Below are 121,896 nucleotides of genomic sequence, written 5' to 3'. Positions count from 1 at the left end.
TCTCATGTGGGAAGAAATGGGACTCAGAATAACCATGGAGGTAGTGGATTTCTGAGAGAGGCAAGTACAGGGAGTTTCCTTGACTCAGTGGCCCAAAATATACAGCTGGGTTTGTCAAAGGCAGGTCCCAAAAATGAAAAGTGCAGAACACAGAAAACAAAATCAAAGTCATTCCAACGTAATTCTTAGACTTTAACAAGCTGTCTTCCCAACAAGCTAAGTATTACTGTGCCTCCCAGAAGCACACGTGTCAGCATTTGTTTTTTATTTAAAGTGTATAAGAAGAGATCAGTAGTGGAATGTCCCAGTCAGATCTGCCTCATGAATTATACAGGAAAGCTGTGGATTTCTCAAACTGTATTTACCCTGCTTTGATTTGCAGAATTGTGCAATGTCTCTCAAAAGACATTTTCTAGGATCTAAGTTCACTTTGGTGTTTTTTTTTCCTACAGATGCAGTAGAAAAAGGTCTCACTGCTGTTACTGAAAGCTTGATTGCGTCTCTATGTCCAGTCATTACAGACAAATTGATGAAGTCACAGTTTACAGTAGTAGCCAGGATTCATGACAAACTTTTTAAAGTGCTTGATAAATTGATGTATATAATCATACACAACAGAATGCTGCCTATATGCACTATAAATATGTGTATGTGTCATTATAAATTGCATTAGTGTGGACACGTGCATCATATACAACCAAGTCATAATGACAGCCTTCTGTTTTGCCTCTTCCTTAGGTCTGCATTTCCCTTAATTTATCCTGTCACTTGTAACAAGAAAAGCAGATGGAATCTCTAACATGAAAATTTTAATACCTCGCAGAATATATATAGACTTTAAATATTTACTGTGATCATGTTTAAGTATTCTTATCATCTACACAAGGATGTAAACTATTTGAATCTTGCCAATTTTTTAAACCATGATAATTTATCTTGCTCATGAACTTTATAGTCTATTTCTGTGCTGAATGAAAATTGTCTACTTTTATCAGTTTAAAATTTGCCTTCTTTCAATTTCAAGGAAATTGAGAAAAGCTGTTGCTATGACAAAAAACCCCTGATGGTTATTTCTGAGCCACTCCTAGTATAAACTTTGGTCATGTTCCATTTTATACATCTTCTCTGTAACACAAACTTAATCCTTTTCATCTTTCTTCATGTAAGATATTTCCCATACCCCCAATGATTTTCATCACTTATCTCTCTCTGTACCAAGAATAAACTTCACAGACCAACTGTGAATGCTATTCTGTTGTAATAAAATATTGTTTTTATTCAGAGGTAAAACCAATAGATAATAGGCTTTCACTGAGTGCTTCACAGTGGCTTTAGCTACCATGCTCTTGGCAACCATGCTCAAATTTGAACACCTCCTGTCCCAGCTGTGTGGTTCAAGGCAGTTCCCCTCCTTGCAGAGACAGAACTTCCTTTTCTGGCCCTGTATTTGGGTCACTGCAGATGTGAAGCAGTCTGAGAGTCAGCAGGGAGGCAGCAGGGTGACAGGAGAATTTGGGATTGAAACCAAAGTGTTACAGAAAGTATAGATTCACCTAAAGCCACTGAAATATTTTATTTCTTATTGTAACAGGAAGTTTACATACTTGTGAGGAACACAAATGTGGTCGACTTGGCTGTGTTAGGTTTATGGTTGGATTGGACTCAATAATTGTAAAGGTCTTTTCAAGTTTTAATGATTCTATGTTAAACTATACAAATAGGTCACTTTTAAAGACTGAATTGCCAATGCATTACCATTTGCCATCAGCTGCCATCTAACTTAGCTGTTAATAGATCCTGTTGAAACTGTGTAAGGTCTTGACTTAACATAAATCACTCATACGTGAAACTTGTTGTTCTGCACTGATCCATTCCAAAGAAATAATAAATATATTTAACAAGCTCATTCATAGTGTGGAAAATTGGAGACACTTGCTACTTACCATATGTACAAAATGATAATTTATTAATACTCTTTGTTTTCTAACTTTTAAATCAGCTTCTGACTACATGGCATCATTTTAGACAAAAACAGACATGTATTTACTGGCTGCAGTTCTTTTGAGCTAGTCAGATCATTTAGCAGCTGGAAATGTGTTTACTGACCTTGATAATCTATGTTTTAGAACATAACAGCCACACCTGGCAACGTGGTAAAATATCTGGAATTATGCTCTTTTTTTCTTGGACCAGGCCTTGCTTGACTGTGGTTTAAAAGGACAATATGATACTGAAATAGACTGAATGTTTTGTAACTAAGACTACTAAACTACTAAAAAGCTTGGCTTCACTTTAAGAAGAAATAATATCATATGAAAGACTTTCTACTTAGCTAAAATGAAATTATTAAGCATTTTATTAACTGATTCTTACAGTTAAAAAAAAAAAAAACATAGTGCTGGGGCTGGGAGCGCCCAGCAGATTGCTGAATAAAAGAGAATTACCAGAAATGCTGCCACCCAGATTGAGACCAGTGATCTTAGTTCACTTCTTAAGGCACACACCTTAAAGTAATATATAATCTCAGTGGGCAGGAAGGAAATGAATGCCAGAAGTGACCTGGTTAGTCATTCCTCAGTCAGAGCTGCTGGAGCCAGACTGACAAGGTTCACTGATGGTGCTTTAATTGCTGCTGAAGGAATAATATTTAGTTATAGAAGACTGCTTTGCTATCAGACGAATCCTTTTCATGAACCTTGCATTCATGCACAAGTAGCACTAACTGAGGTATAGCTAGGGCTTGAGAACAAAAGCTTATTATTTCTTGGATATCTTTCCCTAGAACATTTACATATGTCTCAGAATTAAGAAAAGGCAAGGAACAATCACAGTGTATTTATGACTCTTTGAAGATACTATGTATAAAATATGAAATAATATGAAGAAATTGTGCTCCTGTAAGAAATTGTTGGTTTTGGGTTCTTTTTTCCTTACGTCTTGTATTATATAACCTATTACACTTTAAATGAAGAAAAATAGCAACATTTCAAGTTCACTGTTAATGCCATGGAAAGACTACATAGTATACCATCTCCTCCATTTGGCTTACCCTTATATTCACCTTTATATTTTACAACTGTTATTTATTTTCCTGTTTTGAACTAATTTTGAAATCTTGAAAACAATGTTACATTTGACTATCAAGAAAATGAAATGAGCATCGTATCTGTGGAGGTCACAGATATGATGCTCATTCACTGAAAATCAAGAGAAGTAATGAAAAAATTCAAACATGAAAAATTTATTATTTGATAAGCAGCTGGTGATTTCTGTAAAAAGCATCAATAAGAAGGATAAAAGAAATATCTTTGCAACACAATGGTTGGGTGTGAGAAACGGGAACTGTCTCTACCTGAAAAAAAAAAAAGCTAAATGTACATGATTAATATTTACTGGAGTTTTTATCATTTGAAGAAGGGGATTGAAGTAATTTCAGAGGCTGGAAAGTGTGTCTTTTCCAAAGTAAAGCTGTTGGAGGCAGACTGGCAGGATGCTCTATAGTTGTAGTGATATAGTGTCTCAAGTTACTGAAGGCTCAGAAAGCAGATGCTGGAATCAGGTTTTGAATTTAGAAGTGTGCTACCCTGGCTGTAGTAATAATGGATGATAGCAAGTCTCCACTTTTGTGTCTTTGACTCATGACAAGAGATTAGGACAGATAAGGATTAGCACAACTACTGTGAAACCTCTGCTGGAGAGAACTTGGGCCACTAAAGGTCAACAGGACACCAGTATTAAGCAGAAATCTTTGTTTCCAATTCTGTTTTAATCCTAGCACCATAAGGAAGTCATTATATAGAGCCTAAACCTGCTCAGCCACATGTGCTTCTCTGTAGAAATTAGTTAGAAATATGCAAATAATATAAGGAAACAATCTGCAACTTTGCATACTATTTGTATATGAACACAAACTTTTGGCTTATGGTTAATACTCCCTGGCAGTGACCAGGAAGGATGTGGCGTGGCAGATAGTGACAATCTTGGCATGTGGGCAAGGACAAGACAATAGTTAGGTGGCAGGTACAGAAGCAGGGCATGTGTATTCGTAGGGATGTGTGGCTGTGTGCTGGGGTGTCAGAGGATACCTGGAGCATGCAGGTGGCTGGAGGGGGACTCGATTCCTGGTATTCTCAAGACTGGGTGAAAAGATGGTAAATAAATTATTGAAGGTCTTAAAGACGAAGACACCTGACTTTAGAAATATTAATGACGTCATCTGCCTAGCAGCTCCCAAGCCCACAGATGAATGCAGGTATCTGGGAAACAACTGGGCTGGCAGATACAGAAACAGATTCTGTCAGAGCTGGAGCTCATGAACTGGGATCTCTATCCCAACCCCCTTTCTCACTAGAGCTTAAGGTCTTGTCTGCTTGTCCTTCCCTGTCTGCCCCAGCAAGAGGAGCAGCTGCAGGGACATTCCTTGGTCATCCAAACCCTTGGCAGTGCAATGCCCCTGCAAGCTGAAACTCGGCATTAGGAAGTGTCACAGCAATGTGCCAGGGTAGTCAGACCCCATCGAGGCTCCACGGGGCCTAATGCTTTGACATTTTGCTTCTTAACACTGCCAACAGCAATGCTAATTATTACAGCTTGCATTTGCCCACAGCAGCTCATTTAAGCCTGGCCACTAGTCAGTGCCTGGATTGCAATGGCTGCTCGTCACCAGAAAGCCAGGTCACCTGGAGCTGTTTCAGATCCAGGACTGAGAAAGGCCTTGTACTTAAAACCTTGCTCCTGTGGTGCTACACAGATCACAGACACTTCAAGTGCGTTAAATAAGTGAATTTAGGCCTATACAGAATGCTCCCTTTTCATCAATGATGCAACTGTTTTTGAACAAGCTTTAAAACACTTGCTACATGAGTGCATGTAAAACTTCCCATTTTTGTCTTGAATCAAACACTGACGGAAAATGGGCCATCTCCTATCTCGATTTTCCTTATAACTCACATTACTAAGCAGACAGCTACTACAGACAGACTCAATGCTGCTAGACCCTGCAGAATCACAGCGATCTTTATTCAGGCTGGAAGAGGCACCAAACTGGGGCAGGTCTCCCCCAGGGCACCCCCGCTCAGCCCCAGGTGCCCCCCGTCCCAGCCGTCACTCGCGGTTGCCCCGCCGGGCCCGGCGCCCCCTCCCGCTCCCCCCGGGCCGCCTCAGCCGGGCCCGCCGCGAGGGCGGGGAGCGAGCGCCTCCGGGAGCCGCCCCCGGCCCCGCACGGCCCGAGCCAGGCGGGCCGGGCAGTGCGCACGCGCACCAGCGCACGAGGGAGGAAGCGGCGCCCTGCGCGCCTGCGCAAGAGGGGATTCCGCCAGGCTCCGCCGTACTTCAACATGGCGACCTAGGCCGGCCGCGCCAGCGTCACCGCGGGCGGGCGAGCGAGGCCGCCGCCGCCGCTGTCGCCGTCATGTCCCGCCACAGGAACGTCCGAGGATATAACTACGACGAAGGTAGCGGTGACAGCGAGCAGGTGCTAGTGGCAGAGCTGCGGAGCCCGCCGCAGCTGCCGGTCCCTCCGCGCTCCCCGGCCCGTGCCCCTGCCATGGGCCGGCCGGTGACCGCGGGCAGGAGGGTGTGGCGGGGCTCGCCCGGCGGTAGGGGAGGGCCTGGGGGGCTGTCTGGGGCGGTGGGAGGGGAAAAGCCGCCCCCTCACCTCCCCTCGGCGGGGGTTGGACGGGGCTCCGGGCGAGGCCTCTCCCCGCCCCGTTCCCGGCCCGTTTCCCGCCCGGGTGGGGAGGGTCGGGCACACGTGGCCGCTCTGCCGTGCGGGACCTCTCGCTGCTGCTGCCGGGGGCTCCCGGGAGCTTCCACACGGGGAGAGCGTGCCCTTGGAACGGGGTTCCAGCCACAGCTGCATTGCCTTAGCTGCCCAAATTGACTCCGCTTTGTAGTAGTGGCGCTGACTTGAAAAAAGCCTCAGTATGGTTGAATCCGTCCATCTTTAGTCTTGAAAAACTTAAAAATTTGTATTCACGGCCCAACTCTAGCAAAGTGTTGCTGATGTTAATAGGTAGGAGTTAGCAGCTGTTACTTGAGGAAGAAATGTAATTCTTAACGATGGAGTTGTGCATTTAGGGATTTATCTCTTTTTCAGGCACCTGTCTCATTTTACTTACGCTTCTTGAGTGGAATGAAGGAGTTCTTCCATAAGAACTTGGCTTGTGCCTGCAGTACTGCAGCTTTCTTTGTGCTCTGGGCCCATTAACTTACACAAACCATAAATCAGAGTAATTTTTTTTTTCCTTGAAAGTCTTTATTTTTGTTGGCTTGGGTTATGGAGAAATGGACACACTTCCTATTCATATTAAAGAGCCCTTTTGTGAGAGCAGCAATTTTGTTGCTTCACTTTGTCAGATTATTAAAAAAATGGAAGAAATGCTTCAGCCTGCCCCTGGTCTTCTGTTGAGTAAACAGACTACACGGTTTTTATGTATTATAGTACCACAAATTGGGTCTTGCACTCTGATACTGGAATTTCTTGGAAGTTGTAATTTCATGTGAGCTGTGCTGGCTGTGTGTTCCCACCTTGAAGTTTCTGCTAGTGTAAATTTATCTAATATAGGCAAAATCCAGAACTAGATTGGGAATTTTATTGCTTGATTTTTTTCATCCTCTAGAGACCGTTTTTCATAACAGATTGGTTGAAATGGTGATTTCAGCTGAGTCGCTGGCTTTTGAGAAGTTGAGTGTGCACTGCATAGTTAATTTCAGTGTTGATACACTCATCAGACTCTTGTAATAAGTTTGCTGAGATAGTCAGTAATTTGCTGTAGCTATTAAGTTCCTTTTTGCTATTGGAAGCATGACTGTGAGGTTATGTATCAGGTCTTTACCCTTGTACCACGTTTATTCTCTAGTGACACAGAATCATTTATGGCCCAAATGAAATAGACTTTGTGTCTTCTTCTCTATTAAATGCAGTATGGTTTTTTTTTATGCTGCATGTGGTTCTGTAATCCCAAATATGAGTCGCATTTCTAAGCTAAATATTTAGCTTAGTATTTTTTGGTTTCCTTTCATTGGCAGACTTCTGATGCCTTAGGTCTTCTGGCCTTTATTTGACCATGTCCATTTTTCCCCCCTCTCCTTTCTGAGATATTGTGATCATGACCAAATGTGATATTCCATCTGCAAATATCTTGACAATACAGCTGGAATACTTCTAGAGAGTAGCTTCTACTGTGTTCTCTGTAATTTATGTAAATTTTAAATTCTAATTTTTATGGTCAGTGCATGCTGTGATCTGTCTTTTACAGCAATAAAGAGTAGATGTTACATGTGAAGCTGCCAAGTGCAGTAGTGTCTTTAATAATAGTTTGTTACTTTTTTCATGTATTTCATTATTACTTAGTGAAAATTACACTATTTTTTAATATTGGCATAATACTGGGATTCGTTTTTGGAGACAAAGGTGCATAACTTACTCTTTGTATTTCTTGATGCCTTTTTTTTTTTCTGAGGAAAGAATATTTTTATCGTTAAGTAACTGTTTAAGATACTTGTGTTTTACCTGAAACAATGTTGTATATTCAAAGGGAATTGTGAATTGATTTTTTTTGCCTTGCTGAACTTCATTTGAAAGGTGGATGGGTGTGAGCATAAAATAGAGAAGAAAGGTGAGAAATGCATAGGAATGCAGTAGAAATGCTGGTCCTGAGTTATTGAAATAGAAATTGTAATTGAACTGCCTGTCTGGGGTGAAGACTGAGAGGTCAAGCAAAAATATCAGGAGAAATGCCATAGGCAAAGATTTGTGGAATGTAGAAAGTTAGACTTAGTCTTTGAGGGCCAAGGAGCGGCTGAAGGAGGAGGTGTGAAGTATGGTAGCTCTTGGAAATTTTCAGCCTAATGAATAGACTATTAAATGTTAAATTGTATTATTGTAAGAAAATGCTGTTATTGGCACTTGGAAGGTTATTTCTCTCCTAGGTAAGTAGACAGAACCTCAGTCAAATACAGGAAATGCATTATTTCATAAAACCTTGTGCAAAATGTATGCTTTGAATTGTAGTATTATTTAGAAATTGTGCAGATTAATCTTGTTGTTTTTGCTTCATAGACTTTGAAGATGATGATGTGTACGGCCAATCAGTAGAAGATGATTATTGCATTTCTCCTTCAACAGGTTAGTTCAAATAATTATCAAGTATTGTTCATTGATACCTGTTCTGATATATATTTCTGAATGAAAACAAAGTTTAAAAGCTAGTGACACTTTTGAAAAGTGCCAAGTGGCCATAATCCTGTTACAGTCAGTTATGCAGTGTTAGGCATTGGACATTTGAAAGTCTCATTAGACAACTGGCCACATCTTGAGTCCTACATATGTGTTATCCTAGATGGTTGGAATGTAGTTGTCAATGTAAAAATCTGCTCTGTGGGAATGTGTTGATCATCTTGAAACACTTGGTGAGTTTTCCTGTGGTTAGTAGGATCTACCTGGGCTTAACAGTTGTTATTGTGCACCTGGTAGTTGGTGTCTTGTACACACCTTTGAGTACATGTGGGACAGACAGGGAGTCCCATTGTGGGTTGCAGTGCTGTTCATCCCATGCAAGATCACGTGGAGCTAATCAGCCTTCCAGCATTTGCAGGGTTGCAAAGTAGGTTTAAAAGCAGCAAAGGCTGTGTGCTCAGGTGAGGCATAATTGGAGTGGCTCAGCCCGGCTCAGCCTGGCTGAATGAGCCTGGCTGTAGAACCATCAAGTTGTATTCTCCAGTCAAGTCTCTGGCAAGATCATCAGTTTAGGATTTCCCCAGATTTGGTGGCAGTGCTTCTAGAGCTGAATGGGCCTGGAAATAGTACAGCGGGTGTTGACATGAAGCTGTGCTGCTGCAGGTGACTGGTTTGGATCTAATCCACCGTGACTGTGATGTAGTGTGTGACCTCTGGCCGCAGGAACTTAAGATAATTCGGTCTTCTTGAGATAAACTCTGGTCCTCTCCCATGCTGTTGATTTCAGTGATGAAAATGTGCAATGTGTACCTTTTGCTCAAGTAGAGACTGATAAATGGCAGAATCAATTCCTGGCTGTGCACAGTAATTTTCCTAAGAACTCTTTGTGTGGAAGCTTCAACTATAAGATAATCTGATGTAGATTGTGTAGCAGTCTTAATAGTTGCTTCAGTTTTGGCAATTGAATATGAAGTGGTATGTATGCATTTGGGAATCAGCTGCTAGAAGTTGCTACTTCTGGATATACACCTGCTTTCTGTGTGGATTTCAGAGCTGGGGAGAATATTACATGGCTTATGGCAATTTGTTTACATTATGCTTTGCACATTTCTGAGAAAGTATAATGACTGGGGCTCTTGTTCAGCAAGGAGTTTTAGCTGTATATGGCTTAATGTTGCTAAATCAGAGTTGAAACCATGCACTTGTTTAAAGTTTTTTGTGAATATGTGTTTTTACTCATGGGCTGTATTTTTAATGAAATTCCAAGAAAGAAAGAATGTGTTCAACTCCATTCAATTCTTATCAGCAATTTAACAGTCACATATTATAATCACATACTTTAAAAGCCATGCTCATTTCATGCTAACTTTTTAAAATTCAAACTGAAAGTGGTTGAAAATTCAAATCAAAAATGGTGTAAGGTTCTGAAGACATTAGGGCATAGATTTGTATAGAAAATACTGTTTCTCAAACCTGGAGTATAATCTTTTTTGTAATGCTGAACCTTGCAGAATTACTTCATTCCATTCATACACGGATATTGTCCAGCCTGTAGTTTCACTGTGATGGCAACTTGTTTATATTCTAGCATGAGCTGTTGTATGCTCTGTGCAGTCCTCAGTTAGTAGTTATTACACAGTAGTGTCTCACCACCCCCTTGAAACCACTGCAACAGTCCAACATCCTAACTTATTTTACCTTTAGTTATGTTTTGCTTTTAAAGGAGGAAAAAAATTAACTTCTTTTTTTATTACTTTGTTTTTTACCTAATGCAGCAGCTCAGTTTATTTACTCCAGACGAGACAAACCAGCCACATTTGCTGAGCCATTAGATGAAGAATATGGCTGTGAAGGTACTGATGCTGCTGCTGATGGTTTTACACCCACTCATCAGTTGACTGAAGTTGATAGAGGTAATTATAGAAAACAGCTATCAGAATAATCTCTTACAAGAGTTAAAGATTTACTAGAGTAGCCTTAAATTAATGTTTCTTACTTGACTGACATTGCTCAAAATTTTGGAATCTTGTTATAAAACAGTACCCTTCAGGGAGCTACCTTCAGTGATCGTTCTTCAAGTTCATAACTACCTTTTGTGTACTACTTGTAACTTGGTTGCATACACTGAAATGTGTTCTTAGTTTCTTACTAGAAATAATGAGATTTTATGTGGAGACATTAGAACAGCTGTACTGACCACTCAAATCTTCACTCTTGAATATTATAAACTGAGTATTAGTAGTAAAATGATTTCTTTTTGCTTTGTATTTCAAATTATAGCGATTAGCAGTATTTAAGGGGTTTTCGAAGTCTCTAATTTCCTTGAAAGAATAGCCAGTATTCTGGTACAATCTTTTCTTACTCTTACCTTTTGAGTTTGTGAGACTTTTGTTTCCATTCAGTCTTGCAGCCATGAGTTCCAGGTTACAAGCTGAGTTCTGAACTGAGTGGCTGGGGAAAAAATACTTGCTTGTGTTTTTTAAACTTGCTGCCTGATTGCCTAATTACTTGCTTTATGAAAAAGATTCACAAGTCTCTTTCCTAAGTATTAATAGTTAGTACAGTTTTTAATGTTTTTAAAATAATCAGGATTGTTTTTTAAATGTTCAAAAGATCAGACTAAAGTGTGTTGAAATTTGGTACTTTAAAAAGTTGCAGAAAATTCAGAACAGTGAATTAGAACGAATTTGGATTCCATGTCAAGTAAATTCATAGAAGTTAAGCTAATGCTTAGAGATATGGTTAAATATCATTGGGGAGTTATACATGTTTTTACAGCAGGAAATAAAGCTGTGGAGGGCAGTTTGAAAGGATGAGCCAGTACAGTGATACATGTGATCTAGACAATGCAGTCCTCTGGCTTTGCAGAATGCTCTTGACAGACTCAGTTAAGACCTGGTATTGGAGCAGGAAGGAAAGTAACATTTTGGACTAAAAAAAGAGAGAAAAGAAACCTCAAAATATCCACTTTACTGTGAAAACAGCAGCGGTCTCACTAGACCTGTTATGTTTGATACAGTACGTAGTGTTGGCCATTAATACAAAATTGTTGATGTAGCCAGGGTGGCTGCAAAGACTTTCACAAGGTTGTTCTTGTTGGGTATTAGATAGTAGAATGGCAACCAGCGCATTATGCAGGGCTCTACCCACACTTGTTTTGCAGGGCAAATGTCTGGGGAAGATTCACTTGCTATGTGAATTACAGGTAAAGGGTGATAATATAAATAACCTCATGGAGGTAGGAATTCTGCAGCATTGAATTCCCAAACTTCTTTAAACATCTTCCAGGAAGTGTTCAAATAAAAATATGTGCCTGTCTTCCTGTTCTTCAGTTCCTGTTTTCTAAAATCTGAACTGGCAGAAACCAGGATTTCAGGAAGATTTTCTTCTGCTCTTTAGTGTTTGTATGTCTTCCAGTGAGTGGCAAACTGGTTGAATTTTCAGTCTCTTATTGTGCAGCAAGTATCTTAGTAAAGGCTTGTAGTAGTTGCAGAAATATACTCCAAAGAAAATTGATTTTATCAGCCAAAAATATATTACAGTTTCAGGAAAGGTAAAGGTTACCGGTAGTTTGAAACCTGGCGTGTTGATCCAGGTTTTCAGTTGTTAAGGCCTGAGGACCCTGAAAATGCTGTTTTACTTTGGGTGTTAATTGTAGCATCTGTAAGCACTTAAAATGTGCTGTTCGGTGGGATTATATGTTGATTTACTGTATTGCTTTGGATGATTTTAAGGTGATTATTTGTATTTCTTCCCTGCAATTAAGATAGTTATTTTACAACATCAACATATTTCAGTACTGCGACTTTCTAGATTAATAAATAGTCAATAATATATTATTTATTAAAATATCTGAAGTAGGTCAAATATTCTGCAGGGTGTGGAAACAAAGTCTATCAGGGCAGTAAATGAGATTGAAATTAATTTCTGAAGGTTTTAAGCCTTATTGTAATATTTTTCCTTCTGTTTGCTAATCAGAAGTGTGGTGCTAGTGGTTAGGTCACTGGAGACATATTTTTGGGCAGCTTATAACAGTAATGTGTTTCTTTCAGCCCGTCTTAATTCATGCCTTGATCAAATGAGAGAAGTTTTGGCAGAGTCCATACCAGAACAAACAATGGTGCAAGCAGTCCTGGATGCTAAATTTGATGTACAGAAGGCTTTGGATCTTGTGCTTTCACAAGGCAGTAAGCAAAATGTGAAGACCAAGAATAAGGATGCTGTGATTTTAGCAAAGACTACAAAAGGTATACTTATATTTAATTGCTTATATTCAAGGTGATTCATTTCTATCTACAGTTTAATTTGGACTTTACAAACTGTGAAGACACTTACCATTGCAATAGTCATTTCTTGGAAAATGAAAGAAGACTGACTTACTATATGTGTGTTCTAAAACGTTTCAAGGAAAGAGCTTTTCTTGAGTGAGAAGTCAAAGTAACACTTCAGTGTCAGTTTAAATTCAAGCTGGGACCATCTGCAGTTCATGATAGATTTCTCATTTATAATATATGACTTAACTGAAATAATGCATGTCTTTAAATTTGGAAAGCATCTTTAAATTTCTAGTGCTTCTGTTACTTATTCGGTAAACTGACATCTCCCATCCCTAGTATCTCCCTTTTTGGGTAGTGTCTATTAAGTAGCTTTTTTATTCTGATTTGTACTTAAATATTTGTAGTCTTTACTGGCATTCTCTGCTGATTCTTAAAGTTCTTTATGTATTTCAGTAGATACCTGTGATTTACATGTAGAACGTTCCTTACCTTTGGATGACACTTAGTAATTAAATGCCTTTTCATGTTTCTTGATTTTTTTTTTTTTGTTGCTGCTGTCAACTTTTAAAAAATGGGATATTTCCTTGTGACTGGACTTCCATCTGAAAATTATTGGCTATTGTAAGGTAAGGAGACTTACATTGTTGTCCAGAAATGTGTGTTGATACAGACAGTTTCTCTTGTGCAGTAGACAGTTTTGCTGACAACACCAACAAACTTGGGTTTGGAAACTTGGCAGACAAAAGTGATTCGGTTCTTTATTCTTTAACTACAAATTTTGAAAAATCCAATATACCTTCATGTGGAAGGAAAGGATTGAAATCCTCTTCACCTGTTCTGTCATCTGTTTTCAGTGATGATTTGTGTAAAGGATCATTTTGTGCCCCTGTGAATAAACAAGCAGAGAAGCAACTAGCAGAAACTGCTAATGCAGTAAGTTTGGTTCCTGACAGTCAAGATGTTTACTCTAGGATAGGAAATAACCCATTGAAGTACAAGGAAACACAGGACTTGAAATCCTTGCTGATGCAGAATGTGGTTTGTGATCCTCTGAGTCCTGAACACAGCATTCCTCTTTTTTCCTCAAAAACTTCTGATTGTAACAGTAGTGCAAGTTTTTATTGTCCTCCGTGTTTAGGAAGTGCTTTAGGAAACTTGACTCTTGATAATGAAGTCAGTCATACTATAAATAAAAAGAATGAACTTCTTGAAAATTTTTCTTCACTTGCACAAAGTAGAAAGCAAGAAAGCCTCTCTTCAGACATGGCTGCTTTGCCAGTGTTAAGATCTGGAAGTACATCATTGGCTGACTTGCTTCAGGAGCACCAGGAAAGCAGTGCTAGCCACTGTTACTCTTTGGCTGATCTTTTCACCCAGTCAACAGCGAGTCTCACTGATAGGAAGTTGGGAACTTCATCATTATCACAACTAGTAAGTCAACCCCAAACTTCAGGTGGGATGCCAGAGCTAACAGGATCTTTGTCTTCTCTAGCCCTTTCTGAAGTTTGTCCAGTAAAGGAGATTGAGAATTTATCACTCTCGGATTTAATAGCAGAGACTATTGAAATAGATAAAACTCAGCAAAGGACGGACTTGCCCATGCACAATGTAATTGAGTCGAGGCCCTCCCAAGGAACCAACATTGATTTAAGTGTCCTTGTAAAAAGTGCAGGTGTATCTACAGAGAAAAGTGTGGCAGGGCAGTCAAATACCTTAAGTCCTGAAATGAAACTTGTAAAAGAAAAACAAGGAAAAGGTTCTGGTTTTGCCAAAGCAAACAGAAAACCCAAGAAAGGGCATGGTGGTCTTAAGAGGCAGGATTTGTCCCTTTCATGGATCAAGGCGCTGCGTGCAAGACCTTCAGCTTTTGCTTTAACCCTGTGCCTCCGTTATCCTCCCAAAGGGTATAAGCGGCGCACAGTTGGGCTGCACAAAACTTTCCTATACAGTAGACAAGTACAAGATGTAAAACCCAAGGAAACTGCTCCTACAATAGCCATAACACCGTTTGACTTCAAAACAGCATCTCCTGATGATATTGTGAAAGCTAACCAAAGAAAAGCTTTTACAAGACAGTAATGAGAAAAAAAAGGCATCAGTGTTATTGAATTGTATTTAAAGAATCAATATAGGACCTATTTATGATCCAGAGTTGATTTTTTTTATTTTTTTAATGGACATATTACAGTTCTTGCTGATAGGTAGAAATTTGTATGCGAACTTTTAAAGTGCTGCACTGAATATCCTAATTTTTGCATAATTTTCACTGACAGTTTAACATTTTTAACTTTTAGAAAGTCTTGAACTCTACTATACAGATGCATATACAAAATTCTGTAAACACCATTAGTCTTCTTGAAATACCACTTTAGGTGTTGAAGATACAGTTCGTTGGGAAGAACAGTGAATTATTATTTTGTAAAGTAATTTACTTTTGCTATATGGTGTATAGTTTGGGGAGCAGAAACCTCAGTTTATATTACTACTGTTTTATTAAATGTTCTTAAAGTTAGATTTTCTGATAAAGGTATGTTGTTAAAGTGCCAGTCTTGTAATGGATGTTTCCAGTTAATGTCATTATTCTATCTTTATACTGATCACACTATTACAACAGAAATGCCTTTAGTTTTTAAAAGCCTCAAGGACCTCAGGTTTTGACAGTTCTGGTTGTGGTAGTACATGTGTAGTTTTTGATAGGACCAAATTTGTAGGGGAGCAAGCAATTAAATTGTTGCGCCCCGTGACTCCAGTTAGCTATCAAAATGTGATATCCAGCATTTTAAACCAGCAATTTTATAGATATGTACATGCTGCATGTATTTTGTAAGAAGGTTCCCTAGGATTCTATTGTTTATTCTCAAGCCTTTTAGAGAGGTGCTGAAGTTTCAGTACTTTCAACTGTAGCATGAGAGTCTTTGCTTAATGGAAAAAAAAATAAGGCAAAGCCTAAGTGCTGTTTGTGTCTGCCTCTTGTCTTTCTTGATGAAAACTTCCTTCAGAAATGGAAATGCATTCTCTTCTGCTGTTTGTACACACTGCTGTTACTTTGAATCTTTAGATGAAAGATCCAAATCAGAACATTCTGGAATTGCTATGGTGCCCTATTATTCAAATTAGTAGCTGCATGTATGTTTTAACTTTGCTTTTAGCACACATTATGACATCTGATATATTTCCAGTGTCATTGCCAGTATTTTAAATTCAGAACAGCAATAAGTTCAATAGAGATACTGCTGCAACTCGAAAAATGTGTGTTCATAAACTTATGCTAAACTTGGCAGCTAGTATGAAACAGTAGATATGACTTTCATCTAGTTTTAACCTAATTTTTTTGAGCATGTTCGGTCAAAAAAAAGGACAAAACTTTAAGGTTTATTCCTGACTTCAGATTGCACTATGATTTTGTTTCTAAATAAAATAAAACAACATGTTCCAGTTCTCTCAGGTACAAATTTAATGGTCTGTATATTTTGCCTGTTTGTCTAGTTGCTGCATCTGTCACTTAGGACTAAGACCAGTGTGATCTTTGACCTTGTGAATGAAATTAATGTTTCTTACCCTAATTAATAAAAGTTTTATATAATGACAGTGCTGCAGTGTTTATGTTCCAATTGATGTGTTAATATATCCGAACCTATTTGGAGTTCCTTTAAAGGATTAAATAATACAATCCAGTGTATATACTATGATCTGATAAGTTCATTAACAGGAGCATAATTGATTTCCTGAGAAGACTTTCTATAGAATCTGGTGGATACTGATTGTACTACTGATTGTTTTCTTGATTAGTCATAATAGCAAATTCTACTGTGTCAAAAATATGAAGTGCTTTTCAGTGAGCTCTTTCTCTGCAGTTAATCCAAGCTTTAACTTCCCCATGCTTAAAAATCCAAGTCTGTTTTTCCTACTGACCAAAGGGTCCTGTTAGCAGAGTTTGTAGTTAAAGCTCACTTTTCCCAAAATTGTGTGTATTTTTCTAGCAGAGTAATTCTAATTTTTCAACATAAAATATGAGTGCAAAGTTTGGCATTGTCATGCCTGTTATATTTGTAGGTGGTTTTACTTTACTGTGTTTCAAATGCTCCAGAAGACTTCATTAATGTCAATAGAGATTTCTAATATATGTGGGTCTTTTAAAGTTGAACAGCTTTGCTTTCCCTTTTAAATATTTTCTTATTTTCTCTGTCTACCTCTGGTGCTGGTCTGTTTTCTCATTCCCCTGGCTGCCCTTATTTGCATAAAACTCCTTAGCATTTGTTATCATTTTAGAGCATGAACTGGACATACAACTAAGTGTAAGTTCTGTGGATACCATTGGAACAAGTGGTGGGGGGCAAAAAGAACATCAGCATTGTATATTTATCATGGATCTTACTGTGGGATTGTTACCTTAGTAAACAACTTTGGATCTTGTTAGGCACCTAGATTTTAATATATAATTATTTTTTCATTGGCATTTGACTCTGGTGTTAGTAGTCATGAAGTAGCAGTATGTGCTATTCAGTGTGTAAACAGTAGGGGAGGGATTTTTCCTCAGTTTGCAATCCTGAATCCTGAAGTGAACCTTGAATTGATACAGACCTGCAGGCTAAACATTGGAGAAGGTACTTAAGTGGTGGATTAACCTGAATTCCAATTCATTTTCAGCAGAGATTTATTTTCATGCCTAGACAATTTTATAGTTTTGTTTTTCTAAGCAAAAAGTATTGTGTCACTATATTTATTTTTTAAATTAAACAGGTATTTTAATAATTTCCTTAATTATTCCTTTAATTATTTACTGAGAATGAGGTATATGGTATCAAGGACAAGTTTGTGTTGGAATACTGCATGATATGGTATGGGGCATTTTTGTGTAACAGCTGTGTTTGGCCTTTGCACTGAAGGGTTTGTGCCTAATGAATATTAGAATTCTAGTACAGTAATTTTGCTGTTTTATGCTTGACATGGTGAGTTTATTTTCTTAATTTATGTATATAATTCCCCTCCCTCATTTTGCAGCTACTGTCTTGGCTAATATGGGTTAATTGTGTTACTTGTTTTGGAATTCACATATTAACATTGCAAAATACTTGTCTGTGTTTGCATATAAACAGAAAAAGGTAATATTAAACTGCATAGAGGTACTCCTAAGGCATTTAGTACATCAAATCTACTTTGTGCATAATTTTTAAATGGCTACTGACTATTTTTAATACAAAATTGACTTCTGGATGTTGCTTTATGTATGTAAATAAAATGCATATTATTAAAGGACTGAGATAATTATGATTTCTTGTTAACTTACCTGATAGAAATAGAATTGAATGTTCTGTAATGTTTATGTCTGTTGTGGAAACAGGCTTCAGTTCTTGTCCGGGTTTGCATGGGCATTCTTTGCACAGAAGATTCCTTTGGAGAAAATAAGGCAAAATCTATTTGGACAGTTCTCAAGATCTTAAGTTTCACGTGCAGCAAACTGCTTGAATTTCTAGAACTGCTGAACAACAGTATTTCAAAGTGTTATTTTTAAGACACTAATTGGTGCAGGGGCAATTGCAGTCTTCTGTTTTCTCCTGTTTCCTTACTGTGCCATACAGAAACATTTTTCTGTAATCAACAGTTTGTGAAAATCTGCACTTAGGCAAACTAGTACTGCAAAAATGACTATCTGGACAATAGATCTGTATGAATATTGGATACAGCTTGTCTTTTTATGAAGCATATGTACTTTATTACAGTGCCATTGTACAAGGACAGTAGTTCATTCACGAGCTAGGGTTGTACAGACACTCAGTCACATATTTTTCAAATCTGAAGTACCTAACTTCTCAGATTTTTAGAATGCTTTTGTATTAGGTTTGATTACGGATCAGTATTTCAAGAAAATATTTAACCCTGTTGTAATTCATGTAGTAAGCTTCCTAAAGTGCTGAAAAGGGATGAATTGAGTTTTTGAGGTTATCTTACTTTTTTTTTTCTTTCATTTTGTTGAAATGTAGACAGCTAATGAACTTAGATTTGATGTTCAAGTTCCTGCATCCAGACTTTTAATTAGATGATAGAAATGACATTAGTCCAAGTCACCTATCTGGACTGGAGAACAATGTGAGGAAACAAAAAGCCAATGGTTATTTATTTATTTATTTAATCATACTTGCCTTCCCAAATTGCTCTTTCAATGCAGTTCAACGGGAATGGGTCTCTCTTTCATTATCGCTGTATTATGCAGCAATTGCTCCTTTTGTGGTCTGTTCAAGTACACCATATTACCAAAAAGTAAAAGCTAGTTGCAGTTTGTGATTTTAGGTAATTCTTAAGATGAACCATCTGTATGAAGCTGCTCATCAACTTCTAGTGTCATCATGGAAAGGTTCTTTATCTGGTTTGTGGATTCGTTAGGTTGCATGCTTAAAAATGGCCCATTAGAAACAATTGTCAGTGACTTCTGAGGTATGTCAGTAGTTTGTTGCTCAAATAATTGATCAGTATGCTTAGTGTTGGTAGGATTCCTTTAGTAAATAACCCATTGCCCTAAGCTTCTGGTACTAATAAGGCCAGAAGATGACTATAACCTGTATAATGGTTGTAGTCTGTAGAGATTAAAGTGATATTTGAAAGAGAATCTTTAAACCATTTCTTAAGACTTATGAGAACATAATGAAAATTATTTTACTCTTTTGTAAATGAGATTATGGAGATTTTAGAGAAGAGTTGCTCATGAAGTATTTACTCATCATCAGTGAGGTCCCAGCTGACTGGAAGCTGGTGAGCATTGTCCTGATTTTCAAGATAGGTATTAAGGAAGACTCCAGAAACTACAAACCCATCAATCTCACTTCAGTGTCTGATAAAGTTATGGAAGAGATTTTTCTGGGAGGTATTGAAAAACATCTGAAAGATAGCACAGTCAGTGATCACAGCCAGTATGGCTGTATGAAAGTCCTGTCCAATTTTGTTTTATTATAAGGTAACCTGCCTAGTTAGCCAAGGGAATCCAGTTGATGTAATCTTTCTGGATTTCAGTAAAGCTTTAGGGACTGTCTCACAGGATCCTTCTGGACAAAAAGCCCAGCATGCAGCTGAATAAACACATTATGAGATGGGTGAGCAGCTGGCTCATGGATCAGGCACAAAGGTTTATAGTGAGTGAGGTGATATCAGACATCTCTAGTGAGGCTCCATCCTTGGCCCTGTGCTCTTCAACATCTTTGTAAATGTCTTGGACACAGGACTGGAAGGGATAACGAGCAAGTTCACAGATAATGGAAAACTGGGAGGAGCTGCGGACTCCCTTGAGGGCAGGGAGGCCCTGTAGAGAGACCTCAATAAATTGGAGAGTTGGGCAGTCAGCATGAATGAAGGTCAGCAAGGGCAAGTGTCAGATTCTGCACCTGGGGGTAGTACATACAGGCTGGGGAATGAGATGCTGGAGAGTAGCGCCATGTAAAGGGGCCTGGAGGTGCTGGTCCATGGCAAGCTGAACCTGAGCCAGCAGTGCCCTGGCAGCCAGGAGGGCCAACCCTGTCCTGGGGGGCATCAGGCACAGCATGGCCAGCCAGGCAAGGGAGGGGATTGTCCTGCTCTGCTCTGGGCTGGGGCAGCCTCACCTCCGGTGCTGGGGGCAGCTCTGGTGCCACAACATAACGTTAAACCACCAGAGAGCATGCAAAGGAGGCCGTGAGGATGGTGAAGGGCCAAGAGGAGAAGCTGCATGAGGAGCAGCTGAGGTCACTTGGTCAGTTCAGCCTGGAGGAGACTGAGGACAGACCTCATCCCAGTCTCCAGCTTCCTCATGAGGGGAAGAGGAGGGGCAGACACTGATCTCTGTGATGACCAGTGACAGGACTCGAGTGAAGGGCCTGAAGTTGTGTTAAGGGAGGTTTAAGCTGGATATAAGAAAAAGGTTCTTCACCCAGAGGGTGGTTGGGCACTGGAACAGGCTGCCCAGGGAAGTGGTCACAGCACCAGCCTGACAAAGCTCAGGAGGTGTTTAGATGATGCTCTTGGGCGCATGGTGTGACTCTTGGGGTTGGTGCTCTGCAGGGGCAGGAGCTGGACTTGATCCTTGTGGTTCCCTTCCAACTCAGAATATACTGTCACTTTGTGATTTTTGTCAATGTGTGGGCATAATAGCTGATGAAGATGGATATTATTTTGATAATTTGAATCTTTTTATCCATAACATGAAAAATATACAGATTTCCCTTTTTTGACTGGTGACATATGTTCTTGACATGTGTAGCATTTCTCAGGTGTCCTTTGTTCTGGTATTAGATATTCAGAGATTTCAGTTTGAAACACAATCTTGTAGTAAGTTGTTCTCACTATAGTCAAGACAAGCAAAGATTTTTGTTTCAGGAAATGTAGCTGGTATTTATGGGTTCTCTGAAAAATCTTTCTTAAAATTCAAATTTCTGACAATTATTTTTGTGAAAATTGTTCCCTCAGTGAATAACATCTACATTTTCGTTTAATTTCTGCATGTTTTTTTTTCTAGCTAAACTATATTTTCATTTCTTTTTGCTTGTGTTAGTGTTACAGAACAAACAGATACTAGTAATTGAGCAAGGTTCTATTCCATTTTAGGCACCATTTTAGTTTAACGGAATTGTTAACCACTTTATGACATTAAGATTTTTGATTTTAGTGATGCTTGAGCCAGAAAGAGGTCAGGTGTCTGTAAATGTGCAGTCCTTGCAGGAAATAAGCTCTGCGAACTGATTCTGTTTGGTTTGGTTGTTGGGGAAGCAAGGAATCTAGAGTTGAGCTGTCTTTGTGGTGGCACTGGCTATTTTGTTTTATGGTAGTTTCTCAAGAATAGCACCAAGAAAAGGTTTATTTTTTATAAATATTTAATAAGAAATAAACTTCACAGTAGAGTCAAAGTTGAAAGTAAGGCACAGGAAGCTGAAAAGCCTTACTCATGACATGCCAGATAATCTAGGAATAGAGCACACGTCTCAAGTCTAGGTTTGTAGATACTGGGCTTTCCTACTTTCTTTTGCTTACAGAGAAGCAGTTAATAGATATTAATAGAGAAACAGATATTTCTTCACTGAAATGTATCCTTGGTTTATGCTTTTATTAATTCTGAATTTATTCAGAATTTTAACATAACTGGTAATACAGTGCGGGCAGTTTCAAGAAAAGAACAAATAAAATTGGCAGGTGCTTACCTTGCATTTTGTTAATTTTTCTTTTAATTTTCTAATTTTTTTTTGCCTCTCCTGTATGAGTATCTTCCTTTATTTTTGCTTTACATCAGTAGCAGTTAAAAATGAAAAAATCACACCAACATCATCACAATGTGACTTGATGTAATTAGCTCTTTCTTTTTACTCAGTTGAATGCAGAAAGCTTTGGTTTTGGTTCAGAATGATACGTGTTTCTCTTTCCATGGACAAATACTTTTTTGTTTTCTGTCTTTATGTTGTGATAGTGGTTACTTCTTAGTGCAAAGTGTCAGAATGCATTTATTGTGCTTTAACAGATAACATTTATCACTTCTGGTTGTGGTTAATGGACAAATAAGTTGGGAGCCTTCAATGACCAAAACAACCCAAGCAAAACCAGACAAACTGATACTTTTGGGTTTTATTTATAGGGAGAATTCCAAAGAAGAGCAAACTTTCTGTAGATTAACGGTGATGTACAATATATTTTCATTAGCTTTATATTTCCTCATGTTTTACTGCCATTTATCACATAAGGCTCTGATGCTTTGATTTTGCTCAATTGAAAATTCATTGTTTATACATTGGTAGCTGAGAAGAGATTTTTGTTCCCATCTTCAGTTGGATGTGGTAACTTTTCTGTACCATTACAATTCTCAAATGCCTGCTATAGAGATGAGGACCTGTTGTACTTAATTATACTCAGATATGCTATGCATTCTGTCTGTGACAAAGAAAATGCGTTCTTTTCTCAATGGAAATGTTTGAAATCTGACATGATATATCTTAAATCATGGAAAGTAGATGTGAATTTAAGACTTCCGTGTTTTGGGTAAGAAAAATATATACACAGACTTCGCGAAGTTACTGAATCTTGACACAGAGGTGCTGTGTGGGTTTTAGAGAGGAAGTGGCTTATTTCAGGGAAAAATGTGTCACCAGCAATGAAAAGCTTTTTAAAATCCTTTGAAATACATTTTTGAGATTCTCCTCATACATACTGTACACCTACACTGGAAAAAGTGACACTCCAGGCTTTTTCTGAGTTTTCCTTCATGGTCCTGTAACACTAGTTTGGTTTACTTTTGTTAGGATGAAGTGTAAACCAATACAAAGTCATTTCCATAGTTGACTGTATCATGTATAAAAATTGGGTGTTTTGCTTGGAAGCTAAGAGAACTTGGATGAAACTAAAAATGATTGTGTCCTTTTTAGAACTTTGGGATTCCGGAAGAACCAGAGATCCTGGGGAAACCGTAGCTCTACTTGTTCTTACAGTGTCCTGTCTCAGTCCATTTAGGTCACAGTAAAGATCAACTAGCAACCAAGAAAACTTGGTTTTCTCAGTGTCTTTAGAAGGTAAAGTGAAGAATTTATTAAATTCTCAGATGGGATTGCTGGAGTGTTGGGAATGTATGATTGGAGTCAGATTTTTTAAAAAATCCTGTTTTAAGGATGAATGAATCACTGCTGCTGTAGTGGTATCATGTATCAATTTAAAGATTGTAAATCCTCTCTGAAGCTGTACTTCAGGTTGTACCAGAAGAGTACTCAAAGCGAGGGAATGCCATTGGGAATGCTGACATGGGAATGTTTCGCAGTAGAAAACTAGTGCATTTCAGTTCTAGAAACTAGAAAGACATCTAAACATTAGAAGTGGCATATCCAGTCCAAAATAGTGGGAGCAAAAGAAGCAGACTAAAATACATTACCTACTGGTAGAAGGAAGCTTGAGTGCTAGCAGGAAACCTGGGAAAATTCAGAAAATAAGTTAAAAAGTTAAAGCCAGAATGGTGTAAAACTGCAGGCTTTAAACAGAAAATTACTTCACAATGTCTGTCTATGCTAAGGGTCTTTCACTACAAATACTGTTCCTTCCCTAGAAAATTTGTGTCAACAATGCAAACTTCATGTCTGTACAGTCTTCTGGATGTGTTTCTTCAGTTTTGTGGATAATTCAGAATTGTTACAGAACACATTGGTTCCATAGCCTAGTGTATTAGGGCACATATATATCAGACATAACAGAAATACCACCACTTGTGTGCCTCTATTTACACCTGAACTGTTTTCTTCTTGGGTGACAAGATATCACCCATTTTTCATCTCCTCAGCTTCTGTGTTCACAGCCTTTCAGTCTTCAGCGAGGACACTTAAAAATATGTGAAGTGCCAGTTTCCTGCCTTCTGTTATACTTGTGATGGTTAAAATGGCCATTAAAATTAAAACTCATGAGTCCACTGTCAGAAACTAATGCTTAAAATACTAAAAGCTTGGAAAACTAGGTGACTTAATTGTGGAAAATACTTGTGTCTGCAGAAGTTGTAATGCTATATTGTCAAAGACATGCAAGAGCTTTGACTGGTTGTTGCTTCAGTTCTTTTTCTATGTTTTTTACTGCCTATACAAGCTCACCCGAAGTGGAAATTTTGTATCTAATTAATTCCAAAATATGAGTTGAAGTTATTTTGGGTACTCCTTGTTGGAGTCCCTGCTGCAACTTTTTGTGGTTTTACAATCACATTTTCCTATTTTTAATGTTTTCCTCTTCCCTATTGCTGACCCACATAAACAGGAAAATGACTAACTTTGCTTGTCCACTAGGCAAGATAATGTAACTGTGGTTGAGTTGAAAAAAAAAAAAAGGAAAAAAGTGCTACCCAAAGGTCTTCGATAAACACTTTTCAAGGCAGAAATGTGCTTTAAATTTTATGCTTTTGGTGCCATTTTTATGATAATATGTATGCAGACAAACTATTGCAAGATTGTAGGTGCTATCTGTGTGTTTACAGGTGCTACTGTAAATGTGAAGTGTAGAGAAAAACATGAAGCAATGAAGTTGAGTCCATGCGAGTTCCCTTCTAAAGTCATGACAGAGTGAAATGCACTGCATCAGGCTGGCAAATGAAATTTTTCTCATGTTGATCTGCATCTGATAAGTCTTCCAAAGCTTGTCTAAAACTATAGGTTGTACTTTACTGTATTCAATTTTGCTTCTAAACTCAGATATGAAGCTTTTTATGAATCAGTTTGTGTCTCTGAACTATTTTGGCAATGGAGAATAGAACCTCCAGTGTTATGTTTCACACTACATCTATATATAAGTTATTTTCTAAATATGAATGTCTCTTTTTCAGATTATAGTAATATTAGGTTTTAATTTTTTCTAGTCTTGATTAAACAAATTAATCTTTGATGGTGCTGGAAATCAGATAAGTTTGGCTGACACCATGTGAGTTCATAGGAAAATGTGGAATAAATAAATTTTCAGAGTAAAAATATATATAAGTATTCCAAGTATAGATAAGTAATGCAGATAATGTAAAACATGCTGCAGTTAAAAAGAGAAAAACTTTTCTTATGATGAAGTGTGGTGCAATTTTTATGATTTTTTCCTAAATTTTAACACAGAACAGGTAGGACTTTTAAAGTTGTTTTTCGTGTTTCTCAAATGTGTGCTGCTGTGCATGTCAAGTAGCTTTTTTGTACCTTGTTCACTCCAGTTTGGCCAGAATCTGTGCTCTTCCTTGCAGTGGTTTCCGTGATAAATACAATTAGAGCTTAATTCTGAAATTTTGTATCAGTTAGCCACTCAAAGGCTGTACTGTCAACTAAATCACCAAATTAATGGTAGGTTCTCTAAATCCTTAGCAATGTTCAGTGTTGCATATATGATATATTCCTCAGGGAAATATGTCTTTCTGGTATATAATCTGTTGTAACTAGGTGTTTGTACAAACTGCACAGCAATGGTCCAGGAAAACTTCCTGGCCTTTCAGATAGCTTAAGATTAGTCTCTGAATTTGTAGTAGTAGTTGTGTGAACTTTTTTCAGTTATATGTTTTCTGCTAGTATGTTGGTTTTGATACTGTGGAGGTTCTGGACTGCAGATAAATTAGGTACCTTTGATCAGCCTACTGCATTGATGCAACTTAAGTTTGTCTTGCAAGTTAAATTCAGAGATCTTTAACAGTTTCATACCTAGCATTCGAATATTTGGTTTTTTTTTTTCTTTGTATTTTTATTAGCCATTGCTTCCTTTTCATTTCTGTCCTTCCTCAAATGTACTCTATTTATGAACAGGACAAGATGACAGTGTGGTGAGCTATTTATGTTCATTTAGGGAATGAGTAGGGTGCTTTCCATTAGAATTAAAGGAAGCAGCAAAAGTAGCTGTTGAATGAAGCCTGTTGATTTTACAGTGAAGACATACAGAAAATTTCACAAAAACGAACTAGAAGAAAATGACGTGATAGTAAAGTATGACTTAGTAGTATCAAACTTCTTTTTTTGAGAGTTTCTAACTCAAACTTTGAGAATGTGGTCATCCTCTCCTGCAGACATATTTGGTTATTGCTTGTCTTTTGTTAAAGATAGCTGCTGTTGAGTAGGCTTGTGTGTGTGATAATTGAACTTTGATCTGTGTAGCGCTGAGGACAAAACTGAGATTGCACCCTTTCTTTCCAAAAGGCTGGAGTTGCTCGAGTTTAGGAGGTACGTGCAAAATAAAAAGTGTCCTTTACAGCACAGGAATATCTGCCAAGTCTACCAACAAGAGATATTAGTGGTGGTATAGCTAGTTAGATCAGAAAAGCTGAGCTTTGAGTGCCAGTAGTAAGATAGAATAAAATACTGGTTCACCAGCATCGTTACGGGCAGTCATGGTCTCTTCCAGTTGTGAGCAGTCACATGTGGAATAGCACAACTTCACATACCCCATTATGTTGTGGACAAATTACCAAGAACTAGCAGGTATGAGTGTGACTGGACTTGAAACCTCATTTCCCTTTGTTTCTCTTCTGATGTTCCACCATGAGTGGCAAATAGTATTGAGAGGGGAAGATGTTTGAAGTGGTATCTAATAAAAAATAGGGGAAGCATTCTGCTAAATAATAGCACATGGGGAAATGTAATCTCTAGTAGTGAATTGTAGATTTTGAGCATATTGTAACATATTGATGGTGCACCTACAACCTTTGGTTTCATGATGTAAGAACACTGAAAATAAAATTAAGCTGGAAGGAGGAAATCTTAAGTGTTAACTCCTGGTATTATGTTTCTAAAATTGAATGCCTCTAGAGTACTTAAGCTGTCCCATCTACATATAAATAATTTGTAAATCTAATATTAAAAAAAATATTTTAGGCTGAATCTGATATAAGAAAAAGTATTAAACTTTACTTTGCTTTTCTGAAATTTCTAGGGAAGAATTGTGATCCTGCCGTTATTTTTTTAACCACTCCGCTTAATATATTGATGTTGAGTAATAATGCAAAGTTGAACCAATAGCATGACACCTCATCCCTTAATTGGAAATCTTGGAACAGTTAAGGTGGGGAAGAGTAGGTTGATCAATATTAGTCTTATTTGGAGAAAAAATGCGAAGGAGAAACAGCACCTTGTTAATTATTTTTCTTGGTTCTCTTAAGTGTTTTTGCTTCATTATTTTACATTTAATCCTATTACAAGAAGCACTGTTGAAGGCTGTATGTTCACTGAGAATGTTTCCTTTGAACAGATTGTGTGAAATGTTTAACTTGACCTAATTTGCATGTGCAAAAATCAATGTATTTTAGTTCCTTTTGTGTCTGATTTGTTCTTTCTTAACATTTACTGTTTCTGAATGGTATAAATTTGAACATTTTACATTTTTAGCTTCAGAGTGACTATTCAAGTGACTTTTAGATGTACGCATTTAACTGAGATTCAAGATTAGATTAACTAAGATTAAAGATTCAATTTTTAAAAATAAACTCTGTTAATCTATTATTTAACTTTTTACAAGGTTATACATTTTCATTAGCTGCCTAAATTTTGGATATTAACAGATCAGTTGGAATAAGAGATTTTGGGTAAGAGATTAGTTGCAATAGCAAAAGAGGTAGGATTTTCAAGTTACGGTACCTTTGAGCTGTTCTGTTTTGTAAAACTGTAAATAGCATCTCTCCTACTCTGTTGTGTTTGATTACATCTCTGGTGATTAGAAACCTATCAGCTCCTAGGTCTGGGAGTTGTGTGTTGGCACCTGTCACCAATCAGAGGTACCTTTTCCACCATTCATGTGTATCATTAGTTAATGTAAGCTATTTATAGTACTTAGATATTTACCTTATGTAGATTTCCATTGAAAGTGAAAATTCCATTCATTGAAAATGAAAATTCCCATTTTCTTGGGGACATAGGGGCAGGCCCTGTTCTGCTAGATTGCTTTAAAAAGTAAGAGCAAATATTAGGTGTAAGATCTTAGCTCCTATTTCACTTTTTATTCTTGGGTTCACTGAGCTAGCTGCCTTGCATAGAACACAGCTGCTTCTGAAGACAAGCTTAGAATGTCAGTCTTGTGTTTTACTGGATTTATCTTCACTGGAGCCTGCCTTCCAGCATCATTACTTCCATTCTGGTTAATACTGTCAGCTTTTTCCTTGTCAGTTTCCTCAATTTATTAAAATTGCTCCTGATCAAGAAACCCAAACACTGAACATTGTCTTTTGGCAGTTTAGAAAATTACTGTGTCTAATTTACTTGGTCAAAGTAATACCTTTTAATGATTTTTATTTTGAGATTTAAAATAACACACTTGTTTTCACTGTATTAGATAGAGGTATTTTGTTGATCATGATTTCTTTTTTGTGTTATGTATCTAATTGTAGTTTTTAATATAGAGAACCATAATACTCTTTTCTACATAGTCATAATATAAAAAAATGTACTATATTATTTATGTTTCTCAAGAAAAAAAGTTCTGGAACTTTATTAATCTTTGCTCCTTAGTATCTCTTTCCACTCTAGCAGTTTTCTCTCTTAGTGAAAGCAGCACAATGCCCTGAAGCAATTCTTCTTGAGTTCAGATCTCTGCTATGGCTATGGACTGTGGAATTCAGGAGGAATTTAAGTATTTGTAGCAAAAATGCAATTTAGGTTTGCTTTGAGTTCTGTATATGAACAAATACTGAACACAAAGATGATTTTGAACTGAGGCTCACACCCAAAGCTGGTTAGTAGTTATAGTGAGATGCTTTTTAGTGGGAAGGTTGTCTCTTGCTTAAGTAGAAGAAGAAAGCCCCCCAAAACATCAAGAGTCTGAACATGTACTGTGGTGTGGGTGATACCCATATCATCCACAGTTTCTGTCAGGTATAGTAAAGACTTTGTACTTCGTTTTGTCACATCCCTGAAACGAACCCTAACTACTGGCTTGGGAAGATGTCTCCATCTATGTTAACTAGGAGGTGATGGGCATGAAAAGGATGATCAAGAAGTCAGTTTTGTCAAACCAAAGCAAAACTCCTTGAAATACAAACTGCTCCATATAATGTCCTTCCATCTATTCAGTTCCATTTCTGCTGGCAATCCTCTACCTCCACTCCTACTCTCTTTACCTGTAATGAAATTCTAGTAAGTACTATTTTTCCCTTTATCTTCATTATAGGTAAAGCGTTCAAAATGGGAGTATTTGGCTGACATTTTGACATTTTGTAAAATATGTAAGTAGAATATGTCTATGTCTTTTTGTGTTTTTAAGGGGAAAAAACTCACAAACTGAAAAGGGACATTTCTAAGGATTTGCTGTTTGATTGCCATAATCTTGCAAGCAGAAATGTGAAAGTCAATGTCAGTCAGTGAGTTTCTCCCTTGTACTCATGAACAACTCCTAGTTTTTTTGATTAAATACATTTGTATTTGAATTTACAGTAGGGGATGGGTGTTGGTGTGCACACAGTATTATGAGTAATTGCTGTACTGCTGGGTCTTGTTTGTTTTTTTTTTTTTCTTTTAAAAGACTTATACTCACTCAACCTGTTGAACACTTGCTTCTTTAAAATCACATCTTACATAAAAAGCCCCTGAACTGTTTTTTTCATTATCAAAAATTTTTGATATGTGATTAGGCTTTTGGTCTTCTGAACCCACCCCCTCTGAAATGTGCCTTGTGCTGTGGCATTGCCTTATGCTGGATGCATTGCCAGCCCCAAAGTCATGGAGAGGATCTGGTGTGATTGTAATGTCACCAGCAGAGTGAGAGGGTTGAGAATTCACAGAACCTAAATTTAAATAAGGTTTTAGCTACTCCTGCCTACAAGTTCTCAACACACAAAATTTTTGCATTTTTCTGGACCTTAAAACTGCTAGAAATATTTACAGCTTAAACAATTGTGTAGGGCTAGTAAATACATTTTCTTCTGCAACTTTAAGAGGCTATCTCATTAAGTTTCTGTAGAAAATTTGCAGAGTGGTTGTGGAAGAGCTGAACAAATGTAAGATGACTTTACTCTTTAAATACTGTCAGATTGCTGCTATGCTTTTTGTGTTCACTGTTCTTAAATTTCTGTTTCATACTGAAGTAGTTTTTGTGCATATATAAAAGTTGTGGATCAGGAAAGCTTTCTTTTTGTAAAATGCCTTCAATACAATCAACAGGAATGTACTTGCATAAATAATGTCAACATGTAAAGGGTATGATGTTTCTGCATTATCTGAATGATGTGCAAATAGCACCATCCTCTGGCATTATAACATTAGTTATGAATTAAACCTGAAATTGCTATTTGTTATTTTTGGAAATTTGATATAATTGTAATAGAATGTACATACTGTACTTTCAGTTTTACATACTCATTTTGGGCCAAGGTTTAACAGAAATTCTGGTAATTTGCATGGACTCTGTGTTCTGTTCAATTAAGTGACTGGCTAAAGGGGATATCTTTTTAGGGTTATCCTGCCCATAGTGCTGACTCTGCTCTTTACATGACCATTTATGGCAGGAAGTTGCACTTCAGAAATATCAGACTGAGCTTTTTGTAAATCTCACTGAAAGACAGTTCACAGTCATTTAAGAAAAATTCGTTGAGTTAGAAAACACCACCAACGACTTATGGTTGTGTATTGGGGGGAGAGTAAAGGTGCTGTTACAGAACAACTGCAAATATCTAATAAATTATTTTTGCAGGAGATCGTAGCTTCAGTTACGGATTGAGAATGGGTATCGTTGGCATTGCTAGAATGCAGAGCAATACACCTCCCACAAATTGGGTTTCAGTAGTTACAGGATGAGTTGTGCTGAGTTACGGTCGTGTGAAGGACTGAATTTTAGTCCATTGAACTATAAGCGGTAGGTATGAGAAATATCACAGGGACATCCTTTTAAAAAACTTGGTGGATGAGAAAGTTGCTGTTTTGATAGTTGAGTTCCTATTGGACCTTTACATGTCGGAAACATCAAAAGGAGACAGCTGATGTTTGGGTTCTCTCGAAAGGAAAACACGCACCACCCCCCAGTCTGCCCTTCTGCGCAGGAGAGCTCCGTTCTTTTACAGGGGAGGTGTTGGCTTAGTGAAACTGGAAATCTTTAGAGTTTTGCTATAGCATCAGTGCCTGTCTTTCTCCTAACAGATGAACCATGAATGCAAACCAGACTAATTATCCATATTTCTGGAAAGACTGCACCAATGGTCTACTTATAGAACTGGTCTGTGCATTTCTTTGCCATCATGTGTTGCTTAAACATAATTTCATAAAAATTGCAATGTTGATTTAAGTGTCCAAATATTAAGACATACAAGTTTAAGTTGTGAAAGTGCTGAAAGCTCCTAGTAGTAATAGACATGAGTAAAATCTTGTATATAAAAATATACACTGTTCTCTGAGGTGTGTTTCTGGCAACATTAGATATTCTAAATTATATGTACACCATTTGATGGAATAATTGCAGTAAAGAGTCACTTGGAAAAAATAGTTTTAATAGGTAACATTAATTTTGTGCTGCTTGCAGGCTTGACTGTCTGTAAATTAAATAAGTCCTGATGGCCAGAAAATTCTCACAGAGAGATGTTTCAGGTGAGAAGAGCAAGAGAAGGCAGCTGTAATTGACTGGTGGATTCTGTATCATCTGGCTTCATTTGGGGAGGTAGTATTGATGGCAAGAGACGTGGTGAAACTCCAGAAATTTTGGCTGTGTTTCAAACAGGAAAGAAAATATGTTGTTGCCACTTCAACCTGATCTAACATACGTCTGTGTCCTTCTAATCCTCTAACTTATTCAGTTGTGTTCGGTTTTTTTGTTGAATTTGTCTTTATGCCCTAAACACAGTATTTTATTTATTTCCTAATGTCATTCCACATTTTTTATTGCAGTTCCATTTTTTTCTACTTCATAATTTCAATCTCCTTATCTAGCAGTTCCCAGTTTCCTACCTATTTTTCCAATAATTGGCCATTATTTTCCATGTTTGCTGTTTTCTGGACATACTTTGCATTTGCTTTTAGTTCTGCTCAATTTCTGCTTCCTTTGTTCGTGTTTAGCTTTGCATGTAACTTATCACTGCGTATATGGCCTCTTACTTTCTCCTTATACACAGTTTTTCCTCAAGGAAGGTTGTTCACTAATACTGTTGTTTTGTTTTTTTCATGCTCACTCTATCACTCTGTTTCATCTTCTCTGCTTGACTGATTTTCATTCTTCTAGTCTTCATCTGTTCTTGATAATCTGTGTGTTTTACTGCTTGCCAGTTCTCACTACATGATTTTCTTCTCTTACCCGCCAGTTTTGTTTGTTTTTATGATGTATCCAGGACAGATTTATGCCTCCAGTTTATTGTTGTGGTAGGAAACTATGGAGACCACAGGAGGGGTAGAATTTGAATTCAGGTGACACGGTTGTGTCCTGCCTGGACAAAAACAGTTTTAGCAGCTACGTACTGAATGTTGATGAAGTGTTTCAGGGATTTAGTTTTTAAAACTTAATCCATAAGAGCATGTGCAAACTGTTTGCTAAGGCAAAATCAAGTGGATTTTCAGAATGTGGAAAGATCACTTGGTGGATTTAGTTTATGCAAATAATACCTTCCTTAGGTGCCATTTTTTAAAAAACCTTCTGTTCTATCTTTTATCTTCCAGTTTGTTCTCCCTGTTTGGAAGTTAAAAAAAAAAAAAAAAGTCAGCTCCAGGCAGGAGCCTCACTTGAACAAATTAATTTTTGGACTACTGATGTCAACTTGCTGAAAACTGCAAACATTGAAAGTAAAGCCAGAGAGGTGAGGAGTGCCAGCTGGCTGTAGCAAGCTGCCAGCCCTTCTGACTGTGGCTGCTGCACACACAGTTATTGCAGCTGCATGTAGTGAAGCAAACTTTTCTGGAACTTCAGTCTTGGGATAGCAAGTTGTGGATCCCAGAAAACTGGTCCATAATGGACAGACTCAGGAATATCACCACTCAAGAACCTGCTGTATCTCTCTTCCCTCTTCTTGTATCAAACCTTAAGAACAAACCAAAACAATTCTTGTAGTTAGGTGCAAGTGAACATTTTTATTTTCAACATTTTTCAGAGAAAATGCCTTCTCTGAGTTACATGAAAAAAAATTCATATTCACCCTTTGAAATTTTGCAGAGAAGGTAATAGTTATAACAATGAGACCAGGTTACCTGGAAAGCCCCTGACTGTGGTTTCTATTAGGAAATAACCTTTCTTTTAAAAAGAAAAAGTTCAGGGTTCTTGTTTGGAGAATTGTTTTCAGTACTGGGTGGTGACTTAGCAAGTTGTATTTTCTATTATTTTGGACTGTTCCATTGTTTTTGGAAGTACTGTGGATGTTCAGTAGCATCCACTTGTATGTTGTAGTTTATGGTAGCATAATGTCATATGGTTTTCTAAAAGTGGCTGTTTTGAACCGGTTTAATTTAAGTACTAAAGTTTGCATATGGAAGGAATTCTGTAAGTTGAAGTTCTCACATCATGCAGACTTTTTTATGTACTGGTGGTACATTGTTAAGAATCTTGGACTTCTGACAATGTTCTCAGAGTGGTGATATGTTGGTTGTACTAATACACAGTACCAGTGCCACTGGTGATAGTGTACTGCATCCCAGTATGAGCTTAACTAACTGCAAGTTACCACTGTAACCTACAGCATTTTGTAGAGTTCATGAGTGTCAAATAATTAACTTTAATTATGAAACCAAAACAAATTATTTTCAGTAGCATATCTCTAATTTGACAAGTTTTGATATTTCTTTGTTATTTTTTCCATGCGCTTTGACATTTGAAGAGATAAAAAATAAAATTTTACTGTTTTTAAGGCAAATTTAAAAAAAATTCACGTCTTAAAACTCATGAGGTTTGTGACAAAAATAGAAAAATGTGAACAATTTGAAGTTTTTCAGGTGGGTTGTGTGACAAGATGAATTTATTAGATATTAATATAAACCCAGATATATGTGGTCAAACAGGTGATACATGGTTCTGAGCATTAAATTTTGTGTGATTGTGTGGGTGTCTACATCTGGTTGACTCACTCATGTGTAGTCTGTATTTGAAATATTTTCACAATTACAGGGTCTTAAAATTAGTTTAAAATCATAGCAGAGCATATAGGAAGGGAAGTGTGTTATCTTGAGAGGAGCCTTGGTTATTAATTCTGCTTTTCAGACAGAACTGTTTCTCATGACATGTGCACCAAGCTCATGACATGGTGCACAAAACCAGTGCCCTGTTTTCTTTTATGTAATTGGTGGCTATTGCTGTACAATGAGCAGACAGAGGTGTAAGTGACTTGTTTGTGGTTATATAGAAAGTCTGTAGCAGAGGAAAGGATGCAAACCATATCTTGTAGATTAAAAGGCATGGTGTTGCATGTGTGTTTTTTCTCATGGCAGTGCTGGTTTAGACAGCATTAGGAGGACCTGCTTAAGTAACTTTATTCTGTCTGTCAAGTGTCAGTTAAATGTAAGATTCTCATCCCCATTCAAAATTGAAATAGTATGCAGCTGCCTTCAAGTGCACATTCAATTTTGAAAAGAGAAGAATCAGTATAGCCATTAAAAATGTCAAAAGCATGCAAGTGAACAACTAACAGCAAGCTGCCTACAGTTAATTGGAACATAATTCCCTTGAAGGTGTGATCCTTTGCCAGTGCTTATATACCACTAGTAGTTGGTTTGTGAGTAGACAAGGATTTATTTAAATGGAATTGCCATCTGAAAAAGCATAAGCTCAAGACATGCCTGTCTTGACATTTGTTTTTCAAGCTGAATTCAGGCACTTGAAATGTTATGGTTCATTGTATCAGAAACAGGCTTCTCTATGCAGTGGGCTAGTTGAGTGTAGAGTTTTAGTGCCAATTTACTGTTGAGTAAGAAAGACTGCTTGGGAGGAGAAGCTTCTGTGTATAGCAATTGAGAGCAGTGGCGTTTTGTTACAGCTATTGGAAAGATGTGGTCACCTGGACAAAGTGTGGATTTAAATACCCAGTGCTAGTGTGTGTTTCTCTAAATATGCCAATATCCATTTGGTATCAATGTGTCTTTCTTGAGAGAGTGGCTGTTTAACAGATTCCTCTTTTCATTCACCTCTAAACTACCTGGGAGCAGACTACACTGTCAATCAACTCTTCCATTTACTGAAACCTTCCATACCTCCAACAGAATTAGAGAAAAGATTAATTTTTATCTTCCTGTTATTTTCAGTGTTAAGTATCAAAATTGAAAAAAGGACTTACCAAGCCTGTTATGTTTGATAATGTAGCCAGAGTAATCTTTTGATTTGTTTGTACAGATCTTCTATGGGTACTGCTTACAACCAGTTTTAGAAAAGGAATCCAGAGAGAGTTGGTGGGAGGGAGGTGGTTGACTAAATCTATGCACTTCTACTATTTCATCTTGAACATCTAGAGAGACTGTTAATTTTAAAAAACTATCCCAGTGTTTTACTTCCTTCTCACATATGTATTTGTCTATGTCATCATCATATTTATCAGCCTGCAGGTAATTTATTGTGCCTTCAGATTTTGGGGTTGTATTGCTAATGATTTTGAAGTTATATCAGGTGTCATTAGTAATACTTTTTGAGTAAGTCTTTAAAGACTTTTGGGTTAAGTCAGAAGACCAACTGGCAGTCACAGGAAAGTAAAAACACAGCCAAGAATAATAGAAGAGAACTTTGTCAAGCTGTCATACATTCCAGTTGTATTGGAGTAATGGCAGTACAGTCTGTCTGTTCCCTTTGGAGTTAGGCTGATCCCAGTTTAATACTGAGACAAGGTTGATCAGTACACTTTTACTTTTGTAGTAGTGTTTGACTTGTAGCTACAGTGTGCTTTAGCCTTGGTACTCTGATGTCAGTGCAGTCTAAGTACCAAATACCTCTCTGGAAGCTACTTTGCTTAAAATAGGGAAGAAGTTTGGGGTTCTGAACATTCTGAATTGTGAGAACTATCATGCTGATGAGCTTTTAAGATTTTACTTTTTTATTTTCAGTTTTAATTTTTATGATTTATAAATGTATACTATGTGTTTCTGTGGAAGGAAAATTATTAAATTTTCCTAGTGTTATGCCAATCAATGCATTTACTTTTAGGGATACACTTAGATTTATTTCTTGCAATGCTTATAACAGTTGAATGTAATGAAGTATTGGGACTTCTTTTGGAGTTTGTGAAAGATATATCTCTTTTTATTTTATCTGTACTCTTGACTTAGGAAATGTATTGCCATTGAATTATCTAGGTATGTGTTTGAGAATGTCCAAGTGGCAGTAGGTATGAAGAACTTTATGAAGGCCTTCTTGGTAAAAATCTCTATATCCTTGTAATCCTTTCCCTTCAAAGTTGATTTTCCACAGCTGCTCTTGTCCTAATCAGATTGGGATTACTGTTTCTATGTTTTTTCTGGGTTTGTAGTACACTTCAGCTGCCATAGGGTTCAGCTGCTTGTAGATTAAGAAGTGTTTTAAGAATTGTATCAGCTTTGTGCATTGACTTCCTTTTAGTTCCAAGGTGCAATTTAAGGATTTGCATGCAATCTGTTAAGTGCCGAATAGCTTTTGCTTTGCCTGCTAGAGCAGATAAGAATTTATCATGCAGTTTTCTCCGGTTCCCTATAGATTAGATAGTGAGGTATACTCCTTTCCCAGCCTTCTGTCCTTTGTAATGAAGCCATAATTATTAATCTTTAATGGCGCCTGCAATGCATAAAAGACAGACTTGGTCCTTATCTCAAATGTTCTGCTTGATTTTATTGTACTTGGTTATAAAAACATTGAAGGCTGAAAATTGTATTTGATGCTTCTATCAGTAGTGTTACTAATAATTCTTGCCTTGCCTTTTCATCTGTATGAATGTCGCCATTCTTGGATTATTTCTATGGTTTGATTTGTCTTTATATGATCCCAGTCTGCTTCCTTGCTCCACCTCTGCTTCAGTATTTATTTGTATAATTATTTATTATTGTTATTGTTAGTTATAAAACTAAAGTTTATATATAAATAAAGAGCTACCCAGACTGTCAGCTTTAATGGACTATTATTTTACTTTCTCTTGTTCTTTGTGATTTTAGTTTTGTATCTTCTTTTAACTTGTAGTGTTTCCTAAGTTCTAGTTTTAAGGTTTTTTTCTTCTGTCTCAAATAATCCATTTGTTGAATATGCTAAGTCTCCTTGTACAATTTAACTTTGAGTCTGTGTCAAACACTACAGCATTTTTTGTACAGAGTAAAGCTTAATTTTGGAATTGATTAGAGAAGATATGTTTTGTAAGACCTTTGACTTTTGGACTAATAGATTGCAAGTTATTTTCAAGTTTTATAATACTAATGATCGTCTTTTCTTTCAACTAGTCTCATTTCAATTTAATTGTGTTATTTGTAATTATTAGTTCCTTGTAGCCAGATTTCAAACATGGTATTTTCTGAGAATTATTTCTCCTAATTTTATTTCTTATTTGTATGCAACTATTCATGAACCACATACTGATGACTTCTTGCAGAGAGATCGGCAGGTACAATATAAATAAATAAGTATCAGCAGGTAAGACAAATGAGGGAGATGAAGACTAAGTCATCAGATAAATAAGAATGTTTCCATCTGTATTGTGATTGTTTGCTTTTTTGGTTTGCTGTTGTAGACATGTCTGTGGTATTCTGCTTCCTTGCCTGAAATCTTCAGCAGCCTTGACCTCAGCCATTTATGTAACCTACAAACCAATTTGCTCTTGTGGTTTAAAGGTGTAGCCATTGTGCTTTAGAAGGAAGTGCAGCATTAACATAAATGAGTAAGGGCAAATGGCTCTAATAGTTCATCCTGATGTAGTGTATCTAAAATACTTGGAAGAGTAACTTGGTATTCACTTGACTCGTGATTGTCCAAATTGGTCCAATACTGAAAGATTAGTGGCGTTTTGCTAGTTCTCAGATACACTTGTAGGTAAAGCGTGTTTAGAAATTGCAGCTTAATTCTGAATTTGGATTATTTTTTTGCTTTGTCATGTGTGTAACATCCTTCAGAACACAATGTGCAGAAGCTGTCACAAATGCTGTAATAATGGAAGTTTTTTTCCTTGAAGGAAGAAGGGATCCTAAAATAATAACAAGGGAACTGTGCAAATAAAATGTCTAATTTACTTCTTTTATATAAACCCCTCCTCTGCAACGTAAATAATTTATCTTTTTTTTACAGCTTGATAAGAAACTAATAGTGCTATTAGTTATGCAACTAGTTTCACAAAACTAAGAATGAACTTTAATTGTGTTTTCATTTAAGTTATGGTAAAAGTTAATACCTGTAAGTAATTAAGTTACTCAATTCTGGTAATTGCTTCTAAATAACCTTGAAATTAGCTAGCTTTGGAGTATTGCTTGGCTTCTTGAGTGTAATTCAGTACGAGACAACTCTGCTTTCGAGTTTCGGGGAAGGCCTTGCAGCCCACACATAGCTGGTGCTGCTGCTAGCATTCTCTGAGTTGGGCATATTTTTTTGCTTTACAGTGTTAGCAATATTAAGGCAAAAGAAAAACTCTAAAGAAGAATTAATCCAATCATCTAGTGAGCAGCTGCAAACTCTTTCTTTATCTCGTGTTGCATGAAATGCTTCTGGCACCCTGCAGAGCTGTTTCTAGTAAAGCTCTTGCATAGTGTAGGTGTCATGTGAATGCTTGGAGATAGAGGTGAGATTTTCACAATAGATCTAACTGTAGATTACATGATTAATTATGTAATATATATGCACATAAGACGCTGAAAAGTGAGTGTTGGTCACAAAGGACTGGTATTGTTGGGTTGGAGAGAAGTAATGGAACTTGTTGAACTTTAATACCTGTTAGTCACAACCTTAAGTTCAAACTTACTTTTTGTCTATTACTAGGAAAAACAAGGGATTCCCAGTCACCCAGAATGGAATCTGAAATTGTGCCAAAAATTGCCAAAATGACAGTGTCTGGAAAGAAACAATCTATGGGATTTGAAGTTCCATGGTAAGCCAAGCCCTCATACATCAAGGTACATCAGCAGCTCTTCTTTCAGACTGATGCACCTGTAGCAAGTTTTCTTATTATTTTTCACAGCAGTTTTAGTGTCACTCTTCAGAACTAACCATCTCAGCTTCTTGTTTGACTCAGAATTACTTTCAGAAGATGGTACCTCACGTTTTGAGTTTAACAAATCCTTTCACTATGAATAGTGCGTAGAGATATCAGGTAGTCAGATTATTTAAACATCCGCTTCATAGAATACTGAACTTTCTTGGTGTTCGTTTATTTTAAATTTAGTTCTCTAAGTGGAATTATGAAATCAATAAATCTTAACTGTAATTGCTTGTTCTTCAAAGGAAGTAATGTATTTAAGAATAGTTGATGGGGAAAACAATCACTTATGGCTAAACCATGCCTTCCTCTGCAGCTTTTATTAACTTTAACAGGTGTCCAGGGTACAACTGTTGTAGAGTTTGGTCCTACTTGTGCTCTAGCTAAATTAGTGCTTCTAATTTTATCCTGACTTGGAACTGTTAAGGGGGATGTCTCATGAGAGCAAGAAGACAGACATCTGAATCAGAGTCTACCTACAGTAATAGCCAGCAGTGAATAGTTAAAGAAATATACTAGAACAGGGCATGTATGTTGGGAATATGGTGCATGACATATCATGGTGTAGTGTTCAGTGGTTCCCCACAATTTTTACTTTTATTTGGTTTTGTCTATTTCTATTAAGAATGGTTAATGTATTTTTCTTACTTAGGTACCCTTATTCTGTTTTGAGCCCATCTTAAAATAGCTATCTAATCTGTGGCAAGAAATTCCACAGTTCATCCTGAGGTCAAAAAATTCTCAAGTGTAAGTGTCAACATTGCAACCTCATCCTGTAGTGTTTGTAATTCTGATCTGGAAAGCATTCTTGGAAGTAAGAGGGCAGCATAGTCTTTATCTTACAGCATCTTGTGCATGTTTGATAACAGAGTGGAAAGCAAGCAATTTCATCTGCTTAAGCACATTTAATACAAGGTGTGAACCTGATGTCATTATTTCTTTATGCTACCAAATATCATTGCTAAAAGACATCACCTTCATTTAATCTCCTTAGATGCAATAAGCTCCAAATGAAAAATTTCTGGGACTTGCAAAATATTTTGTCTGTACTGTTTGAGAATTGCAATATATAAAGGAAGCATAATTTTTTTTTTCACTTGCTGTCTACTAATCAGTGGCTCTGGGTTTGACAACTGGACTCATGAAGTTCCAGGTACCTTCATCTCTTTTGTTCTTACTAAATTTCTTAGAAGTTGAAGTTTTTCATGGGGACTTCTATGTAGTAATTTAATTTGGATAGAAGTTTAGAAAAATAAAGGAATATTAAGTGAGTGAAGAAGTTCTGCTAGCTAATTCTATGTAGTTGTGATTGATTTTTTTTTCTTTTAATCTCTAATAATGGCTGTTTAAAATGTTTCTTTCTAAAAAAGAGCAAGTACAGAATTCTGTATCTCTGATACTTAACATCTATGTCTGTTCCATAGGGAAGGAGGAGATAAGAAGAATGCTTCCTCATCTGAGACTTGAATAATCCTTGGATAGGCTAGTGATGACTCAGTCTCTGATGAAAGGTGGTTGTCTCCAACATGGTTCTCAGCCACTCTGCTTCTTTTCAGGGCCGCTGACATAGTTTGTATCATGCTTCCTTACAGTTCAGTGCCAGAAAAAAGATTAAGCCTTCAGGACTTGTGGGTAAATCCTCTAGAAGCATCTTTAATAATGCCCTTGTGAGACCCCATCTGGAGTGCTGCATTCAGTTCTGGGGTTTTCAGCACAGGGAAGACATGGACCTGTTGGAGTGCACCCTGAGGAGGCCACCAAGATTATTAGAGGGATGAAGCACGTCTCCTGTGAAGACAGCCTGAGAAAGCTGGGGTTGTTCATCCTGAAGAAGGGAATGCTTTGGGGTGACCTCAGTGCAGCTTTCCAGTAGCTAAAAGACGTGTATAAGAAAAATGGGGACAGACACTTCAGGAGGGCTTGTTCTGTCAGGGCAAAGGATGTAATGGTTCTAGACTGCAAGAGAGTCTAGATCGTATGTAAGGAAGTTTTTTACAGTGAGGATGTTAAAACACTGGAACTGATTTCCCAAAGATGTGGTGGATGCTCCACTATGGAAACTTTCAAAATCACACTGGACCAGGCTCTGAGCAACCTGATCTAGTTGAAGATATCCCTGCTCATTGCAGGGGGGTTGAACTAGATAACCTTAAAAGGCCTGGTCTAACCTAAACTATTCTGTCATTCTGTGATTGTGAAGATGGTTTTTAATTCATCTCAGTGGTACTGCTGAAATACTAATTGAAAACAAACTTCTATTTACTGTTGAGATTGGATATACTTAAGGTGTTTAGCTTTAAGTGGGAGGAATAAGTAAGAAGTGGAATGATTTGTAAAAGAGCAAGAGATTTGGAGCACAGACAATCAATGAATATGGAAGAGGATACAATTTAAATGGTAAAGTTGCCTGCATGTCTTAAAGACCCCTTCTTCAAGGAGTCTGATGAGAGCCTCATTTCTTCTTTTGTCTAACAGACTGCTGTGGAGGCACTGCCAAGGCCTATGACATTGACTTTATAGAAGCAGACAATCATCTATTTCTGAACATGAAAAACAAAACATGAACTTCCACCTCAGTGTATTAGGATTAGTTTTTTTCTTCTGCAGTTACCTTCTGGATTAATGGCAGGATAAGGATAACCTGTTGAGGAACAGAAAGAGTCTGTGTTTATTAACACCTAAGAAAGACTTGTTCCTTTGACCCTTTTTATAAATTCTTTATGTTCTTGTCTCATTGTTAATTTACTGCAGAGTGTTTATAATAATACAGCTTTTTTAAAGTATATAGTTTGTCACTGACCAAAAGCACCAATATGAATTATTCAAAGCATTCTAAATGGATCCTAAAACATCTGTAACTCTGCCCCCTACTTTTACTCCAAAATATTTGTATGGTGCTGGTGCAGATACCATTAGAAGGAAATTGTATTGTACATATGAACAAGTTTTTGTTGTTACCTATATGGGATCTTAAAGGTAATTTTGGGACCATGTTTTTAAAAGCAGCAGCCTTGCATTAGCAAAAAAACCCCATTCTTTGACTAACTATTCAGACTATGATTCAGTCTTGCTTTGAGGTATAACCTCATATTGATCAGTTAATCTTATTTGGAATGGATGGGTTATTAGATGCCATTCATTGCTTTGAGCATTGATTGCCTTTGTTGCTGGACATTCTTAGTGGAATTGTCTGCAGAAAATGGAGTTTGCTGGTAAACTGATGCTCTAGCAAAGCTGTTTACTGGGCTTTTTCTTCCTGTTAAGTAATAAAGGAAGCCAGAAGAAGTTGTGACCAAAAAAGGGTTGATTATTTTAACTAGTCTGACCAATATTTTGTAATTAATAATTTTGAAAGGGGAAATAAATGTAGACATTTCTGTAATGACTGTAAATACTCCAAAAGAGTCGGTTGTGTAAAAATAATTCACTCAGCATCGAGACTAGAAGATTGAAAATAATGTTTAAAAGCTAAATTCTGAAGAGTTAATATTAAGCAGATGAGCTTTCAAGTTCCTCTTTGAGTGCATGGTGGTGTGAACCTTTCAATAATTGTGGGAGATTGAATGCCTTCTAATATGTCTTATAACAACATATGCTGTATTGATTAATATTCCCCAGAAAACAGTAATGTAACCGTAACATTTTATTCAGTTTACTGTTATGATCCTTGTTGGCAAGATAGCATAGGGAATTTCTGGCCTCGCAGTTTTAATTTTGACTAAATGTTGGTCCCTGCCACCTTTGGTTTCTCTGTTGATTTCCAAAAGAGCTGTGATAGGCCGTTTTGAGATTTATTCCTGAATTGCTGATGGTCAGGCTTTCTTGAGTGCATCATCTCGGTGCATATGTGAGATTCATAATAGTTCTGTCCTTTCAAAGAAGTTGAGTTACATAATCAGTCAATGTCTCCATGCTACCAGATAGCAGTGGTTGGCAAACTGAGACTGCTTTGGAGAGTTCCATCAACTCCTCAAACAACGATGCAAGCAACGGTTTAGGAAGTGGTCTTCCTCCAATATAAATTTTTTTTCATATGGTAGGTTGTCATGGCTCAGACCAAGCTTGAACTTTACTACCAAAGATGCTTTCTAGTGCAGTTGACTTGGTTATATTCTTGACTGCCTGCACTAGTGACACACTAGTACTGCCTTCTGACAGGAGTTTTCAATTCAGTAATTTTGTAAAACCTTGTGGGAAGAGTCTAGCTGATGAGCATTTCCAATGTCATTCATTTTTGTTTATTGACTGTCAGAAGTGGAGATCCTTAGCATTTTTCTGAGCCTTTATCAGGCTTTCAATAAACTACTCATCTGGTTGCCATGAAGCATAAGTAACTGTCAGGGTCTTACTATTGCTTTTCTCCTCATGTACTTCCATGAGACTGGAATTTAACCTGCCTGCTTTCCTGCCTAGGTACCTAGCAATAAACTTGCTCTCCCTTTCCCTGACACTGGTCAGCAAAAAGCTGAATTGTGTTATTAGGGATATTCTGTAAGTAGATCGTATGCCCTCTCCATTCTGAAGTTTCTTCTCTGAAATGGCAAGTCTAGTTCACTGTGGCACAAGTTGTTTCCAGGTTTCTAAAACATAATATCTGAAACTTTTAAACTATAGCAGTGTACTGACTCTTCAAATACTGTACCCTTGAAAACGTTGCAAGGCCTAATGATTGCTGGAGCTTTGTTTCACTAATTTCATTTGTATCTAGCACTTTTTCTTTGCACCACCCAAAATAAAAGCTACTTGATGTCCTTCAGCAGGGGTGGTTGCAATAAAAGCTACATAGAAATGAGAGAGTACTTGGTTTCTGGCAATAACCATGGTTCTTTCAGATGCTGTAATTAGTTTCAATTCTACCACACAAAATCCATCTTGTTTTGGGGAATCCTTACTGACATATGCTTTGGCCTGCAGGAAGATCTTAGCATCTGGGATTAGAAAAGGAATCATTACCTAGTTTATTGAAATAAAATTTACAGGCTTGCAAATAACCTCTTTATGAAAATACATTCTTGTCTGTTAATAGGCTGATGTGACAATGCTTGAATATATTTTGGAAAGCTATAGAAAAATATGAGAGTTATGTTTGTGGATCACATTACCTTCAGCTTCATCTAAATAACTGCCTTTTAATTTTTTTTTCACTTTTGAAAAATTGGTTTGGGAAGAAATGCGTACACTGAGAAGGAGAGAAAACTATTTCCAGCTGTAAAGGCTGTTTTGATATGACTTCTTATACAAATAGTTTTCTCCAGAACTTCAAATATTAGACTTTCAAGGAAGAAAACTTGATACCAATGTCAAATACCATATTTGCATTTCTGTGTGACCTTTGCATATTGGCACTAATCCTGGTACTTCAGTGTGAACATGCTAGGTATTATGCTGCTAGATATTGTGCTGAGACTAAAGTTTGCCTGAAGAAAAGAAAAAAGATGGAAGAGTCTTAATCTTGATGAAGGTTTTCTAATGCGAATTAATTGTAAATATATGAGGCTCTCTTAAATGATGGAGACAAAAATTGTTATACTTTACATCATTCAGATGATTTTTAATACCTTATTACAATATGTAGAAAACTTAGTTACCACAATTCTCTGTATATTTACCCTCTATCAACTTGATTGTTTCCAGTCTGTTTTCATGAAGTAAAATTTCCCTGCAGAGACATTGGAATGGCAAAACAATTATTTTCTCCAAAGTATGTTTTCAGCTAAAACTTAATGTACTATTTAAGGAATTTTAAAGGCAGAGTCTTCTGTTCAGCCTTACCGAAATGCACTTCCCTTTTCCAGTAAAAAAAAGCATAAATAGTTGTAGTGACTTTTTTCCCTGTGGAATAACTTGTGTGTAATCAACTTTCTTCATTGCTACATGTAAAGCAATGATGACCAACTATTGTTTTGGTTTAGAAAATCAATTGTTATCAAGGTTATTCAGTTTGTCAAGCTACAATGTTCTCTGTAACATGGTGATAGTTGGTGGTGATACAGAACAGTTAGCTTTGTAGTGGGAATTCTAAAATGTCAAAAGATTGTGTGACCCAAGGCGGTAGTTTGATAAAAACTTGTCCTTCTCCTAGAAGTGGTTTGCAATATTCTGATAGAGTAACTTCTTTTTGGAACAGACTTTAATACAAAAATATGAATAGACTTTGTACATCTATATTTTATTTAATATCAAATAGATTTTATACAGAATAGTTTATCTGTTATGCAGAAGTACAGTTGCCGTATGCACCCCTGCAGCCATCATGGCTGGCATAGAACAGGTTGTTTGCTTAGCTAATTTGGGAAGCCTGCCTGGGTATCCAGCCTTGAGGCAAGAACCTGACCTTGGGTTTTAGAAAAAAAACCTGGATATTTAGCCTTGAGACAAGAACCTGACCTTGGGTTGTGTAGCCAAAAATGAGTGTTGGAATTTTTTCTTTGGTCTCACAATCAAGAGAAAAACTTGGCTTTGGGCCTTATGAAAAAGTGTCAAAATCAATCAGTTGGCTGCAGTACTGATAACACAGGTGGGTTCTGAAAATGTGGGGAAGAAGAGGGAGCTGTAAAATGTCCCATGGTACTTATTGCTGTAATGAGAGGCTAAGTTTGCATTTGATCTGAACATTTATAATGTTTAATTTTTTAGATAATAACTCTTCAACAGCTTCTTTAGTAGACTAACATGTTGAGGCTGTATTGTTCCATGAGATCTACGTAATGGAAAGGGGCTAACACAATGCAAATACTCCTACGCAGACAGAAAATGAGAAGTAATGTCAAATAAAAGCTGACATGTCACAATGTGGGATTCTAAAACACCAAAATAACTAGTTTTGTTTGTAGAAGTTGAAAAGATTAAAACAGGGTAGTTTATTGTGGCATGCAAGCAGAAAGTGAAGAGTGAAAATTTCTTTGTGGATGTGGAAACATTTGACTGAGAGCCTGCATGAAACTGTTCCAGAGAAAGCAATCTGCAGCATGATGGTACAGAACTTGAAAGGATTTCCAGTTTTCCAGGGGAAGAAGCTTCTTCTCCTTGGATAAAATTTTGAGAATAGTGTGTTGTTGGGATTTTCATTTTCTGTATAATCAGTGGTTTGTATGTTGACATTTGCTGTGACAGAATGTTGGCAGACCCGTAATAACTGCCTCTGTTCCAGCCTTGTTCCTACATTAATGCCTCACCATGCAACTCTATCAGGCAGTAAGAAAGCTTTTGCTGTCTTTAAAAGTTTACCTAATGTTTGTTGTTAGTGATCATCTTTGCTATGACAGATAAAGAATAATATTGTATGTTCTCAGAAAGCTTTTGTCAATCAGGAAAATATGTTCATTTATGAAATGGAGATAAAAAGAGACCATGTAAGAAAATATATTTGAGATTATTTACCATTAGGATTAGTATGGTGATTTGTAGAACAGGGTGTTATAAAAATGGACTTTGAGAATCCAAATCTCTTTAGTCCTGAGTGTCTTGTTTGATGCTTGAAGCAATTTTTTTTCAACATTGATAAATCTTAACTCATCTGTTACAGTTCTGTATAAGCATTGCACTTTAAATTGCAGCTTACATGTGCTTAATATCAACTCTTTATGTTATATTGCTGTTCTCAGAATAAAACAGTACTATGATGAACTGTAGTAATGGTACTGTACGTGGAAACTGTTTCAGGATCTGTGCTTCAAAGTTGACTTGGACTCTTAGTTCAGAGGAAACCTGCTCTGTGGTTGTTCTGCATAATTGTCCTTTCCCTTCCTGTTAAGGGAAGGGTCTATGGAAAGCTTGTTTATCCTTGTTTATCTGTTTGATATATTTTGCAAGATTTTATCTTATCTTGCTTTTGTAAACAGTGCTGCTTTTCAGACAAGATGTTCAGAGATGGTATCTGTGCAGTTTTTATCCAGCTGCTTATCAGTTCCACCTTAATGGGCTTATCACATACTCCTTGAGGCTTACATGATAGTGAATGGAAAACTCAATTTCTCTCCCTTTTTTCTATGTTTTCTTTGCCATTTGCATTCTTTGTGTTTTCTTTTTCCCCCTAGTGCGATTGCTGAGGAAAATGGCCACACTAATACACCTCAGAAAGGACTGTTAGCTGAAGATGCCAGTGTAGCTTCTGGAGTGCTTGAGGCTGTCTCAAAATCTACACCTTCACCCCAGGTAGTGCAGGTTTCAGAAGAGCAGAATATGGTGCCTACTCCAGGAAAAAAGTCAAGCAAGGCAAAACCACAAATAGATGTGAAAGCAGAGTTGGAGAAGAGACAAGGAGGAAAGCAGCTGCTGAATTTGGTGGTAATAGGTAACACTGTTAAATTGTATTTCTGACAAACATAAAGTTTAAAAACTGTGTTGATTGAATCTTGAAGTAATATGGAAGCAATTCCCTTCCCTCACTCCAGGGAAGGGAATCTCATACTGTTTTCAGTTGCATCTGCATTTTTTGGAAGGAGTACATTCACATGTCTTTGACTTGGACAGTGAGGTTGATTTAGAGTCCCTTTGAGCATACAGAACATGTTTGGTTTGGTTTCATTGTTGCAGCGTGTTCTTTTTAGCATGAATTTGGAGGTACTCTATGGCTGTCATGCTAACTGGCTGTTGTTATAACCTGTCTTCTTCCTGTGTCTCTGTCTCACAGGATTATGAAGTTCTATGGGTTACAGAAGAACTATCAGTGCATGTGATGTTTATATGTTTAGTATATTTCTTGTGCTATACCTAAATTGCATGAATAAAATTGCTGTAATATTTATTTTCTTCCACAGGACATGTTGATGCAGGCAAAAGTACTTTAATGGGTCATTTGCTCTACCTTTTGGGAAATGTGAACAAAAGAACTATGCACAAATATGAACAGGAATCTAAAAAGGCTGGTAAAGCTTCATTTGCCTATGCATGGGTCTTGGATGAAACTGGTGAAGAAAGAGAAAGGTAGAAACGCATTTTGACGGGAGTTACCTTTTTTTCTGTGAAAGAACAGCTTTGTCAGAAAATATTAGTCTGATAAACTAAGCATTGAAATGTCAGTTCATCTCATGTGACTTACCTTACTTTTAAAACGAAACCTACAAATTAATAAAATTAACAATATTTGTATGCTTTATAAAAGGCCTTTATTAATTTGAACTATGAAAGTTAAAATTGCATTTTTATATTGAAGAAGTGGGTTTTCTGAATTGGTATTTTTGATTGATTGATTTTTGATTATATTTGCTCTTTGCTCTGAGGTTTTTATTTAAAAAAAAAATCTGGAGTCATCTGTAAATGTTTGGGATTTTGGGGGTCTTATTTTGTTGTTGGGATTTTTTGGTGATTGGGAGCAGCATACTGAAAGTATCTTCTACTACAAGATGTTTTGTCCCTTGAAAGTTCCTGTCTGTCTTGATTGTCTGTAAAGGGAGATGCAGGTGACTATCCCAGATGCAGACATGTGCATGGTAGGTGTTTGCATTTCATGAGATGGATCCTATCCTGTGTGTCATGCAGAACATGAGGGTAGCGAGATCTGGAACTGAGTCCAAGTGTGTTGTGATCCTTCCTTGGCAATCAGGAGTTCTGCCTGTGCCTCTTTGCAAATGTGTAACTGTATCTCTATTGTCCTATACCACCTATTTTTTTTAATTTTTTTTAGCTCAGCTATGTTTCTTTTACATTTTTCTGAGGAACTAAATATCAAAAGTATAATTAGTAGTGACTTAAATATGCAGTTCAATTTTCATATTTTCGCTGTCCTTGTTAGGACACAGTCTAAGGGTGCATGGGAGTACTGGGAATTCTGGGTATTTTTCTTCACACCTGGATTTACTAAAAGGCAGCTCTAGAGGTCTGCTCTTCCAACACACAGGTATCCCTATGGTGAAGGCTAAATCAGTGAAAGATATGAAGGGTATAATTTCATAGTTGTGTTTTTAATAGCTTACTTTATTTCTCTGTGAAGTTTTAAAGCAGTTTTAATGGTGCATTGCATGTATGCTTTATTTAAGGGGAGTGACAATGGATGTGGGTATGACCAAATTTGAGACACCAACTAAAGTAATTACATTGATGGATGCTCCAGGCCACAAAGACTTCATTCCAAATATGATCACAGGAGCTGCGCAGGTAAAGATGGTCTAAAAGGCTTTTTCCAGTATCAGTATTTTTTGTAACTTCTTCTTAAATTGGTTTTTTTTCTTTTAAAATCTAAGGTGGAATGAAATGGAATCATTGAAGGTGTTAGCCTGTCTTTGCATTTTCTAAACTTAAAAAAGAATGTGTTTGTTAAACATTAAAGGCAGTTGCTTTTTATTGATGCTAATGTTTGGGAGGAAGGTTTTATTATGCAAGTAATTTAATAGTAAGTTGCAGTTTGATAAAACCACATTTGAGCTTTGAAAGCTATTCAGATGTGATATATAGCTACTCAGTGAGTAGTTCTGTGAAAGTCACATTGTAGGGGAAGATTTTAAGTGATTTTGAGCTTAAAGAAAAAGGATTTATAGATCAAGCAAAACACATTTTTCTGTTTTACAGTGTATTTTGTAGGGGTTGGAAAAACAGATAACAAAGTTTATGCAGCATGCATTTGTCTTGTCAAGAAGATATTTGCAGAGACTGCATGCCACTTGTTTTAGGAACAGTAGGTGAAGTCAATAGCATTGGACACTACCCATTGAAATCAGTATGGCACTTACCAGTTTCCTATAGATTATTATTTGTGGAAATAATACCTCAGAGATGGGGGAAAAAACACATGGTTACATTATATAAAAGGAGTGTTGGTTTTTTTTTTTTCACTTAAAGGTACCCTTTTTAAAATTGATTCTCCAGAGTAGACGTGTAATTTTTTTTTCCTAAAGCTAAGCTGCATATAGGTTTTTGCTTTGTCTGTGCCAGAACTGTCTGAAATATGGGTTGTATCTGAAGATCTTTGTTGAGTACTTGGATGAGTACTGCTGGTATGATCTTAGATAGAGAACTGCACTGTGGGAAGACTGGTTTGTCCCAAGTTCTGCTTTAGCTCTGAAGCAGAGCCTGGGTGAGAATTCGTACCTTGTGACCCTTGTGTACTTAGGCTGCAGAGTAGTCAGAAGTTTGCAAATTTTACTGTATTTCTTATAAAACCATCTATATGGCAGAGTACGTGTTGTGGCAGTTTTATGAGTTTGAAAATTAGAAGTGAATCTTTGGTTTCAGAGCAGTGGAAAATACTGACTCAGATGTGCTATTTTTTACAATTGTTGTTTAAATAGGTTTTTTTTTTTCTTTTTGGGAAAAATAACACAGGCAGAAGTATTAAGAGAAGAGCTACAATTCCCCAGCAATTTTATCAGTTCAGCAGAAGACACGTCTGACTGAATAAAGCTTGGTATCTCTGTGTTCCAGCTCTCAGGGTGATGAGGGGCTGGTCTGTTCTGGAGCCTGTTAAGGAATCACTGAAACTGTGCAACTTTCTCAACTTTCTGTTGCCTGTTAGAGTAGGCTCAGTGCTGAAGCAATGGCTGAAAATGGCTTTAGTATCTTTTTATTGTGGAGAATGCTGTTAGGAGGTGAGCCCCCAGCTACTCTTATGCAAAATGCAAAACCAGCATCTGGCCTTTGATACACATTCAATAAGTCCTTGAGGTACTGTTTTTATAATTTAGAAAATGCAGAATGTCTTTTTTTTTTTTTTTTTTTTTTTTTTTTTTTTTTTTTGGAGAAGTTCACTGCAATGCACTTCTGAGGCTGGGAGCTCTGAGGAAATTCATCAGTTATCCTTTTCCTGTTCTCACACTCCTGCTGTCTCTGAGCTCTGGGGATTTCATGCCTAGAATGAGGCCAGGGAAGTTCAGAATCAGGAGTCTTTCTTTTCCTGGAATTATGAAGCATAAACATTTAAGGAAAGGGAAAATGTAACAGTTTTTCTTCTCTCTTTCCATGATGTCCATCTCCTCAGTCCTCTGACATTGTCTTACACCTACCTGTTGACACCAGTACCTTTGTTGTTCACATCTGTTGCTGTTGCTTTGTACATGATGATGATCTGACTGGCAATTGCTTACCAAAGCAGGAAAAGTACAAAAAATATTAGCAGCATTTTAGGCTAACAGCAAGATCTGTGCTTTTCCCAGTGCTTACATGCTGACTTTTGTGCAGCGCTGTAGACTGTTTGCTCTTAATGCTTTGGCAGAGGGTTTGTCTAGGTGATAAAATAGGCTACTTCATTTTTGCCACCTTGTGATTTTGCCATGCTCCAGTGTGTTGAGTGGACTCTGAAGCATTCACATCCAGCGTACAGTCAACAGTACAGTACAACTGGTTGTCCCAGTTGTATAATGTAGTGATTTGTTTGTAATTTTTGCAGCTTCTCACTAAGACAACAGTGTACAGACTGAGGCAGAGAGAATTGGACATAGTGCTCATACATTGTTCTAAAGCTTCTGGTCATAGGCTGTTTTTGTTCAGACCTGTGCAGCATCCACAGTGGGTAGATTGAAGGGGACAGGTTCCCCAAACCAGCAATTGTCCTGTGTTTAACCAGGAGGTGCTGGTTTGTGACATAAGATGACATAATGCCATAATCTCACCAAAGTGGGTATGATACAGATGGGACTGAGCAGTTTCAATTACATTTGGAGCACATCAGAATTCCATCTGTGTAAAGGACATTTTTTGTGAAATGTTACTGATTTAGGTATTTACCCAGATTATTTCCATCTCTTAACCACTTTTTTTTTTCTTTCTTTCTTTATATTGTAGGCTGATGTGGCAATTCTGGTTGTGGATGCCAGCAGAGGAGAGTTTGAGGCAGGGTTTGAGACAGGTGGACAGACTCGAGAACATGGATTATTAGTGCGCTCTCTTGGAGTGACACAGTTGGCTGTTGCAGTCAATAAAATGGACCAGGTACACATTTAGTTTCTTCATTTAAGTGAAGGGCATCTGTCTAGATTTCTAGATATTAAGAATCAGTATTGTGAAACTCATAATAAAACATTGTTTCTTTCCTTTCCAGCTCTGTCCCTTATGTTTAGACTTTACAATGGCATTCTTTTTATTTATGGGTGTATTTTCAAAGTACGCAGAAGATTAAGTTTGGTGCTAAAATGAGCAGCCGTCCCTTTTGTACTTGTGGAAATCTCACAACAATTAATCTCAGTGGAATCTGTAAGATCATCTTGGGGTCATTTAGGTCAAGACCTCAGTAGTTTTATTTAAATGTGTAAAGTATATTAAAGATTACTATTTACATTTTAAGTTACTCCTGTAATGAATATATCTTACTGAACCTGAATTTTGTGTAAACATAAAAAAAAAGTAGCTGTTGAAATTAAAAGGGCTTGCAATTTTAGTGGTGTTTGTGATCAGTAATTGCTAATGTGTATGCTCTTATATATTCAAGTATGAATGCACCTGGAAATCTCATGTTTATAAATCCACATCTGTTTCTACTACAGAATTGATGACATGCAGCTGTATGTTCAAGTCATGGTTAAAAATCTATAATTTCATATTATAATCTGTGCTTTATTTTAGGTCAATTGGCAACAGGAAAGATTTCAGGAAATTACAAGTAAGCTTGGCCAATTTCTTAAGCAAGCTGGCTTTAAGGTAATATATTTGTGAGGCCTTTGTTGCTTTGTTCAAACATTTGGGTGGGATGAACTTTTCCTACAGTCAGGTTATTTTGTGTCACTTTCCTGCCACTGCTACATGTACATAATGTAGCAGATGCCTTTTCTTCCTGGTAGAGTGATACTGAGTTTTGCATAAGGGTAGTCAGTTCCTTAATACTCTTTGTGTCATCTTTGTTTAGGTCTATTGAATCTTTGGGGTACTCAGATCACTTGTAGTTTCTTGGGATTGTTGGCTACAAAGCAGAAGAGACCAAGAATTGTCTATCTTAATGTTCAGGATTACATGAATGACATTAGAGAGTTTTATACTGGAGCAGGTATCAGTGTGGATTATGAGCTCATGAGAACCGTCCTCTCGTGTTTTCTGAGTTCCAGCTACTATTCATTTGGACTGGCTGGTTTTCCTGCAATCCCTATGCATAAAGCAGCAATTCAAACCAAAGTTTTCCTGTCAAACATGGAGGAGTTTATTACCTGAACTCAGTTTCTAGTTGTCAGCATTGATATACTATCATATTTAATTATCTCCAACTCTTTGTTGGAGCAGAGTGATCAGGCAAAAGGTAACCAAAAGGGAAATGGATCCATGAGTAACCTGCCTTCTCCAGGGGAAATACAAATGTGACAACTATTCTTTTAAAGTTTAGATGCATAACATTGAAAAAATGCACCTCTCACTTCTGCTAGGAGATCCTATTGTTAATGTATGCTTCACATCTGTTTGTTTTCTTTATTAGGAATCAGATGTGGCTTATATCCCAACAAGTGGCCTTGGTGGAGAAAATCTAGTCACAAGGGGTCAGTCAAGTGACCTCACACAATGGTATAAAGGAAAGTGTTTGTTGGAGCAAATTGGTAAGTGCAACTTTCCTCATTTAAAATAATACCTCTTAGTCCTGTGTGTGTTAAAACTTGTATTTTGGGTAAAATGTGAGACAAACTCAGTGAAATGCAACATAATTAATTTCTCTAATGGAGAAGTTGCTGAGAGTTATTACATACTGACATTTTAAAATATCTTATCAATTTATTTGCAGATTCTTTCAAGCCACCACAGAGATCAGTGGATAAACCATTTAGACTGTGTGTTGCTGATGTTTTTAAAGGTTGGTTGTTTTTATAGTGTTTTTACCATAATTTTCCCAATATTTAACACAAGTGTTAAAAATGCTGTCAAAATAAGACTTAAAGTTGGAACTTCATGTGTAGTCCTAGACCAGAGTAGGACATTTCAAGTTCTATTCCTTGCCAAATTTTAAATAGTACTGCTGAAGGTGAAACACCCTGGAAATGAAATTAAAGAAGTTAATCTGTATGACCAATTATTTGTCTGTGAAATGAGTTCATGGTTCTGTGGGACAGAATGTGGGACTTTCCCAAACTGGTTCTGCTGGACTAAATCAATATTTCTTGAACTTTGTTTGAATGTGGCTTTGGGCTCTTTTGCTTTCCAGTCCTAGATTTTAAACAAGTTTGTCTTGTTCCTTTTCCATTCATTGTTGTAGTTGTGAATAATGATATATTCCTAATCTTTTTACAAAAATTTGGGCAGGTGAGGTGGAAAAAGATAGTGATGGTGGTGAGACTGTTACAACCAGCCAAGGATTTAAGGCAGTGAGCTATTCTCTAGCATTAATAAAGATAGGAACAGCAAGAACTATAACCAGTTCTTACTTTGATTGTCTGGTGGAAATAGAGTGTCTTGAGCCTGTAAGGTTTTCATGGTAAACTTGATTTTTTTTCCATTTAGTCATTTACAATTGCAGATAACTTAGAAATAAGACTTCTAGACTCAGCCCATTTGAAACATTCTGTAGGTCCCTTGAGAAATGTTGCAAACCAAATTGACAGCATGATTTGAACTGTTGTAAATATTTGTAATAAAATATTATTATTGAAATTCATATTTTAAGAAATTTTGCTTTCTATTTAGGATGTTTATAGGGGAAGTACAAAAAAAATCAGATTGAAATACTGATTGTAAGTAGTACAAACCTGGAAATACCAGGTTTGTGCAATTTTCATGTGGGTCTTTGAGAAAACACTAGATATTGTGCATAGCCTTAATTAGCTGATTTAACTGAAGCCATAATACTAAATATTGAAGAGTTGCATGGGAAATTACCCTAGTGTGATATCATTGGTTTTGTCATCTATGCCATCTCTGTGTTTATTTTTTCCTCTTTAATTTCATGAGCTGTGGGAAAGCGTGTTAGGATTATTGATATCTTTCAAAATAATATATCACAGCTTTTCAGCTGCAATAATCATTTTTGGATTGAGAAAAGTTTTCCAAAATGAGCAATTTTGACTACATCTACTTTGCTAAAGTGCGCAAAAAATATGACTTTGGAAGGGACACAATTTACATATAGAGGGCTTATCACTAAATGTGGTCTTTTAGGTGTTTTTTAGACTATTTTTTCTTATGTTATGATCTCAAAACTTAATCAGCTTTGATGCCACCAGAGGAAGTAGCTGCAGATACAAGTACATGAAGCAGCAGTTGCTCTCAGCTCAGTTCCAGTACCAGTGCGTGCTCAGGAGGAGCTGTCCATAGAAGTGTGTAAAAAGTGAGAGTGCTGAGTGTACTCCTACATAGTTTGGAAAACCCCTTTCTCTGTTAAGGCTGCTCACATATGTTTCACCTGCCTCAGCCAGCTTTTAGATGTTATCCTCCACAGTCCTCCTAATATTCATTCTCTCCAGGCCGTCTCTTGATCTGAGAGATCCCTGAGTGAATAAATCCCTTTGGTGCTGCATCAGTCCCCACTTACCATATTATAATTCTGTCTAGGGTATGACTGATCTGACCCTAAAATGCCTTGTCCACCAACCAAATCCTGAGTACAAAGAGCATGTCCTGGCAGAACCCAAATACCATGACGCACAGAAATTGGGCCGTTTTTTATGCCCTGGTTCTGTCTCCCACTGTCCATTTTGCACTTGCACTGATATCAGGGGGAACTGAAGGAACTTGACACTTTTCAGGAAGCAGTCAGCATGGGAGTTGGTGAAGCTTCAAAGACCACATTGGTTTACCAAGGCAAACGTGGTGATGATGTGAACAAAAGATAAATGGTTCTCAATTGTGCTTGGAAGTGGCTGAGAACCTGGAATCAGGTCACATTTCTGGTTGCCACAAGTGCTTGCAAAGCCAGCTTCAGGTTGTTTTGTGTCCTGTACTGAGGTGGTGTCTGTAAGGTGACTTGGGTATTCTTTTTCTAGCCAATATCAGCTTTGACAGTTTTCAGTTTGACATTTGATGTCATCTGTTAATTGTCCGTGTTTCATCTCATTTGCTGGAATGAATAGAGGAAAACCAGCGTGCAGTCATACTGGTAATATTTTTCCAGACAGAAAGTTGGAAGCGTTCACTAAACAGAAGCATTCATCAGTATCTGTGGTGAACGCAAAGAGCAAGTTACTACTAAGTGACCTCAAGATTGGAGATCAGCTTGTTCTTTTAAATTCAGCTCTACGTTCAGCTTTTAATTTAATGTGAGACACAAAATACTAAGATGCTTGCTTATATCACTGAATTCTGATGTTCAGCAAAAGATTATTTGTTGTTTGTGTGGATACTTAAAATGTCATTGTAGAATCAGTTCAGAGAGTTGTTTTTTAAACACACCTGCATACACATGCTAAGAAGATGAGGCATTTGTTAAGGTGTATGTGCATAAATGTCCATGTGTAGCATATCTTTGGAAAGTAACTGGCATATCATTCAAATGATGAACAGGCTCTTAGGACATTGATGATGAAAACTTTGCACATCTTTTATTCAGAAATACTTAGTCATCTCCAGTTATAATAGTTTCTCATATTAAATAGTACTGAATCATTCTTTCACTTTTCCAGGAGTAAAAGTAATATGCAGACAGAGTATGTAGGATTCTGACTCAGTTAAACAGTAAAATGGCATAGGAATTTGCGCCTGTATGCATGAGAATTATTATGAGAGGTCTGTCATATTCCTTTTATCTGTAATTATAGTGAGAAAGTGCTGAATTAAATAATATTGCTAGAAACTAAGGGACTTGGTCTAATACTGAAAAAACTAAAAAATATTTCTTTATGGTCTAATACTGAAAAAACTAAAAAATATTTCTTTATGTACCTACATTTGCTTAAAGAAGACTATTTCTTCCTTAGTTCTGAAAAACATAAGATCTAGAGGTTTTGAATTTAATGTTTCATTTTCATTATGATGCACAGCTGGCTAACTTGCAAGTACTGAACACTGCTGAGAAGGGAAAAAATCTTCATTATATTGAAAACTTGTCTATGCATTGGTGAAGGACTAATTTCTGATAGGAAACTGACTGTATTATGAAGTTTTTTGAAATTGTTACTGTGTTTATTACAGACCAAGGTTCAGGATTTTGTGTGACTGGTAAAATAGAAGCAGGCTATATTCAGGTTGGAGAGCGACTTCTGGCAATGCCTCCCAATGAAACTTGCACTGCAAAAGGTACAGTCTTCAGAAGCGTGTTTACTTTCAGGTCAATACTGGGCTAGAAACAGTTACTGAAATGGTAACAGACTGTCAAACTGATACTAACTGTCAAACATAAATTGTGAAAGCATAAAACGAATTTCTTTAGATGTGACTGTGTCTGTATAAATATGTCCGTGAAGAGTATGTGAAATCTTGCTTTTTTTTTTTTTTACTGTATCAGATAATCCAAATGTTGTAGCCCTGTGGCTTTTGACATGGTTTTATGAAGAGCCTGTAAAAGCATTTGAGTTTCAGCAATGTCTGTAAAGATATTCAGTACAGGAATCATTAGTATTCTGCTTTACTGTGGAGTGTTTCTTCTGTTAGGAAGTGTGAGGATGTTGAACAACCTTTAGAATTTAATCTTATGAATTAGTTGTGAAAAAGCTTGAGAATAAAGTCATCCCTCCTGTTTGATGTTGTAAGATTTGTCACTGATCCTTTCATAGTATCAAATTTTCAGGATATAGTTGTCTTGAACAACTAGCAAATAGAAGAAAATTGGATTTAAATTTCAATGTATTTGATTTCTGGAAAGAAATAGCTAGACATTAAGTGCTTAGCTGTTTCCTGATAAAGCTTGCTGTCTTTGTACTGCAGAGTTGGTTTTGCTTCATATGCAAATAGAAAGATAAAATTATGATTTTCCTACATTGGCTAGTGAATAAAAAATTGAGTCCTTGAGATATGAATAGGTTTATGTATCTAAGTATTTAGCCTGAATACAGCAATGTGTTGGTTTAGTTGTCTGTCAAACCCAGCTTGTTCAGTGCTAATTTGGGAAGCTCTTCAGTCTATCAACTTACACAGTTCTATGCACATTAGTCACATGCACAGGAATGTTACAATAATGTGGATGAATTTAGGTAGCAGACCACTGTAGTCACTCCTCTGTGTGGAGAGTGGAGGAAGTACCATGGAAACAGATGTATTTTGTCTGAGTATCTCCTGCAGCACGATTCTATGGTTTTTCTTTTGTGCTGCCTCTCCTATGACTGAAATGCAAATGAAGGTTGGGCATATAAGTTCATTAAGTATTTACTATTTATATTCAATGTAAAGAAGTAATAATTTAATTTAGCATACAGTATTTACTTACGGCAATGTGCGCATTAGGATTCAAGTTGTTCATTTCAAGAGGCTGAACTTCTTTCATTCTGTGGTGATGACAGATATATCAATAATTATCAGCACTGCTTAAAAAATGGTACTTAACATGATTATAGTTGAATCATGCTTTTTGGCATGTTTTTGGCAAGTGGTTTTGGGAACAAATCTGCAAGTCAAGAGGTACAATCTGCAGCAAAATAGAACTAGATCCTATAAATATATGTAGTATTTCTAAAAATCCAGGTTTTTTTCTTTCTCTCTTGGTGCCCACCAGAAACCTCAGGATGTTCAGTCAGAGCTAATTAGTCTTGCCCTCACCCATCAGGCAGGTTGTGTTTTAAAGAAATTAAAATACATAAAACCAGAATTAAATTGCTTGTAAAGGTGCTTTCTGACAGACACGATGTCGCGAACGGAAGGCTTCAGTTACACTTTTTTATGAAAGAGTCAGCAAACCCACTCAAGGTAAATGAAAGTTGACACAGTACCATTAAAGTATATGAAAGATGCGGTCTAGGGTGTGCGTGTGCCTCAAAGGATGGGTGGGGCAGATATGGAGATATTAGTAGTGCAGCATTTTCAGGATTGCGTCATCTGTGCTGCTGACAAGGGCCAGGTCCCCTCCTCTGGCTCGAATAAGGCCATGTTATGGTGCAGGGTGCGGTGAGAGAGAATAGTGAATCCTCACCAAGGGGAAGGAAAGGCTTCCTCAGGCTTCTCAGTTAAAAAGCTTTTACTCTCAACCCATTCATACTGAAAATTGATGAGTAATGGTTGATGAAGCACAAATGGCCCAAACAGAGCTGTTTGTTTGTAGCTCAGAACCTAGGTACTTCACTGTGAGGTTCTGTTCTTACTCATTTCCAGGAATCACACTGCACGATGAACCAGTTGATTGGGCTGCAGCAGGAGATCACGTTAGTCTCACTTTGACCGGCATGGATATCATCAAAATCAAGTGAGCAAAGCTGGGTTTCAGTCTAAGTAACGGTTTGTTTTTAATGAAAAGCTGTATAACTATTACACTGGCCTATAGTACAGCGGTTTACTTGAAGAATGATGTGGCTACCAGGATATTTAAAACCAAAGTGATGCATATCACCTGGCTTGCATGTACAAACGTTGGAAACATCTGCTGCATGTGCAACGGCAGCCTCAGAAGGATACTGTCAGTTTTCATCCTTTGCCCTAGTGCTGACACCAGTAACCTTCTGAGCCCCTTTCTTTTAGACTACCCCTTGGACATTTTAATTGCCAGATAAATTCAACCCGTAATAAACCAGAAAATTTTGGTAAACCTGGTAAATAAACCAGAAAATTTTTCAAGAACTTCTCAAATTATCAATCATTCTGGCAGTACGCATGCAAACAACTGTCATTTTGTACTAAAAAGTAAATCTGTACAAGTGGAATTGATGGAACCTGTTTATTCAACACATTTAGCTACTTGTAAGATTTGTTTTCCTAAATGTTTTGCTAAGGGGTGCTCTAATAGTGAGGTGCAGCAAATCTCTTTGTGTCTTCTCCAGTCTGTGGGATTCATCCTAAGCATTAGCCTCAAGCTTTTTTAAGTGTCAGTTGTTGTTCAGGCCAGGTAATTGGATCTACAATTTGTTCACGTTTTTTACATTTCAGTTGGACTTCAGACAGCAAACTTTCAAGCTACTCTTGGAAAATCTCCTTGCATTGATAGTTTTTCAAATCTAACCTCTGATTTAAGGGAAAAGTACAGGTATTCTGTGTTGCCATTTCATAGTGGGTTGGGATTCTCAGTGGTGAAAGGTTGAGGGAAGTCTTGTTCTAGTTGTTGAATGAAGTCTTGAGTCAATTTGTTAGGTTGATGTCTTCATCTTTTGGAGACATGTTAGGGCTGTCAAAAAAGCTATGAATTTTGAAGTCCTCTTGATATTGATGAAATTTGATGTATATGTTTAATCATGCTGTTTTTTCTCTTCCGTCATGTTTTCCTGTGTGGGATTAATTTTCCTTTCATTTCAGATGGCTAAAACTAGGCCCTGTGAAAAAGCTGTGTCTAGGCTACTTACCAACTTGTAAGAAGCACCAGCTTTCTTGTGACTCCAAGTAGAATTTTTTGGAAATAAGTGTTGCTGAAAGCTCAGGTTTTGAATCCTGATCATGATGTCCCCTTATTATCCAGAAAATACTTGAGCCACAGGCAGCAGTACTGCAATTTTGGGCACCCTGCAGTATTTTGTGCTGTTGAACGGAAACCCTGAATCTCTGAATGAAAGTCTAATTCTTAAAAATATCTACGCACAGGAAACAATGACATTTTCAGAAACTGATTAGCACTGGAGGTAATTGTTCACTGAACTAGACAGAGCCCTTCATGCATACACACAAAATAAGGTAGACATTGTCTAGGAACGCATTTTGTTACAGCTTTCGATACAGTGTTCCTGGAGGTCCACGCACCTACACCCCCCCCCCACCACCCTGCTTGTATTAAAGTGGTGCTGCTTTTCCTTTGCTTGTCTTAATCACTGCCCTGGAAAAGGATAATTATTTAACACTTCTATGTCAAGAGATATCTGTTTGTTTGATTTTTTTGTTTTTTGTTCTCTCTTCTAGTGTGGGCTGTGTATTTTGTGATCCCAAGGAGCCCATTAAAGTTTGCACTCGGTTCAGAGCTCGGGTTCTCATCTTCAATATTGAGGTTCCAATCACTAAAGGATTTCCTGTAAGTCCCTTTGAAAACTGTGTTCATGGCAGGTTGTTCAGGGCTTTTCCTCTCTCTGTTTGACCTCCTGAATATGAGATACAGTCAGAGTCTAGAAGTGGTTCTGTGTCTCCAGAGGAAACAGATTCTTGTGTAATTTGACATGGATAGAAGGGGCCACTGGCTGTTTATGCATATTCTTACTAGCTTTTAATACATAGCCATTAATACATGAGCCATTTCAGAGAATGTGAGTTCCACCACAGCTAGGCTTTAGAAGCTCACATCTTGTGGAAATACAATGATGCACTTAAGTGTAAGATAGCTTTTAATTTTAAAGAAATAAAACACCAGTTCATGCTACAGAACTGCACTGAGGTGGCAGAAGCAAAACACTTAAGGATGAAAAATGTGTTACGATGACATAAATTATGGCCTTTGTGTCATATCGGTTGTGATCACAAAGTTTAGGAGCTAGGAACAGTTACTGGATGTGAGGCACACACTCCTGTGAGAAGTTTTATAAGTATTTCTTTAAAAATATCAGTCTTAAAGCAAGCTGCTGTTTTCAGCTATTAACACCTAGGATCACTGATTATTGTAGGATGTTTAATAACTGCAAAAAATATTTTCAGGTGCTTTTACACTATCAAACAGTAAGTGAACCTGCTACTATTACAAGACTGTTGAGTGTCCTGCACAAAAGTACTGGTGAAGTGACAAAGAAAAAACCTAAGTAAGTGTTATGAATAGTTAATAATTACTCAAGAAATGGGTTGATGTTTAATACACAGTACATCAAACAGGTTCTTCTATGAATCAATTATATGTTATAAGAATATGCTTTTATTGTTTTAGTTGGTTTCATGTTTGGATTTCATTGTGCTTTGCAAACTGCAAAACCTCCTGCCCTCTTGATAACTGCAGGGCACCTGAGAAGTGCAGTGATTTAGGCCCAAGGTCACTTGCATAACTGGGAATGAATCCTAGATTAGCAGGCTTAATTTAAAGGAATTTTTTTTCTCCCTGTCTCTTTTTTTTTTAACAGTATTTCTTCTTTTACTGTTAAAGCCTTTTATAATTCTGCAGATGGCTAACTGCCTAAAACATGCTTGACTAGACAAGGTGTCCGTGCGAAAGAAATTTAGGGAATCTTCCCATACAACTACAGTAACAGGCCTCTAGTTATTTGAAATAAGATTTTAAAAATAATATAGAAATGCTTTTTGAGACATACAACATTTTCCAAATAATCCTTTTCTAGAAATTTTATGGCTGAAACTGTTGCAAACTTCTACAAAGTAATGAATAAGCTCTTTAGCTGTGGGGTTGAAACAAGACTTGATTTCCACTTGACATGAAAAAACAGGTGTTAATGGGATAATTAGCTTCAAAACAATTTGTTAAGTGCTGTGGTGAGTGCCAAGAGGTTTTTGAAGAAAACTTAGTTGCCTTATTGAAATGTATACTCCAGGCAAATGAGTTTTCAGTCTCATGGCTTGGGTTATAATTGTAATCGAGTTTGATAATTGTACTCTGGGCTTTCTAAAATGATTTTTCCTGTTTATTCATTGTTCTTTTCTTCATTTATCTGTGCATACATTTCTAATAGAGTTTTCTGCTATTTTACCTGCAGGTTCTTGGCTAAAGGCCAGAATGCTCTAATAGAACTACAGACTCAAAGACCTGTTGCTCTAGAGTTATACAAAGATTTTAAAGAGCTGGGGAGATTTATGTTACGCTACAGTGGTTCCACTATTGCTGCAGGAGTTGTTACAGAGGTATGGCATTTTTGTAATAGACTTTCTGTACTGCAGAGGAATGGTGTTATGGGTTAAAACAGTGTTAATGGTGTTATGGGTAAAACAGGTTAAGACCTGTTTTACACCCTCTAGCCCAAAGAGTGAATATTTTTCTGCTAAAAAAGAGACAATGCTTCAGCAAGATGTGAGGAAAACTTGTCATGATTCTGTCTAATTTAGCAGAAGTACAATTTACTGTGTTTAGAATTTCCCCTCTTTTTCCTTGAGTTGAAATACATCAGTCTTTTTGACATCTGCCTATATGAATATTCTGGAAACAGTTTGTAAATAAGAGGTGTTGGCCATTTTAACTGTGTCTAGGTTGGGTCCATTGTCTTTTTCTGTTAAAATTAAAGACAATTGTACATTTGATTCTTACTGATGCCAAAAAACATTTTCTGATCCTATGCGAGAGGAAGCAAAGACTGTAGGGCTAAACATTACTGCTTTATCTTCTACTAAAAGCAAAAAATGTGAATTTCCTTCTATCTGTCCCTTTAAAAATCTTGCACATTAACCAAGTTCTGGTACTGAGAACTTAAGGCTGAGTCACTTAATGTCAAAACTTAGAATTAGAGCATGAGCTTTGCTAGTTTCTCCATGTACGCATAGGAATGATGTACTAGGTCAGTCAGAGGCCTTATGGATGTATAATGCTCCTAAACATGTCTGGTCTTAAATAAGATCCAGAAGCAGGATGGATTGAACCCATTTTTTCATTAAATTTAAGTTGAGGCAAGTGGTATTCTATTTAGATATGCAATGTTTAGGGCTAGATTAATGTTTGTAGAATTGGGACTAAAAAACCTCTTCGATATGTTATTTGGGAATTGCTATTTTAGTACTTGTTTTCTTGTTTCGAGAATTTAAGTGGAAAAGGAATTATTTTTTCCACAACTGTATAATACTGAAAAACACTGAGATCCTTTTACACTTAGTACTTAATTTTTCACCATAGGTTATTTTCTGTTTGCATATATTTTTAGATTAAAGAATGACAGTGGTGACAGAATTTCCACCGTCCAAGCAAAACTCAATCAGATATCCAAACTTCTGTGTAAGAATCCAGTTATTTCAGTTGAAGGAACAAGTGCAATTAACTGGGGAGAAGATGGTGGTGACAAAAGTCAAATTGTTTGAGACATCTGGGGATCCCTTCATCAGTTTCTCCTGCTGCAGAACAAGATGCCAACTGACAAGGAACTGCAAGTGTTGCACTTCTTGATCTCAAGAATCTTATGAATTTCTCCATGTGGAACTTAGCCCTTAGAGAAGTTGATGGAAAAATATTAGAAAGCTGAATTAGAGAAAAAGATGATGAATTATCATGAAACAAACTTCTTACTTCCAGACATAAATTGTTTACATATTTTCTTTGATTGCTTTTTTGCTGCACATTAATTCAGTAAAGTAACTTTATTGGTCTAAAATATTTTTAGGTTTGAGTTGAATGCATATTCAGGGGAAAAAAAAACCTATTTACCTTGTTTTCAAGAGAATGGCATGTAATATTATCATGGGATTGTTTTCCCTGTCCCAAAATTTATTTAAGAAAAAAGAAACTTTCTTTTGCTGTGTAGTGGAAGCTGTGCCAACTTTGGCTAATTTTATTTTTTAAACAGTGAGAATAATAAAATAAATTTGTCTGAGCATTTTTGTCTCCCTCATTTTTTGTTATTTAAACACTCCTAAATTGTGTTAAATCATTCTTTACTTACCATAACTGAGAAGTTTCAGAGTAAACTTATGAGTTAAAATGCGAAACTGGCATCCAGTTTGGCTTTCTGAAGAAATAATTTCAGTTTTTCTCATGTTACTCAGTGCAGCCACTGTGCATACACATCTCTTTCATCCAGACTTAGTGCTCTTTTGAACAAAGGCTGACAGTTTAATCTTGTGGTGTCTGCTAAAGCCAAATTGTGCTGACTTACGCCTGTAGCTCCTTCCTGCTTTTCAGTAATGGGCCTGATGAAACCTTCCAGCAGAAAGGAGGGTCCTTCTGCCACCTCCAGCTCAGGACAGGCACACTTTACTACAACTTGCAAGTTATGTTGGTAGGAATTTTGAGAGGACCTCAGGTATTTGGGGACCTGTAAGTGAGTGCAGAGTGGAGAAAATTGGCTTTGCCCAGAGTTAGTAGTGGGAGGCAGGAGCTGAAGCGCTCCCTCCAGAGCAATGGTCCAGGGGGTTAACTGAAGTAAAGCTCTGTCCAGAGTAGTAAAGAACACAAAAATGCTATAGCTGTTATTTAGGTCACAGTCCTGTATGGTCTGTACCTACTCTTCCCACATTAGTGTTTTGGTAGGTAATTTTTTTGTACTTAGGTGCTTTAGCCCCCATTCAGCAGCTACCTGCACTTGACCACATTGATGAATTGTACTGTTGACTGCATAGATATTTGTAGAGTATCAGCAATTCTTTGTATGGGAATTACTTTTGTAAAAGCTTATGAATCTGAAATACCTGAAAATTGTTACTGCCGAGTTTATGAATTACCACTATTTGTTATGTCTTTTTATAGACCAAAAATTACACTTAAATATTTACCAGTTTCAACATGCAACTGTGAAGGTTTAGGTGCCCTTGTTGGATTCCAGAGATTTATACTGCCAAGCTCCTACATTGAACCGGTTCCACTTGAGCTTGCCTTCAAACTTTGAAATGTTTAGGTTGCCCTGAAGTCAGGGGGCAGTTACAGTCTTCACTTCTAAGACTTGCATAAGTTTCTTATTGTTTATGGACAAGGAAGTGCAATACAGGGTGAACCTCTGATAATTCTTCTCACATATGTTTGCATTAAATTTTGAGGCTCACTTTTCTGTGCTGACTGAAAAGCTACTGCATGCTTTCCCAGTTTGCATCTTGGGAGAAGCAGAGGTATTACATAATCCAGTTTCAACGTGACTGCACTACCTTTCAACACAGACTTGAACTCTGCCCAGAGGTGCCACTTGGTTGAAGCATAAATGATCTGTTGTTGTGCAATAGAATCACATCACCTTTGTTCAATCAAAATGTGATTGCATGTTGATCCATGTGAAACTTGGTGGCTTGCCAGTTGTCTAGGATGCAAAACCTTCCTAAACTCCTGACTGAGATAGTCACAATCTCCTGGTGAGACCATACTGCTCTCTGGGTGTAGTGTTTTGAATATCTGTGGAGAACAAGGAGGTGGCATGCAATCTTAAAACAATTTGATAATCCTTAGCATTGTCTTGGAGAAAATGTCTTTTACACAGTGCTTACTGAGCAGTTTAGGTTCTTGGGAAGTTAATTATAAAAAAATGGAAAAAACTAATTATATGTAAAAGGCTTCTCTGTAGTAAGGATGGAGTACTCTCTGGAGTACCTATGGAAGAGAAAGCATGACAGCCAGTGTCTTGTTTTTCCTGGGAGAAAAAACCTGATGAATTTCTGACAACATATAAGAGTGTACCAGGTAGGATTGTGCCTCTCAGCTGTTTGAATTGAGGGGTCACTCAGCTGTTTGTATTGTTTGATGTTTGGCAATATTGGTGAAAAAGAGTTTCTTAGTGCTTAAAATCTTTTGGTTTGATAGGTGCATTGGTTTTGGGGATACAGGGAAAAGTATTGATAGAACAATGAACATGAGCTGCAGACATGCTGGTCTGAAGTGTCTTTTGTCTGCTGACACTTAGAAGCAGGTTCCTGGCCAGATGTTTGAGTGTTGAATTATTTTGTTTAGTTGTTGCAAAATAATGTCTTCAAACTGTAACTTCAAAAACTGTAACAGGTAGAAATTCCCTGTCAAACCATCCTTTTTCTCTCTTTTTTTCAGTCCTTCACTTCCTACAGACAAGAGAAAAGCTGGTTGCCAGCAAGTGTGCTGTTCTTCCCTCCTTGCTTCAGCTCCTAGAAAAGAACCAAGTGTCACAGTAATACTAATTTTTTCCCCTTTGCTCTTTCCTGCTGTTGTTGCCAGGGTTTGTTCCCACTTGTAAACAAGTGGTGCAGGGAGCACGGAGAGATGGGGGAGGAGTTCGGACTCACTGTGCAAATACATACAGACATACTAATCTAAATTGATGCCTCGTTGAAAAAAATCACAGGTGAAGCAAACAGCCAACAATGGCTCACTCAAAGGCTCTCTTAGTGCTTGAAAACTTCATAGGTGGCAGATTTGTTCCTTGTTCCTCCTACATAGACTCCTATAATCCGTCCACCGGAGATGTCTATTGCAGGGTTCCAGACAGTGGCAAAGAAGAGGTGAGTACTATCCACATGGACAAAAAAGGGAAAAATGTTAAATGCATGTAACAATAACCTTTTGAGTGAGAGAGGCTGGAGGTGAGAGAACAGAAAAATGATGACTTCAATGCTTAAACAAGTAAATTCTTGGTTATATTATAGTATTGCATAATCCACTGCTGTGGCAGCAACTGCTGTCTTTTCTTTTTACATTTTACTATTAGAAAGTTATGGTCTGGATTCTAAGCTGGTGTGAATCAACAATGCTTCAGTAACTTGAATGGAGCTGCTTCAGCTCACATGGGGGGAGATGCCTTGTGCATAAGTTCACAATAACACCCAGACAGACTGTAAATATAAACAATCTGTGAGAACAGTGTTTATTGATCTCTTCTGTAAATAAATTTAGAGGCACCATATGCAACTGTGTTCTCCCTTAGTGTCTTGATGATTTGCAGTTTTCATTTTAAAGGGTTTTTGGCTTGCTGTCTCTTCTCTGAAGATGGTAAAAAGCTTTCAGACCTCTCTGGTTTTGATATTAGCAGTTGGATATTCAGTGCCTGTGATGAGTGTGTTTCCTTATAATATACCCTGTCCTCTGCATCCATAGGGTTTCCAGGCCTTGTGCTCTCTACTGGGGAGAATGTTTCCTGGAACACTGTACTTATGGTGGATGGGGTGTATGGATCAGGTGTGGATGGGCAGTGATGTTCATCAGGGGAGCTGCAGTTTCATTGATGCTGCTTTATAAGGGGCCTACAAGTCCAAAATAGTGTTTCAGACTTAGTGAAGAGGAAAGTGACTGCACAAGCTTGGATGGCACAGAGGGCTTGTCCACTATATTGTCAAATGTGGACAGCATTTTGAAAATGTTTTTTAAAACAGACTACTACAGTGTGTAGGTGTTCCCTTTGCTTGCATTTCAGCCTTATTGACAGCTTCTCTCAGCAGAAACCTTTGCACTGCAGTTTCAACTGGGTAAATATTTGTTAGATGCTGATGACCAAGGGTTAAAGAGTAACAGGTTGAGTTTGTTGGAATATATCTGTGTAAGTTCATTCCATTCCTAATTATGCCTGAGAAGTTTACTCTTCAATGTGCAGATGCAAATCTTCCTGTCCATTCATTTGCAAAATCATTAAACCAGAGAGATCTGAGAATGCCAGAGGCTGCTGGTCACTCTAGAGATATAGTTCAAGCATCCTAAGAGCAATGCTTTTCTCTTTCAGCTTTCTGAGTCAGTGTTTGTGTGTAGCAATGGGAACCCAGTTTAAAGACCTGTAAATTTGGTGAGTGCTTTAGTCCTGCCTTTAGACAGCTGTACAAGAAGATTGTGCTCTGCAGAGCTGGCATCCGCTGGGGACTGAAGAAAATGCAATCACACACTACTTGAGCTTATCTAGAGATACCAAATAAGCATCTAGACCAGAGTTCAGCAAAGGACTCAGAGTGCTTGTTTCTAGCAAGGCTCAATGTCCAGTTGCATATTATCTTGGTAAATTTTCCTGGGAAATTAGGTGAAACAAGGAGAGACAGTGAGTTTGTTGCTGACCCTTGAGTTTAACACCAGGTCAGCTGCTGTGGCCATTTAAGCCACTTTCTGCCAAAAACATTGAATGCATTTTTTTTTAGGGGTTAGTTTGTTCCCCAGCTAGATACCTTAAATTCTACATAGCAGCACCACAGCAAGACTGGCAGGTGCCCTGTATATCCAAAAAACAGGCTGATGGGGACTAATTAGTGCTGGCAAATATCTGCTTTAAAAACAGTTATCTTTAAAGAACCTGGCTCCTGCACATCATCCCTTGCAAATATCTTGTCCTGAGGGCAGTTCAGCATGGGATATTTTGATAGCAACCTTTTATGATGGGTCTGGATTGTGTGTTGTTTCTCTGTGTCTGTCTTATGCAGAAGAGGAAAGCAGAAGGAAGTGTTTCAGACACAGGAGTTCATAGTTGAATTCTTATGTGTGCTTTCTTTGTGGCTTTACTTTCTTTGCTGGTTTTTGCTAGTCAAACTAAGTAATTGTTTAACCTTTGTATGCTTAGTTCTTTTCTACAAATCCCCTTTTTTCCTCTTATATTTTCTTAGATTAATCTACTGCCACTTAATTCCTTCCTTTGCTAGTTTTCACTTCTGCTGTTTGTGAAAAAGCAGTATTTTTGTCCTTCTTCTAAACCCACTGAAGGGTTAAAAATGCAGACAGTATTGACTATCTCCTCTCCTGGCAGTACCTGGTGGAAAAGGCCACAGATGAGCAGCACAGGATGGGAGGGTGGAAGAACAAGTTAATTAGTGAAGGTGCTATGGTTTCACAGAGGGTGAACGTTTTCAGGCTAGCATGGCATCTGCACTGGACTCTCTCAGGAAGCTGCAGTTCCCCTTTCCCAGGCCTGGTTTGGTCCTGCTTCAGCTGTTCAGTGGCTGGCAGCCTGCTGCCATGGGCATTTGAGCAGGAGGTTGTTGAACTACAGTCGAAAGAGAAGAGTCTGGGTTTCTGAGCTTGGCCAGTGATCCATGCGACTCTCTGCATATTCGTTTAATTTCCCACCTTCCCCCCTGCACTGGTGGTGTTCTGGCTTTCAAACTCTGGGTGTTATTTTTACACGGCCCATAAATTCTGGTGTGTGTTGGAGGGGGAAGGAGAAGGGGTAGATAGAGTTTATTTTTTTGCTTGCTTGAAATTTCGTGCCCTCATTAGTAAAAAGTCTTTGGAGTACCTGTAAATTATTTTGTGATGGTTTTTATAAGACCTGTCACAATCTGAAGGAACAAATTCAGAACTCATTTTTGTGGAATTTGTGGAAAGGAGCTTCACTGACTTCATGGGAGCTATCAATATGGCAACATTCAGAGAGGTGATAATGGTCTGATCAATATTGCATCAGCATCCTCCTAGTTATTGATTTTGGCAGATTTCCAAAACTGAAGAAATTGTATGAGCAAAATTTTAGGAACACAGCTTTGACTAAACCACCACTTTGATGCATGCATTAGATTTTGGAAGTATGGCATAAGTGATACACAGGAAGCAAAAGCTGGGAAATTGGGCAGTTAATTAAAATATGGAAAGATATTGATGACCATCTTTAGTTAGTGTGAAACTGATAAACATGAAGAAGGAACTGCTTATAAATCAACAGATGAATGATGCAGGTAACTTCCACTTAAGAGTCCAGAGGAAATGACTGATGGGACAGAAAGCCTTCTGCTGAATTTTAATCCTTTGAAGATGGGTCTGCTTCAGAAAAGTGCTGGTAATCTACCACTACTAGGAAATGTCAGGCTGAAGGACTGTGCAGCTGTCATGTACATCTCTAGCAAAATACTGATGGGAGTGGTGTGTATCTGTATAAATGCATATCATGATTCTTACCTCTAGGCTTTGTTAGGTGTCTGGTAAGAGAACTGACTAAACTCCCAGTGTTGAAAAAGGAACTTTATTTTTTTCTGTGAGGGCATTAATGGCTTTCTGGCTGTGATCAGGTAAGATAAAATTTTCCTCTGAGTGTCCATCCCTAAATATATTCTTAGTCCTTACTTGAACCAAATGGTGGAAATCAAGAGCTAGCAGAGCATCCAGCTTTTCATCATTGCCTGCTGTGGCTGAGGTCTTGTGTTGCAAGGATTGTGCATGTTTAGACTGAAGCTGCATTTGCTCTGGGGAGATTCTTGCTCTTTCCTCCATGAGAAAAAAGATTCTTTTTGTTTTGGCCAGTGGCACCTGCTGGTGCCAGTTGACCATTCCAGCATTTCTTCCAGGCTTGGAGCGTGGCCCACAAGTTGCTGTAATTTGGAGAAAAACAAGAATCCCAGTGGAAGTTTCTTTTCTAGATATTCTGTTTCAGTGACACTTCTTGAGTTATGAGGTAGTGTCTTGTAAACAATGGAGAAGCTCTAAGGCATTGTCATCTCCCCAGCAATGTGGTCTGGATTATAAGTCTCTGAAATATGAATTTATCTGCTGAGTGTTTAATATTTTCTTAAGCCTTTCATTAGCATTCACGATTGCTCTTTTGCTTTTTTAGGTGGAAGCTGCTGTCAAAGCTGCTAAAGATGCCTTCCCAATTTGGTCCTCAAAAAGTCCATTGGAAAGATCTCAGATCCTGAACAAATTGGCAGATCTGATTGAACATGACCTGGAAGCGTTTGCACAAGCAGAGTCAAAGGATCAGGGTAGGAACTGGAACTGTTGATCTCAAATAAGTGTGCCTTGTTGGATATTGAAATGGAGGATTTGGATGAAATTTTTTTTTTTATGGTATGAACTGTTGGAGCAAATTGGAGTAGATGTGCATGAACCTTGAGGAGGTACTGGATTTGGGATTCTTGGGTGATTCTTGCTTTTTGGAATTACCGACTTTGACTTCATTTGTCAGATATTTGGAATTACTAGAGGGAGCTGTTGTCATTGACTATGTTTGTACTGTGCTGGTGGTTACTCGGGCACAGGACAAAAGACATTCCCCAAAAGACACACAAATCAACTTTGAGAGACTATAAAGCAATTTGTAGTTAACTTTAAAAAGTTAACTTAAAAGGTTTCTGTCCATAATGACAGTAGCATGTTTTTTTTTGTTTCAGGAAAAACGATAACATTTGCCAGAACAGTGGACATCCCTCGGGCCGTGCACAACTTCCGATTCTTCGCCTCCTCCATCCTTCATCACGTCACAGAGTGCACCGAAATGCCAGCCATGGGCTGTATGCACTACACCTCCAGGGCACCTGTGGGAGTTGGTATGATGATCCTCACATGCTGAGAAGCTTGGCAGAATATCTGCCTCCGTAGGGGCTCAGAAAAGAGATTTTTGAAAGCATTTATTATCCCTGAGTCATGTGCTAAACATGGGCTTGTCTGCTAAAGCATCAGCAACTCCATGTAAAATCAGTTACGTGACTTCATGGCAAAAAAAAAGAAAAAAAGACTGCATACCTAAAAAGCTTCATCTACTGCTCTCACCTTCACAGTCTCTCTTGTGTTTTGTCCATGTGTGTCTGTGGGTGAGCATTACAGCTGTGGGTCAGTGTGATGTGCAGAGCACTGAGCTCCTGCTCCAGCGGGGAGAGTGGGATCCCCCTCTCTTTTGGGAAAGCTGTAGTAGTCTGTGACCTGAGTGCACTTGGGTGAAGAAACTACTCTAGCTGGGGAATTGCTGAACTCAGCCACTAGTTGATGCTGCTGCTTCAAGAAATTAAGTGGTTGGCTTAGCTGAAAAGTAACAGTGTTGTAATGCTTTCATTATTAGGTTATGTTATACATAATAGTATAATTAACATCTAACATTAAATATATGTGAGTTCTCCACATTTACACTTGCAGTACTTAAAATGTGAAATTGGCTAATTTAGAGGACCCTGTTAAAACTTTTCTTGAGCAGTGGAGAACGTGACTTTTTCTGGTAAAATTATTCTCATAAGGAAAAGTCCTTCACTCAATCTACTCCATCAAACAGAAAGAAATCCTGTGACTTTTGTAAGGAGTCACACATGACAATTACAGATTTTTTTTCATAATTTCTTATTAATATGTAAAGTGAAAATATTCCTAAAGGAAATTACTGAAAATAATTCTGGTCATTCAGCAATTCATGGGAACAACAGTTCATATAGTGATAAATGTTGGCACTCATAAATTAGACTAAAAGTTCTCTGGAAAATGTGTACTGTATGTTATACAGAGTTTGGTTAATATTAAAATTGAAAAATAAAAAACAGCTTTAAAGAGCAAGAGAAAGCAGGAATCTGATCTGAGCTGGCACATTCAGCCTGGAGAAGACAATGCTTTTGGCAGACCTGCCAGAGAGCTTAAGAGAGAGGGACTTTTTACAAGGACATGTAGTGATAGGACAAGGGGCTTCAAACTGAACGAATGTAGGTTTAGATGTTAGGAGGAAATTCTTTACTGTGAGGGTGATAAGGCACTGGTGCAGGTTGCCTGAAGAAATGGACAATGGCCCGACCCTGGCAGTGTTCAAGGCCAGGTTGGATGGGGCTTTGGGCGACATGGTCTAGTGAAAGATGTCTCAGGGGGGTTGGAACCAGATCATCTTTAAGGACCCTCTCAACCCAAACCATTCTATAATTACTTTCACTTGCTCTTTGCTAACACAAAGTATTGCCTACAGACAAGTTGTTGCAAATTATTGTTATGGCTAACCTTGCATTAATGTTCCTGAAAAATACTAAAAAACTTCCTGAGAATATAAGATTCTGCCCTGAAGAAGCAGCAAAACTTATTCAGAGAGTTCAGCTGATCCCTTTTAGAATCATTTGCACAGGTTCTTTAAGAAATTATCTCCCTGCCAGAAATGCTGCAAATTTATTGTACATATTGCCTGGAAAAAAAAGCTATGACCAAATTCCCTTCGTAGATCTGAATTGGTGTATATAATTCTTGAGGTCAGAGAAATGAGTTTTGTATCCCCGCAGACTGACCTCCTGTCTTTGTGGTTTTGTTTTGTAGCTGGCTTAATCAGTCCTTGGAATTTGCCACTGTATTTGTTGACTTGGAAAATAGCTCCTGCCATTGCATGTGGAAATACTGTGGTTGCCAAGCCAAGTGAGATGACATCTGTCACAGCCTGGATGATGTGCAAACTCCTGGAAAAAGCAGGTAAGTCCTGTAGCATGCTAAGAAACAGGAATAGAATGGAAATGCTTGTCTGTGCACCAGGTTTTTTTTTAGTTGCAGAAATCAGAAGGTGTTTAAAGGCTCTGGGAAAGACTGCTGTAGCTGAATGTTGCACTGGAGAACAAAAGGCTTTTTCTGTGCTCACACTATCCTGTCTCCCCAATCCAGCTGTTGCTCATTTTTTCCACTATCTTCTGATGGAAAGTTTTGCCCCTCCTGCACTCCATTTACAGATGTCATAAGTCTGTGGTGCAAGCAAAGGAGCCATGAGAGAATAAAGGAGTGAGAATCAGCTCTTAGTGAACTCTTTACTTATTAGTGTCACTCTGTCATGGCTGTATTGGGTGCATTATTAATTAAAACTGGGATAACAATTCCTTGTTCCCTGAATGACTGTACACTGCATCTCTGGTGATCCATGTCAGACAAGCTGGATTAGTGGGACTGCTTTTGTCATTTAACCCATGAGCCATGGAGCTGTCTAACACGTGCATTTCAGCTGCTACTGAAGTTAAGGGTTAGTGTTTTTCACCCTCGAGCTGCTGGTGACTTTCTAACTTCAGGGACAAAACAAAGTGAGGTGACACCCTCGGAGGGACAGGAGGGTACAATGACTGTGTGTCACTTTGGTTTTTTAAGATTTTCTAAGCCTTCTGATGTTGACATTCTTGTAGCGAGCTTTCTCACACACTTTCTGTAAATAACTCATTGTTTTGTATTCCTTTATGGAGGAGGAGAAAGTTGATAGACTGTTGGTTTGTCCAGTGTCACTGGAGAGGTGGCACTGTCACCCTTCAATCCACTGTCACTCTTAGGAAACTATAAATGTTAGAGTCAGAAAATAAACTTCCCTTTTTCTTCACCTTAAGAGCAGCGGTGTGCGCTTGTGTTCTTTCGTGTCCTATTGCAACAACCGTGCACCTTTGTTCCCATCAGGGGTGCCTCCTGGCGTGGTGAATGTCGTGTTTGGGACAGGGCCCAGGGCAGGAGAGGCCCTGGTGTGCCACCCCGACGTGCCCCTGATCTCCTTCACGGGCAGCACACGGACGGCGCAGCGCATCACGGAGAGAAGCGCCCCGCACTGCAAGCGGCTCTCGCTGGAGCTGGGAGGCAAGAACCCCGCCATCATCTTCGACGATGCCGACTTGAGCCAGTGCATCCCCACCACCGTCAGGTCCAGCTTTGCCAACCAGGTGCCTCCCGCCCCTGTAACACACAAACCCCGCTGGCAGCAGGAGGGGTGTGTGTCTGAGGGCTTGTGTGCATGCTGCACCCGCCTTTGGATCTGGATCTCAAATTGTCAAGGTCTATTTCAAGATCGTGCTGGAGAAAATCCTAAGTAGGAAAATATGAAAAGGGTTTCATTATTCCACAAGGAAGGACACAGAGTAATAAAAGGCTCTTCTTTGTGCTCGCCATCAGAAGATAACAAGGTGTTATTACTCCTCTCAAAGCACATACATTTCTTATCTCTCAGGGAAGCAGCTGCTGTAAGTTCCACTGTGTAAGAAAGTGGGAAGCTTGTTGATTTGTTAGAATTAAATTAGGGGACTTCCCCCGAAATTTTACCAACATTATTCTTCCCTCATCACCACCTTCAGGAGAGAGCACCAAAGCCAGGAAATTGTATCTGGGCAAATGTTAGAAAAATAGCTTGGTATCAGAGATTATCGGAAATGGAGAGCGATCATTCAGAGTTGGAAATCATGTTACCTATAAAAATGCTGGAGAAGAAAACATGTAATTTATAAAATTAAATTTACTTATGGTAGTGATTGCATGATACTGATACAGTTTTGCCTTTTCCTTCTCCTTTTTTTTTTAATCTGGAAAAAAAATTCCCATTTTGCAGTGCTGGTTAATGTAGTTTGCACTCCTGAGGATGCAGGGACACGAGTGAACTGGCTAGTAATTCCTAATACATAGAAATTATGTAATTCCTAATACATAGGATTTATGTCAATAGTACAATGTAATATGAACCAATATTGTTGATTTCTGGTTTGTTTCTTTCTTTTTGATAGGGTGAGATCTGTCTCTGCACCTCCAGGATCTTTGTTCAGAGGGGAATATACAGTGAGTTTTTGAAGAGGTTTGTGGCAGAGGCCAAGAAGTGGAAGACTGGGAATCCCTCAGATCCTACAATCGATGTGGGAGCACTAATAAGTAAAGAGCATCTAGAAAAGGTGATGCTACATGGAGTTTATTTGATTTCATCTCATCTTTTAGAGGGCTAAAAGGTAGTTTTAGAACTATGTGGGAGAGGATCTTGTCATCTCCAAGATCAGCTCTGAGGGATGATAACTCAAAGCCATTATAAGGTATCTTTTTAATGAGGTTTCTGTTGCTTGTGGTTTGGGATCATGTGATTACTCTGAAAAAAAATCAGACTCCCTGGGGAAAATAATTTAAAATGGCAAAAGAATATTTACTCCTGTTTGAGTGGGATAATTATAATGTCTTCTAAGTCCTGAATTTATATTCACAAATCTTGGCGTTCAACAACATTTTCTTGGATTTTAATAGTGCATTTGATAATAAGTTAGTTAACAAGGTAAAAATTTTATTTTTATATCACTCTGGCAAATTCTGGCTTGTACAGAACAGTTTCCTAGAACTGTTTGCAGTAATTTTTAATGGTCTGTGTGTGGAGAGCAGCTGAGATGGTGCACAGTTAAACACAGTTTGCTTCAGTGGCTTATATGAAATGAAAGGTGTCAGAGTTCAGGGAGAGCAGATACTTATATCCCAGAAATCTCTGACGCAAGAAGCAGACCAAAAAACCACAGAGTGAGAGAAAGCCAGATCTTTAATATGCTTCCCTGATGCCTCAGAAGGTTCTCCAGGTTCTCTTGTTCTGAAGAAGAGACCACTTCCTGAGGTCTTTGTAGCACCACAGAGAACTTCCAAGTTTCACCTACCAAGGTGCCTAAAAGAAGAAAAAGATAAGGAAGTCCTGTGGTATCTCTGTGGTCTTTCTGTAAGGAGGGAAACCAGGCAATGACTGCAGCACAGCAGAAGCAGATCAACAGTACAAGAACATGTGTTCAGGGTAGCAAGCTTATGGTAGCAGCAACCACAGAAACATCTTTAATCATTTATTGATGAGATTTTCTGTAGCATTCATGGCTTCATCATCCTAGTGGCATGCAAACATTCAAAAGCCCTGCCTTGAAGCAGGAAAATGCCACTGATTCCTTGGAGTAAATGAGTGAACCATGGCATGGGGTACATGGCAAACTGCTCCTGAGGAAATGGAGGGAGGCTCTAGAACCACTTGTATTTTCTCCAAGGGTCCTGCCCTTTTGACAGTACTTAGTGGGAAGGGCCAGCAGTGTTGTCTACTAGGATAGTAAGTGTTAGGAAAGAGCAAACAATTGCTTTTTTCAGCAAGAAATACACAGCTTTGCATGCAAAGAAGCAAAACAACAAAATTGAGGGAATGCTGCCCTCTATTGCAAGAGGGCAGCATGTTCCAGCTGGAGTTGTTCAGGGGCTCCTTCTGATGTGTGAACCCTTGGGATTTGGTGTCCTTTAGCAGTGATGTTTTTCTGCTGCTTCCCCAGGTAAGGACCTATGTGAAGAAAGCCCAGGCTGAAGGAGCCAGAGTCCTCTGCGGAGAGGGAGTGGATCCTTTGGCCCTCCCACCTGGCAACCAGAAAGGCTATTTCATGTTGCCCACAGTTATTGCTGAAGTCAAGGACGAATCTTGTTGCATGCAAGAAGAGATCTTTGGTCCTGTGACATGTGTGGTACCATTTGATACAGAAGAGGAGGTGATCAGAAGAGCCAATGGTGTGAAGTACGGCTTGGCAGCCACGGTGTGGTCCGGCAACGTGGGGCGCGTTCACAGGGTGGCACACAGGCTGCAGTCTGGGCTGGTGTGGACCAACTGCTGGCTTGTGAGAGACCTGAACTTGCCATTTGGTGGGATGAAAGCCTCAGGCATAGGCAGGGAGGGAGCAAAGGATTCCTACGAGTTCTTCACTGAGGTCAAAACCATCACAATAAAGCACTGACATATATCAACAGAAGTATTTTAGAGTGAAATAAATGACAGCAATTTAAGTTACCTAAAATGGCTCCTTAGAATACAGGCTGCTATTGTGGCCATTCCTTTCTTGAACTTTGGTCAAGTAATATCAATGATAGCTGAGAATTATCATCCCAAATGCTAATGTTAAAGTCAGTTTTTCATGTTGAATGAGAAGGTCAGTGTGCACTCCACAATCAACCCATCTCAAGCCAGATGACTTGCCTGTCTTACAGATCTGAAATCTTTTTGATATTTTTGATATTCATGCCTCAAAAATCTATCCCTTTAAGGCAGATTGGAGAAAGAGTATATGACAGTAGCTCTGGTTTGTGAATTACCTTGAGGGACAAAGTAGCAAGCACATGGTAAGACTGATATGGTAAAGGGGAATCAGCTCATTTTCGCTCTAAACAACGGGGTCCACACATCCACCCATGTTACATTTCACTGATATCAGACAAGGATTGATACTACACTACACTGAAAGCCTGAGGAACTACCTTTAACCAAGTGCTTGAAACCGTGGGGTCATGGCATTCTCTTGATATTCATGGAAACAATAAATGTTTTAATTATAACCTTCTTTATGGTAGGGAGCTGAATCATTCTAATACTTGTTCTCTGTTTTGAAATTAAAGCCTTTTGTCACTTCAGGACCTCAGTGATGGTGGTTTTTACATCCCAGCACAAAAATATGCTGCATCACAAACAGCATCACTCTTCATTAAGAGAACCCAGAATTTACTCCTGAGAGAATGAACTGTTGGAAATGTTTATCACCAAAATATAAAGCCACTTCCAACTCTTCCTCATTTGTTTGCAGAGATTTTTTAATCAGGTATCTCACTAACTTGTTTGCTTTCAACAAAAAGAGAGACTTGGATACACCTCCACATCTCTGGATGCCACCTGGTTGCAGGGCACCCCTAGCAGCGAGGTTGAAATTGTGGGCATTTGATGGATTTGGTACAAGAACCCCCAGTTGAAGGCATGCTAAGGAAATACGTAAAAATTATAGGCTTATTGAATTGATGTATTCTGAAGAAACATAAACATTTTATTTTGAAAATGCCTAGGTCTATTCATGACCATGTGGTGGCAGCAGAACACCTGCTTTGGTGTTTTTAATCACTCAGCTGGGAGGGGAATAAACAGCTATAGAAGTACATGCTTCATTCTGCTGATTTCTTTTCTATTTACACATCCTGTTTGGAAGAGCACAAGAAACAAAAATTGTGGAACAGTTCCTTAGTTGGGGGGTGATGGGGACACGTGCGGAACAGACATTTTCAGCAACAGCAGATGGGATATTGCACAATTAGTAGAAATGGATGAATACCTTCCCCCATCTGGATCTGGTCTAGGTTCAGGTTTAATGAGATAAATTTGCTTTCAGGGGTTGATTTTATCTTTACATTAAATGTGATGGGAGATTTCCAGATGTATTTCACCTGCTGCAGACAAAGGTCTGTGTGTCATCTACGTGATTCTGGCCCAAGACATCAGAGGTGGAGTAGTGGATGGGGTGGGGACAGAGCTCTGCAGGACCCCCAGGTGTGGGGTATGGAGGTGGTGGCCCTCTGTCCAGCATGACTGTGAAGATTTCTCAGAGGTGAACTTCTGGGAAGCCCCATTCCATCATCCCTGTGTCCAGCACCTCAGAGAGGTAAGGGACGTCTGCTGGTGCTAATGATGCTGCTGACTTTTGGGCAGGAGGGAGAGCTCATGTGAAGATACAAAATATTGTCCCTTTCTACATTTTCCATCTCTAATGGGTGGACTCCTTCCTTCTACAGCTAATGTGCCGTTCAAGTACCTTGCTCATTCTGCTATTTCTTGCCCTTTTGGATTACTATACTTTTGCGCATGTGCAGATGTGAGGGTGTTACCCAGTGGGGACATTTCCTGCCAGCAGTAATGGGTGATTGTTGCCTTTCCCATGCCTACCTCCAGCCTTAGGCCCCAGCCCCAAAGGGACATGCTGCTGCTGCTTGTGGCAGTGAAGCAGGTACCATGGCACAGGTTACCTACTTGTGCCAGGAGCTCTCTGTGGGTGCAGAATTTTCCTATATACCAAGAGCTATGAGCTTTCCCATGTCTTTTATTCAGACCAACTTCCAGTGTAGCAACATGTATGGATAACTGTCTCATCTTACAGATGGAGCAGTCCAGGGACTTCTTCCTACAGCTAATGAAGGTGTCTATTACAGCTGCTTTGTTTCAGAGTTTTCTGCTCTCACTCTAAGTGGACTGTGAAGAGGATATCCTGGAGGATGAGGCAGGCTGATCCAAGTTATGAGGCTGACAGCTCTTGCAGAGTTCTTCAGCCTTCATTCCCCCATGTTATGGAATTTTCCAACATGACCGTAAAGCTTATTTTTTCTGTAGACTGCCCTGGCTTGAGCATGAAATCATGTGGCCATTGTGAGGATTTGTTTAATTACTGTTATGTAATTCTCAGAGAGTTGCTCCATCTGTTAATTCTTACTGATGGAGTGAGTACAGTTCAGTTTAATACTAGAAGATTATCTCACTGGTGTGAGATGATTACTTTACATGGGAGGTATTAATATATTTGCCGTCCTTTACAGCTCTCAATTAGCATAGAGTTATTTCTCTTCTATTTCAGATCATTTCTCAGCCTATTTATGTCTGTACCCAGTTATTGTATAATGCCTGAAAGCAGCTTTGCTTGGGGAGACTCTGCATGAAGTTTGGAGAGGGGACACATCAGCTCTAATGTTTATATTCAAATCACGCTATGTCCATGTTCCCACAGTGTTTCTAACTTAGGTAAAGCAAGACATTTTAAAACTCTCAGGGATGAAAACAGACTTGACTTTTTGGGTCAGAGAAAGTTTCATGTGTAACTTAAATGTGCAGAACAAGAATGTAAACCAGTCCAGTAAGCTAGACTGGTTTTAAAACCCAAGCTTTGAATTTCTGAACTTCAGAAAGCTATACCTTAAGATTCACCTTCACAGGTAGAGTCAGATACTTAAGACTTTCCTCTTATGAATATCAACAAATAAAGGAAAAAGGGGGAGAAAAAAGACAGTGGGATTGTGAGGGAACAGTGAGGACTTTCTTTCCAGACTTGTCTCCAGGGCTTAGGTTTAAGTTTTTGCTCAGACTTGAAGCTTAAGCTCAACACCTGTCTCGGCTCTAGAAAGAATACTGGCTGAAGTGTCCAAATACTTGTACTCAAACTTCATATTAAATTAGAGGATTTTCTGTGTGGTGGGAGAATGAAAAATGAAAATGGAATGAAATTTTCTTAGAGTAAGACTAGGGTCTCACTTTCCATCCTAGATGGTAATTAAATATGCTATAGAAAGCTGAATATAATGAATAAAGGAAACCAACAACAGTTGCAGGAAATTCTGGGACGTTTTCTTCATTGAATTCTGTTCCCCTCCTTCCCAAGCATTTGTTTTTGCGCTTGGAGGGCGATGTTTGTACTTAAGGGACAACAATGAGCAAGGTGTTTTCTAGAATACATCAAATCTCTGCTGGTAATAGTTGTAATTTAGGTGAAGATTGGGGTATAATGAGAAAAAGAGGAAAGCCCTGCAATATTATAACTGGTTAGACAGAATGCATCCTAATGCAGCTGAAGGCTGGTTATGCAGCCAAAACCTATGTGTATGGCGTTGCCTCCTGAAAAGGAGCAGCTGAAATGGATTTGGAGATTATGAGGGAAAGTGCAATCAGTGTGAGAATGCCAGTTCAGCCAAAGCAGCCCAACAGGGTAGAACTCAGCCTGAGCTTTGCCACATCATTGCAATTAACAGGAGAGCCAGCATGATGCTGGAGAGAATAAGAAGAACTGTGCTAAATCTGCAAACAATCTTTACCTTTGTATATAATCTTACTGTCATGTTGTGCATCTATTTCTGTTCTCTTTAACAAATAGATTTGGAGGGAGGAAAATTACTCCAAATTCTGAAAAAAGTCTTTCTAGTGTGGGACCTGGATGATGTATTGCAACACCTTTTGGCTTCACAAACACCTGTTTTACCAAGACAACTGGTGTGTGTGTTCATATGCAAGGAAGAAATTGCAGGGGTCAGTGATGAGTCTAGAGGGGCAGATGCACACTCCTGGGCTTCTGTGCTGAATGCAAGTTTTCTCTCTTAAAACACAGAAGGTGGTGGAGTACACCTGACTGGTGTGTTCTCTGCTGGGTGACGAGTTAAGCACTGCACAGCCTGCCTTGGCATTTCTCTCTGGCACCAGGTGTCCTTAATAACATCCTAGAAAATGCAGATGCTCCCACAGAAGAGAGCACGAGGATCCTGGATGGGCAGTTGTTTAAGGTGGAAAGAGGAAGATGGAAGTTGTCACTGTCAGGTGGGTCAGGCCAAGGTTTCTCACCTGGATGCTACCACTGTGTTTTTGTCCTGTGCTTTGGGAAGGACCAGTGTGCTGGACCTTGCAGCTTGGCAAGGAGTGCCTGGTCCAAGGAGCCCACTGGGACATGAGGAGGTGACAGACAGATGCTGGGCTACAGTGGAGGCTGAGGCAAAACCACTTGTGCAGCTTCCCCATAGGCACGTGGGGCCTTTGTGCAGTTACATGAAGGGTGAAATAACATTTCTCTGTGTGTAAGAGCTTCTGTGGGGTGCCCAGATATGATAGTGATGGGGTTTGTAATATTACTCAAACCCACAAAAGGCTTCTTCCAGGGTATTGCTAATGAGAGCTATCTCCTGGTTTCAGAGAATGGGAAGTAATTACAGACTATTTATTGTGAAATGAGGACACACATTCATTCACAGGGTGCTAAACTTGTCCAATTAACTCTGAGCTCCTGAAATAATAATGAGAAGATTATGCTACCATTTTAGTAATTGGATTTTCTCTTCCTTTGGGAGCAGTGCCTATTAAAGTAGCAGCATATCCTTGGTTACAGAGAGATTTCATGTTTTTCTTCAATTTTGGCTGACCCAACAAAAAAGTCAGGCAAAGTCACATTTTCTGCAGCTGTAATATGGCATTTTCAAAGGTTGACTTATTAAAAAAAAAAAAAAAGGAAAAAAAAGGAACATTTCCTAATGTTGCCTTAATTTTTTAAAACTGATTTGTTTACACTTGGCTGCAGTGAATTGACTGTATTTCACTGATGAAAATGTGAGCTCTTGTCCTCAGGATAAAGGCCAAAATGTCTGTTGGTGGAAACAGCAGAATGTCTGTCTGGGATTCTCTTTGGGATTCTTTGGTGAAATATCCATGTTTTCGCATGAGTACTTATTAGCTGAAAGTAGGTAATTTCAGTCCTGCTGAATGGCTGTATTTCAGTCACTCTTTTCCAAGGAGACACTGGAGCCAGTTTTCCAAGTAGAGGACATCGAGTAGGTTTGATAAGATAACCTTAGAAGTTTGATTAGGAAATTACCTCCTTCCTGTGCTGGTTTGAATCCAGAACTGCACTAAGCTTTTTGAGGATGGAAAGGATACTTTTGTAACCCATAATTATATTCCTACAGTTAATAATTTTTTTCTCAAGTTGTCAGCTTTGCCTATTCAAATGCGTAGTGTGGAGAAGTTTTTTGGATGGTCAGATGTATCTCTGGCTTTTGTGGCTTTGAGTCATATGGGACAGGGGTGAAAACCAAGATTCTACAAGAGCCACATGCTCCAGAGTTTGTTGATGATTCAGAGAGAAATCTGCTGTTGCAGTGCTGTGAGATTCTTCTAATCAGTTGACCCCTGCAAGGAGCTTCAGGCTGCTTCCTCTGTTGGTGATATATTTTGAAACCTTTCCTTTATGTTTAAAAAATAAGTATGTGTATGTGCATAACTGTTTAGATATGCAGTTTCCACAGCGTGGTGCTTCAGTTTGAAGGGCAAGATGAGGTATTGATCCAAGCGCTTCCAAAGAAACTCTCACTCTTCCCTTACTTCAGTTTCTTTCCATGAGCAGCCTGAAAGAAAACAAGTATTTTAGATTCCTGAGCTCTCTTTAGCACAACATGCTATGTATTTGTTTTACTTAACACCATCCACTCATCTAAATAATTAAACAGCCTTATTTTGAGAACAGGGGTTCAGGGGAGGTCACATTCCTCTCAGCTGATACAAATCAATGTCTACCTTTGATAGTCAGTTGGTGGTTTGGTTCTGGTTTTGCTGCCCTCCTGCCTAAGACTCACTTTTCCTCCCAGGGTCTGACTGATACTTCTTTTTTCCACAGTGGAATTAGAGCATTTTTTACCAAAGCAAATTGTGCTTCTTTGCCTGAGAGATGTAACTGTTCACCATTGGGGAGGAAAGTAATTCCTCCCATTATTCTTCCTGAGTTTTGGCTAAGCTATTGCAGTTCATGCAGTTTGGATGTAAGGATGATAATATTCTGTCTAAGGACAAAATACAGCAAGAGGTACATTTCAGTTGGATTTTTAAATATGCTCATTCTTTCCTTCCTAATTAATATTTAGAAATGTACTGCCATGTACTCAGATTCACTTGTTGTTTTGCTACTACATACCACTTCTCACCAGTCTTAGTCAGTGATATGAATTATTTAATGGGCATACTGTGCAACAGAAACAGCATTTTTAGCTGGGCTGTTATGTATTTGGACAGACACAGAAAAAATTATTTTTTGAGGGAGCTGTCAGAAATCCGCTTTTTAAAACTATGACCCCTGAATGCTGAAGAAAATGTTGTAATGTTCCAGTCATATTGACTCCAATGTCCCATTTGGGTTACCTGTCAAAAGTAGGTAGTGAAAACAGAGCTCTGACTGAGATACAGCTGGGAAACATCAGTTTCTAAGAAAGCCCTTAGGCTCTAAGTAAAACTTAGATTAATAATCCTACAACTGGACAATTTCTCTGTTGTACGCATTCTATGCAGCACTGATCTGCTTTTTTTGAGGTTGGAAAAGATGGATTCAGGTTATCTGCTCTTAACACCTCCTTTGAAGGTCTTTCCACCTTCAAAGCAGGATATGAACTTTAGTTAATTAACCTTCTTTGCACATTTTACACCTGGAAATGTGAACCATTTTTCTTCTTGCTGCTGAGGCTATTTAAGGACAGACTATACTGTAATGCCTGCAAGACATTTCTTCAAAGTGAGTTGAGGGTAGTGTTTTCCCTCGTGTAGTCATGTTCTGAATGGTTTGACTAATCTCAGCAGAGAAGAAAGTTGCTTTGTATAGAAGAGGCAGAATATTCCTGGCTGAAATGTTCTTGCTTAGTCCTTTCTTTGGTAGTAATATGATTTATGTTGTCTTCAGGCATCCTGGAAAAATAACTGCTGGAACTCCAGGAAAAAGGTGTCAGCTGGTGTCTACTCTGGCTGCTGGGTGTCTGATAGGGATGAGTTAGAGCAGAGCTGAGGTAGAAAGAGTGAAAGATTTCAGTGTCCATCAGAGGAGGGCAGACACTAATTCAGGAAGGTTGGTTAGTTCTTGTTTCACTGTAGATGAATATTGTAAATCAATTTATATACCTCTAAATAATAAAGACACTTGAAGTAACAGCAGATGTAAAGAAGCAGAATAGGTGAGGACTGGACTCGGATGAAGCTCAGAAAAGAAAAAAATTAAATAACTTTTATAGGGGGGTATTGGCTTTTGCCTTTGAGATCATTCAAATCATGTAGAGAGAGAAAAAGCAACTGCTGACACTCATCTGTGCACAGGAAAATAATAAATCTATGGCAACATTCTGAACAATATAAAATTTTCTTTTGGATCTCACTGCCATGAAATAATATAAGAGCTTAACTTATTTTGGTTTTAGGAAACAGCTGTCAAGGGCTGGAGTTGTACTCCATGGAGTTGTCACTGGGTTGCTGTCAGATTTTGAGTGCTCTTGAAAGAGCTCTTTTCCTTGCAGCTAAGTCAGGTAATTTTTATGATTAATTCACAGCATTCTCTCTTTCCACATGTGGCTACTTAGCTATCCTCTGAGTTAAATTTAAGAAATGTGAACACTCAAAGTAATGATGGTGCATGGACTAAGCCCTGCATGATCAGAGCAGCAGGTGCATTAGGTGTGCCAAATTAGAGTTGTTTAGTTCTTAACTAAGCTGGAAGTTTCCTGGGGTTTCACAAATGAAATTCATGTGAATTTTGGTCTGGTTTTATTCTATGAGGCCCTGAACAATTTATCATGCTTTGAATAGAAATGATTTGTGGTCCTGTAGTTCTCCATGCAGAACACTTGGTATCTGAAACATCAGAATGGTAATAACTCTTATTTCTCTGTAGGGGAGACTGATGCATTTTTGATGGAAAAATGTGAATGAGGAAAGGGCTCTCTAGTACTAGGAAAGAAGCTGAATGCAGCATTTTGTTCTTCCAGCATCAGTGGATGCCTTTTTCCCATCAGGGACAGTTTTGCTCTGGATGGGTAAGTGTGGGGGTGAGCCCAGACCAGCCCGGCAGCGCTGGGAGGACTCAGCCTGTTCTCAACTTGGCTTCTGGTCATCACAGTAGGAAGTTTGGCCAAGCACAGCTCCAGCTCTTAACTTTCCACTTAGAGCAGCAATTCTCCCTGGAGTGGGAGGGAGCAACAGTAAAGAGATGGTCAGACTGTGTGACCAAAGTATTGTTTAAAGGTGACTGTATATCTCAGATCAAGGGCAGTGTCCTTTCCCCCCTTTCCCTCCAAAAGGTTAATACAGCTCATGGTCTCAGGCAGCAGTCATGCAGAGTGGCACTGCACCCTTTCCTCAGGATGCATCCCGTGCAATCCAATCTTTGTAAAGACCATATCCTGAACTGAGAGGTGAGGGTCATGTTGCCACACCTGGAAATGAGAAACCTTTTCTTACAGTTCTTGTAAACGCCAAGACTAAGTGATGAGCCCTGGGAAAAGGTGAGGGGAATCTCCCCACCCTATCCATGGACCTTTTGGCACGGCATTGTGCATTGTGAAACCCTGGGTGATAAACAGAGTGCTGCTATTTCTGTCCTTTGGCACTGCTGGTTCCCCGCTGCAGGTTCACAGTGATAAACTGGCTGTGAGCTGCTTCTGTGGAGTAGTTATGGTGGTGGCTGTGCTTTGTCCCTTGGTGGCAAGGCAGAGCTTGCCATGTGGGAATGAGGAGTGGCTGGGGTTTGTAACAGTGATTTGTGACACATCCCCACCTATTTGGGAGGATGAATATGGGCAGGGTCACACAGTCTTTCCTCAACATCCTCATTACCTTGAAATTACACTTTGCAAAGGGGCATTGCTCTTGCCCTGTGTAATTTAAAATGATGGCTCTGTGCCATTTTTAGGGTGGTGCATTTTCTACTGTAAAGTGTTTGCATTGTGGATATTTAGAGTTGTTTCCTCCACCACCCCTAATTCTGAGAAAACCATAGGTAAAAATAGGGAAAAATGCTGGTAGAATTTACAGCCCAAGAGACTGACATTCACTCCTCCCCAAATGGAGGCAGACCAAGCAATGTCTTCTGCAGTAGTGCCTCACCTCTACCCTGCTGGGACTAAGAAAAATTCTGTGTGCCCAGAAACAACCAGCAGAGGTGCTGGCAGGTGTATTGATGCCAAGGCTGGGATCAAACCCATTCACTTTGTGCTGCTCCTCAGAGAGGCACTGGGCAGCACAGGCTTTGAGCCACAGCACTAACTTGAATCTGCAGTGATAGCTCAGCTAACAAAAAGCTCTGCAATTTATAGCTGTTCTAGGGACCCTGGGAACATTCAAGGCCAGGTTGAAAGGGGTTCTGAGCAACTCTGATCTAATGCAGGTATTCCTGCTCATGACAGGGGGTTGGATTAGATGACCTTTAAAGGTCCTTTCCAATAGAAACTGCTCCATGATTCTTTGATTCTGTTATCTGGGAAAGTGAATAAAAATATTGTTGTTGCGAGCAGAAGGAGATGTGTGTGCACACTCACCACCCTTCTCCTTGTCCTGCACAGCAGAATTGCACCAGAGTCTTGTAGTTTTCCTTCTAATTATGAATCTGTTTTAACCCTTTGAGTGGCTGCATGTCTTTTGCTCGATACAGCGGTTAACTGCTGAGGGATGTGCATAAACATGTTTACTCTTCCATAAATCCCATTATCTGGCAATTCTTCACAGTAGCTAGGGCCTCATTTCATGCTGCTTTTGCTCCTATTAGTGGTCAGAGAGAGTGACTGAGCATGTAAATAAACTTCCCAACAGTTTTACACCCTGCTGTGGACCACCCTGAGAGCACAAGTCTGTCATTCGAGCCCCCTTTTCTTGTAAGGCAGCTGGAAAGCAGTAAAAATCCTAGCTACTTTCCTGTAAGCCCATCACATTTTTTTGCTCTTCTTTCACTGTACACCTCCAGTCATGAGTCTGCAAGTTCTCATGAAGCTGAGTAGACTGACAGAGCCAGCTTTGGATGGCCAAGACAAGACATTGAGTGCTTTGCATTGCAATTTCCCAGGCCTCTGCTTAGCCACCATACAAGCTTGCCATCCTCTCTGCATTTAGCATCTGAATGTTCCAGGCTTCTCAGTCCTTTCATTTGAGTGTCTAGAAGCATTATGACTCCTGCCTCATGCCAACCTCACTTGCAGCTGGCAGGGAGGGGGCATGGAAGTCCCCAATGAAGATTTATTTTTCATACATTCCGTAAAGGTAAACTGTCTCACAGCTGGAGAGCTAGGAACACAAACTCCTGTTTTCTTGATCTCAGAACAGCATGTCAAACTTATTTAATGATAAAGCCAGTTTTTAATAGAAATGCCTGTAATTGGTGGAGTGATAACCCAGAATGGCTCTTCCCTGGAGCTGTTGGTCACGTTCACCTTCTTTGGCCTAATATCTATATCCAGCACTATGGATTTTCTCTGGCATCTAAACATTTTGAGTTGTTATGTCTAGATTGCATGGAGGTTGCGAGTTTTCACGTGGCTTCTTGAATGTTTTTAAAAGGTTAAACCTTTTTAGGGTTAAAGCTTTTAAAGGGAGAAAATGGTGTGATTACAGAGGGAAAGGAAGGTCACACTTTTCCTATCACTCTGTATCTGACTGCCTGCTCTCTCCTTCCTCTGCCCTTGCCAGACTCTGAATGGGGAGCTCGGGGGTGTTTCCTGCAGGCCAGCTGCGGTATCGCTGCTGGAAAGGCTCAGCTGCAAGGGAAGAGCACGGGCTGGATGAGAAGCGATGATGAGTTACTGGTGACTGATCTCAGCTGATGGGGGAAAAAATGACTCCTCAGTGAACTGGGCTTGTTCCCAAAAAAAGAAATCCATCACTTAGAGGAAGGGATTGATGGAATGCATCCAGCAGCTCTGCTGGCCCTGGACAGCGGCTTGCACTGAAGGCACCGGACGAGGCGTTTTGTTGTGTCATCGAGCGGTTATTTATATCTTCCCTTGACTAGCACATTTGTTTCCCCAAAGCAGAGTGGGTGTATGATTTGCTATTTTTTATCTTTTATTAATTTCTAAATATAAACCAGCCCTGAAGGGTGTGTAGAGCTGTCCTGCTGATTGATTTGGATGGGATGGGAGGAGGCTGAGGAACTACCCCTGCCCGCAGAGGTCTTCTCTCCTTCTCAGCATTCACAAACTTCTGAGCCAAGACAGGAATTTTCCTTTTTGCCTGATGGCTCTTTACTGGAGGAATGGTTTGGCTTAGTCTGCAGGATTAAGGTGGTTTTATATCTCTTACCTTAAGCAAAACAAAAATTTTATGAAAACAGTAATTTTCAGGGAGTGGTGGTGCTGTATGTGTTTTCGTGATTTTTTGCTTGAGCAAGACTAAATTCTGACAGTTGTAATACATAGCAAGGAGGAGTAAGTTTAGGGGCATTTTAATAGTGATAAACTGCAAATGAAATGTTCTTGAAGCAAATTTGTTGCTAGCTGTAGAAAACTTATCTGACTGATCATATATATTAAGAAAGTGTTCTCAATTCTTTCTCTCTTGCTTTTATTATGTTTTTTTTCAAGTATTGTATGAAGTTACACTTCAGGTTTGTAGCAATTTAAATTTTAGAAGTGCAGAGTGTTTTTTAATGTATTTACAAATCTAGTATTTATATGAATTGAAAAGAGAATGAATGAAAGTGCTCTGCTATTTCTGCAAAAACTGACTAATGTTTAAACAAAAGGAACCCCAAGTTCTCGTACTGGGTCACATATACTAATTTCAAACTGTGGAAGATGTATGGCTGGAGGGCCTCCCTACTTTTGAGTTTGTGAAGAACATTTTCACAAGGCTTTCCAATGTGCCTGTCACAGATGATTTCCCAGCTAATAGTTCTCAGGCATTTTTCTGGACAAGAAGAAGATATTGGTTTCCATCTCAAAGCTTATTTGTCTTTATCACTGGGGTCAGTGTCCCGTATTAAAGGCAGTGAAAGACTTCAAAAGTAAGATTTTTTCAAAATTAGTTACCGAATTAGTTGAAATTAAAATTAGTTACCGAAGCTCACTAATTTCTAAAATTTAACTTTTATTCTGATTATTAAAAACCCCCTCTGTTCTCATATTTTGACAGTTTTTCTTGTCTGCTTTACCTTTGCCTCTGCAAGTTTAAAGTACAACACAGCAAAAAGACAAAGCAGTAAAAAGGTAGCAGGAAAGTTTTTCCTGTGAGGAACCTGTGTACCTAAGGCTTCAGGTTCAGGTACTAGACCAGATCCAGATGTGATATACTTTGAAATAACAAATCTTTGGATATTTGCCTGAAATTGATGTCAATATATGCCTGTGAAAAGGTCCAACTTTCACAAACTGCCACTTCTAGTTGGGTTTTTTTTCAGCTTCCACTTTCTATGCTGAGACTTTAGGTTAGTGTAATGTGTAAATGGAAGGGTGTTGGACATTTACAGTTGTGTAAGACCCGACTCTAACATTATGAAATGGACCACAGACATCAGGCTTTATGAAACAGGGTTTAACTGAGGTAAGGCAAGCTCAGTTACTGTGTATGAAAAATCTTAACAGTATGAAAGTATATAGGGGAAAGCAACAAGCATTTTATCAGCTGAAAACTGGAAAAATCTAGGTGATATATTTTTGACAAGTCCAAAAACAGGTAGCAGAAGCAAAAAATTTTCCACTGGTGTGTTCCCATTTCAGAGCCAGCTGAGTTAGGAGAGATAAAGTGACTTTTCAGATCCACTGTGAAGTAGCTCTTACTAACACTGTTCTTTTTACTTATTCACTTTCCTGTATTAACACGTGACCATTCTTTAACACGAAAACTGTCAGAATAAATACAGATTCCCTAGAAACATGCTATGGAAGGTCCCTACATTTTTTTTCCCAGCTATAATCTCAAAGGCTTCATGTATGTTTCTTGCTATCAGAGAAGTATTTGCATTGAATTTCAGGGATGTTGTGTGTGATTTGCTTTTGAAACAGAGCATCAGAGCCTGCTTAATCCCAGGACACCCCTGGGACCTCACTGTTTGTGGGGATGTTGTCTTTTGTAGAAGCTTGTATTCAGATTGCATATAAAGGCCATGAGCCTTTCTGGCAGGTGGTAGCAAGACACTGACCTCAAGAAAGGACATCTGACTTTTTCATACTGGGCATGGACACTGAAAGGATGGAGGGAATATCTGAAAGCTGCAGAAGTCCAACTGTGCTTCAACTGAGTCATGAGGACACTGCTGGGGAACTGAATTTTCCTCCTAAAATTCCCAAGTAGTAGCTCAGGGCCAGCCTTGAGAGCACCTTATAAAAGCAGGTAGTTTAGGAGGTCTCAGGTTTTTCAACATAGCAAATAGTTTCAGAAATTGTTATGAACTTGCCTGTGACCTTAAGGCTAAACAGCAACTTCTGTCTTGCCGTTCTGTCTGCTTTGATACTTTTCCATTTATTCTTTCCCACATATCTATTTTTCCATCTGACTAGCTGGGAATGTTTTTCTGTTCTTGGTGAACAAATTGGTACTATATTTGTTCTTTGGTCCATAAAACTCTGATAAAAATGGAATACATATGTGCACACACAAGAAGACTACAGATTCGTGATCAGGGATTGGATATCCCTTCTTATAACTGCTTTGATAGTGATTAGCATTTGCATAATATTGAGTCCATCAGGTGTTCTTAATAGAGGAAATGAATTAAAAGCTTTCCTTACCTATGAAAAGGAAGTTTCTTTGTAGATTAAATACCTGTGGTGTCATCTTTGGGGTGTTTGTGCAGGGAGTGAATGCCTTGTTAATTCCTCAGTGCTCAGTGGCCCTCAGAGCAAGCTGGACAATCATTGTCTTGGTGCTGCTTGTCAGAGCTAATAAAGACTCTCTGCAGTCTGTTGAGCCAGCAGGAGGAACAGCAGCAGCTAGTAAAAGAATTGAATTCTGAAGGTGTGAATCTTCACATGACAATCAAAACATTCTGCCTTTCACCACAAGTGCTCTGCTTCTGATTATTGCCATAGCAACTGTGCTGGATTGAGAAAACAAAGTCTTTAGTGATTTATTTTTAAACAGAATTCTGACTGACGTCAGAGGACAACTTGCATGATTAAATTTAAATATATGTTTAAATACTTATTAGAGCTGAGCAGCTCCCAGAGATATTATTATGCCTGAAGACAAAATTTTGCATTTAGCTGGGTGGAGATGCCTCTTTAATAGTCTGTTGTGGCAATAAATAACGGAAGTCATAATCTGGCATTCAAAGTTGATAACTCAAAGTTAAGGCTTCATTTTTTTTCAGAATTATATTTTGAAACAGTAGAATCTAAGGAGCTTTGCTGCAGCAGATCTATAGGACACAATTATCAAATAATGTGAGAAATAGCAAAGGTATTGCACTGCTCAAGCAAAAGCATTGCTGCAGTGTGCAGTGGAAGCTGTCCTTGCCTGGTACCCTCTCAGCTATGGGGAAGTGAACACCCATGACAAATAAAGCTGTCTGGGGTCAATAGCATCAAGAGTTGAAAGTGAGGACACTTTGTCCCAGATACCCTTGGCAAGGTAGTGGCCATTGCCTCACTCTTCCAAATCCCTGTTTCCAGGTTTGCAGGCTACTCGTGTGTGGTCAAATGCTTTAAGGTGATTTGTTCATGCCTGGAACCTCAGCTTTGATATCCACAGCTTCAGGTGTGTCTTGCTTTGTCTTTGGGCTAAGTCTGATAAACTCTGCTTTATCAGCTCCTGGCACTTGAGTGTCTTCTCCCTGCTTGGTTTACTCGCACTCAAAAGTGGATTAAATATGAAAATGCACTTGTTACTGCTAGGATAAAAGTGTCCACACATGGGCAGTTAAATATTATCACAACTACAAGGGATGATGCTCTTCATGCAGCCAGGCAGACTGTGCATCCCCTTTACCCCAAAGAGAACTTATTTCCACCCTGCAATAGGTGATATTAGGCTGATCCTTGTCAATGAGTAAATTACCTCAAAACCAAAGTTGTACTGACTGCTTGCCCTCCATGCTAAATAGAAAGGAAATTTAAATACTTCTCTGTGCAATAAAAGCTGTCTATCCATGTACAAAGGGGCAGTTCAGCTTTTTGGGAGGTGCTAGTGAGGGAGATCCACTGGGAGAGGATGCAAAGGCAGAAGTAGAGGTACTTCTTGTAGGGTGCTCATTGTGTGGGCAAGGTGTCAGGCTTCCTGTAGAAAAAATGGGGAAATTATGAGCTGATCCCATTCCCACTGAGGCTGCTGAGAGATTTATTTGTTGGGCTCAGCATGGGCAGTCACGCTGGCTGACTGTATAGCTTGGAAGAAAAACCACAGATCTTCCAGTAATTTTCTGCATTCTGTTAAAAGTCCAGTAAAGGGAAACTAATTCCTAATGTAGTGTTTGGATTATCTGCTGTGATCTATTTTAATAACTTGGGAATGTGCAAACCACCCTACAAATCTTAATGAATCATACAGCAGATGTCTGGGGTGAGGAAACTATGATCTCTCTGTTACAATTGAGCAACTGGGGCACAGAGAAAATCAAAGATTTAGCTAAGCCCTTTGGTTTAATTTTTAATTAACATTTTTCCTGTACAAAATTAGCCAGTTCAAAAAAAGAAGGAGGTGTGAAAACTTTAGCCACAGAAGGCAGAGAAACTGGGTTACTAAGTAGAGTTTAATAAAAAGAATGTATTCATCCCCATTCTTCTATTGGTGGATTTAAAATATGGTGCAGGGGCATCAAATCAACTTATCTTTCTCCTGGCTAATATTTTTTCCACCTGTTACACTTCTTAGATACCAGGGCAATGAGGTGATCATATCAGTACTGCTATAAAACCCAGAATAGAACATAACAAAGAAACTAGAATATGTACAAAAATATCTGGAAATTGCCTTTTGTTACAGTAAAACCCACTAGCTTAATGATCTTAAAGGCCATCTTTTTGGGCTTTATAGCAGTGTAATTCCACTGCCCCTCATTTTGTACCTCCTGATTTACACCAGTATGTGTGAAATCAGGCTGTTTTCGTATTTTGGCCCTGCATTAGTGGTTGGAAGGAGGCTCATTTTTTCCCTAGGCTAGAATTTTAACATCAGAGGTTCATGGAGCAAGGAGGGTTTGAAGAACTTCATGAACTTGTTTCAGGCTTTGCTTCTAGCCAGAGTAATTGTACCTGTATTTCTATTAAATTTTTTAGTAAGAACCTTTGGTTGAAGGAGTCTACACCCTATTCCACTACCTCTACCTCTGCTGCTGAAATGCTTTTTGCTAGCATGCAACCTAAATCCTCCTGACTGTGAATGAAGGCCCTTACATCTTCCTCCTATCTGTGATGGACAGGAAAATATTGTTACTTCTTTATTCAGTAGCTTTTAAAGCTATTTTAAGGTGATATTGTCTCATGCAAGTCTTTCTTGCATGCCATGCTTTCCAGATCTCTCATTGTTCACTGCTTTCCACTGGATCTCTTCACACACATTGTGAAGGTGGCACCAAATCCTGGGTGTGGTATCCAAGAGAGAGCTGTCCAGGACAGAACAAGGCAAAAGGACTATTTCCTACATGCCATGTAAATTGAAAGTTATGTGTTAGAGGTGAATATAGATCAGCTTTGAACTACTAAACCTCTCAGGATCTGCCCTTCTACTATTCCAGAACCTTGCTCACCATTGTTTTTAATACACCATCTCAGACTCTATATGTTCATGGTGTTGTTATGGCCCAATATGCAAACAATAGTTTTCAAAAAAGTATTTCAAGTTGAAGAAAAAAAATATGTTATCTTTAGGAAAAGGTAAATGCTGCACCAGTGCACAAAAACTTGTTCAATCAAAAATGTGCAAAAACTTCTCTTTGGTTTTGCTTTAGGAATTGCTCTTTCTCACTGAAAGAAATGGAAAAAAACCCCATCTGTGGGAAGCTATGAGGTGTATTTGGCACTTCTAAATCCCAGCTTGTTGTCTGGTCTTCCTCTCACTCATCTTCCTCTCAGTTAGGAATAAAGAAGATAGAACATAGATTTGCTGGTGAGGGATAGCAGTCCCATATAGCACTGCTGGTGCAGTGGACACACATGGTGATCAGCTATCAAAGTCAGGACCATGCAGCTGCATCCCACTTCCCACCTTTTTGCGCAGCCTGCAGCTGTCTCCTGGCCAAGGGCAGCTACACAGCAATACAAAGGGATGGGTGTCTTCAGGCCAAATGGGAGCAGAAATGAAATATGTGGAATTTCCCGGCATGTAGCCCAGCACTTAGCTCATGGGAATGTGTGGCTTCTGGAAGGCACCTGCACTTGAACCTCAACTCACAGGATGGGGATAAATCAGATTTAGAGTAACTGCCAGCATCCAAAGATCACTGTATGTCAAGAAGTCTTCTGTGATGAGAAATTCTGAGTTTATTTTCTTTTAAAAAAAACTGTTTCCTTCCCATTTTTGTGGTTTTTCACACCTGCGAAATAAATAGTTTGGGTTTAGCTGTAGTTAACTATGGGTAGTTGAGACAGGTAAGCTGCAGTGCTGCAGAGCTCACAGTAAGAATCAGGACAGCTGTCATTTGATGCTGCAGCCACTGACTACACCTGCCCTACCACGAAGGGTAATTTAGCCTGTTTGGGTTTTTTTTCCCCTTTTTTTCCCTTTTATTCCTTAAAGAAAGGAATCAGCAGATGGCACTGCGTTACCGCAGGACAAGCCGCCTCCCTCTGTCTCTAAGATGGATGAAAGATATTTCCTACCTCTGAGTTTTCAGCTGTCTGCTTTAATCTTTACCAGGAAACAAAATGCAAAAAAATACCAAACCCCAACCCTCACAAACCCACAGCCTGGGTCTGTGTCACTCAAATGTGCTTTAGCACAATTTCCCCTCCTCCATCTTCAGGGTTGCTGGCCCTGAATCATTTCCCTGTGGGACACTCTGGTTAGAATAAATTATATGCCTTGATTTTTGTACTCTGTTCTTTTAACTTGTTTGTCTCTCCCTGCTATCACAAATGTAAAATAACCAGAAGGCTCAGTGAAAAAAAAAGTGGGATCAGATCTCTAGTATAAGACTAAGCTCCTCCAAATGGAGGATGATGTTTGGGAATGCTGATCCCCAGCTAGGCTTCTAAGTTCTTTAAACAAATGAAAGTAAAAACTAATGAATGCGCCTGGAACATGGATATAAATGGCTAATCAAGGGCCATGTGACGTGAGGGTTGATAGCATTGTTCACTGAGCCATAGTTTCAATAAACTATTGCTGTTAAGTGCTGTAAATATCCTTAATTGAAGGCTTGACCAAAATTACCTTCAGCCACCAAGCTTGCAAAATTGAGCTGTCTCATGATTGCAGAGTTGCTTGCAATAGCTTAACATTTTTATACGTCCTTGAAATTAATAAATTCACAGTTTAGCAGAAAAAGAGAATAAACTAATGAAAAAATCATTAAGATGTATAAAATGTTCACTGAAGCCTAAGTGAAACATTTTTGGTCATTGCTTATCAACTCAATGACCCTTTACATAGTAGTGTTTCTTTCTTTAAGAAACCTTGCTGAGTAGTAGCACTTGGAAGGAGCTCTTCTTTGCAATCTCAGAGAATCAGTCTCACTGTGCTGTTCTCTGTAGTAGCTGCTGTAGCTGCAACACAATTACAGAGGGAAGAAATCTAATTGTTAGGAGGGGGACCAAACTATTCACAAAATTTGCAAGAAATTATACTGCACATAATCTGATTTCTGGCTTAATGCTGCTTTAATCCATTTTTGTGTTACAAGACCATTAAAATGAAAGGTATTTGAGTTTTGAATGTGAAAGTCTTGAAAGGAATGGTGCCACCACTGTGCCCAATTTCCTCTCTTTTCTCTAAGAGGTTGATTCAGGTAGAGCTGCAGCCTGCTGATAACAAAGGATGACAGATTAGCTTTGTCAAATAATGCATGTTTGTCAGCAGTCACTGGACATAGATTTTCATAATTATTTTATTGTATTTCCCCTTTAAATTCACAAATAGATATTTATTTCCATGAGCTCTCATTGCAGTTGGAGGAGTGATAATTCCATACACTTCATTCTCTCCATGGCAACTATAAATGGGTCAAGCACGGGTGCAGCCTGGCACACAGCAGCTGTGGGAAGGCAGCTGCAGTAATCTGCCCCCACAATGCCCTGCATTATCCTCACCTGCAGCTCCCATGGATGATACTTTCTAGGGCTGCAGCCAAGAATTATCATGGAAGAGGCTTTTTCAGTGGTCACTAAACCTTTGCTTTGCTCAGTTGCAAAGTATAGTCATATTCACCACACTGGGATGCCCGGAGAACTCAGGATGGTGAGCACAGGGAAGCAGCAGCAAGGAGGGGTGTCCTAGTACTTTGGTGCTGGGGTAGCTTGGCATTAGGCAACCCCGTTTGGATCTTGCATTATGTGCTTTGTGAGGCTGCTTACCTTGCATGTGGATAGCCAGTTACATGGTCTGAAGGTGGCATGATTCAGTGCTGCAGCTGAAATGGACAAGAGGAAACAAGAATCAGAATGACCCAACTTTACAATATTGTGAGAGTAATTCTAGACTGATTGTTGAGGGAGAAAACCCAAATATGTTTAGCTATAAAATTATAGTAGCACTAGGCAGATGAGATGGAGACATCCATTAGAGTTTTGTAATAGGAACACTGAGAATTATTCCCAAAGCCGAAATGCAACCTACATTTCTGAACATCTGCCTATGCAAACTGGGATGGGTAACTCAAACCTGGTCTCTAGTCCCTGCAAGTTTTGATACCATATCTTTTAATTTTCACAACAGTCTTGATCATTCAGTAGTTTGAGGCTGTCTGAAGGACAAGTCATCGATTTAGCCACTTATTTTCTCCATTACAGACTGGGGTAAATATGGTGCATGGTTGGATGGAGGAGAGCTCTTGGATGGGTTTCTTGCTCAGACAATCTAGTTTGAATATGCTAAAACCACACTGCAAATCCAAGTGACAGATAGTGAATTAGGACAGTCAAGGTTTCACTTCAACACTGAACCAGAAGGGCACAATCTAGTGAACACAGCAAAAGTGGGTTGTGAGGGTCAAATGCTTCTGGTGTCTAAATGGAGATGCTTTTGTTCTCAAGTCATTAAAAACTCAGCAGGGCAGTGGTTCTTTTGTCTGCAAATGTTTAAATGATCACTTAGTTCACCATGGCAGTTAATATTTTTTCTTACTAAAATACATGTCATGACACAATTGTTAGATCATTTGCCCTCAGGATGTTCTTCATACTGTTTTCCAAACCTGTTAATTCAAAACCTCTTCTGAGTCTCAAAATACACACACGAACTTATTTGAGTCATACACACTCTTGTTTTTCAGCAACATAAAGTGGTTAGAACTGTTTATTGATTTAAGGACCATTATTTCAAATGCTTACAATTCCCTTCAAGTGCAGAACCTGAGACACATAGAAGCTGATTTTGGAGGAGAGAGGAGCAGTCAGAATTGCATCTACACCAGGGCAGTTGGCATGGGTAACAAACAGGAGGAACCAGAGGCCATCCTGCAGCAGGAAAGCCATGACATAGTTGCCGTCAGGGAAAATTGGCCTGGTTGAACAGGGAGTTTTCACAGGAGCTCAGGGGGAAAAAAAGAGAGTTTTTTGCCTTTAGAAGAAAGAGCAGGCAACTCAGGAAGAGTACAAAGATGTTGTTAGATCACAGAGAGAGAAAATGAGAAAGGCTAAATCTCAGCTAGAAGACAATGTGGCCACTCAATGAAAGACAATAAAAATGTTTCTATACATACATTAACAACAAAAGGAGGGCCAAGGAAAATTTCCATCCTTTATTGGATGCATGTGGGACATTGTCACCATGGATGAGGAAAAGGCTGAAGTACTTAATACCTTCTTTGCCTCAGTCTTTAATAGAAAGACCAGCTATTCTCAGGGCAACTGGCAACCCTGAGTGGGTAGGCAGAGACGGAGAGCAGAACGGACCTCCTGTGATCCAGGAGGAGGTAGTCAGTGACCTGCTGGGCCACTTAGACTCTCAAAAGTCTATGGGGCTGGATGAGATCCATGTGAAGGTATTGAGGGAAGTGGTGGAAGACCTTGCCAAGTCACTGTCCATCATTTATCATCAGTTCTGGATAACCAGGGAGGTCCCAGAGGACTGGAATCTGGCCAGTGTGACACCCATCCACAAGAAGGGCCAGAAGGAGCATCCAGGGAACTACAGGGCTGTCAGGCTGACCTTGGTGCTGGGGAAGGTTATGGGACAGATTGAGTGCTCTCATGTAGGACGTACAGGACAACCAGGGGATCAAACACAGCCAGGATGAGTTTAAGAAAGCGGGTCCTTCTTGACCAACCTTCTTGATCTTCTTTTATGACCAGGTGACCCATGCGGTGGATGAAAGAAAGGCTGTGGATGTTGTCTGCCTGGAATTCAGTGCTGTCACCCACAGCACTCTCCTGGAGAAGCTGGCAGCCCTTGGCTTGGACAGGGGCACTGTTTGCTGGGTTAACAAGTGGTTGGATGGCCAAGCCCAGAGTGGTGACAAATGGGGCTGCATCCAGCTGGCAGCCGATCATGAGTGTGGGTTCCCCGAGGGTCATATTGGGCCCAGCCTTGTTTAATATCTTTATTGAAGATCTGGATCGGATTGAGTGCAGCCTCAGTAAGTTCACAGAGAAAAATTATCAAATTAGTCTAGTTGGTATGATAGTTGCCAAAGGCAAGTTGCATTTCATTCAGGCTTGGTTTCTCTCCTCCATCTTTTGGAGACAGATTCCAGAACCTATACCTTGGTAAGATAAATGTGGTGAGGTTCATAGGATTGTTAGAGGAAGAAAGTTGTATTTATGGGCAGGAGTGAATTCAAGGATGATATTGTTTCATCAGGTCTGTGGAATATAGGTTCAGCTTAAACTTTTTGTTTTTGCCCCGCATTATGAGCAATACTATAATATCAAAAGTTTTTTAAGCCTGAAACTTAGCTTCCTAATTTTTTACCTTTGGAAATGGTATTGTTTCCAAGAAGAAGGAGTGTAGTTTCCATCTAGAAGGAGTTTGCAGTGTATAATATGTGTAATTGGGGAGTGCATGAAAACACAAAACCTTCCTGTAGCTTCTCTACACTTATTTTCATTCCACATAAAATGCTTTGAAATAGATATCAAGAAAACACAATATCTATTGTCTGCTTGGGGAAATTTAACATAAAAGCATCTGTAAGAAGGAAATTACATAAAAGTGAGATGGCAGAAGTAATGGAGATTTAAATGAGAAGAAATCATTATGAGATAAGAAGATTGCTATCTGGCTGTGTATTAGAATAGAGTTCACCTATGAGATTTCTGTTGGTGAATCTAGATAATGGAATGAACATCATTTTCTTGCCTTTGTAGCTGGTAATTTCTATCATTACTGAGTGTATTGTTCACGTGTTTCTAAATATTATGCATACCACAAATAATACAAATATGGAATTCAGTCAACATGATTGATGTAAACATTTAAAAAATCCAAGCACATTTAAATCAATTTAATGAATCACATCTTGACAAAAGAAGAAAGCACATTATCAGGGCAACTGGGAGTCAGAAAAGCAAATCTTCAACAATATTTTGTGGAAATTGTCTATTCTGAGATGCACAACTTACCAGCTACATAGATTGGATGTACTAAGATACAGTCTTAAATATGATTCTCTGGCAGTGCTGTAAACTGTACTGGAAAAGCTGACTATAGGGACACAGTCTCTGATCCTGCAGATGCTTATGGATGGGTCTAATTTTAATCACTGATTTCTGTTGAAGTCAGGGCTAAGAACCACCTGCTTAACTAGGCCAAATTACATTGGCATTTGAGAGAGAGCTTTTCTTCAGTAATATAAAATTTTTGTAGTGTGCATTAGTGGTCAATGGAAAAAAAAGAAAAAAATTGATGACTGCAATTCCCTGACATTATTTCCAGTGGACATGCATTATGAGTTTAGGTTTTTTACTGCAAATGTTATCTCTGCTTTCATGGACCTGGAAGCTGCTCCACAGTATTCTCTTAGTAGTCCAGTCTCAATGGAAAAGCATCATGTCAGTAGGCAGCATACCTGAGAGGGAATATGGGATGGATACCCTGCCCTCAGAGCTGTTGTGGTTCCCTGTAGTCCTGTGGGTGCACTTTGGGGTGCTGGTTCTGACACTAGCTGGGCTGGGAGTGGAGCCATATTTCCAAATCTGAGCCTTTCTCTTGATTTCTCTTCCTATAAAAGAAAAGGGATGGGAGAATGGGCAGAAGGTTCTCTGCCATAAACCCTTTGTTCTGAAATTCACTTTCTACTCAAGGCAGCAGCAGTTGCTAACTTTCAGGGCAAGTTGCATGTCCCTGCTTGCTTTCCAAAACAGGACTTCACTCCCAGCCATCCTCCCTTCCCAGTTTTAAGCTCCTTGCTTGCTTTTACACACCCTTAAGCAGCAGTTCACTCTCTGGCTTCTTCTTTCCCTTCTTTTTCTGTCTGCCAAAATTAGGAATCCAATCCTATCCTATTCTTCTTCTTTCTTAATTGCTCTTCTTCTTTCACCTCAGGGGTAAATATGATCTAGCCTTCCTTCTATCCTAATCCAATGATCCCTATCTTATTCTGCCAAGTTCTTGACATTTGCATCATCATTAAAGACACAGTTGTGTTGGTTGCTAATTGTTTCAACTCCCAGTTGCTCTGTGAGAAACATGGGGGATTTATCCAGCAGCTCCTGGGGAAACATCTGTGCAGCCAGTGTCAAGAGCTGCTGCTGCCACCCATCCCATATTCACCATGGAAGAGTTTCAACCCCACTTGTGGCAGGCAGACCATGGATGTCAAACCTCAGATCTTGACATCTGTTATGTGGGACTGCCAGGAATACTGAAGGACTGGAGCTTTAGGTGGGACAGGTACACGCAGTGGAGTGTTTGCATGTGCTGAAAAAGAATATATGCTTGGTTAGAGAGATGGAAAGGAGGGTTTGTGCATAAGCTGCAGGAATGTGAGCTGGGCATCCATAATACTGTAGCTGTGCCTCACAATTTCCAGCATTATATTAACTTAATTCTATGAAGTACAATTCTCCATTTAAAACTACCTGTCTGGCACCACAAAAACAAAAAACCAACCAGCCAAAAACCAGCTATTGTAGCCTTTTATAGGTACATGAATCTGTAGCTTGAAATGATCACTTTCAGCATCAAGATTTACAACAGCTACCTTCAAGCTTCATAATGCCCTTTTTTCTCTTTCCCTTTCTGACATATTTGAAGAAGAACATTGTTTCTAAAAGATACTACGTACCTGTCTCCTCTTTCCAGCGGCAGCTGCACCTTTAACTTACTGGTTTGAGAAAGTAAAATGCACTGGAGAAAAACACCCCTAAGAAGAAAGTGTCTACATGTTTAGTAGAGTCTCATTCACATTTGAAAAACTCCATGTGCCTTGTGTTTAGGCCATGCTTAGAATGGCTGGAGTAAACAGTCAGAGGACATTTACACAATCAGTCCATGGATTGTGAGATCCCTGTTGACTCTGTTCCATTAGCCTGCTGTTTACAGCCATGGAAAGTTTACTGCTAATGTGCTTCTCTGGTTCAGGAGGCACACTTGGCTTATCAGTCAAGCTTTTATAAAGAAAGCAGTGTGTGCTGTGTAGGAACCTGATTGAAACCTGGGACCCATTGTGGGGTGTATGATGAGCTGTATTCAATGCAAAAGCTTTCTGATGCAATAGTAAAAACTGTCCAAATAGCAGGGAAACAAGATTTTTTCAGATCAATCTCTGTAAAAACTCCATCAGTAGGTGCTCACAGAACTATTCATAAAAATGTTGTGTCTGTGACTTGAATTTTTGTTTACAGCAATATTTCATAGGTAAGCAGTATTATTTTTAACAGCTTTGAAAGAAAGGTATTTTGGGAAAGGCTGGATGACCAGTTTTTCAAACTGGATGATCCAGGCACCTCGGGTCAAGGTACAAGGCATTGAACTAGGTGCAAGTTAGTTGAAACTCATCTGTGCCATTGTTCTCTTGAAAGATGGAAGAGACATCTCTTTCTACTCTTGGCTCTCCTTTTTCATGTTCATTAGCTTTGTTTACACTGTAACATCTTGGGACAGAGATTCAGGTCCAACCCATCAATAATACCTAAAATCTCAAATAACTTTCAGAGGGGCAGGTCTTCTGTTCATCCACTGTATCTTTTAAGACTGAACATGAAGGGAATGACTTAGGTGACAGTAACAGTCAATATCCAAGTTTGCTGTAGGTGCATAGTCAGTTGCTCTCTAAGGTCATCTGTAACTTAAATGATTGCTATGCCTAGAAGCACAAAACATTTACTTCCTAGAATATATGCTAGCTCTAATTTGTTTTAGACTTTACTGCTGATTAAAGATCTTAGACAATATAAATATATTTATTCAAAAGACATCTAGGTGTAGACTTAGGCAAACAACTCTAGATGACCCTGTTTGACCAGAGGGTTTGGACAAGATCACTTCCAGAGCTCCCATTCAACTTTGATCAGCCTGTGAGTCTGTGAAATACAAAAGAATTAGAGAATAGAATGCAGAAGGAGAAAAGGAAAACCTGTACTATTGTGGTGGGACAGACAGAAGCGTTTGCTGCTTTCTCCTGAAGTGTTGGCTTCAATGTAAATGAAAAAAACCTTTGAGGTTTATGCTGACTGAGCTGTGAAATGTGGCAAAGTAGCAAATAGGGATGACTGCAGCCCATTTTGCCTTTGGGTGGAAAAGATGCAGGCAGCAATTTGAGCCTTTAATATATTGCACCTTGTGTATACTGGTCTAGAAGTTGAATCCCTTCATCTCTGCCATATACTCATCCTTTATTTATGCCTTTTTTGAGTCTGATACTGAAACCCAGACAAGCTTATTTTACACTAGCAATATTTGTCTTATTGGGAGCTGTAAGACAAAACAGGGCATTTTTCAAGTTTTAGTCTCTGCATTAGTCTAGTATAAAAAATGATAAAACTTAACCATCACCATATAGAACAATTTCCACTCCTTTGGATTAATCTAGCCAGGTAATTTCCTTACTTAATTTTTATGCCTTACAAATGCTTACACCTACCTCAGTCCTAGAAGTTTTTTGGCCAAGTCAACCATGCTTAATGACTTTATTCTTTCTACATTAGCTCTATACTCTAAGAACCAGTTGGAGGAGGTGAAGGAGCACAATGTCATGGATTAACATTCCCAGCCCATGTGTGCTCATCTTGTTGACAGATGGTTGAGAGAAGAAATTTTTAATATATTCCTGGATAAAAACACTCCTGGTTGGTTAGGGCAGGAATGCTTCTTATCTCCTTTCAAAAATCCATATGGTCCAACAGTGAGGATAGTCCAGGGGCTGGAACACCAGAATTAACAAGCAAAGTCAGGAATGCCTAGATTTATATCTCTGCTTCATTTTCAACCACCTTTTTCCTATTACTGTTGGCAGACCACTCAGATGGGCTGTACTCAGGTTTGCTCCTCAGTGCTGCAAGATCTGACTCCTTCAGGGCCACTCCAAGCACTGCGTTGAAAGTTGAGGTTTCCTATGCTGTGTGCCAGAAGCAGCCTCCTGTGTAGAGGCAACCATGAGCAAAATACACAGGAAGGTTTTTTGGCACCAACATAGAGGGTCTTGTCAGAAGTGGACACCTTACAGAATTCCTATCTGTTCCCACCTTTTCCTGAAGCTGTCTTGTTGCTCAAATGTGGTACCAAACAATGTGCATGAGTAGCTGCTGGACTACAGTGAATATATCCAAAATCACAAAGAGGAGAATTCAGTTCTTTGCATAACTGGGAGCAAAGGCTCAAAGTCTTCCTTGTCTGGTGGGGTATCTTACCATGGATAAAGTCTCCTGCCCCTTTCCTGGAAGGATATTGCTCTGCCCTTGTTTGTTCTGAGCATGGTGAGTTCATGAGGGACTGGCTTCCCCTCATCAGATCACCTGGCAGATGGAGATAACACTGCTCTGCTGCCTCTTAGGGGTGCCATAAGGATAAATAGATTAAAAGATTTTGCAGTGCTCAGAGATGTGTAATGGGGGCTGTGGAAGAAGTAAACTGGCAGCAGAACAATAAAAGGTCTCCTCCTGTTTAAGAACTGCAGTATTGATGCTGTCTTGAAAGGAGTATCTACCTCTTCTTAACAGAAATATCAAAATAACTTTCATTTTTGGAAAAGAAGCATTTCTGCCTAGCTGAAACTGCATCTCTTTTTCTTTTTTTTTTAATGGCAAACTAGTGTTGAAAGGCTGGGATTTTGAAGCTTTAATTTTCCTCTTTTTGGGGACACACACACAATGAGACATCTGAACTGGACAGTATTTGAAAAAAAAAATCTGATGTTGTGTTTTTCCACACTGACATCCCCTAAGAATATGGGGAATTAATCTGAAGTGTTGATTGTTTATTTGATGCCACCTGACAAATTAGTAGGAGCCTGCTTAAGAGCTTTGGCTTGTGTGTTTCAGTTTCACATCTTAACAACTTATGTGAGGGGAACTACAATCCTCAGGAGATTTCCCAAGAGGCTTGTAGTCAGTTTTATGCAGTGCTGCTATTAACAAGCAGTCAATTTTCACTGTGTCATAGTTGTATGTGTGGTAAAATGTGGTAACAGTTTAAATCCTTTCTTGACTCCAGGATAGTAACTTTGATTTCCTATTATTCTCTTTCAATTTTGTATCCACACCTGAGAACAAGAATTAAACAAATAATAAAATAACAATAACAGTGCAAAGTACATAGTTGGGTAAACTTGTCAATTTTTCCATAAGATCAAAACCTGGATTTCTTTTTTTCCCTGTTGTAACCTAAAATCAATGAAGAATGATGAAGCCCTCCTTGTTTTTCCCCTGTGCCCTTGATTTATTCTCATTCTCAGGGCATCAAACACCTGTGCTTGTCCTCTGTCACTCACTGGAATGGGTTGGATTAGAATCTGCAGGCTTTCTCTGAGAACACAATGTTTTCTTCCCCAAATTTGTCAAGCTTATGAAAGTATTGATTTATTTTGATGTCATATGTTGAAGTAGAGGAATGATGAACATCACTTCTCTCTTTTCAGATTAATGAGCAATTACACGGACATAACTAACGTGCTGTACATTTGTTCTGTTTCTCCTGTAGTACCCAAGCATAGCATGGCTTTCATTTACTGACTTTCTGCTGCTAGGGCTCTAGGCAGTGTACTTTTCATGGTACAAGTCAAATTCAATTCAGCTTGTTCTTTTTAGCCCCGAGGGGATATCTTCAAACACTTCTAATTCTCATTCTGGTTCTTCCAACAGCATGCTTAACAAGCAGAGCTCGTTTGCCTTAAGAGTGCTTAATACGGCTGTGTGGTTTTATTTTGGCCAGCATATTGCCCATCAGCTTTTAATGTTCACCTTGAGAAGAAGAAACTGTCTCTTCAGATGTTTGCAACAGGTATTACACTGGCATATGGCCTGAAGAGTGCCAGTGCTGTATTTAAAGACTTGCTCTTTCCATCACACCGCAACATCCATCAAATACAGATGAACAATTTTGCCTGAATATCTTCACAGTCCTTCCTGATGCTTTTTGTTTCTTTTCATTTACACTGATTTTGCCAGACAGAATAGGTTTTGCCCATGAATTCACCTGTTTCTCTGTTTGGTCACTGCCTGAACTCATCCTCTGTGACAGCACTGTATTCCTCATTTCTGTTGTCACATAACTGGGATTACAGGATCTTTTATTTGTCCTCTCTGGATCACACAGGTGGAAGAACACTACAGTCCCCTTGCAGAGCCTGCCTTCTAACTGAAGTGGCATTTTCTCTTCTGGATAGCTCTGGAGCCCATGAAAATAAATCCCAGCTGGGATACCAGTCACATCAGTGGCTGTAGTCATTGTTACTAATCCTGTCAGTTAATAATGTGAGGGGCTAAACAAATCTCACCTGTCTGTGCACAAATGTCCTTCACAATATGGTGAGCCAAGCAGGGAGAAATCAAACAGGCAGGCAGGACTAACCTTGAAAGAAATGCCCTGAAATTTAGGGCAGCAGGGGTATAAAGGTAAAGGGGAGTCCTCAGGATCAGGAATGGAAGGAGAGGATATGTTTTTTCTGACAAAGTTGAAAGGAATTTAATTACATGAAATGAGTTTGACTTTCATGCTCCTACATATAGGTATTATATATAAAATATGGATATGTAGGTAGGAGAGGCTCCTGTTCAAACATTACAGGTACTGTGTATTCTATCTGTTAAAAAGAGGGAGATTCAAAGGATTTAATATGTAGTTTATTTATTTCTAGTTCCTTCCTTCCCTGATAAGCGGGAAATAAGAAACGTTGTTTTAAGAATTACAATGATAATATAAGCAGTCTTTCTCATAATATTTTAATTTTTGTAGTAAAGCCCCAGGGACTTGCAGAGTTCTGTAAGACATGCTAAGAAGCTCCTTAGCTCCCATGTGGCAGTGGCCTAAGGAACTCTCCAGCAAGCTAGCTGTGTAAAAAACCTCAGAGAAGAATATAATACAGGAAAAGTCAGTCTTACGACAGTTTGTTTTTCCCTCCTGATATCTCTTCTGGGACCACAAGGGATTGGCAAGAAAGCCAATCTTGAACTTAAACCCTGATTAGATCTGTATCTTTCCAAGGAGCATATGGACATGGCTTTGCCTCCTCTCTCCCTAGCACCAAATGGATTTGGAGTTAGAGAAATGGTTGGGGATGCTGCAGTTTAGAACAAAAGACTCTCTTATTTCAGACCTATAATGTGATTTTCAGTTTTGTAACTCTGAAAGAGGAGAGATTTTAGGGTATTTCACAAGGCAGGAGCTGTGTTACCACATCTGTAGAGCAATGGGTGATTTAGAAGTCACTAGTATGAAGGAACCTAGAGTTTTTAAAACTCACCTCTTGAATCACACAGCATATGGTACTCAGAAGAGCTGAAGAGATTAAGAGCTGCCCAAATCAAATATTCACTGCTCAGTAGCACTGGAGTGCACTACCTGTAAATACTTTGGGGTTTATAGGCGTGCCAAGAGGGCGAAGGGGATGAAATGTACTTCTACCTCCGGAAGGGGAATTCATGTAATAGCATTCATTCCTTTTATAGATAATACTGCTATTTAGGAAGTCCTAAAGTACATGATGTCTTTGCTGATTAAATTTCCTGTGTAAGCAAAGTGTTCATAAAGTTACATAAATGAGTTTTTCTTACCTCTTTGCTGGCAGCAGCTGTCCTGGTTCCTGGAGTATTGTGACCCTTGCTTTGCTTCGTTTCTTGGTGAGAAAAGAGTGGAGGCAGAGCAGAGAAACTGAGAGAAGTGATGCTGTTACACTAAATCCTTCCTTCTGCCTGTCTGTCTATTTAACTCAAATCCATTATTCCATCTATGTAATTCATACATACTTCCCACATCTTTTAATTGGTCTAGGCTCCCTATGGCTTGATAGTTCCCACCTGAGGTTGTTAAATACAGTCTTGATGAACTAAGTGGCTGAAGTAATTTCCCTTTTTATCCCTTGTGAACTGAGCTGAAAAATCAAGACCACCTGTTCTAGTGGGCTTGAGCTTGCTAGAGAGCTCCTTCCCTCCCTCTTATGCCACAAATTCTCTTTTTCCACACTCTGGGACTGCTTTCCCATAATGTACCTTTCACTGTATTGATGAGTCACCTGTCAAGTTGTGAGACAGATGTTCGCCAGAGGATGTCAGACAGTCATCCTCTGCATCACCTTCTGCAAGCAGTTCAACAGAAACAATTCTGGTGGAGGGCGTTGTGGGCATGTCCTTTAAGGGAAAAATTAGGGGTTAGTTTTGCTACCCTTGGACTGGCTTATCTGACTTTTGTATCCCTTTGTTGGAGTGCAGACCCTTGCCCTGAGTTTTCTGGCAATTTAAAGAGTGAGTCAAGGCAAGAGGAGAATATTTCAAGGGTTCCATATTAACTAGTATGAGTCATAGTAAAAATGAATTTAAGAGTACTTGTTTTGCCTAAGTAATGATGTCCAGTATGATCAGTAGATACCCTCTTGCTGACCTTCTAAAGGTAAAACTTCTTCAAGATTAGAACGAAAAAAATGCACCAAGACACTTCTGCTGTTCTTGTATTTGTTTATTGTAGTTCTTCTCAAGTTTCCTTTTCTACCAACAGCCTTTAAGTGCAAAGGAGCAAATTGTGAATCAAATTAAAGGAAAGAAACAAAAGATTTTTAAAGAAAATGGTGTCAGCTCAGCTGTGGAATGTATAAAAAAATCAAAGTTTTGCTGTGTATGGTTTTGCAGTACAATTCCCTCTTAACAGATGGATCATTTTCCTGCTGTTTATAGAGAGTCAATGTCCTCAGGGCTAAAGCCCTTAAAGGATCTAGTGCACTTAGATATGAGAGCTTAAAACATCCTGTGCAGGGTTTAAAAAGTCAAGACCAAAGGGCATTAGTGCCAGGGAACTTTCTATCTAGAAATTAAGATAGAGGAAAAAAGATATGCAAGGAGAGGAGACACTTAAAAGACTCTAAAAGTCTCACCGTTTTTACCAGTACCCTGTAATTATTATATTGCTTTTTTGAGTCACATAACTGAGGCTAAACTGAATCTGCTCCATGGCTCGAGGGGCAGCCGGGAATAACAAGCTCAGGACACTCTGGCTTTTTATTCTGAGTGAGGGGTAGAGATACAAACTGTGCTGCAAGCCCTTTGGCCCAAGAATCAGAAAAACCTGTTCCTTTGTTTTGCCTCTTCACAAATCAGCAGCAGTGCCCTTTCAGACAGTGCATGATGGAAGGGTCAATCACCTCGTCTTCAGTCTAAGATTTTCTCTGTAGTGCCATTTGTCTCATTTTTGACAGCCATCAGCAGTTTTGCTCAGTGTATGTGGGACATTGCTGCAGACAATTTACAAACATCAGGGGAAAGAAGGGAGTCGGTGGTGGTTTTGAATTCACAAAAGTTCTTCATTTTTTGCTGTTTATAACGAGTAGCTGAAAAACAAAATGAGTGTTTTGTTTCCTGATGTGCACAAATATTTGTTCAAAATAACTTAAATTGTTTACTGAAGTTACTCCATTTGAGCATTTCTTTTTTAGGCATCATGTGAAAGCTCTTATTTCTTCCATGATGGATATTTGTCATCAACTCATGTGAATGTTTGGACAAATCAAAGGATGGATTGTTCTGTTTTACTTGCTTGGATTGTGAAATAGGAATATCCATAACATGACAGGGCATGAAAGAGCCTGAAATGAATTAAAGCTGTACTTTAATGAATGGGCTTTTAATTTAGTGGATTTCTTGGAAACAAGTGTGGTAAATCCACTTTTGGTAAATCCAAAGGATGGTTGACACATACGTTTTGTATGGGTGGGTACTGGCAGACAAGAGCTGATGATTCACCATTCCAGATGGACTGTTTTTTCAGCAGATGAGTGTTCTAGCTATCATATTTCAATTGGGAGAACTGCTCTGGTGTAGAGCCAATAAAATGTGATTATCTCAGCTCAAAACCTGGACAGATGAAAACATTCTCAAGCTGGATACTTGAAATCATCCAACCAACAAGTATCTCTCAGCCTTCACTGTAAAGTAGGCATGTTTCTACCTGCTACATTTTTTGCTCAGTTGCGCTGAATGAAATTAAGCCAATGGATATCCCATGATGAGCATGGAAGAACTGAGCAGGCATATACAAGTGAAACATGGGATAATAGTGCTTCATTCAAAGATGTGTGTTAATTCAGATGCCCCTCTTGGTTTATGCTGAACCTGAGTGTTTTTTAAATATTAAACCATAAACAAATATAACACCTACCATCCATTCTTAAGAGAAAAATAGAGAGATCTGTATCCAAATGTGTGTATGATGAAAAATGTGACTGTGCATCTGTAGTAAGTATTTAAAACCATTGAATTTTGCCAAGACAACTGTGCCAAAAAATATGGGTCTTTAGAAAACAAGACCTGTAAGGGAGCACAGGAAATAAATTGGATTATTTTGCTTTCGTGATCTTTTCAGGAAGTACAAGTTAAATGTACTATTTGTTCCTTAAGGGTTTAGTAACCCACTAACAGAACCTGATGTACCTCTAACCATCTGATGTCTCATTATGATGCAGGCTTGCATCACTTTTTGTTTTCAGATGTATCTCAGAGAGTGCCACCATGTCCATGTGCCAATCTGCATGGGAAGAGTTCAGGGCAACAGACATTCTTTGTGTGCTCCCATTCAGAGAGCACTTCAGAGAATACTGGAGCTGAGCCCTGTAATCACAACCCTAAATAAACACCTGGGAGTCCTGATTGCCAACAGCTCCCTCAGAAAGCCATCCAGGGCTAGTCTGGAGAAATGCTTTTGTGGGATATGTGACAAGAGCATACATAAGGATATTTGTGCCCTTTTCCTGCAACAACTTTTTGGTGTTGAAGGTGCTAGCATGGTTTTTAGCCCTTGGTGATCCCCTTGTGTTTGATTTTGTATTAACCTGCTGTTAGGCTTCTAGTTCCAGCTACGGACATTGACTCATCACTGTAGAAATGCCTCCTACTGCTCAGCGAGGCAATGTACTGTGAACAAACTTACCGTCATCAATCAAAACTATTTCACAAACTTGTTCCTGGCTTTTGTTGACCCTGTGTTTTCAGAGCTAAGAATGCAAAATGCAAACTCTGTAGCTCAGGACTGAAAGTTTGAATAGGGTAAGAGACACTGTTTCTCTGCACTCAAGTGTGAGATTGTGATTGCAACCAAGTCTCTGGTGTGACAACTTTGTGAGGTAAAAATGTAAAACCCTTGCCCACATGTGTAAGCATAAGCTCCATCTCTCCAGATGTTGTAGCCTAATTTAATAGCTGGCTGACTGCTTCCGGTAAAAATGCACAAGAAAATGTGAACACAGCAGTAAACAACTTTTCATATATTTTTTTACGAGGAACTAAGATTTGTTACCCTAACTTATTGGCAGAGCTCTTGCTGGCCATAATAACAGCAATACCTAATGCTACTGTAGGTTTACCATTGAAAGACACCAGCCAGTGCATCACATACTGACTCAATGACTGCTACTGACTCAATGACATGGTTAGTGTGCAGTAAATAAATGCCTGGAACTGGTAACTCTACCATAGGGACATTCCCAGCTATGTTAAGTCAAGTCATGATGACATTTAAGGCATGCAGGATACAAAACTCAGCAAGGGGTTAACCTGGAAATTAGACGCCAGGCCAGATACGATAAGGCACTTTATCCCATTTAACAAGACTGTCCATTCTAGTCTGACCATGATGTACACTGGCACCAAACTGGAGGTTATTGACCTGACCTTGTTTGCATCTGACGTTGCTGCTTTTGAAAGCAAATGAGTTCTGGTGCTACAAGCTCGTAGGGCTGCCAGTTTCTCAGCAGATTAGCATTGGCTGACCTTCTTTTTCAGACTAGCTTGTGCAATCACTCCCCCAAGGATTCCCACAGATCACACAAGTGGAATGAATTGGAGGTAGCAAATATTGAAATCTAGCACTGATCCCTCTGGTTGAGCAGGATGTGATGAGAACTTGCATGTGCGTTAGGCAGGCAAGTGCCTGCTCCTTCTCAGTCTAGGAGAGAGGAAGGCTTATGTAGAAGGGCTCTGTGGCACAGGGCATTGAGGAGCACGTATCTGACTCCCTATGACTTTAAATTCTAGATGCTTGGGTATTGCCAAACAGCCTTTCCCCCTAAGCAATGGCCTGTAGTGATGCTATGAACCGTGCAAAAACAATTTGCTCTGTAACCTCATGTGGGAGTTCCAGTTCCCTTCCCGCCATGTGTCTGTGACTGCTGCAGCCAGTGGTAGGCAGGGAAGGTGAAAACTTGGCTCTTTTCTACAGCCACTGCCAGCCCATTGCATTCTGAGCTGAGCAGTCCTGGAAGCCTGAACTGCAGTGATCTTGAAATACAAGATTTCTGCTTAGAAACAAAGCCAGCTGGGCTTTGGTTTTTCTAAGACCTTGATCTGCTTTACACCTGATGTAATAGGAGTAACTTTACATAAGCAAGGCATCACTGATTGCAATTGGAAGTCTAACAATCATGTTGAAAATGCCCTCTTGTAATCTGTGAAAATCTGGGGTGGTTTACTAGGGGTCACTATGGACTGGCTGCTTTGGTTAAATTGCCAGGTGATCCTAATTGAACCCCAAACTTCCTGAAGTGCTCTAATTCTTCTTAGGCTATGCCTATTTTTCTGAACTGTTTGGGAAGTGCTACATGTGTCTGTTCTCATGTGCTTTTTCTTCCTCCCTTCTTTACTTTTTTCCCCTTCCCCACCCTCTTCCTTCCTTCCTTCCTTCCTATCAAAACAATGACAGCCTCTGTTTTGCAAAAAGGGCAGAATTTTAGCAAAATTTAATATGGTAAAAATTTTTGGCTATCTAAATATGTGCTTTCCTGTGCTGCCTGTTTCAGGGGTATTACCTCCACATTTTTTCTCCCTGCTACCTCTTGCCCATAAACTATTAATACAAGACAATATATTCCTAACAGTTAAAAACCCTCTTTATTTCTCAGATGTACAAGCAGTGCCCTCTCCTCACCCTCCATCCTCCCCTGTACCAAAACAAAGCAGAGGCCAGCAGGACCGGAGTGTGTGAATTCCACTGGCTCCCTCCTCAGCCATTCACCCCCGTCCCTCCCACCAGGAGGTGAACACCATTCACACATCCCTTGAGACAAGAACAATATAAAACAATCTGTTTTCAAATTTTCTAAATATTTCCCAGCTTCCATTGCAGGCTGTTGTCTCCATACCATAAATTTGTGCCAAGAACTCCCCAACAGCATTCTCCTCTGCCTTCCCAAATCACTCAGAGAACAAACAAACTTTCCCCTGAGTCATTGATTTTTGCAAGAGAGCATTTTTATTTATTAAAAATGAAGGGAGAATGGCTAGAATGCACAGTTTACAGCTCACAGCTGTTCAGTGAAAGCCATAAGTATGATCTTTGACAGCACAGAGATGCTTTCATTTCCGTGTACTTCCACCTGTTATCAGGATTTTTCCCTGCCCAGAGCAGTCAGGGTACAGCCATGCTGGAGAGGAAACAACTGTCTGCCAGTTTTCTAGCCTCTCCAAGCCCATGAGGCCCTGTTGTTCCACCTATAACTGTTTTTTATGGCCTGAATTAAAAGCTTTTGAAGTAACAAACAGTGTGCACAGGATAATATTATTATCTGTGCTGCAGGAACCTATACTGAATGGCTCAGCCTAGTTGGGAATGTGTCAAATTAGTACTGGAACAATTTAACAGGCACTAGAATTAATTAGGAAGATTTTTTTCCGTTATTTAGAATTTTAAAAATTAAGTTATCTAGCACCTAATCATTAAGTTGGACCATAGAAATTTTCAGTACACATCATTAGAAATACTTAAATTGATTTCAGTAAGGGCTAATATCTGTCTGTGAGGTCCTAAACTCATGAGCTTGTAGACTTGTGATAGAATCAAAAGTGCGCCTTGCTCTATACGAGTACATTTTTACTGGGACATGACTACATTTTGAGCAGGCATTTTCCTCCATTGCCTTCATTTATTTCCCCACTGTTCTAGTAGTGTAGTACACTTGTATTTCTATTTTATCATCTGGCTCCATTCACCACGGCTTTCTACTTTTTTAAAGCACCATTGGAGGAAAAGTCCAACCATTTGGTGTTTTTGTTTCAGCCCTCCCACTCTTCACTGAGCTCTTCCAACAGAGAAAGCACGATCCAGTGACTAAAGCAAAGAAAGAAGCTTTAAAGAGAGTGGTTCTGTTTCTCAACAGGACATCGGTAGCTGTCACGTAAAATAAGCAAACAACTTTTTCAGCTCCTTGAGCCATGATGTAAAAGAGTACATCTGCACTGTGATGTGACTCAGTCTGCAGGTGCACAGCATCAGGCAAATAGAGTGAGTTTCCTTTCATTCCATTCAAAAGCTTGTGTACCTGAAAGATTGTCTTTTGATCTTTCTGATCTTTTGTCCCTCTCTATATCACCTGGTTTAGAACATAAAGAGGTCATTATCTTTTCTGAGGTGTGGAGAGCTTGTATTTTCTACCGGTCTGAAACCATCTTGCCACTACCTGGTGCCTGAAACATGAAAACCTGTGTCAATATGTCCTAAATTTGGCCCCCAGATTTAAAGGCATCCAAGTCAAGTGGCATCTGATAATTCTGAGAGTTGGTCCAATTGCCTAACAGAAACCGACCACCACAAACCTTAATCTTTTGTCCTTACAAAAATGTGTCAGGGTGCCTGTATAGCTAATGTTTTGATATGAAACATGGTATGAAACATGAAACATAAACATATTGCTGTGGAATAGCTGTTTAGCAAAAATAGCTATTACAAAATTAAATCACTGAGCTTTGCATGTTTGTTTGTTTGTTGGCTGGCTGTTTGCTTGATCCAGCTAGAAGCAGAACAATATTTCTGCCTGCTTTTGATAGAGCTTGGGGGAAAGGCTGATGGAGCCTGAATCTGCATCTGCACCGACAAAATCTGCTTTGAGCTGGAGATATTTCTCCATCCAGAAGTTCTCTGTTGCTGTTATGGCATGTGTTTCACTCCAATAAGGCCTGTTTCTGATGTTCATCAACAAGAAAATTTCACTGTGACTATCTGCAAAGGTGTGAGAAGAGTGATAGGAAATGCTGTCATTTTACCTTAGGGAACTGAAGACCACCAGACAGGCAAGTGAGACAAGACATGGCAGGAGAAGCAGAACATGTTTTTGATAACTCCTGGGTGTGTGATCAAGGACTGGATCTGTTCACCATCTTTGCACAACTTGAAATCTATCCCAGTCTCTGGAGATGCCAAGCATCAAGTATACTGGAGATATGTTGCAGACCCAAGTCTGCTTGTTTAGGCACTCTGGATGGATCAGAGGCAGGTCCAGGACTCACCACAGGTCTCCCAGAAGGCATGGCAGTCATTTCCAGATGTAATTTGCTTTTTTGGGCTCAGGGGTGCTGCCATCTCTTAAGTGTTTGAACTCAGGCTGTGAGTTGTAGGTGCATGACTTGGGAAGATTTGGGTCAAACAAAGCCTGAAATGTGGGCAAAAAGCCACAGACTTTCTCAAGCCTGAGGAGGAAAATCTTTATGTCTGTACTTCAATCTGTTCCCATTTCCACTCACCAGTGTGTGATGGCCTTTCAGCAGCATTCCCTTCAGATTTCTCCCTCACTATGAGCTAAAACAGGGTTGTTGGCTCTCTGGGCCATGAAAGCAACTCCTTTTGAGGCAGTATACAGCTAAACCTGCTCAATAGCTCTCAAGAGGAGTGTGAAGACTGTTTTTACAGCTGAATATGGTCAGCTGTATGCACAGGTTGAAATGCAGGCCTTTCATCTTAGAGGTTCCCTACCACATGTTTTTGTTATGAGGAACAAGGTCAAGTCTTCTGAAACTTAGTGCTACATAGCTAACAGTTTGCATAGGGCTTTAGACAAACAAAGGAATCTACATTACTATAAAAACAGAACCTGTACTTTTATATAATGAGCTAAAGTAAATGTATTGCAGCTTAACAGCTGATTTGGAAAGTCCTTTTCACAGTCTCTGCAGTCTCAAAGCCCAAATCCTGGGAGTATGAAGAGTTTTTGAATAAACTAAACAGCTCTAACTGTGGTGGGCAATTTCATGCAGATGATGAACTGACTGTTTAGAATAGTTCCTGTGTTGCAGGAATGTTTGCTTCTCTGTCTTCTATTTCCTTCAAGCAAACTGCCTGTGCGGAGCTGGGGCAGTCCTGTCAGGGAGTGATCAATATGCTGCCACATACCATCTGCAGTTCTGGAATTTGCTTCTCCCACCCACATCACGGTGGTTTCACAATGTGCTTTCTTATACTGCAGCAGGGACAGCCTCCTCAGGACGTATTTTTCTTAGTCACATGGATTTGTCAGCCTTTTTTCCTAATCAAATGAGCTTTTCATTGTGCAGTCAGCGTTGGATAAGCACAAGGGCTTGCAGATGACTCTTCAAGGAGACTTTCAGTGTATTTAATTTACTGCTTATGATTTATTTCCTTGAAGCATATCTTACTTCCCCACCTAGACTGAGCAGTAGCTCCCTGGCACCTGTCCTGGGTGAAAATGACAGTGTGATCCTTTATCAGCAGTGAGCAGTATTTCATGTGAATATTTGTGCTGCAAAACCATGCTGTCAAAGGAGCTGTGCAGGGGCGGATAGACTGGGAAAATCTGTGGGACAGCTTGAGGAATTAGGGTGTGGGCAATGTGGCCCACTTATTTGTTGTAGAGACCTGACAGGATCTGGTCCTGTCAGACAGAGCCTGAGCTTACATGGACCAGTAGAGCTCTGCTACATTCAGTGGCACTACACCAGTTTATGAATCATTACTTGTTTTTCTTTTTTAGTATCCTGCTCCCTGGTGATCACCCTGACTCGCCAATCCTTTTCCTGAGGGTGCATTTCCTAGCTGTTAAATGTCAAATTGTTGAGATTAAAAAACCTGCCAGTTAGGCTTTGGTTTGCATTGCTGTTGGTAGTTAATGAGCAATGGTATGTGGCTGCACCACCCTCAGGGGCTTCATCTCCTCATCATGTTAATGGTTAGTTATATCACAGAGACCCCCTGAATGGAGAATATTCCCTCTAAAAATTGCTCTCTCCTCTGTAACAGAGGATCTGTCTGAGAAGAGAGGCATTTTCTAAGGCTGGTTGATTTCTTCAAAAGATCCTGAATTTTGGGAGGACTATAACACAGCACATTTACTTTTTTGGTGTCATGTGGGGACAGTACCCCTGTCCTGGGGACAGCCAGACTTGTGGCATCACTGTGGACAGCTTCAGTCTGTGAGCAACCATCTTGCTGCTGGTACTGTGACCCACTGCTGGTGAGCCTGACCTCTCCAGAGAGGGAGCATGAAGTGCAGCAGTCTGTGGGACTTGCTGGGCTGCCTGAGGAAGCTTGTTCAAAGCTGGAGGCATTCACTGCTGCACTGTGCTCTGTATCCGGGGCATGTGCTAAAGCCAGAAGAATACTCAGAAAAGGGAACCTGAGGTAACAAGAAGACAACACTGCTCAGATATGCTGTTTTTAACCAGCTTCAGTTGGTTTTTCCCACTTCTGCGCTAAAATTCTGTCTGGGGGGGAAAAGGCAACACTCCAAACCTTTTTTTAGTTCTCATTCTGGTTTTGTGATTAAAAATAAAAATGTAAGTATGTATGTGGCCCTCTTGAATCACATTTTCTTCTTAGTGCTATTGAATTGGGCTCTTCCAAACACAACAAAGTGTTTTCAGAAATATCTTTTTCCACTAATGTTTCCCATCAGACTGCTGCAGGCATTCAAAGAGTGGCTGTGTAAGTAAAGGAGACAAATGACAATGCCAAACAATGCTGAATTGCTGGAGGTTAAAAAGAGAAGGGTTTGACAGCTAATTGAAATCTAAATGGTATCTTTCTGGTATGCTACTTCCCCATTTGTTCTCTCTTCACTAGCATTTAACAAGCCTTTATTGATTACTGTGGCAGATCTGTACTGCAAATGGAATCTGAAGGTTATTTTTTGGCCCATAATCACTGGCCATATATATTTCATATCTATCTATCTTACATGTTTCACAAATCAGTGCCTGGAAAAATCATGTCCTGATATAGTTGCCTGTAAAGGTGAAATAGTATTACTTGCTTTTTAAATAACAAATTTCAACACCAGAGTAAATTCTTCACTGAGATATACAGAGTCTCTGTTACTGCTTCATGACCAGCATGCCTGAATCTAGAGATGAACTCAGCTTCACAAGTGTTGTAAGTTCCCTCTGAGCCTGCAGTCAGGTCAGCCATCTCTGCCCCTCTAAAGTGGGAGTATACTTCAAGTCTTATCTGTGGAAAGTCTCTTTCAGATTCAGCTGGCAGCTGCAGATCTCTTGTGGCCTAGACTTAGATTCCCATCTCCGGGGAGCCAACCATAATGTCCCATGTGTCCTCTTGCATCCCTGTTCCAGGCTGATTCCCTCTGGGGCTTGGACAACCTGTGCATTGAAAAGCTCATTTCCCAACTGTGCACATGACTCTAAGACTTTAAGGTTGTTAGTCACAAGGGGAGGATTTATGAACCTGATAGAATCTGACAATGTGTGTATCTGCCACACAGTTCATTTCTTATCAACCACAGTTCCTTTCTTATCAACCAAACAATTCCTATAAATAACTGTTAATTTGCAATTTTTGGTATATTTCCCTCCTCCTTTTTCCTTTCTTATGCTGTTGCCAGGTCTTCTTGTGTCAGTCTGAACTTTGGCATCACAGGCCATTTCCATACTCCATGATACTCTTATAACCGTATGAAACATCCATACCATAAGAGTGTCAGGCTCCTGTACTGGTCCTTAGTCTCCAAAGTGAATTTGCAACCCAGCTCCACAGGCTGTGTAAAACCACATCTGTGTCACTCCCTCTCTGACAGCCATGCTGTTGCCTGTGGAGCTGGAGGGCTACAGATGCATTTCCTTCATCACAAGTTTGTACTGCTACTTCTCTTGATTTTACCAGAATTTTCTACACCAGTGCTGGTAACTTTATCAAACAGATGTAAAATCTCACTGGAATGCCACATTCCAGTGGGCTTGTTTTTCCATTGCACTCCAATCTTGTTAGTCATAAACTCCTGGCCTATTTTGCCATAATTCTGCCTGAAACTGATGTCAGGGATAGTTAAAGGAATTACCTCAATTTTTGCTTTAGTAAAAAATAAAACACTAACATGTGTCTGAAATTTTCAGAAACATGAAAATTTCTCAACAGCTAGCACTTCATTCATCACTTTTGGCACTCCTTGGTATGAGTTGCCTTGATCTACTCATCCATTTCTCTCCAATTAAAATTCTATAATATTCTTCCTACTTGGTTGCAAATTAACTGGAAGTATTTCATCACTGTCAGTCAGGTTCTTCTTGATTATCCTCAAATTAGCTATTTGAAAACAGAAGTGTGAACACTACTGACTGGGACTTTCTCTGATTGCCTTTGATTTGGTCATGATTCCTACTTATGAAGCAAGGGTAAGTTGTACAACATGGGAGATGACCTGTTCATTCATATGTGGTACCCAGGAAATGGTTACTCTCTGGATGCAGTACTCATTATACCCATATTACTATAATAAGGTCAATAGCCTGTATTCAGGTTAGAAAGCTGTCATCTAAGGTTTTAGAGAAGTAGATTTATATTTTACTAACGGCTGTATGCTATTCAATAGCACACTGAATTTTCAGGTTAATTTCATTATAGATTGACACATCAGGAGTGACTTCTTGTTTTGGCTTGTCTTAGCACACAGGACCTGTCCTGAGCCCTGTACATCAGGGTGTTGTTAAATACTCGTGGTTTGAGACTCACCTGAAATGGATCTGTGTGTGTGTTGTTTTAGAGTGCTAAGAACAACCAATAATGGTAAAAGTAAGGATTATGGTACCACACGAGGTGATGTTTCTCAGCTGATATTCAGCTCTTCAATTTGCCCCTCATTTCCCAATGTATTTTTCCCAGACTCTGAGCCTCCCTTATACACATTCCCTCTGCTTTTTTCTACTCCATCAGTCTCATACAGTGCTGGGCATTGTAGAGTGGGATCATGGAGCTCACCTCTGCTGGGAGCAATTACTGCCCCTGTCCATGCGAGTGTCCTGAACTCTTAGCAAATACTCTTACTGCCCAGCACCCAGGGCCACAGGTAGGCTACAGTGGGCAACCTGGACACTTAACACCGGGCATCAAGCAACATCTGCAAGTGGGAAATGTAAAACATGTTGGTGCTCATTCCTCAGCTATAAATAATAAAAAAATCCTTCAAAATCTGAGTATATCCTCTCTGTCATTGTTCTTTATTTCCGCTGCAAATAACTTGCAACAATAAAAATGAAGGGATGCCAAATTTGTGTGGCTCTTCAAAGTAAATTCTTTACTTGAAATGAAGTTCAGTTGAAAAGCCTGACCCTTCTCAGCAGTTTTGCAGGCCAGATGGGTTACTGCTGTCCTTCAGCGTGGAGACATCCTTAGGGTGCAATGCTCCTGTTCTCTCAGGAATCTGAAAGAAAGGGATGAGAAACCTTGTCTCCCTCCTGTCTTGCAGAAACTTTCCCTGCTATCTCTGGGTGGAGTCCCTCGAGGCCATATACATAATGATCCATTCAGCGTTGCTGGCTAATATCCTCCTCTCCAGAGCCATTCCGTCATTGCTGGCTTTCCTTACAGTTCTGTCCTCAGGTTCCTCAGGCTTTTCTTCCTTTCTCACTAACAAGCGTTCATTATTTCTCCCTTAAGCTTCCCAGTATTCCACGGCGGATTTTTGCAACTTTTAATTTCCCAGGGGGGATATGAAAGGTCTACAAGTAAAACGCTTTGCTTGCTCTTATCTGGGAGATTACAGAGGGGAATCGGATAAAAGCAGGGGCTGAATACTCAATGCTTTGCCATTGTCAGCAGCAATGCACTTTTGGTAGAAAATGCCATTATCCTTATGCAGGAGGGTTTTAAAAACTTTTAAAAGACATAAAAAATTGAGGAATCAAATTCTTCAGGCATTACTCTCTGCTGCCCTGAAGTTCCTTTTCATTGCACTGGAGGCAGAGGAAGGAAATAGAGTGGCTGGATCCCTCCACTCCCATAAAATATTCAACAAAGAGAGACTGTCCTTACTGCATACCTGTTTCCTCCTCATTGTGAGAGCTGGAGGGAGATGTGGAGGACACGACTCCCCATCAGCAGCATAATGAGGTGAACGGGCTGGGTTGGTCTGCTGCTGTTCCAATGCTGTGCAGCAGGAAGCTGGGATTCACACTGATGTCTCAGTTCCTCTGGACTTTTTGAAACTGATAATTGTGAGCATTATCCACACTAATTATTTTTGAGAAGTTGCAATGAGTGTCCTTGTAAGAATCAAGGACTGTGTGAACAATTAAGGGCTGCCTAGAAGAGAAAGATGGCTTTTTCTTTTTCAACAGCACCGATCAAACTCTTACAAACCACTTTTTTCCTTGTTTCTCTTGA

General features: G+C 39.1%; 2 protein-coding genes across 5 annotated transcripts; both read left to right on the top strand.

Annotated features, from left to right (window-relative positions):
- Positions 1-5,285: 5,285 nt before the first annotated feature.
- HBS1L (HBS1 like translational GTPase) lies at positions 5,286-64,293 on the top strand. 4 transcript variants are annotated; one of them, XM_064708109.1, is made up of 18 exons: positions 5,286-5,453; positions 8,063-8,128; positions 9,955-10,092; positions 12,232-12,426; positions 38,737-38,845; positions 46,990-47,246; positions 47,713-47,878; positions 48,931-49,048; positions 51,668-51,814; positions 52,445-52,519; positions 53,283-53,400; positions 53,583-53,651; positions 56,918-57,022; positions 59,027-59,117; positions 60,752-60,860; positions 61,475-61,575; positions 62,476-62,620; positions 63,628-64,293. In XM_064708109.1, exons 1-18 carry the CDS (start codon positions 5,411-5,413, stop codon positions 63,637-63,639), a joined length of 2,064 nt encoding a protein of 687 aa, XP_064564179.1. In that variant the 5' UTR covers positions 5,286-5,410; the 3' UTR covers positions 63,640-64,293. The 4 variants fall into 4 exon arrangements, with proteins under 4 accessions (XP_064564179.1, XP_064564176.1, XP_064564178.1 ...); XM_064708108.1 differs by having other exon boundaries at positions 5,317-5,473; XM_064708105.1 differs by lacking the exon at positions 5,286-5,453 and adding an exon at positions 5,884-6,013.
- A 2,376-nt stretch (positions 64,294-66,669) lies between these two features.
- Positions 66,670-78,174, top strand: ALDH8A1 (aldehyde dehydrogenase 8 family member A1). Its single transcript, XM_064706926.1, has 7 exons — positions 66,670-66,868; positions 70,879-71,026; positions 71,435-71,590; positions 73,317-73,466; positions 74,421-74,677; positions 75,509-75,670; positions 77,051-78,174. The coding sequence occupies exons 1-7, from the start codon at positions 66,731-66,733 to the stop codon at positions 77,501-77,503; spliced, it is 1,464 nt and encodes a 487-aa protein (XP_064562996.1). The 5' UTR covers positions 66,670-66,730; the 3' UTR covers positions 77,504-78,174.
- The last annotated feature ends 43,722 nt before the right edge of the window (positions 78,175-121,896 follow it).

Source organism: Zonotrichia leucophrys, chromosome 3, assembly GCF_028769735.1.
Source record: "Zonotrichia leucophrys gambelii isolate GWCS_2022_RI chromosome 3, RI_Zleu_2.0, whole genome shotgun sequence".
NCBI lineage: Eukaryota > Metazoa > Chordata > Aves > Passeriformes > Passerellidae > Zonotrichia > Zonotrichia leucophrys.
The sequence above is the reverse complement of the archived record's forward strand: the minus strand, read 5'-3'. Positions and strand labels throughout refer to the sequence as shown.

Excerpts from the sequence above, each read along its gene's own strand:
- HBS1L (XM_064708109.1), top strand. The coding sequence starts at position 5,411 with ATGTCCCGCCACAGGAACGTCCGAGGATATAACTACGACGAAG. Across the intron at positions 8,129-9,954 it reads TTGCATTTCTCCTTCAACAG|CAGCTCAGTTTATTTACTCC; the intron begins GTTAGTTCAAAT and ends TACCTAATGCAG. Across the intron at positions 47,879-48,930 it reads ACTGGTGAAGAAAGAGAAAG|GGGAGTGACAATGGATGTGG; the intron begins GTAGAAACGCAT and ends GCTTTATTTAAG.
- ALDH8A1 (XM_064706926.1), top strand. The coding sequence starts at position 66,731 with ATGGCTCACTCAAAGGCTCTCTTAGTGCTTGAAAACTTCATAGGTGGC. Across the intron at positions 71,027-71,434 it reads AGCAGAGTCAAAGGATCAGG|GAAAAACGATAACATTTGCC; the intron begins GTAGGAACTGGA and ends TTTTTGTTTCAG. Across the intron at positions 74,678-75,508 it reads GGTCCAGCTTTGCCAACCAG|GGTGAGATCTGTCTCTGCAC; the intron begins GTGCCTCCCGCC and ends TCTTTTTGATAG.